This window comes from Sciurus carolinensis, chromosome 16, assembly GCF_902686445.1.
Source record: "Sciurus carolinensis chromosome 16, mSciCar1.2, whole genome shotgun sequence".
NCBI lineage: Eukaryota > Metazoa > Chordata > Mammalia > Rodentia > Sciuridae > Sciurus > Sciurus carolinensis.
In genome coordinates this window covers 5,403,219-5,516,849 of record NC_062228.1, presented here as the reverse complement: position 1 = coordinate 5,516,849, position 113,631 = coordinate 5,403,219, and the positions used below count along the sequence as shown (strand labels likewise).

The 113,631-nt window shown below is 41.9% G+C and overlaps 1 protein-coding gene and 1 long non-coding RNA gene across 2 annotated transcripts; one reads left to right on the top strand and one right to left on the bottom strand.

The window, feature by feature from the left end:
* Positions 1-28,176: 28,176 nt before the first annotated feature.
* On the bottom strand, positions 28,177-38,610 carry Mphosph6 (M-phase phosphoprotein 6). Its single transcript, XM_047528814.1, has 5 exons — positions 38,513-38,610; positions 35,669-35,781; positions 31,553-31,643; positions 29,494-29,591; positions 28,177-28,868 (listed from the first exon to the last, which is right to left on the bottom strand). The coding sequence occupies exons 1-5, from the start codon at positions 38,561-38,563 to the stop codon at positions 28,736-28,738; spliced, it is 486 nt and encodes a 161-aa protein (XP_047384770.1). The 5' UTR covers positions 38,564-38,610; the 3' UTR covers positions 28,177-28,735.
* A 60-nt stretch (positions 38,611-38,670) lies between these two features.
* Positions 38,671-99,002, top strand: LOC124967092 (uncharacterized). Its single transcript, XR_007105459.1, has 5 exons — positions 38,671-38,757; positions 52,224-52,316; positions 97,453-97,501; positions 98,673-98,721; positions 98,812-99,002. It is a non-coding gene; the product is annotated as an uncharacterized LOC124967092 (long non-coding RNA).
* Positions 99,003-113,631: the final 14,629 nt, after the last annotated feature.

Genomic DNA, 113,631 nt, shown 5'->3' with positions numbered 1-113,631 from the left:
CTTCTCTTGCATCTTCTACCAGTAGCCTGGGAGATAATTGGGTAGAGTCTCCCCCCAAGCAGGGTCCCAGAGCCCTCTTTGCAGACCCAAGGAAAGAAGGTGGCAGGTTTAGCCCCTATGGTAACTATTTGAGCATCCCAGTCTGGAAAAGCCAGAATTATTACCCAGAGGAACCTGGCTGATTGAAGGGAGCAATATCAGATACTAACAGAGGTGTGACCAGGTTCAGCTGGATGTGGCAAAGGGCGAGCTCTGAGCCCTGGGTGCCCAGAGATCTCCAGAATACCTTGTTCACTGCACACCTCCCTTCATTCCATTTCATTTCTAGAACATGGAAGCCCTTTTTCTATTTTCCATACAGATCTTCTGGAAGGAGATTAAATGACAGTGCTCTGCAATTTTCCCCCAAAGAAAATCATGAATGACAAAATAGTAGAACAAATATTTTTGGAACTCTAACAGTACATTTTAATGACTGTCCACAATTGATTGTCCAGTGTTCACCATCGTCGCTTCAGGGCAGAACAGGAGAAAAAAAATCAAGATGTGTCAGTTTCCACAACAGGCACTTTCTGGAAATACGAGTTGTCAAAACCAAAGCTGTCAGTTGCATGATTCAGGCACTGTTGAGAGAGCAAACAATATGTGTAATTTGAAGTCCAAAGTTTAGGAGAAAACTGAGGATTGGGTGTTTCACCAAAAGCCAGTGGTTCTCAAAGTGTGGTCCTTGGATCTGAAGCATCTCTTCACCTCAGAACCTGTTAGAAATGCAGGTCGTCTGAAGCCACCCTAGTCTGGTACGAGGTTCCTGGGGTTGCCCTAATACCTGGCATCTTAGCACAACATAAATATGCTACCTTTCATTTCCAAAGGCCAGAATTCTGAAATGGGTCTCCCAGGGATAAAATTAAGTGGTCTGCAGAGCCATGTCCCTTCTGGAGGTTCTGTGGGGAATCCACTTGTTGCTATTTCCAGCTTCCAAAGTTCTGTAGCCCTTTGCCTGTGGCTGCATCACTCTGGCCTCTGTTTCCATTATCACGTATCTTAATGCTGATCCTCCTGCCTCCCTTTTATAAGAACTGTTCTGGTACATTGGACCCATGAGATAATCCTGGATCATCTCATGCAAAGATTCTTAATTTAGGGAACAAAAAGATTAATTTAGCCACTTCTGCAAACCACCTTTGCCACACAAGATAGCATGTTCTTGGGAATGGGGATCAGTGAGCCGTGATCTTGGTGAAGGACCATTGCTCTACTTATCACACCTAATGAACCAGAGGTTCCAGGAGTGGGCCAGAGGCCTGTGTTGCAATGAGCCCTCCAGATAATGCACACCCACATTTAGAGTCATGACTTGAAGCCACAGAATAGTAGGTTGCTGGATGTGTGATCAGGCTACAGAGGAAGGGAGGAAAGTTCTTGGAAGGCAAGAGAGGTCGGGGGGAGAGAGACAGAGAGAGAGCAAGAGCTGAAGATGTCCAGAGGCTGAGCCAAGGGTGGGGCCTACGTCTCTTCTGCAGCTTCCCAGAGGTTGAGAACTTTGTGAAGCACAGGGAGAAGGTGCTGAACAGAGATCCAGGCAGGTCTGAGAGTCCTGGAACAGAGAAGCTCTTATCTGGTCCCCTGCAGGATTGCTCCTAAGTCTCCTCTCAGGAAAGTAGACCACAGAGTGACTTATTTAGCCACAGAAAGACTGATAACCTCTCCCTGCCACCCCAGTGTCTTGGTCTGTTTAGCTGCTGTAATGAGATGGCTTCTAAACCATACAAATTCATTTTCCTGGGTTCTGGAGGCTGTGAAGGCTAAGATCAAGGTACTGGCAGATTTGGTGGGTGAAGAGGGTCCATTCCTCATAGATAGCACCTTCTATGTCTCCTTGCAGAGGAAGGGTGATTGAACTCGGTCAGGCCTCTGTGTTAAAGGTGCCAGTGCCATTCAGGAGGGCTGCTTTCTCATGACCTGACCACGTGCCATCGGCCCACCTCCTAACACTATCACTTCAAGGATTTCAACATACAAGTTTGGGGGGAAGCCAACATTCAGACACCCATCATGACCCTCTTGACTTTGAGTGGGCATGGGGAAGTCTGGAAAAGTTGCTGATTCCTAAAGAGAGTAGGGAAGAGAGCTTGGAGTTAAGAATCAGGATCCCTGGGGGTTGGTAGGGGAAGGCTGTCACAGAGGCCACTGGGTGGGCAGTGTTGAGCTGGGCCGGAAGTCAGAAGAGAAATCTCAACCAGAGGATGAGACAAATCGAGGACAGCAGGCGAGACACCTAGATCCTGGGGAGAGGGGTCGAAGAAAGAGAGTGGGAAGAATGCTGAATCAACCCCATTTAATCTGGAGGACCTTACTTTAAACCAGAAGAGACTAAGTTACCTGAAAATAATAATAAAGGTTCAGTTATATTTTACTTTTAGAATAGCACAAACAGTTTCTCAGAAAACAGAAGAGGTATTCCATAGAAATACCTTGACCAGGGAGGCCCTTGGTTTTACTGTTACTAGAAACTAGTAACAGCTAGAAGCAGAGGGGAGCCCCCAGGACATTGTCACAGTCTTGCAGGAAGGCATGATGAAACAGTGACGTAACAATAGGACTCCAGGCAAAAGGACCCTGCCCCAGCTCTGCTGTCCTGCGCAAGGACTGGCTGCAGGGTGTTTGGTATTTGAACCCATGAGGCTTCCATCCGCTCTCTTTGTCTCTTCCCTTTCTGTATTTTCCCAGTGCTGTTGGTAGGGAAATCAGCCATTCTCCCAACAGACTCAGGAGAGGAAGGAGGAATTAGAAAAAGCACACAGTAAAAATATGATTTATTTCAACATAGGGAGCTGGTAAAAAGTATACAAATAGACTTAGTGTATCATCGGAGTAGAACACTGTTACATTTCATCAGTTTCGTTATACTGGTGATTAAGGTCATGTTCTGGAAAGCCGTTTGGATGCTTTAGTTCTGAGAAAGAGGAATTGAATTCCATGCCAAAAGTGCTGATAGGATGGTGACACCTCTTGCCCAATGTGACAGTGGAACTCTTGTTACTGAAATGCGTGCCTGAGATAATAGGCTTATGAAGAGTAAAGGTTTATTTTGGCTCACAATTTTGGAAGGTCTAATTCATAATCAGGTGGGCCTGTTGTTTTCAGGTGGCACATTATGGTGCACGTCAGAGCAAACTCTCTCACCTCATGGCAGAGAAGTGAAAGAGGAAGGAGAAGAAGCCAGGTTCCAGCATTCCCTTTGAGGTCCCACACCCAATAATCTGAAGACTTCCCATTATACCCCACTTCTTAAATATCCCATCTCCTCTCAATAGCACCAAACTGGGAACCAAGCCTTTACCACGTGGACCTTTGGGGGACATTTGCACAAGTGATTGTTCCTGGACCAGCTCACACATATTCCTGGACTATGCTCTACTCAGAGCTTTAGAACTTCTGGATCCTGGCTCGAGCACGGTCAGCATAAAGTGTTTCTCCACTGGTTTGTCTTGGAGGTCATTATCTCCCTCCAGGATCTCTGGGATCATGGGTGGTCACAGCAGAACTCTGTGGTTGTTTTAGTCAGCTTCTTTTTGCTGCTGTGACTAAAAGAACTGTCAGGAACAACAGAGGAGGAAAAGTTTATTTTTAGCTCACGGTTTCAGAGGTCTCACCCATTGCTGTGGGCCCGAGGTGAGGCAGAACATCATGACGGAAGGGCAGGGTGAAAGAAAGCAGCTCAGGACTTGGCAACAGCAAACAGAGCTCTGCTCGCCAGGGACAAAGTATAAACCCAAAGGCCTGCTCTCGGTGACTTATCTCCTCCAGCCACAACCTACCTGCCAACAGTTGCCACCCAGTTAATCCATTCAAGTGGATCAATGCATCACTTAGGTTGAGACTCTCACAACCCAGTCATTTCCCCTCTCAACTTTCTTGCATTATCTCACACATGAGCTTTGGGGGCATGTCTCATGTCCAAAGCACCACAAGAGTTCTGTGCAGTGCCCAACTTAAAATTCTACAGCAAGACACAGGAAGCAGAGGAGGGTAGAGAGATTGGGGACACCTTTGAAGGTCGTGGAGAGAAGGATCTCAGTATGTTGGTAGTGTGATGTTGCTTATTCTGAAGTGGGACAGAAAAGGCTGGACCATGGAGTTTCAGGAAGCAGGTTCATTGACTGCAGTCGGTTCAGAATGGCTTGTACCTGAAATTCTCTGAACAAAGATTTGGGCAATTCTTTGAACTTTATACCTCGTGGAAGGAGGGGCTTGGAGGCTAAGCCAGAGGTTTCACAAGTTTTTTTTTTTTTCCCTGCAAACCTGGCATTTACAAAAAAGAGGAAACTACCAACCATGTGCGCTCTGCAGAAGACTTTGCTGATATTGTGTATCTGACAAGATGAGGAACTTACATGTTACAAATATGGTGAAGGTTTCTGCTCCATTATGGTGAGGGTCTTCTGGGTGGAGGTTTCTGGCCTGCTTTAATTCTTTTGCCTGCTCTGCATTCCTTCTTTTTGAGATTTTGGTGAGACTGTCTTTCAAAGGACCCTACCTCTGACCATGGGGGAGGGGTATTTGACAAATGATCGCTGATCAGTCTATGTCCTTGCCTCCAGTGATTAATTCAAGAGTGGGTATAAGACCTAAGAAGGACCAATCAAAGAATTTTTGTAGGAGGATTGGACAAGAGGAAGAAAGGATATCCTTTTCAGCTTTTGAGTTGAATCATCCATGATAAAGCAAATCTTCTAGAACACACCACGAGGAGAGTCTGGGATAGAATGGAGCTAGGATAGAGGAGAACACAGAACAAGGATGAAGAAAGGCAAGGTCTGATGATGTAGATGGAGCTCCTTGCTGTAGCCATACCTGAAGATCTACCCTTTAGATGGGTTTCCAAGTTGTGTGAGCCAATAAATTTCCTTTAAACCATTTCAAGGAGAGTTTTTATCTTTTGCAACAGAATTAAGACCTGATAAGCACATACTTTAGGTACAATCCAGTGAAGAATGAGAAATAAGATAATGCTGGACAGAGAAAATGGGAAATACATCAATGTCCTGGGAAAGAAAGAAAGAGATGAAACTACCGACAGAAAAAGAGAAGGAGGTGAGGGTGGTGAAGTCGCTGTTCTTCAGTCCTCTCTTAGGGAACAGCAATTTTTCTGATAACATTTATTTTGGAGTCTTGTCCCCAAGGTCTGACAGCACAGTCCCTCTGAAACAAGATGAAACAAAATTCTTGCTGAGCTCATGGTGGAAACCAAAGATTTTAGTTGGTTACTGGCAATTCCAGATCATCAGAATCATACTTGGCCAGGATAACAGTATAAGGTACATTGTGCCTTGTGAGATAAGATATCCTGTCCTGGATTGTCATAAAATTTATTTACTACATTGCAAAATATAGAGATGACTGAAGAGAGAATCCAAGCTTACCATGGAAATCAGGAAAATCAACAAGCAAATGCATAGTAAGTGTTCTAAGTTATTTGTTCATGGCAGAAGCGCATGCCAGAGGAAAGGTGCTCACCTCATGGTAGAAGTAGAAAGGGCACGTGATTGGACCAGGGATAAAAGATAAACCCTCGAGGCATGACCTACCTCCTCCAGCCTTGCCTCAGCTGTCTACGGTTACCATCCAGTAGTCCGTTCAAATTGTGAACTCATCACATGGATTAGTGATGACAGTTCTCATAACTTCATCATTTCACTTCCTGCACTGACGGGTGGTTCTGGAGGACATTTCATATTTAAACCGTAACAATGTCCTAAACATGCTGTGCTTTGCACTAGGTATGTTTTTTAGGCAAAACTTAATTGGGCAAGAAAATTTCATTGATGAAAACAAAATGTGCATTTTCATCTTGAATATCCATGACGAATAGCAAAATAGGCCTGAAAACTTTAATAAAAGGGCTGGATCAACACATGTCATTTCCTTTAGTGCTGGATCTTGTTTTTGGAAGGGGAGGTGTGGCCCGGCATCTGCCTACCTTTCTGTCTGGGGTGAGATCCTGGTGGAAAGCCATGCCCTTCCTCCAGGACAGATGCCATAGGGGCTAAATCCTGCCCCGCCCACGTTTTCAGCCTCTCAGACTCTGGTGTGTGTAAAAAGACACGTGACCCTCCTAGGCAGGGAATGCTGACTCAGGGATAGCAAGGGTGGTGGTGGTGGTCTCCCAAAATGACAGCTGTGTGCCCCGATTCTTGGCTCTTCAGAAACACGTGGTCCTGCAAATCCAACTTTTCCAGCCTGGTCCTCCAGCCTGGCTTTGACTAGGTGAACCACATACATTCAAATAGCTCCCGATTTGATAGAAGAGAGTTGGAACTCAGTTTCCGTTCCTCTCCCAGCAAGCACGACATTCTAATTGATATCAACATGATCATCACTGTCACTCTCACTAGAGTTTTCAAAGTCCCACTTCTAATATGCAGCCCCACATCTTCATGGGTCCTCAGGTGAATGACTCCAAGAAGGATCCACCCTCCCAGAAGCCCCTGCCTGTGAGAGCAATGGTTGGTGTTTCTCTTGCCATTATCCCAGTAGCACCTGCTCCCTCCCTCCCCACCCCTGTCTCCTTCTTCCTCTGTCTCTTTCTCTCTGGCACTTGGTGGAATGGAGCCCCTGGCAGGTCCTGGATTCCTGTCCCTCCTTTCCAGTTTCCACTGAGAGACATCTTCATAACCCCCAGTCCTCAAGAAGCTCCTCCAGAGAGAAGATTGAGGGTGTGATGTAAGAGAGAGACTAAGGGTTGACCTGAGCAGACTGGAGAAGATGGCGGGGAGCAGGGTGCGAGAGGGGCACTTCCTCAGGGGGGCGTAGGAAGTGGGTGCAGAACTGAAGTAGACCCTGGAGACTCTCCTCACTTTAAGGTCAAAAGACTGCCCCCCGACACCCATTGAGTTGTTTTTGTGAATTTTTTTGAATCCTGGTTGGCACAGCTCCAAACATTGGCAGTTGGTGGCAGATCAGAAAAAGGATGGTGAGGGTGTTTGGGAGTACGCAGTCTGTGGACTGGATGTGTCCTCTCCACATTCCTGTGCTGGAATCCAGCCCGTCATTTGATGGCATTAGGAAGTGGGCTTTCAGAGACAAGCTGGGCAAGTGAAGTCTTTGCAAGAAAAGAATGGAGCACCTGTTTCTCTCTCTCCCACGTGGGGACGCAGAGCAAAGGCAGGTACCTGCGAGCCAGCACATGTGGTCTCACCAGACAGCAGATCTCCTGGCACCCTGATCTTAGACTTCCCGGCTTCCAGATAGTGGGAAACAAATTTTGGTTGTTTAAGCCACCTAGTAAGTGGTAACTTGTTATAGTGTTACCTGGGCCCATGGCCAGAGACTTGACTCCGAGGGTCCCAACAGGCTGAATTCAGTCATTGATCTTCATCTGGAGTAAGAGAAAAATGATATAAAAAGAATATTGAATTTATTTGCAGCTTGGTCAAACTTGGAGGAAAGCTAATCTACCTTTCCTAAAACCATAAAAGTGTTAAATTTATAGGGGGGATCATTCCTATAGAACCAAAGCCAAGAAATATGCCCACGTTTGTCCAGCTGGACTGAGGGCCAGAGGTGTGTTGTAACTCTGGTTCTTCTTGCTCTGCTGGCAACCTCCCGGGACCAGGGGCCAGGGCGTTGGGGAGCAGTTTCCCTTCGGCTTCCGTTTTCAGCAGGAGATGGTTGCCCGTGGGAAGTTAAGCTAGAGAAGTAACTGAAAGAACCATTTAGTAGGACAACGGCTGGCTTCTTTCCAATCTTTCAGTTTTAAAGGGGCAGCAGTCACACTAGGAAGGCAGTTGTCACAACAGCAGCAAGAACAAAGACACAGAGAACTGGGTTCCAATCTTGGGCCCGCTGCTCCACTGAGAGGTGACCTTAAGCAATCTGCTTAATTTCTCTGCATCTTATAGTCTTAAAAAAACATTTCTTTTTACTCTAAAAACAGGGTAGTGGAAATGATCATCTCAGAACTTGTGAGGATTGGCTGATGGTGATGCCCAGGCTTTGGTCAGCACTTGGCATTCGATAGGAGCTTGATGGACGCAGTAGGAACTGTGGTCATGCTCTTCTCTCCTGTCTGGGGGAGGGGCAGGTCACCTTGATGTGTCCTGTCTAGGCTGAGGTCGGAGGCTCTGGATCTACAGCCAAGACTTCAGGAGCACCTGAATCCAAGTGGCGACTTTGCTGCTGATTGGCTCATGCTCCTCCTCCTGCCAGGCCACAGGGGAGCCTTCACGAACCCACACAGGTGCTCACACCACTGCTGCTAACAACCCCTACAGCCGTGATTTCTCTCTTATGAGCAAATGAGGACGCTCACATCTGCTCCCGGTAAAAATCTCTATAGTCTTGTATTAGGGTTCTCTAGAGGAACAGAATCAACAGGAAGTATGATAATAAAAAGGGGATTTATTAGATTGGCCTACATGACAGAAGCTGGATAGTCTGCAGTGGCCATCTGCAGCCGGAGAGCTGGAAGAACCAGCAGCTGCACAGTCCAAGTCATGGAAGCCCCAGTACAAGAAAGATCAACAGTGCTACCCTAGTCCTAGACCAAGGCTTCTGGAAGCTACCTGGAGAATCACTGGCAGAGTCTGCTTTGGAAGAGTGAGGCAGCGAGAGTCTGATATCCTCAGGTGATCGAAGTGGTGATCAAGAACCTGTTCAAGAAGAGCTGAGCTTGCTCTGCATCTGCTTCCTTGTTCTTCCAGCTTCTATTCCATCCTATTGGGCAGTGCTGCCCATGATTAGGGAGGGTCTCCACCTCAGTTCACTATTCCTCATGCCAATCATTTCTAGACACACCCTCGTGAACACACCCAGAGGCCTTAATCATCAGCATCTCTTAATCCAATCAAGTCAACAATTCAAATGAACTGTTACAAGACTTTTTTTTTTTTTTTTTTTTAAGTTAACAATCATTTATGGCTTCCTCTTTGCCAGGAATTCTGCTACCCATTCATTCCTTATACCAACTCCACAAAGTAGGTACTACTACCAGCTCCATTTTTAGGTAAGACAACAGGCATATGAAGCTGATTTTCCCAAAGTTACATAGCTAATGTGTACTAGAATTGAACTTTTTAAGCTGTGTGTTCAACTTCAAAAATTTAGAAGGAGTTCTTTTTGGAACAAGTTTCCTGGGTTCAAGTTATGGTTGCCATTTCTGAGCTGTGAGATCTTGGTGGTATTGTTTGGTTTTTGTAGTATCTCAGAACCTCTGACAATGAAGTGGGGAGGAAGATCCAGGAATGGTGCTTTGTATTAAATAACTTAATCTATATCAAATAACTTAATCTACAGTATTAAATAGTATAAATAACTTAATCTATAGTATTAAATAACTTAGTTATTTAGTAAGTGGTATTAAATAACTTAATCTATATTAAGTATTCGGAACTGAACCTGGAATAAAGTAGGAACATGACAGGCATCTGTTATCATTCTATACAGCTAATTTTCGGGTGCTATGGTAATGATGAGAAGGAAACTCAGACGTGAGAGTGTTAGAAAAGATGTTGAGATGTGGAGCAGGCTTTGGACTTCGTGAAGTTTTATGTTAGCTCTCTTCTTGGAGCTGGGCTTGAGGTGGAAATCACTTCCTTACATAATGTTGGTGGGTGGGGTTTCATCGGGTCACTGAAGTTTCCTGTGATGGCAAAAGGCAACATGGTCTGCTCAGAAAAGCAGGTGGTCCAAGAAGACCATGCTGAAACACAACCCACCTGCAGGGCAGGCTCCTGGCTATGGAGAGCCTGGGATGAGTGCAGGGTGCAAGCCTGGCCACCACACCTTCTCTTTTCCTCTGGGCCCTAGGCATGGAAGAAAAACTCACAACCTCTGTGCTGTCACCTGCCTCCTTCCACTGCATCAGGCAATAATTTTCAGAAAAATGTTAAAATCGTGTACAAGCACACAATAAGCACACACCACAGTTTCATTTACCTCACTAATGAGAGAACCAGTGGGATGGCAAAGCAGATTCAGAGAGGAGAAGAGAAATTGGCATACAAAATACAGTGGCTAAATTACTTGCAAAATTGGTTCAGGAGTAATTGGGGCTGTATTCTCTACTGGCAAGAAATCATTTGCATCCCCATTGGACAAAAATAATCTGTATCCTATCAGTTTTCTCCATATTAAGATCTACCTTTACAGAGCTGAGTCAATAGGCATCTTACAACTTACAACTTGCAATAGGCAATAGGCAAGCAAAGTCAAGCTGTAAGGCAAGCAAAGTCAAGCTGTAAGGCAAGCAAAGTCACTGCCTCAGCCAGGTGGTCCTTACATGGGCTTTTACACAATGCCAGAACATACAAAAATACCAAGAGTATCTTTTTTATCTTAGCTCTAAGTTCTTGATGATTTTTCATAATGATAATCAAGGTAGGATTTGCTAAGAGACCAGGAAACTCTTCCACCAACCTAGATATGACCTCAGACTCTTTCTCAGCATCGCATTCCACATACCTGCTGATGGTCCCTGAGGATTGGCACCAGGGAGGAAATTGATTTGCCATCCATTCCTTGATGGCAGTAGTGGATGGACTTAGATGTTAAGACAGTTTCTCCTGTGATTGGCTGATGCTTTCAGTGGCTTAGTCAAAGATGCTGCTTAGAGACCTGGAGAAACATTGGTTCTCATTGGGGGAAGGCAGGAAGTCTAAGGAAGCCATCTCTTTTCTGTCTCAGATGGATGTTCAATTGCTCTTCCTAAGTCAGGATTTCAAAGACAAGAGACATGGCTTCAGAGTCCTGTATCTCATGCTGATGGGTTGTTCTGATTATAGAGAGTTCTATATAAAATGGGTGATAAACTTGGAAACAGGTGGGGGATTTGATCCTAGTGATATTGGGTGCTGCTGGTGACCTTATAGTGGTGTATGATCCATGAAGCAAATGGATCTGTTGTAATATTAAGATCCAGGAGGAGAGGAAATCATCATTCATTCCTGGGTATCCACTTGACACATACTGCGTGCCAAGCTTTACTGAAGTCCATTGGCAGCTGTCAGGAAGTCTTTTCCAGAGGAAACAGGAGACCTGCTTCATTGATGCATGTAATCGATTTCCTAAGTGGGGGGATTTCCTAATTTAAGAAATTCTAAATTTTCAAGGCCTATGTGCCTGTTCCCATGAAGGCATGACCATCTGCAGGAAGAGAGAAAACTTAAGCAGTATGTAAATGCCCTTCTAGAAACATTCTTCCTTACAGCTATGGAGTGTTTTAATCGTCAAAATCCCCTGTTCAAAAATTACACTTGAGTACAAACAGAAACAACATGTATCCCATTTGTTTACAATAAAAATAAATAAAAAAAAATTACACTTGACATTTATATTTCTTTGAAAAACTGGGGAAAAGATAGTTCATTAGTGTTCCAAATAAGGTGAAAGAATAGCAATTCAGGGTCCTCAGTGAGGTGATAAGAGGGAACGGTGCAGGGTTCTTCTCAGGACAGCTGTGAATGGTATCACCATGGGTTGCAAGAAGGCAGCTTGGAACACTGGAACCCATCTCTGTCTCCTGGTGGCCCGTGACTTCTGCTGCTCCTAGGTGAGAATGCAGTCACCACCTCGTTGAGAGATGGGAGACACCCCATTTAGGTAGCCCGTGAAGAAGCAGCCATTGGGGAGAAGTTGGGGAAGGGGTAGTCTGCAGAACAAAGGAGGGGGCCCCACCCTCCCAGAACTCACCCTGGGTGGAAAGACAGTGGCCTCTGTATCTGAGGTCCCGCATGCAGGGATTCAACCAAGGGCGGGCTGAAAATACCCCAGAAGAAACCTCTTCTGTCCCAGACATGTCCAGACTTTTCCTTGTCGTTATTCCTACACAGCACCCTGTGACTGTTCATAAGTGTTTACACTGCATTAGGCATTACAAGCCATCAAGAGATGATTTAAAGCATTCGAGGGAGTGTGCACAGGAAGTATGTAAATACCACCCTCTTTTATATGAGACTCGAGCATCTCTGGATTTGGTAGGCATGGGGGTTCCTGGAACCAATTCCCACTAATGCTGAGGGACAACTGTAACTTTCCTCAGAACTTGGAGGACTAATGTGAAGACCAGAGAGTGTCAATGAGAGAAACAGTCCAAGAACAAAGGTAAGATGGTTTTTAAAAGAATTCACCATGAAAGCACTAGTCAAAAGAAAGTTGGTGCTTTGGTTTGGGTCTTAAACGTCCCCAGTGTGGCACTGTCAGGAGATGGTGGAATTCTTAAGACATGGGGCCTAGTGGGAAACCTTTAGATCATTGGGGGCGTGCCCTCTGAGGGGACTGTCTTGCTGTCTCACTTCCTGGTCATGAGGTCATTGGTTTTGCTCTGCCATGCATTCCTGCCATGATGTGCTATTTTGTTACAGGTTCAAAGCAACAGGGGCAATCAGTCATGGCCAGAACCTCCAACACCCCGAGCCCAAACAAACCTTTTCTCTGTATAAGATGATTATATCAGATGTTTGTTATAGTGATGGAAAACTGACGATACTAGTCCCAGGCAAAGCAGATTCTAAGGCAAGAAGCACGTCATATTTCATCACGTATGTCATAGATTACACATCCCACACTCCCTAGTTGGAGCTCAAATGCCTCCACTTTGTGACTTCTGGCTGTTCCACCTTCTTCAATCTGATGTGGGGCACAGATGTCAAGCTAGGTTCTAGCTGTCCCCTTTACCCACCTGGCCCTGAAGCAGGAGGGAATCCTGCTTCAACCCCCAAGTTAGGTTTTCTCTCTCATCGTCACCCACTGCATCACCAGAGCTTTCTCCCATGCAGCACGTGTTTCCTGGACTCAGCCTGGTGTGGGGCATGGTGCCAGGCACTGGGGACATGTCTGGGGACATGAAAGATGCATTTCTGCTCTCCTCAGAGTTGAAATTATACTGGGGAAGAGAAAATAGTTGAAAATAAACAAATAGCTGTTTAATGCAATCATTTGAAACTTGTGGTCAGTGCTATTAAGCTGAGGACCCAGGGAGCTCTATGTACCTAATCACCAGGGCTTCCTGATTTTAGTTGTTTCCCACCAGGGTGAGGAGAGGGAGGGCCAGTTCTTAGATGTATATTCCACCCACCAAGCCAACCACCACTGGTGCTTCTGAAAGACGCCAATAGTAGATGAAACCCTTGGCAACTGGCCCAGAAGGTGAGAGAAGGATGCCAGGCCTTCCTGAATAACTGCTGGGTGTTCCAGGCTGCCCAAGTGCCTCACTCAGATGTCTGCTGCTCCTAGACTTTCTGCAGTCCCAGTCTGGCACCTATGGAGGACACAGTTCCATTCAGTCCTGATCATAAATCAGCTTCAAACTGGAGAGTCAGCACCAGGTCCACAGGCTCTGGACCACAGGTAGGAGCCTGGGTTCTGGTTTGAGGTGACAGGCTGCAGTATGAATTTTATCTGGTAATTGGTTTCGAAACACCTGAGCACAGGCAGGTGAAGAGGCCCAACAGGGAACGAGGCAGCTCTAACCAAAGCTGAATGAATGGATGGAATTTGCTGGGCAAGGACTGTGGCTAATTTCACCTTGTTTGGCTCACTGAACAGATAATGGGTCTCATTTGAAAAGTAGTGTGGGCCTGTAGACTGCCTGGTTTCACTCCCACCCAGAGAAACCTATAAAGCAAGGCCAAGGCCAAGCAGCCTTCTAGGCCACTGAATGTTGTGTGGTTTCTAAATTCAGGCAAAGCCAGAGTCTCTTCCTGCCTTCTCTAGGCAGTTTCTGGGTGGATGCTTGCCTGTATGGTGCCGTCTACAAATCAGTGGAAGGAGGTCCACTAGACAGATAGTCCTGAGGAGGGCAGGGTGGACTGCGGGCCTCTCTTAGCCTTGGAAGGGTGTGTTGTGAAGTGTGTAATCTACCAAACCATGCACGTCAGCCTGGCTGAGCCTTGTGCTCTCCAGGAAGTTTCTGTCACTCATCCTACAAACTCCGGGGGATGTAGAAGTAGCAACTAGAGAAGAAAAGGCGGTCCAGCTTTTATTCCACCCGCTGGTGTGGCCTCCTGATCTGGGGGAACCAGAAATGATTCTGAATCCTGAGCAGTAATCTATCGGTAACCCAAAAAGCATAAAGACTCCGACAGATCACACAGAAGGCAGGGCCACCCAGAGTGGCTGTCTTTCCTCTCCTCAACGTTTTGACCGAGGCAGCCTGGCAAAGTATCTCTAGTGGAAGATGAGGAGATCGAGATGGTAAGCCAGGCGGGGATGCATGGGGGAAGGCACTGGAGGTGGTGGGAGGAGAGGGGCCGCATTTAGTAAGTAAGCAAAGAGAAGCTGAGCATGGTGGGTGGAGGCAGGTTGTACAGCAGCGAAGAGGAGGACTTGTGACTGTTGACCATGGACCTTGTTCAAGGTGAAGTCTGTAGAATGCAGAAAGCTGAAGCTGCTGAAGGTCTGGGACAAGTCAGCTATAAAATGCCAGGTAGCAAAGGGGCCCCAGCCCTTCCCATATCTACCTGGGTAGTAGGTGAGGAACTGCTCTACTCCCACAGTCCTCAGGAAATGCAAACTGCAACCAGGTATTACTTCCCGCACACCAGTGTGGCTGGAAGAAAGGAAGCAGGGGGTTCCCAGTGTTGGCGAGGGTGTGTAGTGGCTGCAACGGCCCTGCGTTGCTGCTGGGACAACTTGATACGATTGCCACTTGAGTTTGCCAGGGCTCTCAAGTATCTACAAGCACCGCAGGCTGGAGGAGTGAACAATAGGTATTTATTTTCCTCACCATTTTCAATGCTGGAAGCCCACGATCAAGGTGTCAGCAGGATTGACTTCTACTGATTCCCCTCCTTGGCTTTTAGATGGCTGTCTCCTCCCTGTGTCTTCATGTGGTCCTCCCTGTGTCTGCATCCACATTTCCTCTTCTTAAAAAGACACATTGGGGTGCTGGAGATATAGCTCAGTTGGTAGAGTGTTCGCCTAGCATGAAGGAGGCCCTGGGTTCAATTCCCAGCACCACCACCAAAAAAAAAAAAAAAAAAAAGACAGTGGATGAGAGCCCACACTAATGACCCTACTAACCTTAGTTACTTCTTGAAAGACACTCTGTCCAAATACAATTCCATTCAGAGGTCCTGGGGTTGAGGACTTTATCATGTGGATTTGGGGGAAACACAATTGAGCTCATAACACCACTTTGAAAAACTATTGGGAGGTTCTACTAAAGCTGAAAATACCCATATTTTATAAGCCAGTAGTTCTTTTAGGCATATGCTCAACAAAAGTGCACATTTACAGGTGCCTGAAGACATTCAAAAGTGTTCACAGCAGCCCTGCTTGAGATAATCCCAACCTGGAAACAACACAAATGTCGATCAACAGTAGAATGAATAAACAGTGCTGTATTCATACAACGGAATACTCTGTGACAATGCAAAGTACATGCACATAATGCAGAACACTGCTGAATCGCACAAGTGGAATTTTGAATGCAAGAAGTCAGGTGCCAAAAAATGAAATTATGTATAATTCCATTTATATAAGCTTTGAGAATAGTCAAGCCTAATGCATGCCTTTGGAAGTCGGCACAGTGGCTACTTTGGTGGGGGTTGTGCCTCATGACTGAAAGCAGGCTCTCGGGGACTCCAGAAGGCTGGTCATGCTCTGTCTGCAATATAGATGTTGGTGACCAGGGTGTGTTCACTTTGTGAAAATTCATGGAGCCTCCGAGTAGGATTTGCATAGTTTTCAGTTTTACACTGTAGTTCAATGAAAAGTGGGTCAAGGAATCTTTGACCATAGAAATCTATGGGATTTGAGACTTCCAAAGTCTCTGTGCTTGTATGATAGCAATATCACAAGACCCACATCTTCAATGGAGAGATTGTGTTAGTTCTCTAAGTTAAATGGGAAAGAGCTGTGGCCTAAAATCTTACCTCCCTGGAGTGGTTATGGGGGCTACCTCTGAGGAAAGTACCATTTCAGCTGAGGACAAAGACTGAGAAGGAATCAGATGTAACCACTTCTGAAAAAGATTTTTTAAATTGAGTAATATTTAATCGTAAGCATATGGTTTCATGAGTTTGGGAAAATATCCACATACGTGCAGCCCACACAGGTGGGAATTAGGGGTCAAGGGTCACTTTTTTCCCATAAGGATGTCCCTTTGCTCCTGCACCATTTGCTGGCAAGTCTTGTCCCCGTGGAATTGCTGTGATGTCTTTGTAAAGAAATTACTGACCATGTAGGTGTGGGTGTGTCCGTAGACTCTTCTGCTTATTCTATTCTGGGATTTATTGTCTACCCCAGGCCTATGCCATATGCTTTTTGCTTGTTTATTTTTTTCTCTGGGCGCTGGGGATGGAGGCTGGGGCTGTGTACATGTTAGGCAAGTGCTGGGTTTGACTTGTACCACCACATCTTTCTCTGACTTTTATTGGATGAGTTATCTTTGACTTTCTATTTTTAACTTAATGCATTTTTTAATTTAAACCCCTTTGGTGTTCACTCAAAAATATACCATGTGCACATAATGTATACATTTTAAAAATAATACCTACCTAAGTTTGCATTTTTAGTCTTCTGGTGAATAAATGAAGATCCTGGCACAATGTGGTTTTCCTTAAAATGTTCCCTCCTATTCTCCATGCAGTTTGTTTTCTAGAATTATTTTAAAAACCAGGTCACAATTAGTGAATAATTACATTTTCCAAATAATTACACAATTTGCAATCAGTGTGTATTTAGATTTTTGAACCAATATTTGCCATTTTCTGTCTTTACCGATGTTTCTAGTCTTACACACTCTATTTTCTTAAGTCCACTCTCTAACAGGGGACAGGGAGGGACTGTGGAAAGCAATAGTTGTTGGTCTCTGTTTTTAAAAACAAATTTCAACCCAGAATTCTATATCCAAATGACCCCAAATCAGGAGCAGTTCCATTTCTAAGCACAGATTTCTGCTTGCTACTGGGGCTTGTTCCCTTGTAGACACTGGAACATTTTGTCTATTGCTTTCTGGCTTGGCACTGAGTTTTTAAATGTGGGTGTTATTCCACATGTGTTTGGGCCTCCACAGTGAGCAGCTGAGGTCTGAGTCAGGAACAATATCCAGTCAGAGAAAACAGCCCCGGTGCCCTCCTGATACAGTAGGGGCTTGGAGAGGAGGCTGGTGACTGGCCTTGTGAGGGAGCAGGGAGCAGGTGGATGTGATTTCAAGGACAGGTGTTGTAACACAGGACTAGCAAGGAGTTGTGAGTCCATTCTTAGTATCATGGAAACCCACAGAAACATGTTAAGCAGAAAAATGACCTGATAGGTCTCCTGATTTATGATGTAATTTGGCATTTACTGCTGGCTTTCTCTCTCTATCCTGGTCCAGCTTCTTAGAGCCCTTGATGTTACTTTCACATACTTATGTCTGTTTCCACAGCTTCCAGGAATTTACATTCTGAGAATGCTTTCCTACAATACACAAATAAAAGTTTCCAACTTTAGCCCATGGACAATAAGAAATCATGTTAAGGTGCTGGCTTAAGCCCAGGTTATGAGTTGGATGACTCATAGGAAGCAAAAATATAATTTGCATTAGATTTGGGCCAACTTTTGGTTAAATTAAAATACATCCATAATTATTCAAGAAATGCATTGCAAGAAAGAGATGAAGTAGGAGCCTATAGATTAAAAGAGTCCTAAAAGAAATATTAACCAGTCACACTATAGAGACCTTATTTGGAACTATGATTTAGACTTAAAAAATAAAGCATTACTAAACAAGAAGAAAATGATGATGCCATATTGTGTGACATGAAGAAATTATTAATAACTTTCAGTGTGATAATAGTATTGTGATTGCTATTTTAAAATCCCTTAATTTTTAGACATATATACTAAAATATTTTGAGATTAAATTTTCTGACTTTCGGGATTTGATTTGGAATAATATAGAGAAGGGTAGGTACACGGGGTGACAATGGGGAAAGAAGATGACTATGAGTAGATCATTTTGACCTAGAGAATGGGTATGTGGAAATTTGTGAAACTAATCTATCTCCTTCTTATAGGATTGAAATTTGTAGGGTTAAATTATTCAAGACATACACTAATCTGTCTACTTTTTTTATAGGGTTGAAATTTTCTGCAACAAAAATCTTTGAAAGAAATTCAAAGCAATTTATATTTATATTTATATTTATTTATTTATTTATTTATTTTGGGTACTGGGGATTTAACCTAGGGCACTTAACCACTGAGTCACAGCCATAACTCTTTTTATGTTTTAATTTGAGACAGGGTCTTGCTGAGTTGCTTAGGTCCTCTCTAGGTTGTTGAGGCTGGTCTTAACTTGTGATTTTCTGCCTCAGCCTCCCCAGACCGTGGGATTACTGGCGTGTGGTACCATGTCCAGCAAAGCAACTTTTAAAATATTCAGTAACAAAATATGAATTTAATCAATATGAACTTTCCAGATAAAAATGTCTGCAATGCTTCTTAAGAATGATTCTTTTCTTGATTTCATATATTAATAATCCACCCTCCACCCATCCATTCATTCATTCATCCATCCATCCATCCAATCTTCATCCATTCATTCATAACCCATCTAATCACTCATCCATCCATTCAATAATCATTCATAGGGCTGGGGTTGTGACTGTGGCAGAGTGCTTGCCTTACATGTATGAGGCACTTGGTTTGATTCTCAGCACCGCACAAAAATAAATTTTAAGAAAAGGTCCATTGACAACTAAAAAAAAATCATTCATATATCCATTATCCATCCATCCATCCATCCATCCAATCTTCATCCATCCATCCATTCGTTCTGTATCCACCCACTCACCCACCCATCCACCCTTGCTTTCATCTACCTATTGATGTATATCTGTCTGCCTATCCTTAAATTATCAATAACAATAGCTCAAATCTCTGGATCAGAGTTGCTCTCTTAATTTGCATTTCTTCAAAAGCAGACCCCAGATGAGGGTTCAAATGCCAGCAGTCTCTTTTGGAGGTACAGGACAAACTTGGAGCGAGAAGGGAAAGCAGCCAATAAGCTGCCTTATGATTCAGGTCAGGACTGAAGGCAGTTGCAGCTCAGTCTCTGGAAATTCTACAGAATAGTGCTTAACACACACCTCTGAGTGGTGATGGGCATTTTGATACGAGCTGTGCTCAGCCATTGGCTAAGGGCTGTTCTGAGAATTTAAGTCTCAAGCACATCCTTCAGGCTGTGTCCAGGCCAAGTGCTCTTCCACAACTTCAGCAAAAGCCATTGCTTAGGATCTGTGGATCAGATATTTAAATAGGGCACAGCAGACTGAAAATGGGTCCGTCTTGCACCAGGTATTGTGGTACATACCTGTGTTACCAGATACCAGCTGCTTGGGAGACTGGGGCAGGAGAATCACTTGAGCCCACCAGTTCAAGACCAGTGTGGACAACACAGTGAGATCCCTGCTCAAGAAAGAAGAGAAAAAGATAGTGCACCTGAAGTAAATTGTACTTCAACACTGACTAAAAACAGTCCAATTATTTTATTTGTTTGGCAGATCCACAAAAGAAAAGAGACTTAAGGTGAAGATTTGGTCCTAACATTTTACAGGACTCTCGACATTGCTAAAACCTTTAACTTAAAGCCAATCTCTTCCTTGGCCTCCTTTCAGGAAGAAAGATTCTTCCATTCTTCCTCCTCCTCTTTTCAGGAATGAAAATATTTATTCTTCATCAAAGAAATGAAAAGTGAGTTAGTGTATATTCACATTTTTAGACTGAGTTGGTTTAATCCAAGTAGAATTTTTGGAATAAGCAAGTGCTAATTTCAACACTTTGAGTATTAAAACCAATAAGTTTCAACATGCATAATTCATATTCAAGAGAGAGCTTTTCTTAGCTTCATAATTATTACTTCTTTCCATGACTGAAATTGCTGGCATTTATTTCGTGGCTCTCTTGGTTTATGTAATCTCTTTATCTATGAGAAGGAGGCTCAGGGAAACTTCAGACATGTCTTAGTTTTCTTCTGATGCTCCCAGGTATAAACATTGAAAATATCCAACTCCCGGTTTAAAAATGATGGGTTTAAAAATGCATGCCAACCCATGCATGCTGGAGGGTGTTTTCAAGCCCTTGTGTACCCAGCCCTAACACCTCAAGTGCTAGCCTCAATATGGGGCTGGAAGATTCCAGCCTCACCTTCTTTTACCAGCAAGAATTCAGATCCACTGCCTGATTCCTGTGGCAGGGCAGAAGCTCCTGAGGCCTCCCCCGGAATCAGGCAGTGGATCCTTTTCACTGGAGATGAAAGGAGCAAACTCACACTTCTACATTTGGCCACTTTGGATTATAATTTCTGAAAATACAGATGCTAACTTTCTCAGTATCAAAGGGATGAAGGCCTTCATGTGTTGAATAATTCTTCTCAATTCAGCTACAGTGTTGCCACTATCTAGTCTAAGGATGAACCTTTTGGCACCCTGGATTTGTGGGATTTTTTCCCCCCTGAAAATTCTTTCTAGTAACATCTGCAACATAGTTTAATCTCATATTGCTGTTTTATCCTGGCTAATCCAGAAAAAATTTTTCCTTCCTTCAAACCTGGTCACCCACCTCACAGAAGGGGGGATTCATAGGGTTTCATAAAAAGTTTTTCAAACCCACCAGCAGTCGGAGAAATGCAATGAAAATGGCAGTAAGATGTGATCCTTCCATCATCTCCCAAAGATGGTGTCCCAGTTATTTCTTGCCAAGTAACAAATTACCCCACACTTAGCAACCATGCCTTACGATCCTTGGACTCTAACACAGCAAGGAGGGGCTGGGAGGCACACCCTTACGTTTTTCTGATTTCTCAGGAAACGGTCTCACGGCTCACCCAGGACCAAATTTTACTGCCGATGTTCTAGATTTCATCTTCACATTTCTTACTTTGAGAACCTTTGTTTCCTAGAAAGACTACCCTCAGATTTTCTTTAAATTTTGATATAAAATAAAACAGTTTCTTCTGCAGTATAAAAAATACAGTTTCTTGTATTTTTCCTCAAGCAGCCAAAAGATGCTGTTTGCCACTTTTAACTTTCTGCCTGGGCATTTCCCCAGCCTGACCTCATCTGGTGAGGAGGGCTCTGGAGGTAGTTTCTGGGAATAACCAGTCTCAGAGGCCTTGCATCTCTGCTTCACAGAAGAGTCGGATCTGGGATTCAGTCAGAAGGGAACAGTACATCCCAGAAGAATGTCCTGATTCTGATCATGGGTCTCCTGAGGAAAACACTGACATCTTACTCTATTACTTCTGAGCTTTGAATGACTGAAGATTTTGAGTTTGTGAATAGATACCTGCAGACAGAGCATTACCTTGGAAAACAGTGAAGTATGCAAAGCCTTTGAGGAGTCCAATATTTACTTAATGAATTCATAGAAGAGAATGGCTGAAAACACTTCTGTGAGGTTGGGTAAATAGGAAACGTTTTTCATTTGATTCACTATTATCTGTTTAACATTTACTTTTTACAAAGCATGGTCTAAGGAACTTGGGATTGGAAGCAGAGTGAGGCACAATCCCTTCTTTCAAATACGATAATATTTCACAGAAAACAATCTGCATGAGGACATGGTGATAAGCTGTCATATAACAAGTGAGGCCTTGTTATATAATTGCTTTTCCAAACTTTTTTTGTTTCCAAAGACTCATATGCATAATATTTCTTATGGAATCACTAATATTGAGAATATCCTATTTATAAAAATAATCACTTGTGTCTCAAAGTAGTTAAGGTGAATTTAACCCAAATTATCTGTAAAAAGTCAATTTATAAAAGGCAGTATTTAAAAATATCAACTAGAAACAATATGATGTTGAGTCTGGAAAAATTTAAGGGACTAGGTTGTCTTATACTTATTCCCATAGTGTGACATGAGAAAAAATGTGGACCTTGTCGTCAGCAGATCTGGGTTCAAATCCTGATTCTATGACTTAAAAGCTTTGTGATGTTGGTTGTACTGACTGTCCCTGAGCCTCTGTTCCTTCACGGGTAAAACAGAGATAATACCTTGCATCCTCAGCCCATTCTCTAGTGCCTGGCCCAGTGTTAGACCCAATATGTGTTAAACAAACAAATGAATAATGCCAGAAATGCTCCTGGCATTGAACGACAGATCTCCTTTGCATGGCCGTCACAGCGGCTGCTCTTGAGGAATATCCATCAGAGCAAATGCTTTCTTGCCAGGTTTTCCTCCAGATAACATCTCAACCCCGCCATCATCTGCTCCCCCCCGTGACTAAACACCCGGTAGGAGCTCAGCCAGCCACGGGTGGCTTTGTGAGTCACCTTCCTGGTGTAGCACAGCGTCTTTGTTTCTGCAGACTCCAGAATCGGGTCTATGATTGGAACTGGACGCATTTCTACAAAGTCCTCCACTTTTCCCTTGTGGTCATCCCCAATGTCCCAGTGATGTTCTATGAGACTCTGAGATGGGATCAGAGATGTATCAGGTTCAAGGATAGCATGCATCTGATGTTATCAATGGTGAAATAACTAATAACAGCGAGCAGGGCAGAGGTCAGAGGGAAGAGGTGGATGGGAAAACTGCCACGACTGTGAAGGAGGTAGAGAAGTCACTGAGACACACGGTCTACCAATATTTGGCAGATTTTTAATCTTCATTACCCGAGTGGTCTAGCTTGATTCTGTTGCAGCCTTGCAAACGTGTAGGCCCCCCTGCAGGGTTTCCTGTCATCCAGACAATGTGGATAAAGGAGATATTATCAAGAAGTGCTGTCCAGATCAAGCAGGCCTTCAGGAGAATGGTGTAACTCGGTACGGTTGGGTTCAAGGTCTCTTGCTTTTAAGGGTTTTGGCAGTGCATCTTTTTTTTTTTTTTTTTTTTAACTCAGGGAAAATAAAAACAGAGCCATCCAGAAAACAAACAAAATATGTGGAGGAAAACTTGGGGTACAAAACTGGGCTGTTGGTTAGAAGAATGATGTCTTCTTAATGCAAATGAGCTTTTTCATCCTAATAACTGAACATGGGTTAGTGGCCTTCATAACAATGAATATGAAAAGGAAACCTACTGTGTCGTGAGAAGCTCAGAGTAGCCCTCCAGGAACTTACAAGCCACCAAATCAATAAACTGCATACGTGAGAATTTTTCTATATAGAGAAGGTAGGCCATGAACTTACCAGGCTGCCAGGACACCATGGAGGCAAATGGGAAGACATCTAAATGTTCTCTGAGACCAAGATTGGGAAAATGTGAAAGTGTTTTGGCAGGCAAGGGGAACACAGATGACTTTGTAAAAGACATTTAAAAAGTGGAAGTTCTCCAGGGAATTTTCTTGATACTGCCATTGTGACATCATCTTCTCTCCCTCGCCGAATACTCCACCATGAGAGGGTTCATTCACCAATGTGTCCGGAAAGTATGACTGAAGCGTGATTATCTGTGAAACTGAATGTTATATCCATCAGCCAGTGGTAGCAGTGTTCTCCAGATCTGGGATGGCAAAGGGTTTTAGTCACCTGATTTGATGGCCTTGCCTCTGTGGTGCTGACCACTGAACTACCTGCCTCTAGAACAGGTACCTCCATTAATAGCTGGAGCTGAAAACATCCCTGACCCACAGATAACATCTTCCTATGAAGTTGGTTGCACATTTCCACAGAGATATGATCAAATGATTGTATTTTATAGTATGAATACAAATAAACCTGAGCATTGAGAGACAGGATACAAATGGACAATGGCCAAACCATAGATGCAAATGGAGTTTTGACCCCTAATCTGCAGCAACTTGCCCACATAAGCAAGCCCTCATCTATAATGAACAACCCAGGCAGTCACTCTGCTCATAAGTTGGACTTGCAGGAAGCCAGATTGCTATCCCCAGTGACCATCTTAGAAGCTAAACAACTGCTACAAGCCTTTGGCCAGGATTTAACTGATAGCTTCCTTAATCTTTGCTCTCACTTCCCATTCAGGACCAATTTAGAAATGGCCAAATATGCACTTCTAGTCAGTCAAATTGATGTCCCCATTCCTAACCACCTGCCTCCATCTTCCTCAGGCCAGTGGTCTCCAATCAGGGCACACCTGAGTGTTCCTGTTCCTCAGCTTGCTTTTGAGGTTCTGACCAAATGCAAGTGGAGGTGGCTTGCTCCTTTCCTACAGCAAGTTCAGAATAAATAGCCGTGGCTTTTCTCATTTGGTTGGTTTCCCTTGGTTTGCATAGTATGGTGGTGTATATAGGTTGTGGACTAATTGGTTTCCAAATCATTCCAACTCCTATTCATTCATTTATTCATTCACCAGAGAAACATTATTGAAAGCTTTAAGATATTCCTTGTAGGCACTGGGACAAACAAAGTTTAAGACACAGTCTCTCCCCTAGAGGACAGGAGCTTACCAGTTAAGGAGACAGAATGAATGATTTGACAATGCAATCACCAAGCATTCATTTGCTGGGGCAGTCCTTTCTAAAAGCGTATGCTAACTACTGGTTGCATGAACTAGCTTATAGGAAGATGAAGTTGAATGGACATTTTTACTTTAAGTCATGAACTTGAACGTAAACTACAGAAATAAGCATTTTAAGCCCACCAAACCCATGATTTGATAGACATTATTACTTCAGGATGAATGTGTATCAGTCTAGACCTAATCAGGAGAGAAAAAAAAACAAAAAACAAAAAACACAACACTGTAGGGAAAGACACCCCCCCACCCCCCCGGCCCATCTCCTATAGTTCCCACGTGGGTTCCATGGCTGGAACTTACTGCAAAGGCTGGTTAATAAGAGGGTTTTCATTTTGCATGTACATGTGGATCTTCGCAAGAGAGTGAAGTCTGAAGGAATGGCCAGAGCATGATGCTGACGTGCTATTTGGACAAACAATCAATGCATGCAGGAATGAGGGGCAGTGAAGATCTGGACTAGGACAGTACGTTTCAGGCATGCCGCTAGGAGACGTACAGGAAGAGCAGAGGCTAGTGGAAGATGAGTGCTCCTTCAGGGTTTGACAGTTCAGGTTCACTGCAGCCCTGCCTGCCAGTCCCTGGTGGTCAAGGCTATTTTCCAACCTTGGCATAGGAAGGGCACTGCTCCCCAAAGAATCTTTATGGCTCGCCGTATGTAGGAGAAACCAGGCCGAAGGACCCTTTTTGAAGTGGTAGGTCCTCAAGTGTTCCAGCTTGGAACAATCAACATACCCACTTGGCACTATTTTGCCTTAACTCCTTCAACACCCTTTAAAAAAAAAAAACAAAAAAAAAACAAAAAAAAAAACCATATATATATATATATACACACACACACAGAAGAGTGGGTTTCACTGTGGCATATTTTTACCTGTACATAACATAATTGTATCAACTTCAAACCCTCATCTTTCCTCCTCTCCTCCCTTCCTGGATCCTCTTCCTCTACCCTACTGGCTTTCCTTCTATTTTCATGAGATCTCCTTTTTTCTTTTTTTTCCGTTTATCCCCTTTAGCTTCCACATATGACCCTTGACTTTCCACCAAGTCTGGCTTAATTCTTTTAACAAAATACTGTCCAGTTCCATCCATTTTCGTGCACATGGCATAATTTTGTTCTTTATGACTGACTAAAACTCCCTTGTGCATACATACCACGTTTTCTACATCCATTCCTCTGCTGACGGACACCTGGCTGGCTCCACAGCTTGGTTGTTGGGAGTTGTGCTGGGACAAGCTGCAGCATGCATGGCTGTAGTACACTGACCTTGATTCTTCTGGATCCAGATTGAAGAATCACCCTTATTTTTACAGAGGAAATCAACAAAAAAGAATGGCTAATTGTACACCAAGATGTCCTGCAGGAAGCTGCCAACTGAAGGGAGAGGTTGAACTGTGAGAGGGTAGAAGTTGGAGGGGCCCAGAGAGCTGCTGCTCAGTTAATACCAGTGCCTTGGAGTTGAGCAGGGGCCTGTGGGCCCAGCAACAGACAGATGTGTGAGGAGGGAGCACTGGGGCTCGAGGCTGCTCTGGACTGCTCCAGCAAGCACTGGGAACGTGTAAACTGGTGTTAACTACTCTCACTGGCACACTGGCCTCTGCCAAAGTGTTTTGAGAATGGTGAAGGAGGAGGGAGCACAAAGGCAGCAGACCAAATCCTTCCTCTTCCTCTTGCCTTACTACCTCCCCTCTGGGCTTCCCCCAGGAAAAAGCAGGAGAAATGAGGTTTCCTTAGTCTTAGACCAGTACCAAAAGCTGAGTACAGTCTGCTGTCTTTTGTTTGTGGAGTCTCCATCTGTGGATTCAACCAACTGTGGACCAAAAATATTCAGGAAAAACATTTGCTACTGTGCTGAACATGTAGACAACACATAGAAACAATACAGTTTAACAAGTATTCACTTAAGATTTAGTTGTATTTGGTATTGTAAGTAACCTAGGGATGATTTAAAGCACATGAGAGGATGTGCAAAAGTTCTATGTGAATACTAAGCCATTTTATGCTGAGGACTTGAGCATCCTGATTTTGGTATCCTCCAGAAGGCCTGGAACCAGTCCCCCACGGATACCTAAGATGACAGTGTCAAGGGTGAGTGGGAACATGAGAAGCAATCACTACCTGTGAGAACCCACCTTGGATCATTCAGCATCTGCACACAAAGTGCTTCTTAACATAATCAGTCTTCCTGCAGCAAGAGAAGCATCTCTTTATTTCTACTTATAAATTGCAAATATCCTTTTATAAAAGAGATTTTCGTCTTTTCTCCAAAATGAGACACCAAAGTGTGGTATACTTTTGATCAGTTTTGGGGAGTCACACTAATCTTTTCGGTTACAGTTAAATCTTAGCCACAGACTAAACAGCAAGTGAATCCCCCAGGCTTATACAAAATAAAGGGGAAGTGGGGAAGAAATCAGTGGACACACACACAGTGTAACTGAGGTAGTAACTTGTTTCGGCAACTGTTGGTCACAGGTGCAGTTAGTAAACTTACTCACATCCACACATTGTGTGTTTTACCTATGTTGGCTTGCTTCTCAGGGTTTCTATGGGGTGAGGTGTCCTAAAATGTAATAGTCTAAAAGGTCTGAGTCACACCCCACTGAGGTTATTGTTATTTTCCATTAAAATTCTGTTATTGGACACTGAATTGCTAAAATACCCTAGTGAGTGCCCTGGGCTCCAGATCCTGTCCTCAACCACTGTGTAGGGAAAACATATCCACCCCTTTGTTTCTAAGATCACTCCACTAGCCAAGAGTAAATAAACTCCTTTGCCTGTTGGTTTAGTAAATAACCAGGTAAGTCTCAATTTCTGTCTTAACAGAAACACTGTTGTCACCTGGTGGTAGTCCTCCTTCAGGGGTCCATCAAGAGGGCAGGAACTGAGAGGAAGGGAACCACTGTCCCCGGTAAGTGTGGTATTCCCTCAGGAGTCCCTTGAGGCGTGGGAAGTGTGGATTCATGCCTTCTCCCTTTGCATGATCCCAGACCACACATTTTGACTGAGCAAAAGCTCATGTAGTGGTCCCCAATTCAAAGCAAAATTCCACTTTGTCAGAGAAGGTGCTATACCCTATCCAGGGATACAGTGGTCTTTAGCAGACCATTCCACCATCCCATCACACCCACTGCTCCTGGTGATGGAGGACAGGGTAAAACCAGGACTCCAGAGTCACAGTCCGCCACCTTGCTTGAGTTCCTGTCATGAATGCTGTGAATGCTGCCAGTGTGCATCAGACATTCAGTAGGCTCTGGTGCTCGCAGGGCACGGGAAGGCACTTCAACACGCTCCAAGATGAAGCACAATGCAGGCGAACCGTTTCCACCCTCACAAGAAAAGAAAGCCTAGTCTTCAAATTCACTCGTCATGATGCACCAGAGAACTGAGGTCACAGAACAACCCACATCTACCTGTACCACATTCATTTGCTGAGAACAAAACTAAATGATATCAGTAATTTTCAAAGGTTTCCAGTACCTATCTCCAGATGGACACAGATACACTTAATTCCACACTTCTACTCCTGATACTTAGAACAGGTCCAGGCTGAGATGGTCCGGTGAGTGGTAAGTTCTATTGGCCTGTACCATAGGAGGCTGACAACTGGTTTTGACCCACACAAGGCAACTTCTTATGGTTCAACATAATATATCAGTATATTCTAAATTAATGACTGATATTTTAAAAAAATCACTATTTGGATAAGTTATATTATCTAGACTGAAATTATTTGAAAGTATAAGAAAACAGAAAAAGCATGTAGAAACAGATGTTTATTATAGAACATTTAAAAAAAAATTAAATGCCTTAAAAGAAAACATAATACCATAAAGTGATAGTGACTGGTAGCATGCAAACACTTCGGGCTGGAGAGGTGTGTTTGCTCTTGATGAATGTACACATAATAAATTCCTATGACATTTGACTCTAAAATGAATGTATGAATTGGCGTGACATAATTATATGATTGATAATTTAAAGTAAAATATAAACAAGGGCAATTTAAACACTGGCATTAATCTATAAGAGTCAGTTCAAGGTCAGTGATTGGAGAACTATATAAAAAAAATTGAGGTAAACTCTTTAGGAAGCAACCCTGTGCCTATGTACATCCAGGCTTGACTTCTGCTCTTGCCTAATCCGTTTTGGAAAAGGATGTATAACATCCATCACACATCTGTTTAAAACAGCCTGTTCCTAAAATTATACATCTCTTTACAAACAAACATCAAGTATTACCAGATAAAAGATGCCACTGAAATGGGCTCCAAAGTCTGCTGTTTTCAGTCACCCAAGACATATTTTAAGGCATCATTTTTAATCTTGGGGCTTTAAGAACATCTTCTTTGCTTTAACTGGTTTTATGTCTCCATTTTCATCTTCTTCATAATTGGCACGGTCTCTCTTCTTGGCAAACTTTTTTCCAATTGTCCCCACCAAAGTCTCATATCTGTGAAGATGACACACAGCACAAGTTTAATTTCAAATGAAGAAGAAATCGAGTCTTGTCAAGAATATCAAACCAAAGGCAATGAAAAGAATAGGATAAGTATAAACTGATTGAAAGAAACAATTTGATTTAAAGATTTGTGAACTTTTTAAAAAAACGACTGAATCATTTTCTGGTTTTGCTTTTGCATTACTCTAAACAAACCTCTCTGAGTACATGGAAGAAGCGCTGGAGAGACTTCAACCGTCAGCTTGCCTTAGGGAAGGCATCTGAGGCATTGAGAAGAGGCAGTCTTCTTGCTGGGGCACTCTTTCTTCATTTTTCTTTTGGTTCTGGGGATTGAACCCAGGGGTGCTTATCCACTGAGCCATATCCCCAGCCCTTTTTATATTTTGAGACAGTGTCTTGCTAAGTTACTTAGGGCCTTGCTAATTGGCTAGGGCTGGCTGAGAACTTGCAATCCTCTTGCCTCAGTCTCCTGAGCTGCTGGGATTAGGGTGTATGCCGCAGTGCCCAGCTCTGGGGAGTTCTTTTAAAACTTCAGCAGCCTATAGGGTAAGACAAGTACACACAGGGTGCCAATGACAAGGCCCAGCTTGCAAACTTGTTCCCAGGTAACAGTTACCTTCTAGCCATTTCCTCATCTGACACATCAAGCTCTACTACTTCATCTTCATCTTCTTCTTCTGCTTTGCTCTTAGCATTCATCTGAAGCATCAATTTCTGAAAAGTACACCAGTGTTGACGATAAGGGCTAGCACAAGGCTTGTGAAAGGAACTAGCATCAAACTTATTTGAAGGTGGAGAAATTGAAGTCAAAGAACCTAGAGGGTGAGTCGGAATTTATAAGGGATTCCCTGTAACACTTGATGCCACAGCTGCTACAGCTCAGCTCTGAATCACAGAACAGTAAGAAAAACCCCACCACACTGTATTTAGTGCCAAGGAATTCAAAGTGTCTTTTAGATCATGTATCTTATCTTTTGTCACTCATATTTAAGGTGTGTGTATCATACCACAATACAGTGAGAGGGGAAAGAAAAAAGTAAACTTCAGATTTCCTCCCAACTTCCCATCTTCAAGTCCATAAGAAGTACTAGTGAAGAAGTATAGTCACCAGTAATCTGGGCTGCATGTCTCAGTGGAGGACGGGAGGGCAGCCAGTGTGGGCAGAAGTGGAAGCCTGGCCCCGCATGATGCACAGAGTCTGCAGGCAAGCCCACTGTGAACTTCGGGTGGAAGCGGCGTGGCACATGGTATCTGAGCCACGGCTTCTTCTCCCTCATTAATCTTTTCATAATAGCTATCCTATAGCAGACTAAAAAAATAAAATTAAAGAGGATAAAGTACACTACCATAGTTACAGTTGGTGGTGGGGCTGTGGGGGCCATGGATGAGAAAGGCTGGCAGATGAGGAAACAGGCTCAACTGGTTTCTCTAACACTTAAAGGACCAACAAGCAAATAGGTGACAGACTTTCCCCAGAGAGGGTGTCTAGGATCACAGAACAGCAACCAGCAGTGTTTTCAGGCACCCTCATGTTCCCCACACCAGGCATACCTTGGGGGGCGTGCCACCCAAAACCTGCTCTTTGGACATCCCACACTTGGTCTCCATTTTCTTTTCTTTCTGCCTCACACCCCCCTTTTTCTTTCCATCTTCAGATCAGAGCAGGTCAAAGCCAAGTATATATTAAAACCAAACAAGGTTAGTGTTGGCTTTGTGTAAAGTAAACCTAACACCTCATCATGTACTCCCTCCCCCAACCTGCCATCCTTAATACAGCCCTGCAGCAAGGTTCATCAACTGTGGCTCTCCAGAGGTATCCTAGAGAAGCAGTCCTCACCTGGGGACAATTCTTCCCAGCAGGATAAAATGTACGACAATGTCTGCAGATACTTCTGGTTGTCACAACTTGGTTAAAGGGGACAGTGTGTGTGCTAGTGGCATTCAGTGGGTAGAAAACTGTCCCACCCTGTAATGCTCAGGACACCCGCCACCACAGAGAATGATCTGGTCCCATAAGTCAAGAATGCCAAGGGCAAGAAGACTCGGCTTCAAGTGATATTTACAGAACTAAAGATTTGTATCACCAATGTCCATCTGGATGATCAAGTATGATATGGGACCAACACATATGCCAGCGTTCTATAAAGGTGTTAAATTAAGGGTCTACTTCTCTGCAAACCTGAGGCAGGAAATTCAAACACACAGCTCAGCTACAAGGTGAATATTCATCTTTTGAACAAACTTTCCAAGGGATTCATTTAGAAGTCTATTTACAAACTTGGATTGAAATCTGCCCATTAAAGTCAAATTATACAATTTTAAAGTAACATTTTCCATTAGAAAAGATACATTTACAGATGCTAGAAAATAAGTTTTCATAATAGCATCATTCAAATAAAATCCTGACACTCCTGTAAAAGACTCCAGTTGAAATTGTAGCACAGTGGCACCATCAGGGACCATGTGCTGCTGTATTAAATTATCTACTCAATTCTTCCATAAAACTAGACTGCAATGCCTGCAATTTCTTTAAATAGCTACAGCAGTATTTCAAGACTTGTTATTTTCTATATAATGAGGAGAAATGATACCTGGTAGGGAGAAACCTAAGCTCAACTATTGGCAGAAAAAATTCAATTGGAAAAATTTAAATTTGAAGCAATTATATTTAATACCTCAACTTCAGGATTAAATCCTCTGAATGACATTCTTCCATAGAGAAGATCTTCACATAACAAGAAACTCTGCTCCTCTATTATGACACTCCTAAATGGGAAAATAAGCCTGTATCAATGGCAAGTCTATACACAACAAAGCAGAGCAAGTAAAAATCAAGGCTGAAGAAAAAAATCAATCTGATGGTTCTCAGTAGGATCAAGTAAAAACGCAATAAGATTTCTAACCCAGGGTTGGAAATAAAATCTGATTAATTCAGCCAGCAAAGGCCCTGTGAGATTCAAGCTACAGGCTGGAGGTATGGGCTCTTCTCAATACTGTGCACAAATATCTACATGATGTATAGACCAAAAGTATTAGTAAACTTGACTTTTCCAAAGTTGTAGCAAAATTTGATGTTTGTTCCCACCCTCCCAATTCTTATAAAACATCAAGGAAAATGAAACATTAAATAAATCAAATGAATAAAGATCCAGGAGAGGCCTGGGCAGCTTTCACTGTTTGAAGTGTTTAGCTAAATACCCTGAAGACTAAAGACTGGCCCTGGATGTTCCCATAAGAACCTTGGGAAAGCTGGATGAGAAGTAGAAACTGGCAGAAATAAGGGTGGTGAGGTGTGAACTGAAACGACTCACTCTCCACCGTAGCCCAGGAAGAACAATCCCGTGCTGGGGGCCAGCACTGGCACCAGAGGCAGAAGGCAGTGTGGTTCTCCTGAAGGAGGACTGCACTGTCTCCAAAAGGGTTTCTCCTCGGAACTGCCAGTTCATGAGCCTGATGAGCACTCTCAGGTGGTCATGACCCTGAGCAGGCCAGGAAGGCAAACACCTGGCTGTGGGGGGCTCTGATCCGCAGCAGGACTCACTGAGTAGACACTCAAGAGATCAGACAGTGCAGGCTCTCTTCTAGAGGCTGGGAACAGTCGGGAATGAAAAAGCCTCTGCTCTCATGGAGGCTGAGTCCAGAGTGGTGCCCGATTATGAAGAAAACACTGCCATTAGACAGCAGATGAAAACCAGCAGGTTATTTCACTCCTGACCACGTCACAACCAACTGCAAAATAGGGCAAAATATAGAACAGATATATTCCTGCTACATCAGAGCACTGGCTGACCAAATGGAGTGAGCCCCACTAATGCACGGCTTTCTGCCCAGAGGCAATTTCCAGATTGTGGAGCAGGAAGCTAGAAACAAACAGCCCAACCCTGCTGACCCGAAGACAAGCTGAAGCCTGGGACGACAGAGGTGGCTAGAATACATGGGTCAGGACCACAGAGACAGTGAGACACACACAAGGGAATCCAGAACCTGCTGTGGGGTCCCTTGAACCTCCAGTGGAACACTAAGCTGTGCAGGTGAAGCGACAACATCAGGAGAAGCAGCTCCCAGAGATGCCTTCTGGGAGAACAGTTATGTGGTGTGTGAGCTTTTTGTGACTATTACAACAAATTACCAGAAACTTGGTGGCTTAAATCATGAGAAGTTTAAGCTTTCACCATTCTGGAGGTGAAAACTGTCAAATCAAGGTGCTCACAGGACAATGACTTTATGAGAGAATCTGCCCCTTGCCTCTTCAGCTTCTGGTGATGGCCAGCACTGCTTGGGTTGGGACTATGTGACTCCAGTGTTTTCATTCATGGTTCCAATGCCTGCTGTGTGTGTCAGATCTCCCTTGGCCTCCCTCTTATAAGATGCAATGGTTTGTCTCCCAAGGATTCATGTCCCCAGAGAGGCCATGTGAGAAGTCCTGAAGCCTTTAAGACATGCAGCCTAGAGGGAGGTCCTTAAGTCACTGGGGGGTAATGCCCTTGGAAGGGAATGTGGGTCTCCTGGAGTGAATTCTCATGATAATGAACAGTTAGAAAATCTGAGCCTGAACCTGACTCTCTGGCATCCTGTCTGAAGATGGTAACTCTTCCTCCCATACGCACCATCCAGTATGAGGTCCTCCCCAGAGCCCAGGGGATGCCTGAGTCATGCCCTTGAACCTGCAGAACCATGAGCTAAACAAATCTCTTTATGTTCTGAAGTTACCCAGCCTCAGGCACTTGATTATTGAAATTAAAAATGGATTAATACATAGGAGAACATGACTGTGTTTAGGGTCCACTCAGGTAATCCAGAGCAATCTCTTATTTAACGATCCTTAACTTAATCACAGTAGCAAAGTCGATTTTGCCACATAAGGTAACAGGTTCCAGAGATAAGAACCTCGCTATTTTCTAGTCTACCATACCTGGAAAAGAAAACTTGTCCTGCAACTATATGTTAAACAGATACCAGAGCTTGCAAACAGAAGTGTAATGTTTGAGTTCTGTCTAGCCAGGAAACAGAGGTCAAGCCTGAATACCCTGTGATACTGAGCAGAAAGGCCCCACCCTAGGAGTAGGGAAAATTAAGCCTAAAGAGGGAGCTATCCAACCCACTCTAACAAAAATAAGCTGATTAGTGTAAATTAACTGCCTAATGGAACAAAATTCAACACTCTATTAAGGAAGACAACAAAATCTAGGTAGTTAGCAGTTAACACACACAGCAAAGCACACGTAAAAAATGATGAGACATGCACAGAAGCAGGAAAATGCCACCCTCATAAACAAAAATCAAAAGAAAGATGATGGAATCAGTAGAAAAGGACTTTAGAACAGTAATTATAAATATGCTCAAGAATTTATATGAAAATGTGAATGCTGTGAAGAAACAATTAGTGAACCTGAATTATGAATGGAAATTGCACCAGTATGCTCTCCTTGAATCAATCACCCAACGTGACAGTGTACAACTGGACAGTGCCATCTTTTCCTGCCAACATTTTGTGCTGATGTACACACCTACACATCTAGAGGATTCTGAGTAAGGGCAAAAAGTTATTTGTTACCTTCCAAGGAAAGGAATCTAATGGTCATTTTCTGTGTATATGAGACAAAAAAAAAAAAAAAAAAAAAAAGAATACTGAAAACAAGATCAAAACTGTCCTACCCTTCAGTAACCATCTGGACACCTAGAGCAAATTCATAAGGCAAAGCACAAATCCAGATTATGGCTCCTCGTAAGGACTGATCCTCTCCTGCCCCTACCCCATCAACACATCTCTGGCAGCATTTGCTCTCTTCTCACCAACACCTTGCTCCCTCTGAGAGGCAAATGGAGAAAAAAGTCTCTTCTTCCTGGTGGGGCAAACATTGTCTTTACAGAAGGGCATCTGAGCTTCCAAAAGGTCCAGGGAAAGTCAGAAAAAAAGAAAAAAAAAAAAAAAGGACTATAACAAGGTAAATCAAAAAACATACTATAAAGGAAAGAAAGGAGAGACATAAATGTGCCTGAAAAGTATGCAGTATCTTCAGCCACTGGGCAAACGTTTAAGTAAAATCACACATGCAGAGCTTGCCAAGGCAAAAGAATTATCAGGGAACAATCATAAGGAGCTTCCAGAAGGATCTAGATGAATAAACGAGGTGAATCCATCGCTCTGGGAAACTGTCTTTGTGTGCTATCGCAGCTTCGGCACTGACTACCTGGGTGGCTCTGGGCAAACTACTCTGTTAAGCTGCAAGATGGACAGAATGGAAATGGGCTGCTCTTACATTTGCTATGATATAAGGGGCTTAGCCAAGTACCTGAAACACACTCTAGACTCAGTGAATGTGTGCTAGATGAATGGTCCTTAAAGTAGTAACAGTTAAAGAAAAGAAACAAAAAGTTCCTGACCTGCCTTAAAAGCTCAGTCTAATAAAGAACCCTGTTACCGAAACAACACTGGGGTGGCCCAAAGTACACATCTCATCTTGGAACATAATGTGATACGGAGCATATGACAGCTTCCAGTTAAAAAGCCCCTGTTGTTATCAGAGATGTATGCACTAGATTCCTTTATTCGATGAAAAAAAAAAAAAAAAAAAAAGTCAGTGTTATAAATGATGGCTGGGAAACCAGTAAAAATGTATAAATCCAGGTAGAACTTCTATAGGTTTAATAGTTTTTAGGAAATTATTTGTGAGGCTAACCCAAGAAAATGAAAAGAAATTATTTTATGTCACTGGAATGATAAGTCAAATCTACAGGGATTTTCTTCTGACTGTCCCAAACATCATCAATATAAATTCTAATACACTTACTCTTTCTCTTTAAGCTCTGGCAAATCCAAGTACCAGTGCTCTTCACTGATGATCTTCTTTTCTTCCTCTTCTAGTTGTTTCTTGGTTTCTGAGTCCAGTCCCCTTTGCATGAACTGTCAAAACAAAGTCTGTGTCAGCACTCTTGTTTGTCTTGTATTGGTGGTACTTAGGCTGCACTTGGCATGTGAAAAGAGTTCCTAAAGGTCCTCTAATGTAAAGGAACCCAGACCAGTCTTATTATTTACAGATTCATTCCTGGGTGGTTCTCTCAACACACAGATGCCTCATCTCAACACTCACATTCTTGGTGCTAAACACACCAATCCTGCCAATTACCATTTTTCTCCACTTTTAGTCATGTAGATATTCTTTATGGTACACAAATACTCATATATCTATGTTTTGTACACATTGAAAGATGGAAGCCCTGTAGATGTGAATCGAGCACCTCCACTCTTAGGCAGCAAGTGGTTTCCTAACTACAGCATCTCAGAATACATTCTAAAGCTAGTGATTTAGCCTCCCTTGCAAATGAGGATCCGGACCAGGCTTTGGAAAAGTAGCCCCCAGACTGGACATCTGCTGTTACAAATAAAGTTTTACTGGAACACAGTAATAATGCTCACTTGGTTCTGAGCAGCAAGAGCAGAGTTGAGTAGTTGCCACAAAGACTGCCTGGTTCACATGCCTAAAATATTTATTATCTGAACTTTTAAGAAAAAGTTCACCAAAGCCTATCCCAAGGGTTCAAAAGAGTTAAAAGCCACAAATAAGCACCTTCTCTATAAGCAATCTATCATACTTGCAAACCTTCCATCCACATCCTTCTCCTTCTACTTCCTGCCAGGATCACCCACTGTCCAGCAGCTAAGTCAATGGAATTTAAGAGCATGGAAAACAAGTGAGTCAGAACTAAATGCTCAGTGATCTCACACTTGCCTACACTTAGCTCTGGGTCAACAGTGACACAGGCTACGATGCCCCATAACTTTTCACAGTATACATTCTGCTTTTTCAGCATGCAGTGTCACCTGTGATCCTGCTGGTTAACTTATTTCTTGTCAGTGACTGAAGCTGCTAACCCAAATAGAGAACCTGGGTAATTTCCCCATCTTTCCTTTGCTTCCAACATCCACTTCCAACTTCCTCATCCTCTTGGGTGGGGCAGGTAATTGTTTTAAAACAATTTCTTCCTTGTTAACTCCAGAGTCAGATCTTCAGTCCCGGCCCTAATCACGCAGCACATCTTTATTTGGCGTATTTCAAGAGTCAACGCTAGTGTTAAAATCTTTTCAGTACTTTCTTGGTCAATCTATTCCACTTCTCTGAAATCAATGAGATTCTAAATCATAACCAAAAGAAAATTCTGTTCAGTAAAGACTCAAAGTTTGCTGATATACACAAAAGAAGTACTTTACAAACTATGTAAGTTATGCTACAATTTGCCCCCTCCTTCCCTCATCCTACTAATCTCTAGTTACATCCAAACTCGACTCCATTCAAATCTTGCATATGTAACATTTTCTTTAATCTTCAAAACATTACTTACACCTTACTTTCTTTTCTTGGAAATTCCACCACTCTCTAAACATGATATCTAACAATTTGTGTAAGTGCAGATGTTCCCCATCTTAAAACTGTTCAATTTTATGAATTTTTGACTTTATGATAGAGGGAAAGTGACACACATTCAGTAGAAATAATACTCAAATTCTGATCTTTTCTTGGGCTATCCATATGCAGTGTGATGCTCTCTGGTGATACTAAAGAGCAGCAGTGAGCTATAGCTCCCTTTTAGCCACACCAACTGGAAGGTAAACAACTGGTACTCTACAGAGTACCAGGTGGCTAAGTTATGTGTTTAGTAGGTTAGGTGTGTTACATGCCCTTTCATATGTTGATTTATGATGGATTTATCAGGGCATAATCTCATTGTAAGTCAAGGACCATCTCCAGCAAGTAAAAGGCAGTAAAGAGTAGTAATCAAGAGTAAGCACTCTGGAGACAGATGAACTGAGTTCCAGTTCTTACTAGCTGTGTTAACTTGAGGCATGTCACTTCCTCTCAGTTGCCACAGTTGTCAAGAGGGATAATGAACACAGGCTCCTCAAAGGGTTACTATGTGAATCACAAGGATTATCATATGGAAAGTACTTAGAACAGTACAGGGCAAGGGCAGTCAATATTGGCTATCTTACTACCTAAGTTTTAAGGCTTAACAATTTCTGTCTTCATTCCTGTGTTCATTTTACCATGCTTTTATTGGTTCCACTTTGAAAGACAGGGTTAAACTGATTGAATTTCAAATCTTAAACTCAATTTTGTTGAAAGTTGGGTGACAATTCACTTTCCCTCAACTGCTACCATTCTGTGCCTTGTCGGGCCTTTCTCCCACTAACATACTCTCCACAGGCCAGTCAGAGTAATCCTGAAAAGTAACATAGCCAAAGAGGCTGCTCCCCGTGCCCACCAGCTTCCTACTGCTCATAAGTTAAAGGGCAAAAAAACCAAAAAACCAAAAACCAATCCTCTCCCGCCTGACACTCCCTGCCTTCCAGACCCAGTGAGTTTCCTTAGTTCTCGGAACCTTCGTGTTTTCCTTCTCTCTCTTTCTCCCTTGAACTCGCCTTCCCGGAGTTGGGGACCCTCCGGCTCCACCCTCCCAGCACCTCGCGGAATCCAGCGCCCGCACCAGCCGGTCCGGGGACGCGGGGAACGAATGAGCGCGCCCGCTGGAGGCCTGCGGGGCCTGCCTGCTGCCCCCCGCACGCCCGCCGCTTCGTCCCCGGCCGGGTTGGGAGGTGGGGGCCTGGTCGCCCCGCTCGAACCCCAGCACCCGCGCACCTTCATGCGCAGCAGGTTCTTGGACAACTTGGTCTTGCGTTCGGCCGCCATGCTGGCTCCGGCCGCGAGCACCGCCCACCAGCCCCTCCGCGCATGCGGGCCGCGGCGTGCGTCGGTGACGTCACACGCCGCTCGCGTCGCTCCGCCCCACCCGCCAGCGGCCCCTCCCCTGCGTCTGGCGCCCGGACGCGTGCCGGGCTCTTCGCGCGCTTTCTCTGCGCGCCTTCGGCTCACAGAAAGGCTGGGTAAGCGCGTGGGGAAAGACAGTGACTTGCTGTCGCCGCGCAGTCCCCGAAGAGGAGGCCCGCCTCGGCCGGGCCGTCGGGGACGCCTCCCGCCGCCCCTCCCAACCAGCCCTTGGCTAGGCCCTGGCCCCGTCCCCAGCCCGCCATGGCCAGTCCCCCGAATTCCCGCCGCTCGCGGTGCAGTAGCTCAGTTTGTGTCCCCCGTGTCCTCCGGAGGCGGTTGCCACTGCACCGCCAGCCGCGGGGAGCGGGCGGCGTGAACCTCGGCAGGCCGGCTGCGGAGCGGCCCTTGGGCCCTGGGCTCAGGACAGTGGGCACCCGGGTAGGTGCGTCGTTGTGCCCTGTCTCTCCCCAGAAGAGAGCCGCAGGCAGGGACAGGCGTCAAAACACGAGCACGAGGGGACCTCGTTCCACCCCAGAGTTGAAAGAGCATCAAAAGGAGGGTCGCCTTAGCGCTTCACTGCAGAGTGCCCCGTGCACCCCCAGGACGCCCGCAGCAGCCAGGCCCGCGCTTCGGAAGACACCAGCATTTCAGCCAGTAGCAGGCACGTAGGTCACACTTTACCTTGTCAGAACTCTGAGGAAGGTACTGCTGTCATGGGTTAGAACCAGACAGGGTAAGGGACCTGCTGGATTAGTGTCAAAGCTGAGACTCAAAAAGCATGTGGGATTTCAAAAGCCCTGCAGATTTCCTCAGTGGGGTAAATAAAGACATTAAATATGCTAAGTGGTTACAGAAACTCATTCATGCATAAATACAAGTGAGACACTGGAGTACAGCAGTGTGTAAAAACACACGACTGCCCTTTTCTAAAGCTGATGTTCTGAACGTAAATAAGTGGCGAGTGCCATGGTGGAAAGAAACTAATGATGCAAGAGAGATTTTTAAGGTTACTTTAGATTCTAATTTAGTCCAGGATGGCTTTTGTCAGATGTTAGTGCTGTATCATGAAAGTTGAGAAATTCCTGTTGTATGAAGAGTCGGAGGTGGAGTGTACTCTAGGTATAGCCACCGTAAAGGTTTTGAAATGAGAACTACACAAAGTCCCTCTTTTCATGGAGTTTGCTGGGTGAGTACCATAGAGGTTAACCACATGTACCCTGAAGAGTAGCCTCCAAAAATTCACATGGTGAAGTTCTAGCCCTCAATACCTCAGAATGTGACTATTTGGAGATAGGGCCTTTAAAAAAGTGATTAAGTTTAAATGAGGCATGTAGGGTGGATCCTAACCCAATATGACTGGTATCCTTATCGATTGATTGATAGGATCAAACTCGGGGCCTTTGCATGCTAGACAAATGCCCTACCAATGATCTACACCTGCTGTCCCTGTGTGCTTATAAGAAGAGAATATTTGAACACCCAGATGCCAAAGGGGTGTGTGTGTAAAGGAAAAGCCATCTGCAAGCCAAGGAGAGAGACCCCAGAAGAAGCCAGATCCACCAACACTTCGGTCTTAACTGTGAGAAAATGCATATAAGCCACCCAGACTGTATAATTTTGTTATGGTGACCCTAGTAAATGAATACACCACATAAATTAGGTATGGATTACAGTTGTGAGGAGAAAAGCACGAGCTTCATGAGATGGTACAGCAAGAGTGCCTAAACCATTTTGGCCTGGAAAAGAGAAGGCCCTCCCTTTAAGCTGAGATTGGAAAGAAGAGGAGTTAACCTGCCGGAAAGTTCTTCTAGTTGTTCCCATTGATGCGCGGCCATCACATTCATTCATCCACTGAACTCTGCATCTTGTAAAACTGAAACTCTACCTATTGAAGAGTAACTCCTCTGCCTCTTGCAACCACTGTTCTACTGCCTGTCTTAGATTGGCTCCTGACAGGATTTTAAAAGAAGTTCTGTAGGAGCAGAGGGGAGGAAGGAACTCAGTTGCCATCTGCATCCAGGAAATTAGGAGGTGACTGAGCCAGATTTTGAAGGATGAGCATGTGTTTTGCTAGCTTAAGAAGAGGAAAGCACATTCCTGGCAGATATAAGAGCACATGTACAGCCAGCTAAGGATGTTAGAAGTGCCACACCTTCCCTGTGCACTTTTGCCATTGCCAGTTTACTTGCATACTGGATTTTGATTTGTTTTCCTGAAACACTGATGTTATCACGTTACTCCTTGACTCCAAAATTTACAACAGCTGCTATTGTCAGTTGGATAAAGGTCAAATTCTTCAATCTGCCACTCAAAATTCTATATTTTCATTTCACTGTGAAATATTGAAAGTGAATCCCCAAAGTCTCTTTCCACCTTTTAAAATGTAATAAATGAAAAGTGATTTAAGAGTAAAAGTGTAATTTTAACTTTGAATTAAACTCCCTGACAGGAAGGATAACTCCTTGATCTTCCCGTGCTACTGAATTATAGAACACAGAGGATAGTCGTCACACTCAATATTATGGTAGCCTTTTGTAGTTAAACAGCCAAGGAAACATTGTTTTGGAGGAAGAAATATTTTGAATAGGTCTCCTCCACACAGTTCTGAGTCATTTCATAATGGAATTTGTTGGAAGTGTGAGAGTCTCCAATTCCAGTCAGCTACCGTATCTATCAAGAGAAGGTTCCCTTGTAGCTGCACAGTAGAGTAGCCACATAGCACTTGAAATGAGGCTAGTGCAACTGAGGAACTGAATAATTTTAGCTAATTTAAGTTTAAAAAATAGTTTTCTGTATTCATAGCGCTATTATCACTTTTACCTTTGAAAATTTAGCATCCGACTTGGAGATATATAATGTGAGTGTAAATAACGTACCACATTTCAAAGTCTTAGGCTGAGAAAAGTAAAATACCTCAGTGTATTTTCATAGCGATTACATGTTGAAATAATAGTTTGGATATTTTGGTTTAAATAAAACGTAGTGTTAAAATTAATTTCATCTGTTTCTGTTCACTTTTTTAAATGGCTGTTAGAAAATTTTAAATTGCATGCGTGGTTTGCATTTCTTCTGTTTTTCTTTCCTTTCTTTTTTGACAGCACTAATATAAGACTGCATTGGCCATGTGTTCCTTCCCAGTGCAGAAACTAGAGTAGAAGAGTCTGCTGTGAGCGGAGGAAGGAATTCTTATGCAATGAGACAAAGTTGTTATATTATTAGATTTTGTTCATTTATATGTTTGCAAGTACCAGATTCCAAAATGACTTATTCAACAAAACAAGAATTTATTAGATGTATACTGGTAGTTCATAGAATTGATGAGAAGGCTTAAGAACAAGGTTAAATTAAAAGGACGGAAGCTGGGACAGCCCAGGATGTAGGAAGCAGGAAGGAACCTAAGACCTCTTTAAGAATGGATGAACAGCAATTGATTTCTCTGCTCTTAGGACACTAGGTTACAGTTTCCAAAATCAAGGAGCGAATCTCCTTTGTTTTAGTTTAGGATGGGACCTGATTTGCAATCTCAGCAAGATTGTACATGATAGGGAAGATAATTCTTAAGAGAGATTGGGTGCCAATCCTCAAAGACGAGATAGTTGCTCTGATAGCCTGATCAGCAATACCAAGGGCAGACCTTCACTTAGGGAAAGAAGGAGGAGAGTTCTGTTGAGACAGATCCAGAGGACAAAGAATTGTTTAAGTGTCAGGAAACTCATATTCAAAGTCAAATCTGTCTTTTTTTTTTTTTTTCACAGAATGCTTCCTCTTCCTGATTCCCTATTTCATTCATTAGACAAGTATTTATTATCTGCCTGACACATGCAAATTGTGACTTCAGGCTAACTGGCCTGAAGTATAATATGTTCCTTCTGCTCTTACATTAAGTAATTTATCAGGTTCTGTCAATTGTTTGTTCGTAGGTGTCTTGGTCAAATCAGGACACTGGTGCTAAAAATGGTCTCACAGGACATCTGGGAAGGTTACTCCTAAACATCAGTCAGTTGTTATGTTAGAATGACCAAAGGAAATTAAAACACTTCAAAAAGAAATAACACTCCTGATTCCCTAGATTATTCTAATGATCAGCCAGGACTTGGTAATCACTCAACTAGATGGACCTTCTAATTATATATACCAAATTGTGTTAACTCAGTCGAAATTCAGGTTTGTTAACATTCCATTTCTTTCTTTACTGTGTCCCTAATCATCCTCAAATTTGTGCCTAAATCTTCCTATTCTATGGCTGACTTCCATACACTCCTTTCTGCCTTCTGCCTTTTTCAGTGGAACAAGTATTTTGGGGCATCTCTTTTGTTCCTGGCCCTTCGGTAGGTTCTGGGGAAACCACGCCTTCCCTGAGGATGTGTCACAGAGAAGGATGCGGGTCCTAAGAACTGTCAATAGAAATGAGTGGTAGGGACCTTAATCTGGACTTGAGTTCTGTGAGCCTCATTTGGGAAGTGGCATCTAAGTGAAGACCTCAAGATGGGTTATGGGTTGTCTGACAAAAAAGGGAAAGGGGCAGGTAGGAGTGAAGGAGGAGGTCAGTTATAGGGGAAGGGGTTTGGATGCTGCCTGGGGGGAGGCAACAGGTCTGGAGAGGCAGGCCAGGCCCAGCACCTTCAGGCCAGGTGTTGGGGTTTCTCTGAAGGTCTGATGCTGTTGAACTGCTGTGAGCCGGATAGTGATGCCGTTTTAAAATTTCACAAGAGAACGGCGGTTTATAAAATTACTCTGTCTGATAAGGGAGAAGGGAAATGGAGGGAGGAAAAATGAGACTGGAACAGGAATGTATTAGGAATTCTCAAGCCATTTCAGAGATTAATATTAGATTACACTTCCTAATTTCTTTTAGACTAATTTCTTCTTATAATTACTTGGTCCTATCACCTGTGAGATAAAAATCCAAACCCAGGTCAAGACCTGGTGGTCAGGACTTCACCTGCCTTTTAGCCTTATCTTCCTGCTCTTTAGCCTTACCTTATACATCTCCATTATCCTCCTCTAGCCAAACTGATCTTTCCACCATCCCTCCAAACATTCCAGGTTACCCTCCACATAAATACATCTTTCTGGAATGATGCCTGGGGTAAGTTTTCAATTCTTTCAATTTTTCAAATCCTATCTGCCTCTCAGGGCCCAATTCAAATTTCACCTTCCTTTTACATCAACTGAAAGTGATGACAGGGTTGTTTTACTGTTTCAGTGTTTCATGATGCCTGCCTTTTATTGTAACCTAACATGGTGACAAGTGCACTGGGGCAATGCTGAGGTTATACTTACCCTAATCTTTCATAGGAAGATTCTTAACATACTTAATAGTTAAGTATATTAGTATTAAATGTAGTTCTTAATGTACTTAATACTTATTGAAAAATGGGTGAGACAGCATCTTTTAGACTTATACACATCATTTAATTACTTATAAGCCTCAGAGTACCCAACAAATTCTATCCAGCTGAGTTGACATTTTTTTAAAATTTCATTTTATAAAAGAAAAAGTCTAAGGATGTGGTAATAAAGCCAGCTTACTTTCCTGTACTAATTCTATTCAGAATGTTCTGTTCACTTAAAAGAGAGATGATATCTTTGGACTTTGTGAGGAAGTTTCTGAAGAAGCCAGTTGCTATGGGGATTGGGAAGAGAAAAAAATTAAAAAATATCTCCAATTCATGCAAATGAAGCTATCAGGTCTAAACCTGGAAGATATTTGAGAAAGACAAAGTAGGTCTCAGAAAGAAAAGAATTGTGGACCTGAGGGGCTAGAGGAACATGCTATGATGGGAGATATCAAGCCATACCTGAGATGGATGTTTCTCTTTCCCAAGAGGAAAGGGTATCTGTGTGTTTACTAATAAGAATGGACAAAAGATCGGTCTTAAATCAGAGGGCTAGGGAGAACAGTCTTACCTAGGATGAGTTATTACTACCAGAAAAGTAGGAGGTTAAAGGAGTTGAATCCAGTAGTTGAAAGGGAGGCTGCTGAGACCTGAGCCAGTGCAGGGTGGTGGCCGTCACCTCACATCTCTTGACCACTCTAAGAAAGTGAACCTTACTTTTGCAAAAACAATGTCCTTTTTTTTTTTTTAAATAAAGACACTTAATGTTTGTAACTATCTTATTATTTGTAGTTTTACAGACATAAGACTACTTTTGCCTTTTGTAGAATTTTTTCCCTTTAAAGTAGAAACAAAAAACTGCTCTCCTTGATCACTACGTGTATGCTGAGGGTATGCTTGAATATTCAATGGCAGGAGTTTTCGATGGCATGGGTTGGTGGAGAGAGAATTCTTAATTCTGATGCTCTTTCTGAGTTCCCCTGTGACTACTTTATCGCACTGGTGTTCCCACTGTAGCTGGGAATCACTGGCATATAGGGCATGGACAAACTAAGGTTTTCATGACAAAAGAGAATAATTAAAAGAAAGAAATCAAAGTACTCTTTTTTGACGCCTTGTAAAGTATTAAAGGACAGTTGTATGTTTGTAGCTGTTTTGTTAGCTAGCAATGATGTTTTGTGATAAAGAGGAGAAAAGACTCAAGTAGATATCAGGTTCCTTTGATTTAAAAAGACTAGTTTTCAAATTACAGTTGTGTTACAAAAGTAATGAATTGCATTGTAATCAATAAAAAAATTAAAAATGTACAATAGAAATGTACAAAGTAGAAAAATAAAAATCTCACCTACTTCAATCCTTGAAGGCAGCTTCCATAAATTCCTTGATTTTAAATGTTTGTGTTAAAAGAATAATATTTAAAAACTTTTTAATATTGGATGGTTTGAAGAAATCTGTTTTTATAAGAAAGCACTGCAGAGTGTTATGACTCTCTTCCTCTTGAGATATGTCCATAAATGTTTGATTCTTGTGTTTAGTGAAGAGTGACATGGCTTACTACCACCATTGGGTGGCAACCTAAACTGAGCCCCTTAAGAAGTGAACTCATCCTAAGCAGTGGGTTCTGTGAGATCTGTCTTACAAATGACAACTTTGCACAGATGTTTTTAAATGAATTGTGGAATGAAAATTTCCTCCTCTTCCTAAAAAGATGGAGAGAAGTTGGTGGTGTGGGGAGGAGAAAGGAAATGCCTTGTGACCAGATGTCCTCTCTTCCATTAAGCCATTTCAATCCTGCTTGTCTACTCTCAGCAGCTTGAGAGTCACTGAACCCTCTTTTTCTGTGAGTTTCAAATGAGATAGCATATGTAAAAACACCTTACCAAATGTACAAGGCTGTGCAGATGTGAAGGACGGTGATTGCAGCGTGGAGGCAGGTTGCTTTTATAGCCACTTTAATCGGCATGGTTGATTTTTAATGCAGCAGTCTGTGTGAATTAACTACCATAAATCCAGATCTGTAAAAGCTATTGCACATCTTTGTTTCCCTTAAATTCACTGAAGTACACATTTAAGTTCTCATCATATCTTTGGGCTAGCAGAAATTAAATCTAAACATTTATTAGTACTTTCCTGTCCCAAAGATTGTACAAAGTTTCAAAATCTCAAGAGATACCAAAGCACAGTTGAAGTTCTCTCTGGTCTCACTTATTATTATCTCTCACTGGATGGTACAGACACCCAATGTCCATCTGGACCATGTCAAATTTTGCTCACCCACTGCTTCCAGTTCATCTTTGGTATTCAAGAATTTTGAACCTGGAGAATTAGCTTCCATTGTCTCTGGGTGCACCACCTGGACACTCCTGGTCTTTTCAATCCATGTCCCACTGGACCTTCTGGACTTGGATCTCTTCCCAATACGGAAAAAACTTCCTTTCCCTTTTGTTCCCCTAGAAAGCGCTAGTCTCTCCCATCTGTTTCCAGGCTACAGAGACATAGCTCTTCTGTGAGTATAGACTTTTACAAACATTGGGAAGAACTGTAGAATTCAGACAGTTTCCTCAGTCTTCCCAGTTCCCCTCCTCCACTGCCCCAGAGACAAGAGATACCACGGGCCAGGTCACCTCTTAGAACTGTCAAGGTAGGCATAGAGCAAAACACAGATTACAGATTCAAAAAAGTCTCGGTGCTCACACTCCAGATTATGTGTGTCTGTTTGGATGAACAGAATAGTCAAGATTATCTTTATGATTTCTTGACTGTGTATGGACTAAGGAACTGTTTTCCTTTTTCATCCAACTACAATAATTTCAGCGTATGAGAAAAAGGAAAACACTTCTTCAGTAACTTCAAAAAGCAGTAATTATGGTAGGGTATAATTTATACTTGCCAATAAATAACTCCCCTAATATTAGTGAACATTGCTTCTCTGGGCTGATTATTGTCTTTGAATTTTTATGGCATCATCAAAACTATAGGAAAGCTAAGTTGCTTTTTGTTTGTGCTGCTTAGGGGAGGTTGTTAGGGATGATTAGTCTTGTTGATTAAATTATTATCTAATCAGTCAGGAATTAATTTTGTGATTTAAAAGTATGGCTGTTTGGCATTTAGTAGATAAATTGTGAGATGAAGAAAGAAAAGGTTTAAAATTTTTTTATTATGGAAAATGTAAAAAATATCCAAAAGCACATAGAACAGAATAATCAAATCCCCACGTACGCATCAGCCAGCTTAATTAACAATTCATGGCCAATCTTGTTTTATTTATGTCCCTCCAATTTCCTTCTCTCTATCCCTCTTCAATTTGAAGCTATTAATGGGCACCATATGATTTATCCATAAACATTTCAGCATGTTTCTCTAAAAGGTTAGAACTTAAGACAATCACAATGCTCTGATCATCCTTAGAAATTAAGCGACAATGAGAAAACATTTAACTATTTATTTATTTATTTTGGTACCAAGTATTGAACTCAGGGGCACTCAACTACTGAGCCACATCCCCAGCCCTATTTTGTATTTTATTTAGAGACAGCATCTCACTGAGTTGCTTAGCACCTCTCTTTTGCTGAGGCTGACTTTGAACTTGCGATCCTCCTGGCTCAGCCGCCTGAGCCACTGGGATTACAGGTGTGTGCCACCGTGCCAGGCCAACCATTTATTTATTTATTTATCACTTATTTATCTTATTTAAAATTTAATGTGAAATTTATGTCAACAACATGAATCTACACATATGAACATATCCTGAAAGATATCCAGGATAAGTTAAGTGAAAGAACAACTAATAGAATAACTTTGTGACATTGTTCTATGTCCATTTTAGAAACTCCTTAATAAAACATGTAAAAACATTAGAAGCATATACCTCAAATTGAGAACCATAGTCATTTTTAAAGTAAGAATGATTATTGTTGGCATTGGAGGTGGGAAAGGACTCTCATTTTTAATCTGTTCTTCAGTGTCTTTTATCTTAAGAAATGTATATTGCTTTTTGAACTGTTTTCAAATGAGAATTCATAGAAGGAAGAAGCTAACTACGTTTTACTACTATGTGAAATGAGAGGCCCTCTCAGGTCAGTACGGCCTGTCCCTCCCCCGGGTGGTCTTTCTGGGTGGTGAGTAAGAGCAGTAGCTGGTGTGCAGAGGCCTCTGGTGCCAGGCCTCTGGACAGGTGTGTTCTGTCTAATGATGTATATACTTCTCACTGTCGCCTTTTGGCAGGTGTTGTTATCATCCCATTTGACAGATTAAGAACTATGATCTAGAGCAGTTGAGTAACTTGCCAGAGGTTGGAAGAAGCTGCCCCCAGCTAGGTCCTGAGTTGGGGGACCCCCCTACTCACATGCTCTTCGCCTCATTGGTCATTCTGCTTCCCGGGTTTCTGCAGGCTTCACTGGTACAGAGCAAATTCTGCTAGCTCATGCTTGTATGACTCATTGCTGGATTTCCATGTCAGCCTCCACTGTTTTCCTGTCAACTCAGTGGTTCAGGACAGAGAGAGAGCAGTAAATTCCTCCCATTTTGTCCATGGAATCTAACCGAAGGAATAAAGGGAGAAACAACCTCAAAAGAATTTCATGTTTTTTTCTACTTTAGGAAACATTTAAATGACAGGCAGATGGCTCTTGTCATTAGTGGCTTTCTGTATTATTCTCCAGCTGCCTGACCTTTTTTCCTTGGTGGAAATGTGATAAAGCTCTTCTTAATTTATCTATCTATCAATGTAGGACAAAGAGATTTTAAGTATATGGGAATAGAATAGCCCAGCACTCTTATTTGAATACATTCCAAATAAATGATAGATGTAAACAAGCTGTTCTGTTTTTAAAAATTTTTGTTATAGATGAGCCCTGGCAAACTGTAACAAAGTTTTTTTTTTTTTTTTTTTTTTTTTTTTCACAACTAGACCTTAGCATCCATAATGTTGTGGCCTTTTTGTCATTTTTCATTCAGAAATAACAAATTAACTTTATTATATAATACAAGAAGACTGTGATTGGGAAAGCAAATGAATCTATAAAACAACCAACCCACATACATATACTATGAGATGCAATTATTTTTGAAAATTTATCCTTATCAGAAATTTACTGACAGTATTTGAGTGGTTACTAAAGATGTTTCTTCTATGCCATTTAGTGGGGGTTGTCAGAGCTGTGTGTAGAAAATGTCTGTGAAAAGTCAGAGTTTCCAGAACTCAGACCACTTGAGGTCCCTCTTTACACACAGTGGAAAAGTATAGCAAGTATGAACTACTGCACAGACCGCAGAGAGATACCGCACTGCTACCCAATCCTGCTTGTATTCTTCAAGTAAGATGGCAGGTTCGGTCCTGTAGGTTTAACGTGTCACCCTTTAGATAAGTTGAATGGTAGGCTACACTAGTGGGCATTTAGTGCTTAGAGAAATACATTTAACATTATTTTTTCTGAAGTTGAATATAGCTTCTCTGTGTCTCTGTGTTTGGATACCACAAAGAGGGTATTTTGAGAAATCTTATAAACGGTTATAATTATGTTTGGTGAACTAGTTTAAAATAGTTAACTTCTAACTTTAGGAAGCCCAGGTAGAGAAGAGACTACTCAGAAAGGGGAAGAATTTTCCACTGTCTATAGTCAAGAAACACTGCAGCATGATCTGAAGGACCTCTAGCTATTTCAGGAGCCATGCTAAAGGAAAGCCAGTTCCATGCCCTCTAGATGGGCTCACACCTTGTGGATTTAGTTCTGATGAACTATAGCTTTATCCCTCCAAGGAGATGTGTTTTTCCTGTGACTAACATGCCATGGTTGGCTTTTTAGTTCTTTTGTCTTCTGTATCACCTTGTAGTTGTTACCAGAGAGTCTAGATATTGATTTTAGTTGTGTGATAAATGTCATCTTAATATAAACCAGTTGGCAGAGGAGGATGTCTCTAAGGGTCATAGCTTTCATGATATTTTAAGTGTTGGGATGGAAATATTCTTAAAATCTCTACTCAGATTCTTTATTTAACTCACTAGGAAACTGAGGCCCCAACAGATTGAAGCAACTAGAGCAACTGCATCTTGGTTAACTGCTTTGGCTCTAAAGTCAAAGGTTGGAATCCCGCCCCTTCCACTTATCAACTGTATGACCTGATGCAAGTTACATGCTTTCTCTGTGCATCAGTTTCCATATCTGAAAATGGGATAATCATAGTTCACAGTTTATAGCATTATTGGAAGAATTAAATTAAATGATCACAGGTGACATAGCACAGGGCCTGGTATGTAGTGAGAACTCAGCAGGCACTGCTGGAATTACAATTCTTATCTCCTGTCTCTTGCTGATTTCTTTACAGGGGCACCACATTGTCTCTCCTGACATCCTTTAAACATAGTAAAGTCGCATTATTTCTTATTGGAGTTGATTACATATTTTAGAAAAGAACACACTTAACAAGTATCATTTTAGCCATTTTCCATGTCAGATGGTCATGTAATACATGAAGAATTTAGAAAAATGAAGCAATGTATATCTGAATGTATTAAGATGATATAAAATACATTACTTTTTAAAACAGCCACAATTTCCAATTTGAATAAACAATTGACCACTTTAGTAGCTGATTAGATCAATTGAGCCCAATTAATATAAACTTATCACAAAAGCACATCTGGAAGGTGAAACTGTTACTGGAAACTCATTGGATCTCGGATTTCCAGTAAAGGAACCCTTGATTTTTCAATAAAAGAGGAATTATCTATTCTGGGTTCGTGTAGACTCTATGGATTTAGCAATGATTTGTGCTTGTATTATAATCACTTACTGACTTTTAAAGAGAGATTCACAGCTTCCCAGGTTTCTGTGTAGACACACAGCTCTACAACAACAGCTAGTCTTAGGCACATGGTACTGCCCACCTGACGAGCTGCCGGTGTCAGCTCTATGAATGAGCATGGTGTAGCTAGCTGAACTCTTTCTCTTCTTCCTGGTGCATGTGATAGACACTTCAGGCCGTCTACTTGACTGTCATTCTCACCAACCTAGTTTTTTGCTAGAACTGTTTTCTCGTGTGCTTTAGGGGAAGGTGGTATTTCCCTCGACCTTGAGAGGAGATGAACCTTTTTTTCCCTATCCTTTTAAAATTTCTTCTTTTTAGATATACATGACAGTGGAGTGCATTTTGACATACATACATGGAGTGTGACTCACTCTAACTAGGATCCCATTCTCATGGTTGACATATTGTGGAGTTACACTGTTCTAGTATTCATATGCGAACACAGGAAAGTTATGTCTGGGTCATTCTACTGTGTTTCTTCTTCCCATCATTCCCTTCATTCCCCTTTGTCTAATCCAATGAATGTTTATTCTTCCCTCCCCCACTTAATGTGTGTTAGCATTCACATATCAGAGAGAACATTTGGCCTTTGGGTTTTGGTGATAGGCTTATTTCACTTAGCATGATAGTCTTCAGTTCCCTGTATTTACCAGCAAATGCCATGATTTCATTTTTCTTTATGGCTGAGTAATATTCCACTGTGGATGTATACCACAATTTCTTTATCCATTCATCTATTGAAGGGTACCTAGGTTGGTACCATAGCCTAGTTGTTATGAATTGAGCTGCTATAAACATCAATGTGGCCACATCACTATAGTATGCTGATTTTAAATCCTCTGGGTATGTGCCAAGGAGTGGGATATCTGGGTCAAATGGTGTTCCATTCCAAGTTTCCTGAAGAATCTCCATACTGCTTTCCATAGTGGTTGCACCAGTTTGCAGCCCCACCATCAATGTGTGAGTGAACATTGTTCCCCGGGGAGATAAATCTTGAATGGTCTCAACTAGACATTTTCATTGCTACCTTTCCACAGATTGATTTAGATATGGGTTTGTGGTAGTTTGGACCAACAAGGCTTTGGTTGTTGGGGCTTTCATGTAACTTTTATGCTTGTAAGAAAACACTTCTGCCACTTCTGTCACCTTCATGTGACTCTTGGAATCCAGAGATCATCTTAGCACCTGGGGGAGAGCCAGCCTCAGAGGACAAATGATTCACTTATTCTGGCAGAGAGGAAAGATGGAAAGAACCTGGTGAATTAGCAAGGGAGCTTGTCTTGGGGCCACTTGATCTCTGGATTGTGATATAATAAAAGTCATGTTTTAAACCAATTTTAGCTGGCCTTCTCCTATTTTTGGCAGAAAATATTGTAACTGATATGATATAAATTGTTTAATCACAATTCAGCTTTCTTTGTATTCTTTGATCATAGTTGCCAGGAGGAACTGAAGTCGGAACTGCAGTTGCTCTGTAGGACCAGGCGTGCCTCTTCTCTCACTTCCCAATCACCACTATCTCAATATTTGTAAGTATTTAAACTTATGTAACCAGTGTTGTTTCCTTTTTATTGAGTTAACATTTTAGCTACAATCTTGTAAATATTAAATTACGAAATCACCAATCCCATAGAGTCCCTTTTTGTTACAGTATCTTTTCCCTCTGTTAAGCTCTTTGGGTATCATCATTTTGGGGCAAAGTACACCCAAAGAGGTCAATCTGAATGGGGAATTACATGGGTCACTGTGAGGAATGATGCAGACCTTGGTTGCATTAGCACGGCCATCTCCTTTGAGTTGATGTCTTCCCAACAGACATGCTTAATTTAGATGTCTTAAAATTAACTTTCCACTTCTTTTTAAAGTTGTGAGCCCAAAATCATGCAATAGCAGCTGTAGATTAAGGAGACCGAACATATGTGAATTGAGATTGCTGTTGTGTTAAATGAAACAAAAAATTAACTTGACATATATTTAACATATATTAAATTTTTCTGCTGGATGATTACCAGACATTGATATTAATTGGTTGATACAAATCACCAGGGTTAGTTTATAGGAACTTTTAAAAATAAGTGTAGTTAGATTATTATCAAGTCTATAGGGAAGTCTCACTACCTTTAGAAAAACTTCCTCAAGTAATTCCACTTCTGAATAAGTCTCTTTCTCATAGATGCCGTCCCTTTATATGTCTTTTCCATGTAAAGTTACTGACAGATAGTGTTCATTTTATTCTGTGAGTAACTCATTGAATGCTGTGGTTTCATCAAGAGTTTCATGCTCACTGTCACTAGGATCAAACTGTGAGTGTAGGGGATGAGGTCTCACTAAGGGTGACCATTATGTGTCAGGTATTTCTATCAGTCATCTAAACAAAGCAAACGAGGTGAACCTAACAGACAGGGCTGTTAATAGGGACCCTTAGGATGGTCCCCATGGCAGGGCTCAACCCTTGGCCTTGCCATGTGGCCATGTCTTCTTCCCTTGGTAATAAAAAGACTGATAGATTGTGATCATTGTTATTAATCCAAGAACAAAACTCCTGTGTCCTTTTCTGGCACACATATTTCTGTGTGTCTACATTGAGGAAGAAAATAGGAAATATCTACATAAAGCTAAGATTTAACAGCTTACAGCTATTTATTTTTTTTTTCATTTATTATTATTATTATTATTATTATTATTATTATTATTGTTATTTTTGCAGTGCTGGGGATTGAACCCAGGGCCTTGTGCTTGCATGGCAAGCAATCTACCTACTGAGCTATCTCCCCAGCCCTACAGCTGTTTATTTAGAACACCTGCCTGCCAGTGATTTTTCCTAGGTATGTCTGTGTTTCCTAGGTGTGACTGGATGTCACTATGGGCTTTGTGCTCATAGAAAGATAAAACCTTTCCCAGGAATCTTGGTCTACATGCTGGGAACCTTCCTCCAGCTCAGTCTCTACAGAACTCTCCTGGAGGGCATAGCTCCTGTTCTCTCTGCTTTATGTTGTAATTGAACACTGCCAGCCTTGAGTGATTAAAAATCCCTGCCTTTAGAATACTGGAAGCAGTATAAATAATACTGTCATATTGTTTAGTGTTGCATTAATAAGAAGTATATGAGTCTTTTTATGAATCTTTCTCTGGCATCCTAAAATTTCCTCCCATCATTATAAAAAAGAATTAAAGTACAGTTTATGCTGGGGAGAAGAGGTGTACTTCATTTGGAAAATCCTAGAATAGTCTCAAAGATTCTGTCTTTATTGGCATTCATGAAGCCCACAGCCTCACATAGATGTTGACTCACTCGTGTCTTTGGGGGATAAGAAAGTGAATATTTGTGGGGTCCACAAGGTTCATGTAGCTATCATGTTGGACTCTGTAAACTTAACCACTTTTATGCATCTTACACAAGTGAAATACTAAGGTCTTTTGGAAAAATTTAGTCTTTATTTTTTGTGTTAAGGAGTGCCAAGAAAATTGTGTATGTTGTGTGTGTGTAATCACAGGGCAGAGCTGGGCATAATTGGTCAACCCCCTCTAACTTAGTCCATTGGCTAATTTTGTAAAGACAAGAGGTTCATTCAGCTCATAGTGCTGTTGATTCAAGGGCAGGGCATAAGCATCAGCTCTGCTCTGGTGAGATCCCTGGGTTGATGGCATCAAATGGAAGGACAAATATGGAAGAGATCACATTGCCAAACAGTAAGCCAGCATGATTTGAGGATTGACTTGCTCTTATAATATCTCCCTCTGAGGAGAGTTTAGGGGTCCCATTAGCAGTAAAGGAATAGCTCTCCCCTGTGACCTAAGGGTTTCCCACTAGGCTTTGCCTCTTAAAGGTCCCACCACCTCTCAGCACCACCATACTGGGGACAAAGCTCCCAACACATGGACCCTTGGGGACACATGAAAACCACTTCCAAACCATAGCACCCTTGACCTTCCAAAGAAGCTCCTTCAAGAGCTAAAAGCATTTCATTCTGTTTCATATTAATAAGGGAGGTGAAATTCCTATGAAATGACACATACAGCCCCATCTAATTATATGAGAGAGCACATGGGTTTTCACATATTCTTGTATGTTTTGTAAGGTTTTTTTTGTCCAGTTTCTACCAAACATTGTAACCCCTTTTGAACAAAGAGGCCTATATTTTAATTCTTTTTGCATTGTAATACGACACATACTCAAAACGGCAGGGATTCTATAAATCCTGATAACTCACTAGTTTAAACTAGTAGATAAGACTGTTCTTTCAAGGTTACAAAAACCTGTAGCAATTAGCAGCAGGAGTAGTCTTAAGCTCTTTTCTTAAGGAATTTGTTTAGTGTGGGATATGCAAGCACTTCAGTTGTCTTGGTAGAATTCTTCCTGTGATTTCCACTGCTCAAAGGAGGTAACAAGAGACATAATTTAAGCTACTTAGCTGCTGTTATCATCTAATCTATTAAGCACATAATTGTCCAGTATATAATTTCTTTTGTTCATCCCTTGTGGATCATATACAGCTTCTTGTTTAGATTCTCAGCCTATTTTCATTTTTAGTTCAAATGCCAGTTTTCCTGCCCAGGCAAGTAATGTGTACAGAAGGGAGCTTGGGTGTTTGGGGTGTCAAGAATTCTCTTTCTCCTTGGATCATCTGATCCATTCTTAGGCCTTTGTCTCTAGAGAGCTCCCAGTGAACACTGAATGTCAGCCTGAACAGCAGCCATGAGTCCCTTGGTCTCAGAGATCTGCAAGGACCCAAGGTTGCAGCTAAAGGAAGAAGCTGGCATACCAAAATAGAGAGCTCTTTCTTGGTTAATGAAGATCACAGATGGAAATATTTTTCTCCCTTTGGACATGCTGAGATTTTAGAAGTGATGCTATTAATCAGTCTGTCCTAAAACAGAAATAGTTGCAAATATGTAATACAGAGTATCAGTGGAATAGAAAACAAACCTTTAACTAGGCCTGATTTTTTTTTTGAAGTTGGAAAATGTTTCCAGCCTGTTTTGATGTAATTGAAAATGTTTAGAAGCTTTCCTGAAGAGTTGATTAATATATCAAAATCAAAAAAGGCAATTTTGGGTCTAATTTTGTTTGTTTACTGTGTAATACAGGATTCTTGGCTTTGAAATTCTGCCATGCAGGGTGAAAAATGACTGTCAGTGTGAAACAAAGTAGTCTATTGAAAAGAACATTGTGTCTAATAGGGAACAGCTGATATCAGCCCAATGCATTATATCTGGAATTACAATATCTTAATCAATCTGCCTGGTTCCTTGTGGGCAGCAGAGAGACCAGATTTGGCCATGGATCAGTCTTTGTCCCACCTACCTTTTTGTACAAGAGCTCAAAGGGAGGAGTGGTGGGCAGGCACTCTGGCCCAGGCAGGAGGGAAAAGATGGTGTGGGATCTTGATCAACTGCACAGACAGAGCATCCCTGTGTGCACAGAGGCAGAAGCAGTGTGGTGTGGGAGGGGTTGGTGTAGCTCCAGTAGGAGGACCTGATATTCTTGATTATGCTCCAAGAAGCTTTTCCAGGGACTGCTTGATTTTCTAAATCAAAATGAACTGGAATAGGTAATTATATTTTGGCACTCAGCTTTTGGAGGAAAAGTTCAAGAAAACTTGCTATGCCAGAAAAAAAACTAGTGAACTCTTACCAAGAGTTTCCACCCACTGAGTTGAAACATGAGTATTCAGAGAGATGATGCCCGTCCTAGCATGATTTTACATCTTCCTTTCTCTAGGCAAGTCCCAATTTCCTGTATTTCCCCCATTATTTCAATAATTGACATCTCCTACAAATGATGTTTTTGATGGTTTTATCTGATAGACTGGCCAGAAGCATATATGTCTTATAGGATCACAGGTTTTGGTTTAGAGTTCAGAAAGTAAGATCACCACATACAGAAAACAGTTGAACTGAAAAATACATAAAGTCAACTGATTTGTTTTGGGTAGATAAGCATCTGGGCCAGGTTGTCACGTCGCTTCTGCTGGAATGTCTCCCAGAGAGATTGGGAGCTCATTGCTAAGGAGGCAGCTAGTTATTAGTGAGCTTTACATCTCTGGCTAAGCCTGTTTCCCTTGGCCTCCCTCGTCAGTAGCAGCAGAGAATGTCTTCCTGTTCTGTGGTGACAGCCCTTCAGAGGTGCAGGGGACATCTTACTCCTCTGAGTCTTTTCTCTCCCAGGCCAAGGCTAACAAACCCTTTAATCCTTTCATTCATAACAAGATTTTCACCACTCTACTTCGCCTTTGGTTTTCCTGGTCTAGCTGCAGAATAAAACGGGAACATCCTCCCTTTTAAAAATCTGATGATACAGTTTAATGTTGTTTAATTCACTTGACAGTCCATCTTACCGTTAGTTCATACTGAGTTTGCGGTCAGTTGATACCTCTCGATGTATTTCGAATAAGTGATTGTTTCCCTCTATAACATACCTGTCTGTGCCCTTGATTCTCAAAATTTCCTCATCAAACCTTACCTTTATACTTAATGTTTTTGAATTCTGGCCTTCCATTCAAATCTGTCACACTCTTGAAAAATCAAGATTTTTCTAATATACTGGTTTTCCTGTCAGCTACGAATTTAAGTAAGCTTCTCATATTTTTGTGTTGTTATAGTATTGTAAAATAAGGATGTGCTTTGCTGTGAGACATATCTTTGATACATATCTTTGATTTTAATTCCAGTTTTATCATGTGCCCACTGCCTAATATTAAGCAAGTTATTTTAAACTCCCTAAGTTATTTAAACTTTACTTCTTTGCTTATCTGAAAATGAAGATGATGATAATTTCTATCTTTTAGGTTTGTTGTCAGTATTTGCAATAATATAAGAGCCTACTTCAGTGTCAATCACATAGTAGGTAATGGTGATGGTAATAATAATAAATGCTTTCTTTCTTTTATGAGGTGGACAGCGACTCAATCAAATTTCTTATTTTATTTATTTTTATCTGGATCAGAGTTAGTATTTTGCATAGGGCCAAGGACAGAACTATGTAACCACTAGAGACCATTCTCCATTGACATTCATTTAATTAGGCAAATATTATTGAACAATAAATATTTATTGAGCACAACTATGTTTAAGTACTTTTCTAGTGGCTAGGGACATAGTGTTGAAAAATGTAGCAAAGTCCTTGACTTCATGGAGCTGACATTCAAAAGGGCAGGGCTACCATGTAATGGAGACATGAGTTGCATAGAAATGGTTAACTCTGCAAGAGGAATAGATACATGTATGTGTGTGTGTGTGTGTGCCTGTATATATATATATATATATATATATAATCATATGTGTGTATATAAAATACTGTGTATAATACAATGTCAGGTAGTCATAAGAAGCAGAATATATATCAGATAATGATAAGAACTATGTAGGAAAATAAAAATAAGATACTGGTAGTATGAGAGAGGACAAGAGCTAGTTTATACTGTATGATTAAAGACCTCTCTCAGGAGTGACACTGGGTACATTCCTGATGGAGGGAGGACGGGAGCAATGCAGCTGTCTGAAGGAAAAGTGTGCTAATAAGGACACTGATCCATAAATTCAAACTTTTTTAGTATGTGTGGTCAAGAGGCATTTGTTCTCTTACAACCACTGTCTTACTTATTCATCAAATCCCCAGGAAGGGACTCTTCATTAATATGAGCGCAGATGGATCTGAGTTTGTCTAGGGGACCTGCGGGTGCACATGAGTTATATGCCCTCATCCATACAAAGACCTTTCTCTCTCTGAGCAGCATGCAGCTTCATGGAGCTTAAAGCAAAGAGAGGGACCCCTTACCTAGCCAGGTCACCCGAATCAACACTGGTGACCCATGGCATCATAGGAGCCTTACTGAGGTTGCTCTCACATCCCTCCTTGCACACACGGCACCTTAATTTCGCCAGCCATCAAAGTCACCAAAAGGCATACAGGATCTCTGTTGTTTTTCCCTAGTGACTCCACCCTGGTTCCTAGAGATCACCACTTCCTTTTCTAAGAGACTGCACATCACCTATCTAATCATTTTAGAATATTACCAGGGTTCAAAATCAAGCTTGCATATCTGTAGATCATGAAATACATCTTTATCCTCATGTTAAAAAATTAGAGTGCTATTTTTCCAGCTCCACTGCCCTGGCATCTTTCATGTTCACCACGATTCCTCAAAGATTACCAACAGTGACTCTCAGATTGCATCTGCAAAGTCTCCCCATACTCTAGGATGTAATTTGTTTAGGCCTGGAGACTTGAACTCATTTAAAATAGCATGACAGTCTCTTGCTATCACCTTACCTATCTCATACTTCAATTCCTTCTGAACTACATTTATTCAACCCTCCTGAGTTTAAAGATCTTTCTCCTTGATAAAGAAGATGGAAATACAACAGGAGTCAAGATATATGATTTTCTCTTTGTTGTTTGCTAATGTTATATCATCTGCCCCGAGCAGTGAGTCTGTTTTGTTGGTTGTCTTTTTCTTTTTTTTGCAGCAGTTAAGGGGTGTGTCTACACATGTGTGTTTCTGAGCTTGTGGATGAAGGTTTATGCATATTCCACTTCAACTTTTTGAGGGGTTAATTCTTTTATATGATTGTTAAGTTCAATGCTCCTGTGCACATTTCCCCTTGTTTTAGAATGTGGTTTCGAGTGAGGGCTTTGAGACCACACTGCCCAGGGTCAAATCCTGACTGTCCTGCTTCCTACAGCAGTGAGATCATAGAAAAATTAGTTAATCTCTCTGAACCTGAGTTGCTTTATCTGTAAAATAAATATATAACACTTTGCTTCTAGGATCCAAAAGTAGATGATTTAATATACATAAAGGGTTTGGAATAGTATCAGTCACATCGCAGTTGCTTATTCTCACTACCACCCGCATCATTGTTTGTCATGTCTTCCCGTCGTCTTTCACGTGTGTTTTAAGCAGTCTGACCTCATCAGAGAGCCACATTTTTTTCTTATAGTTAGAACACTCTCAATCCAATTCTTTCTATCTTTTCTCTCTGTGTGTCCAGCCACCAACAATGAGAACTTATGTAAATAATTACAAAGTAAGTCTCTCAATGACCATATTCAAGGAAAGATGAAATTATATAGAGTATACTTATGGTAGCAGCAAAGTGAACAAATGCACTTTACAAAGATTCTCAGCCGAGTCTGGTTTAAAAGGAACATGAAAAAAAATGGACCATCTTCTCAATCTTAGAATCCAAGAGTAAACAGTGTACCTACCTACCTTCAAGTCTCCGAATGCTTATGGAGAAACATCTTGGTCCTGAATGAGGCCAAATGAATTCATAACACTTCATGTGCATCCTAACATATTGTTTCACAATAGCAAGAGAAGGCAAACTTGAATCACCAAGGGAACCCTGAGCCTATCAGATCTGTGGACATATTAGGGCTATTGGTGGAACCTTGGATAGAAATTGACTGGTTGCTGTGTGGAGAGTCTTCATTTTCTGTGTTTATGTTTTCATAATGGAATTTCCTTTGTTATAACATGCATCATATTCTTGGACTTCTCTGGAGAAAGAACTAAACCTACTTATTTCAGACCTTTCTCTTTTCCTTACAATTGTCCTTCTCCAGGATGTTGCCTATTTGAAACTTAGAGAAGCAGCCATTGTCTGGGTGGGGAGAGTCCTGCATTAGTGTAGTGATGCCTGGGACTGATGGGAAAATCTGACTAACTGAGAAAGAGTATTAGCAAGTCGATTCGTGCTCAATACAGCAGCTGAATTCTCTCATCAGCCTTATTAGTTATAATCATAAAGCTGTGCTTTGATCTATATTTGTCTGTCTTCTTTGTCTTGCTTCCTAATAGATCTTAAGAAGGGAAGAGAGAGATTACTTATTGATACCCTCATAGCTCAAATGATGCAAGTAGTAAAAACAAAGGTGGGCAAGAGCAATTAGCTGCTTCTTTACATGTAACCAAGATGTGAAGCAAGGCAGTCTTTTAGGTGACCTGCGAGAGTGATCTGATTGATATTCTGCCGGGAAAACCCACTCTTTTCCTACTTTACATCATGGTTAAACAGACAGAGACAGACAGGCAACCATGCAAGACATAGATCTAGAAAACTGTGATGAAAAGGAAGCAGAGGCAAAGTTAAATTGAGCTGATTGGAAGGTGACTTTCAGGGGTGGGGATGTGAGACTTTTTAAAGTATCAAAGGTAGAGGAGTACCATAGTCCTGGGGAAAAGGGACTCTGAGCAGAGGTCATGTACATGCAGAAGCCAGGCTTGAAAGTCTCTTAAGGTTTTTGTTTCATACAGCAGTTTGTCTGGTGTCCAGAGATGGGCAGGTCCCCTTTGCAAGTTCACTCCAAGCTTCAGTCCTTTCCAAGACAAAGGGAGCTAGAGTCTTCTGGGAAGGAAGTTTAAAAGGAGCTGTACAGAAAGTGAGATTTAGATGCAAACAACCTGAGAAATAGAACTGGATTTAAAAACTGGCTATTGAACATCATTCAGTTTGACCAGAAAAGAAGACTAGTACAGAGGATGTACTAGTAAGATAGGACCTTAAGGGATGGAGGGAAATTAGCAGAGGATAAATTAGAGTTCTTAGAGATAAAAACAAAGAAAACTCTGGTAAGCCACAAAGTTAACACCTGGAAAGCATGAAGGTAGTGACTATTCTTTAGTATTTGCATGGGAGACTGGTTTTCTCAGGGTCCAGATACCAGAGTTGAATCTAAATTCCAAACTCAGAGAACAATTACGGATCAATTGCTATGTGCCTTTCATTGTGCTTGGTATTGAAAATAGAATGGTGAGCCAAGACGGCTTACCTGTTGCCCACCCTTGCCCTGCCCTCGGGACTTCCAGTCCAGTAGAAAGTGGAGAAAATGAAGAAGAAAAAGTTGCGAGTGCTCAGTGACATGGGGTTCCACAGCAACCCAGGCCGTGCCTGACCTAGGAGCTGAGAGTAAGGTCAGGGAAGTCTCTCTGGGGGAAGTTATGTCTAATCTGACATCTGAAGGACAGATCAAGGAACAAGGGAATCAAGGAACAAGGAAGACCCTTACAGGCAAAGTAAACAGGATATGGAAGGCCTGGGGACAGGTAAGAAAGAGCTTCAGGTTTAGGACTTCAGAAACCCACAAATAAGCCAATACCATACTCCAGGCACTTTTTGCAGGTAGTAACTCTGCCTGAGATCTAAGTCTAGAGAAAATGAAAATGGTCTTGGTGTTGGCGAAGTCACCAGGTGGGGGACATTCCTTGCTGTTTGTTCCTTGAAAAGCAAGAAATGAGGTAATGAAAGGGGCACTGAGGGGAGTCCCCAAGGCTTGGGTGGAAAGCCTGGGAGCATCCTGACCAGGAGGTCAACAGGACAGTGCAGTGGGTTTTACGAAATTGTCTGGATGCTTTGGAAATGAGCAGAGGAACAGCATGCAGCTAAGTCCAGAGGAAATAAATAGTGCGTTGAAAAGTGAACCTTATGCATGGCCAGAAAAAAAAAAAAAGACAGTTTAGTTTTATATGTTACATTTTAATAATAGTCATTTGTAACTGCATAATGAAATTTGTGAACAAAAGTTCATTTCCAGAAGAATAATCTCTCACTGATATGCAGTGCCTCAGTAGGATTTGGCCAGGTTTTAATTTCAGTTTGAATAAATAATGTAAGATATGAGGCTGGGTGAGATAAAAGGAAATCTCTGTACTTTCATCTCTCCATGATGGAAATAATAACTACTTTATTTCAAAACAAGTTTCCAATTAGTTTCTGTGAAATATTATTATCCTCCTTTCCCAGATACTGTAGCTCATTTTGAAACTTAATTTTGATAATATATAAACATTTCTGAAACTTACTCTATGGGAATGACAGTTACATTTGGAGGGAGGAATGCTGCTGGGCTGTAACTACATTATTTGGGACTGTTCTAAATAATAGTAAAAGTAATGAAAGAGAATCAATCAGAGTGTCATTGCATTTAATGGCTATTGGTGACCTCGCATGGGCTCATCCTCACCAGAGAGCACAGATCAATGCCATTTTCTCCAAAGCCATTCAACAGAATTGTTGTTTTTTCTTCAAGGCTAGTAATAGGCCATCTTGACCTCATTTAAAGAGGTGATATGGTGATATTATTTAAACAATATATACGTTCAGTAACATAATTTAGTACCAACTGTGTGCTGGATACTGGCCCGGGGCTTGCATGGTCTATTAGGCAGATGTGACTGACTTCTGCTTTTGAGGGTCTTATAGTCTAGGGGAGAAGGCTAACATTAAAAATCTTCTCTCTGTCTCTGTCTCTCTCTCACACCTAGTTCATATACATGGCGATAACAGTTTTATGGAATTTGAGAACATACATAATAAGGAGATTTGGACTGGTCACATTAGACCAAAAAAAGGCTCTGACATGATTCAGTCCAGATAGGGTATAGACTAGTTAGGATACAGCTAAACTTCTTGAACAAATATGCTAAATTGCTGTAAGTTTCTTTCTTTCCCATATGGCAATCCAGAGGTGAACAGGTTGAGTGGGCCATTCTGCTGTCCTTAGCACTGGCTCCCAGGCTGCTCCTGTGAGTGCCATTTTGAGCCAGGAGGAGGGGAGAAAGTGGCTCAAGGGAGGCAGTTGAGAAGCTTTATACATCTTTGCTACTAGGCCAGAACTTAGTCATGGCCACACCTAGGTAGCTGGAAAGCTGCCTCAGGAGCTCTGTTGTAAAAGGAAGGCCACAGCAGATGTGTGTGTGTGTGTGTGTGTGTGGAGGGGCAGTCTCTGAAGACTGAGCAGGGCTAACTAGGCTTAAGTGAGAAGGGTGACATATGCAGAGGTCATGTGACAGAAGAGTGTGTGGAGACCTTGGCAGAAAGAGAGTCGGGAGGAGCCAGATTATGTCCAGCCTTAAGATTCTGGATAAGGAGTCTGGTCTTTATTTTAGGAGCAATGTGAAGCCACTGGGGACTAAAGCAGGAGGAGAGGTCCTCTCCTCCTTGAGCAGAGTGGTTCTGCCTTTGAAGAGATTGTCTGCTACAGTGTGGAGAATGGGCTGGAGGGTACCCAGCAATTCCTCCATATCAGACACTGTGCTGGGTGTTGGGAACAGGCACAGCAGGGTAGAGTCAGTCTCTGTCCTCCTGGAGCCTGCATCCTGTGAGAGGGAAGGTAGGAGCCAAGGAAGATGGAGGAGCCATGAGGAATGACTTTGCTTCTGCAGAGTCAGGAGGGATGTGTCCTCTGCCCTCAGCCTCAAGCTAGCTGAGGCCTTGGTTCACTTAACTGCAGCTTCTAGTTCCTATAGTGGAAGAAGACTCCAGTAATGGGGTTTGTCAAGATGGATGTATTTTCCGCTCCCTGTTTAAAGTCGAGGTAAAATCCACATAGAATTAACCACTAACCATTTTGAGGAGTGTAGTTCAGTGGCATGGAATGCATTTGTAATGCTGAATGACCCCATCTCTGTTCCCCCAAAAGTTCCACCACCATATTCTGAAGGAAATCCCAAATAGTGACTCTCTTTACTTCCTCTTTCTCCAACCCCTGGCAATACCTGTCTCTTTCTAGGTCTATGCATTTACAAATTCTGGATGTTTTACATGGAATCATACCATACATCATTTGTGGTGACTGACTTCTTTCACTAAACTTGATGTTTTTGAGATTCACCCATGTTGTAGCATGTGTCAGAATTTCATTCCTCTTTATGGCTGAACATATTCCACTGTGTGAATAGACCTCCTGGTGTTTGTTCATTCATCTGTTGATGGACATTTAGGTTGCAACTTTTCACTGCTGTGAACAATGCTGCTGTGAACATTCATGTCCACTAGTTTATTTTTGCCCAAACTAATTTTTTTTACTCTACATGGAAACAATAGACAGGAGAAGAAATAAAGAAGTGAGTTCTCCTGTCCTCACTCTGCTATGCACTAGCCCCCCTGTTCACCCTGCCCCAGGTATACCTACAGGCTCTGGGTCACTGCCCCACCCAACTAAAGGTCTCATAATTCTTTGTGGCCTGCCTCTGTTCTCCTCTTTATCCCAGCTTTCTTCTCAATAGGATTTCCCTGGTCTCTGTAAGAAATTCCATTCCTCCATTTTTGCTTTCTGATTTCCCTTTCCTCTTTCCATCACTTGTACCTGAAATCCCTACCTCCCTTGCTGACTTTCCAGACTCCTTTGTGTCTTGTGGTTGCCTTCATGCAAAGTGTCATCATTTGAGAAAGGTGGGAACCAAGTGGGAAGTTAGACAAGGGTCTACTGATGTTGAGGGAAGTCAACTGATTCATTCATTCATGTTCATTCGTTCACTCATTTTTAAAATTAATTCTTCCAACAAGCATCTGTTGAACACCAACTCTGCATAAGAAACTATCTGATCCTAGAGATCCATGTACAGATACATATATGGTCTGGGTCTTTTGAACCTCATAGGCGAGGCAGATGTTTCAAGTCAATAAACCACAAGACAATCTAAATTTCAATAGGGGCACAGACAAAGTTCTGGTGAGGCTTGGAAAGAGCAGGTGGCAAGGGTGGTATTGAGAAATTCTGAGCACACTTTGGGACAGAGGCTCCTCTACCAAGGTTTCCCCCTATACCCCAAATCCTTTAAAAGTAAAGACCATATCTTTAAGTTTGTAATTTAAATCATGACCTGACCATTACCTGTGAATCTTTGTAGATGGATAAACTGAGGCACAGAACACCTGGCTGAAACTGTAGGTAAAAATGTGATGATTTGAGTGGAAGGCTGGTCCCCTGATGCACTCTTCACTCCCGAGGTCCCATAAACTCACATTTCTACAATTACAGCCTACTGTTCTCTCTGTTTTCCCACCTTCAGTGCAGAAAGGTAGAATGGTGATTCTATTTTTCAGATGAAGAAAAGAAGGCAGGGGAGTTTCCCCAAGGCCACTTATCACTTTTATGGAGGAGCCAGAATCACAACTCCTACCCTCTGAGTTTTTAGCCTGTTGCCTAGCTACCAAACCTCCCTGCCTTTTCCACTGTACAGCAGCTGAGCAGGCACTTAATAATCATAATTGATGGTGCTGGCTGAAAAGGAGAGCCCAGAGTGATTCTGGGAGTTTGTGTTCACATACCAATGAATTTTACTCTTCCTGTGGTCAATAACCTATACCCATTTGTTTTAGATAACATCCCTGTCTCAGTTCACAATGAAGTTTTCTTATCTACACTGGTGATTTCTCTTTCTTCTGTTTCTCAACTATTATTTCTGGGGAAATTCAGTTTCTGTTTACAGATTTTACACATAAAAAAGAAAAGAAAAATAGTGTCTGTCCCAGGGCTTCCTATAAGAGAAGCTTCACTATAACAATTTAAGGACCAGAGTACAATTCAGCAAAAGCTAAATAAAATTCTTCCAGAAAGTAACACTTCTGCTTCTTAAAGTATTAGCTTCATTCATTAATTATGCTAAAATATTTGGCCACCTGTATATTCCAAATATTAGTAGAAATAAAAAGATAAATTTGCTTACCCTTCCGACAGTGACTTATTGAATGTCTGGCATGTGCCAAATACTGTGCTACTGCAGGAGAGTCCGTGTTGCTGATTGTCCAGGAGGAGTCGGGTGACCACACGTGATCACACAGTTGAATAGTTACAGTTCCTATGTGCCTCCAGCAGGGAGTACACGCAGCCGTCAGTGCCCATTGTGGGGTGATTTGACAAGGAGAACTTCCCAGAGGAAGTGGTGCTCAGGTTGAGTTCTGATGAATGAGCAGAGGGAACTAGGTGAAAAGCAAGAAAAGAGCATGCCAGGCAGAGGCAACAACGTGCTCAAAACCCTGGAGCCGGTGGGGACATGTGGCATCCAGGCTCTGTAAAACTAGTGTGAGTGAAGTCAGAGAGCCAGAGGAGAGGTAGGCAGAGGCCAGACCCTGCAGGCACATTATCTCACTAATTCCAGCAAGGCTATGGTGAACAGTGCCACATCCACTCCCGCTGTCTCTGTTGACCTCCCCCAGGTGTGCCTGGGGCTTCTCTAGTGCCTAGGTCTGCAGCTCTAGCAGAGGACAGCAGGCAGCCACGATGTGCGAGCAACCCAGAAGTGCCAGGGAATTAGTTTCCATGGGGCAACTCTGCACTGCTGGTGCATGAAAGTCAACGGGTGTCCCTGGTGGGCACTTCTGAGGCACATTCCCCAGGGTTCCTCTGAAGTTCCTCACAGGGTTGATCACAGTTGTTCACAGGGCTGGTCAACTTACTTATTCAATCCCTCCTTCTGTTTCATTCACTTTACCTGTCCCATGACTCCTGCTTCCTAGGGTCATTTGCCAAATTACAGGGTGCAGGCAAGAGTGTGTTGTGCTGTTTCAGGGGAAGTCAGGCAGAGACACCATGTAAAAGAGTTTTGTCTTCATCTTAAAGGCAGTGGAGACTGATTATTTTGAACAGGACCATTCACAGGGATAATTTTGGATGCAGTGTGGAGAATGATTTGGAGGAAGACAATGGCAGGTAAGGGTAGAAGAGTTAAGGGACTTTACTAGTCCAGATAAACAGTAAGACAGTTGGGACAGAGTGGGACCAATAAAGATGAGGAATACTTATATATTTGAGGAATACTTAGGGCTTCTAATTAATAGGACCTGGTGACAGATTGGATATGGCAGACAAGGGAGAAGGAGGTATTGAAAGACTCCTACGTATTTGGATTTTTACCTGGAGGGAATGATGATGTATTTCATTGAGTTGAGAACTTGGGAAGACCAAGTGCAGGACAGGGAGTATCAGCTGAAGTTCTTTATGATCGAAGATAGAAAACCCAGTACAAACTGCATTAGTCAAAGGAAGGATTAGTTGACAAATCTAAATGGAAAAAAAAGGTAAATTGGCTTTAGGTATGACTTATCCAACGGTCAAATGATGTGACAAAGTCATTCTCTCAGCTCTGCTTCCCTCAGGTACTTTCAGTCACTTATGGAAGCAAGATGACCGCATACTCACACCACCATGTTCAGAGGAAAGGGAGGAGTCCCAGCCAGCACATCACTCTGTGACTCAGTGATTCTGACTGAGTGATGTGCCCAGGGTGGGATAGACCTGATGAGACCAGATTTGGCCGGGAGTGGGAGAGACGAAGTCCTTAAAGGAAAGTAGGATGCTGCTACCGGCAGAAACACAGAAATGGGTGCTAGGAAAGTAACCAAAAGTTCTCTCACTGGAGAGAAAGTTCCTGAGTTTTATTTTGAACATGATGTGTTAGGGTGTTTTTAAGACATTCAAGGGGTATTAGATGCTTGGGTCTAATCTGTGATATAAGCTTGGGTCAAATCTCAGAGGAGAGTTCTGGGCAGGGGATGCACTTTGGGAGTAATCTGCATGAAGGTAGACATTGAAATGGGTGGTGTGGATGAAATCAGCTAGGGAAAGGGATGTACACTGAGAAGGAAGAGGACCAAGGAGCGGGTGAGGAGGGATTCCAACACTGAGTCAGAATTCTCTGAGGTAAAGAAAAACTAACCCGAAAGTAGAAGATGGAGTAGGCAGAGAAGTAGAAAGGAGTCCATGAAGACTTGTTTAATAGGCAATAAAATGTGAAACACAACAATTGCTTTCTTGGAACTCACAGTCTAATAACCAGACTTTAGCTAAAAACTGATGCAGTGCAGGCAATTTCAACCCGCAAGTCAACCCCATGTTAGAGGCAGGAGCTCCGAGTACACCCAGTGCAAACACAGAAGAGAACAACTAATTGTTCTTGGGGAAGGGAGGGGAGAGGATCCGTGAGGGGTCTTTAAAGATGCACACGATTTTCTCATTTGGAGAAGGAAAAGCTGCAGGTCCAAGATGAACTTCCATGGGACATTTAGGAAGGATTTGGGCCAAACCTGAGGGAGAGTAACCTCTACTGTGAGAACTCTGGGAAATAAATAAGGCCTGGAAAGGGATAGTCAGCTAAGGGAGAAAAGCTAGAGGCAGCACACAGGTCGCGTTTGTGGACGGTTCTTCATCTTAGGACTTGACTGTGTCACTCCATCACTTCAAAACCAACTTGATGGGTCTCTGTCCTGGTTTGGCTGATGGGTTGATGTATTACCTAGCATTTGGGTGGAACAGAAAAACAAGCTCTAAATTTAAAATGTTTTTTATGCGGTAAGTATTGACGAGTTGTCTTTTGTTACTGTCATAGTGAAGACAGAAAAAATATGATTATATTTCAACAAAGGCAATTTAGGTTAAACATTAGGAAGAGTTTTCTTATCAGCAGCATTTGTTTTATTTGTCTGTATTAGCCTTCCAGTTTTTAGGTTCAGTTAGACAATGATAATAACAAAGATAGAAAGACTGTAGACCAAACAAGCAAACAGAACTAGACACAGAATCATTGAGCTTACTGGGGACGGCTGAGTTGAGGAAATTACTTGTGGGGGAATCACCATATTTCCAACTAGGAGGGACATGGTTCTGTCCCAGTCCAGAGACCTGATTAACTAGAAGGGATTGAGTACAGAACATTTTTTCTGGGCATTCCTGCAATAGGGAGCTGTGATGAGCGGAATCGCAGTCCCCCAGAGTGTCCACATCCTGATCCCATGAGGCTGAGAATGTCAGGTTACATGGCAAGGAAGAGATCAGGTTGAAGAAGGAATTCAGGTTGCCTATCAACTGACTTTATGGGGGATTATCCTGTGGCACACTGGTGGGCCTTATTTAATAAAGAGGGTCCTTTAAAGTGGAAAAGGGTGGCAGAAGAGGAAGTAGATGCTATGCCACTGGCTTTGAGGATGGAGGACCAGAGTGCAGGCAGCCTTGAGAAGCTGGAAAAGGCAGGGCAGACTGTCCTAGAACCTGCACAGAAGCAGCCCTGCCCAGGCCTTGACCTGATTATGGGAAGACCCGTTTTGGACTCCTGACCTTCAGAGCACAAGATAGCATGTTCATGTGCTTCGAGTCACCAAGCGTGTGGCAATGTGTTGCAGCAGCAAAAGGAAACCGAGTGGTGACCGTGAGGACCTAGTGAAGGGCTGGCAGCCTCATGGACGGGCTGGCTTCTGGAGTAGACAGAGGCTGGGCAGAAACCAGGGAGGCCATGGATCCAAGCTGTTATCATCGCCTCTTTTTTCCTTAACTTAAAAAACTCTATATTTGAGATAATGGCAGACTTTTAGAAAAGATGTGAATAAATATTGTACAAAAAATTCCTGTGTACCTCTCACATTTTAACATATATGTTTAATCATTTTCACTCTCTAAACAAATATATAAATAGAATATATGCTATAGCATAAAATATATATGAATGTCATAAGCATCTTAATATAATTTCTCCTAATGTATATATACATATATGCTGTATATGTGTGCATGTGTGTATATATGTGTGTGTATATATATATATATAAAACTTTCTCTCTGAACTATTTGAGTGTAAATAGCAAATGTCCCTTTATACCTAAATACTTTTCTTGTATGATCTTTAAAACAGTATCTTTTTTATACACACTGATAGTACAATGATCAAAATCAGGAAATTAAAAATGTCACAACACTATTATTCAATTTAGAAACCTATTTAAGTGTTGCCAATTGTCCCATTAATGTCCTTTACAGTGAAGATTTTTTTTTTTTTCTGATCCAGGATCACATGTCATATTTAGATCTTCTAACTATTAGTTTCCTTTAATCTGGAACAATAATTAAGTCTGTCTTCATCTTTCACAATCTCCATATTTTTTGAAGAGTACAAGCCATTGTGTAGTGTCCCTTGGGTGGCTTTTTGTAGTGCTTCTGCATGATGAAGATTCGGGAGTGTGTATTTTTGGCAAGAATACACAGAATTTGTACTGTGTCCTCAGTGAATCATATCAGGAAGTTACTTGGTCAGGTATGAAGTTATTGTCATTGTCACTATGAAGTTATTGTCATTTTCTTTATATTTAATAAGTAGCTTGAGGGGAGATATTTTGTGACAAGTACCTTGTTTCTCATGATCCTTTCACTAAGTAATTTAGCATCCATGATTCTTGCTTAAACTAAGTAATGCTATGGTCATTGCAATATAGTAATAAATGTATGACTCTATGAGATAAGGATGTTAAGACATAATCCCATTACCATCATCTCACCTAAAAACAAATGAACAATTCCTTAAGATGACCAAATATCACATGTCCCAATTATCTTACAATTTAAGGCAATTTTTTAAAAAATAATGACTTTATTGAGATATAATTCACAAACTATAGAATTTACTTACTTCAAGTATATAATTCAATGTTTTTAAATATTTTCATAGAATTATGAAACCATCACCACCACCAGTTTTATTAAATTTTCATTAGACCAAAACGAAACTCTGCATCAATTTTTTATTTGAGATAATTTTAGGGTTACTGAGGAATTACAAAAATCAGTGCAGAGTATTACTGCATAACACTGATTTGTTAAATTTGTATATCACATGGGGAAGGATCAATATCCTAACAGTACTCAGGCTTCTAATTCAGGAACCATGAGTTTTGGGTCTTCTTTGGTTTCTTTCTTTATGATTTTCACCATACAGTTTCTGAACACATTCCTTTAGCTGTATACCTAAGCATTTCATTTTGGGGATTTTATTGAAAATAGTAGTTTTTTAAAAATTTGATTTCTCATTTTTAATTTCTAGTCATACTTTGATTTTGTATCCCATAAATTTGCCAAAAATATATACTAGTTCTACAAGCTATTTTTGGTTGCTACAGATCCCCAAATATCAACCATTTTCTTTCTTTTTCTCTAAATCATCAGTCTTCTATTTTTGTTTCTTGTTTTATTGCATTGCCTTGGATGCATTCAGTATGATCCATCCAGTGTAATATTGGATAGAAGTGAGCTCAGTGAGAAAACCTTCAGTTTTCTACCATTATGTATGATCTTTCTTTTTTATTTTTCTGTTCACATTGTGGATTATTTTGACTGACTTTCAGATGTTGAGCCAGCTTTCCTGAGATAACTCACCTGTGGAGTATTATCATTTTTTATATAATACTAAGTTGATTTGTATTATTACGAGAACTAGTCTAGCAGAACTATTCTTACAGGTGTCCATCTTACTAGTTTCATCCACCCAGTGAGGCTGGTGGTCACACCTCTTCTCTCCCCAAAGGCTCTTAGATCTCAGTTCTCCAATGGGTTTGAAAAAAAGTTGTGAATTGAAAGATGCTTAGCCTTTTTGTTTTGTTGTTGGTATAAGGGTGAAAGCAGTGTTCTGTCCAGCTCTCTTTATTCCTGAGTGAAAACTGAAAGCCCCACAATTGTTTTATCCACAATTGTTTGTATGAGTTAGGAACCCAATCATACTTACACCACCTAATGTTAGTATCTCCCTAAGCGTCTTTTGATCGAGTTTTTCCCTTCTTTTTTTAATCCCCTAGTTTCTATTATTATTGTCAAAGACACAGGGTGTCTATCTTATTGTTTCCCACAGTCTGAGTTTTGCTAATTGCATTCCTGTGGTGTGGCTTAATATGGTCCTCTGTCCTGTAAATTGGTAGTTAAATCTTGAGGTTTTATTGGAATCAGGTTCATTTTTCCCTTCATTATTCATAATCTAGATATTTTTCTCTGTGTTTGTGCATGTGCATGTATGTGTGTGTGTGTGCATGTGTGTGTGATGTTATCAGCCACTGATGTTCAAGGACTAACTCTATTAATTCATTAGACATTTTTTTTGCCTTTCTTTTACAGATGAAGAAAATGAGGCTTGTAAAGGTTAAATGATTTTCCTAAGACATTATAGTCAGTTAGCAAAAATATTCACGGGCAGAACCTGTGTCTTATAAATGCAAGTCCAGTATGCATTATGAAGTATATTGACTCTCCACACACTGTGTTATTAGAAATAAGAGTGGCAATGTCCCATCCCTAAGGACATGAGGCATATTTCTTTCTTTTAGAGAGATGAATCTCTTTGAATTTAGTTCTGCTTGGAGGCATAAGACCATACCAAATGATTACTCAAAAATTTTTCCTTCAAGTTGTGGATTACATTCATTTTTATGAATCTAATTAAAAATTATTCATGCTAATTCAGTGTCTAGAATGGTATCTAAACTCAGCTCAGAATCCATAGCACATTTGGGTTTTTGCTTGCCCCTCCAGTTCTATCAAAGGAAAGATACAAAACAAACAAATGTAGAATAATTGCTGCAAAGTCATTTGTTTCACTTTTATATTACATTCAAGACACATTGCTAAATTTTCCTTTAGCTAAGGAGTGTGTGTGCATGTGTGGGAGAGAGAGAGGGGGACAGGGGAGAGGAATGTTGTAACTGGTTTTTATCTACTACCTAAATTTTTCACGAGTTTTATCTAAGATGATATAGAATCTCTCCTGGGGGTGAGGTTGGCAAGCAATTCCATGAATTATTGGTTAGAATTCAGTGGAAGTAATTTAAGAAAAAGACATTTTTAACTCTATAGAAATAAATTTATCATGTTTGAATCAACTGAGGACAGACATCTATCTTGACCTGAGCATTCATTTTTCAACACACATGATGTACTCAGGTTATATCCTGCATCATCTGAGGCAGGACTGATATTCCTAAACTTTTTTCCAAAAGAGAACATAAACATGCCACCTTGCTAATATTTTTAGAAAGCTCTGTAATCTGTAGAATCCATAACATAAAGATTATCACCAAAATAATTTTCAATCTATTTCAAATGCAACTTATGCAATAAGGGAGGATGAACTTGGCATCACCCTTTAACCACAGGGTTCTGGGGATTCCTAAGCAGAGGAAAAGCTCTGCTTACCCACTTTTTCCCATGCAGACTCAGAAGTACCTAAGTGTGAACAGAACCTTTTGCTTGGAGTAGGGGAAAACGGAGGTCCTGGGGTCTTGTTACACACTAGGAGAAAAGGAGCAGAAACTGAAAGAACCTACTACATTTTGGGAACAGTGTCAAGGGTCCAGCAGAAGGCCTAGAGTGAACAGACACAGATTAGGAATTATCTTTAGAGCTCCAGGGCCTTTAGAATATTAAGGTAATATGGAATCTTAGTGATTCTCTGGTTCTACTCATTTTAGTGAAGTGGATTATTACACAAAGTTGCAAAATTGTTAGTGGTCAAATAGATGCTAGAATTTTATGAAATATTTCTTGAATTTCTCTTCCCCTGGCATCTGAATTCAGAGCTGGGTATGGGCATGGGTTCTGGCTCTTATATTAACTGCATCTGTGACATTGGGCATATCACTGATTATTATCAAACCTTGCTTTCCCCACCTGCAAATAATTGGGGTTCAGTGTGATAATTTGGAAACCCTCTCTGAACTATAAAGCGTGTGCAGAAGTGATTGGAGCTATGGAACGGAACTGAGTCTGGGTAGATCCACTGACGTTTCCCAGGTATTTTCACTCTAGGTCAGCTTTTTCTTTCCCCTCAAAACTTTGTGTGTGAATCCAAAATGCATTGACATCTTGTTCTGTAAGGGGTGGTGAGGTAGTCAGTCGGTAGTTCACTAAGATCATCCTCAAGGGCCCATGAACAACTCGGAAGGAACCTGACTCTTGAGAGTCACCTGCAGAATCATGTGGGTGTCCTTTAGCATCTTATTTCTGATGCTGCTACTGCTACAAAAAAATGTAGTTAATAAATTTCACTAATGTCTATAGGAGTGTTCACCAGGGATCTTTGGAAAGAGTAATCTTCACATTTAGAAGTATTTTCTCATTATGGATAATGGGATGATGAGGTGAAAAATGATCTTGGCTACTTATGATTCTGAAAAGCCTCCAGACTGAATAATCTATGGCAAATTAGACATAATGGCTGCAAAGAAATAACTCATTTACTACAAGGTCCACTTAGTTATTTAATCACTTTTACTGTCATACAAATACATATTCCCATGCAAAGTGGTGAAAAGTTAGTAATGGCATAAAAGGCAATTGTGTAATGACAGCCTGGCAAAGGCTATAAAGGGAGAGCTTTGTTCCAGATAGTTCAGTGATTGAGCCAATAAGCCTTATGGTGTGAGCGCTGTAGAGGAGCAGTGGTTGGAATCCCTCACTTTGTCCCTAGATTATTGCACATTATGGAACAAGGATGCATCAAATTGGCAGGTTAGACTTGGACACTGTTTGGGCTTAGATGAGATCATTAGAATGAAAATGCTTTGGGGAGAACACTGGTAGAATACACAGTTATTATTACTTTAATTTAAAATTTAGATAATTTAGACTAAAGAAGAGAATGGGCACTATTAGCCACATATGCTATAAGTATCTATTATTAGAAAAAGCAGTTATGGAGATGGGACAGGTGTCAAATGTCCCATCTGGAATCTGGTGTCACCTGAAATAATTAACAGAAAAAAGCATATTTGCCAGTTCATGTTTCAGAAGCCATGAACTGCAGCACCCCAGAGAGCAGGACTGTGGGTGAGGAGGAGAGTAGTTAGAGAGCACTGTGCAAAGACATTTAAGAGTGGGAGGAAGGTGGCTCTAGGCCTGTTTGTTTTTCAAGAAACTCCTTGAGGTTAGGGACTGGTTGGTCCTAGCATTGTACACTCGCCCTTGGGGCTCCAAGGAGTTTTCAACAGTGAATAGACTTGGAATCGTGCTCAAAGCTGAGCACACTGTAGTCTTGACACAGAGGGCTCCCGCAGTGGGTGGTGGAAGTCTTTTCTCCAGGAGGAGAGCTGTAATAAATGCCAATGTTCTGTGGGCTCAGGTCTTCTTCTTACCATGAGCTATGACAGGGGAGGTATCTGTGGGAGAAACACTGTCCAGTAGAAATGAAACATGAGTCACAAACACAAGCCATGTAGGCAACTTTAACTTTTCTAGTAGCCATATTTAAAAAGTAAAAAAAAAAAAAATTAAATATGAACCTTTTTAACTCAATATATGTAATCAATATAAGGTTATTGATGAGATATTTTGCATTCTTTTTTCATACCTAGTCTTTGAAATTTGATGTAAGTCTTAACCTTTTTAGCACATCTTAATTTGGACTATTTACAGTTCAAGAGTTGTGTAGCCACATGTAGCTGGTGGCTACTGTATTGGACGTCCCTTGAATTTCTTCCCCTGTAACACTACCTAAGTTCAACTCTGTTTTTCTCAAAGTGTCTGTGGCAGGGTAGGGGCATCTGTCCATACCTAATGACCTATCCAAGATCAACTCTGTATATCTAAAGAGTTAAAACATTTACCATAAGAATTTAGATGAATGATGGTTTTCTTAATTTTGAAGAGAATAAAAAAAAGGATAAAGTTGGTAGATTTACCATTATAAAATGTAATGTTTCGGATAATGATAAAATCAAAATTATCATTAAATGTTGCACTCAACAGATTGGGGGAGATATTTGCTATTGCTTTGCAGGTTTTAATGACTACATACCCTATATTAAAAAACTCATTTGAATACAAGGAATACATACTTTATTCGATTTGTAAGATTCTTAACAATTTATAAAAGAGTGAAAGCAAATAACTAAGAAAATGTTCACTTTGTCTATTCTTTAAAGAAATTAAAAAGGAACCATCATTAAAGCAAGGTAGCTTGTTATACTTATTAATGTTAATGAAGTCAAAATGAAAATGATAATACTGATAAGATTGTGGTAAAAAGAGCACATTGGTAAAATCCTTTTGAAATGTAATACGACACAATGGCCCTGGAACCTGAAAACTATTCCTATTTTTTCACCTGTAACTCCATTCCTGGGCATATATATCTTAAGGACATAATCCTTTAGAAGAGAAGGTAAATGCTTGAAAATACTAATTTCCATTTGTATGTAATGGTGAAAAATTGGGGAGTAGTTAAGGAAATGATACTAGATCAACTTAATGTACAATTATGCAGACATCAGAATGGTAATTATGAAGATTACACGGAAAATGTTTAAGATGTATTCAACAGAAGAGAAGAATGTAAAATTTTAAGTACACCTTGATTAGAACAATATGTTATCTATATTTGTGAACAAAGATCAAAGGAGGTTGAACAGAAATAAAAATAATTGTTTAAAAGGTGAAGAGATCATGGGTTTGTCTTACAAATTCCAAAAGACTGGATCAAAATGTTAGGAAAGGAGTATATTCCGTTATCTTCCTTCCCATCCCATATCTCGTGAAATGTAAGAGATGATATGAGAAAAGAAGTTAAATTTGTAACCACACTGGCAACATGAATGAGTGCAATCAGGAAGCTTGAAAAAACATGCAGATGTGCTTCAATGGATGGAGGAAAATACAGCCAAAATATAGATAGGTGAGGCTGCAGCAATGAGGGGATCCACTCTAGAGATCCTGTAACCCAGATGCAACTTATCCAAGGAACCAAAGGAGTATCAAAGGGGTATATATTCGGGGGCCAGTTGATTCCTCTGTCTTTATAGGAAATAGTAGGTAGCAATGGAATTTGCCAATGAATGTGAGTATTGATACCAGGAGACGAGGCAATGGCCCAGAGAAGTTCTCACTCGTAAGGGCTGAAGCACTCTGATAGGTACCCTCCAAAGAGGTGCTCCCTGTAGCCGCACTCCTTTTACTACTCTCAAGTGTGATAGGTTACAGGAAATAAGACTGGCAGGTTTTCAGCTCCTATTGATTTAAACCATCTAGCCCCCTGGCCACAGGGATTAGTTTAGGAATGGGTACACAGTCCAGTGCTGGCCACTGAGAGTCAAACCCAGGACCTTTGTTTAACTTTTTGAGGAGAAAAGTTCTGCTATCAACCTAAAAGTAAAACCAAGAGACCCAGCAGCTATCTTGTGGCCATGAAGGGAGTCTGCAGTTTGAAAGCCAAGCCAAGGAGCAGTGTGGACCTAGTAGCCTAAAGTCCCCTGTTTTGGCATTTGATGGTTAGGGTGATGATGGTGCCCGTCCATCTTAAAGCAAAGCCCGCATATTGGCCAGCCCCAGCCAGCCTTCTGCTCTCTTTCTCATATAAAAGTAGCCAAGGAAAACCATTGATCAGCATTCCTTTGTGTATAGACTGAGCATAGCAGAGAAAACCCAAGAAAAATTCATGGAAATATTGACTCCAATGAGTTAGTTAGTGTTCCATAAAGTGATGGGCAAAGGATTCAAGCTCTAAGGATTCTCAAAATAACAGCATTTGGGGAGAAGGAAATTCTAGTTATGCTGATTTGACCATTACATATTATATACATGTATCAAATTATAATTCCATCAGTATGTACAAATATTACATGTCAATTAAAAAAAGATTCAGACTCAAAATCAATAATACTTGTAATAATCACTTAGGAAACGTAATGGAAAGAAAAAATCTCATTTCCATTAGAAATGAAATTCATCAGCAACTTAGGAATAAACAACAGTTAAGAAATGAGTAATACCTGAATGAAGAATATTAAAAACATAATCTTTATGGAAAGACATAAAAGAATAAATGGGAAGACAGATTCTACTTCTGGGTGGTTAGATAGCAGTTTGCAACGGTACTTACTTTCCTTTAAAAAAATAAATTGGGAACAAGACCAATAAATTAAGCAAAGAGCCGCAAAGTTAGTATAAAAGGGACGATACATAAATCAAGAAAGAAGTCAGAAACTGTGCGAAGCTATAGCAGTGTTCCAAGTGTGGTATTGATTTACCACAGATAAGCTGAAGAATGACATGGGACAGGTTTAGGAATGGACTGAGTCAAAGGCAGCAGTGTGGCTTATGATGAAGGAAATTCTTCAATCAGTAGGAAAATAACAGCATTTTAAAAGTGATGCTGGGATCAAGGGCTTCTCGTGTGGAAAAATATCTGGATGAAATTTTAGATTATATCAGATTTTGTATATTTTATACACAGAAATTAAATTCCAGGTATATTAACAAACTAAATGCAAAAAAGCACCACCATCACTACCATAGATGTAAAGTCATTTGAAGAAAATGCAAACTAGCATTTAATCATCGTTGACAGTGAAGGCATGAAATGTAGATGCCACGGAGGGAGAAGAAAAAAAATGTGTGTGTGTGTTTCACACATATAGGTATTTCACACATATAGAGATAGATGTACAAACTTTCTAACCGATTTTTGATTTACATATAAGTTTCAGAGATAGGAGAGAGTTCCTATACCCTTCTCCCAGGCTCCCTAATGTTAACATGCTACTGAACAACAAAGACAGCAGTTATCAAGTTAAAAATAAAAAAAATTAAGTATATCAAAGGCAAATTAATAAAGCTTACATAATAAATGAAATTAAGGTTCATTCTGAGCAGACAGATTAGGCTATTTTAAGCATACGTAACTGGAAAAGCATTAATATAAAATAATGACTTTCTACAAATCAGAGCTATAAGTGACAAACAACTCAAAAATATACAGGAAAAAAAAAAAGATCAACAATTCACAAAGCTCCCCCCCCCCCCAAAAAAAAATGATGTCCGAAACATTTGTGAAAATAAACACATGCAAAGTTGTAGTTAGGAATAAAAATTAAAATAAGATAACAATGTTCATTTATTAGCATATAAAGAATGAAATTATGTCATTAGAATATAAAGAATGTAAAAGCCTGATAATATCTGTCCGTTGCAACAAGGCAATGAAAGACACATTCTTACATGCTCTTGATGAAGCATGAACTGTTCAAGTCTATTGGGAAGCAGTTGGTTGGTATTAGTTCAATTCCAAAATTCACAAGCTTTTGACCCAGCAATCCATTTATAGGAGACTTCATACAAACTCTCAAGCACATGTTTTATGAAGATCTACGTACCAGGAAGCCGATTTTAGCTTTGCTTACAGGAATAAAAAATTGGAATCAACGTAACTGTGAATAACTAAGTAATAATTAAGAGCCTTGCTGGTAAATTATTGTATACATTTCTATGCAATGACATGCAGTGATTATAAAGAGTGGAGCAAAGCTTCATGTTCAGATGAGGCATGATCTCTGGGATGTTGCTGAAGTGCAGAGCAGGCCACAGAACCAATTATAGAGCTGGATCCCTTTATTTTAAAAATGTGTTTATATCTGTGAATAAATCTAGGGAAAATGACATAAAGTTTACCCACCAAAGAGTAGGAAAAGGGAGTATTCACGCTTTAAATGATGTAATTTTGGGTGTCTGAATCTTACACAACATGATTATATATATCCACATAATTCTTAGGTAATACACCTTGAAATGAGAAAAGTAATAACAGAATTTTGTATTTTTTTTCCTTTTACTGTTAAGAATATAACCAAAGCTTATCTTTTGGAGTGAAAAGCCAGGATTTGGAGGACACTGAATTCATCTGCCACAGAGGGTGTTGCTGGATACTGGCCCTCACCTCCAACGAGCTGGTGGCCTGGGGGAGCAGGCTCTCACCTGCCTGCTTCCAGCTTTTCACCTCTGCACCAAGGAAAAGGGCATTCAGCCTTCAGCACAGGCTGGCAGTTGGCAGCTCCTGCTCAAAGGCAGGTTGATATCCTAATCAGAGTGCTTCGCCTGTAGCACAGGCTTTTCAGAAACACTGACAACCAAGAAGGAAAGCAGATAAATAGCGTATCACTGGCCAGAACGGGCCTTGCTATTTCTTAGATTAAATTGAAACATATGCCCAATTGTGAGTTTTAAACAGTGCTATCAGGCTGCTTGACAGCTCCTCCAGGAGTACAATGTGGATCCATCGAGAATGTGGGAGCCATAATCCAAACTCCAAGTTTCCTCTTATGCATTGGTGGATGAGAGGGTTGTAGGTGTGGCTTCCAGGTATGTGGGTTTCTGGGTGTGTGTGTGAGCTCATAAGTGTGCATGCTCATGGATGTGTGTGTGGCAGCCTCCGTTTAAAATTTTCTATGTTATTTTCCTTGGCAACCTTAAAAATATTCCTTAGAGAAAATTTTGGCATCCCAGTCACATTGCTAAGGGGCTAGGGGTTGGGTGGGTGTTCAGCATGATCATGCAGAAGGCATCTCCTGGTTGGGGTCATGCTGTTCAATGAGTAAAGCTTTCTGTTTTGTGTATCATCCACGTATCTGTCCATCCACTTAACAAGTATGTCTTAATTATTCAAAAAATCATTTCGTAGGTTCTCGCTTCACCTTCTTAATTATTTCCTTTGTAGGCAGATGCTTTTTAATTTGATGTCATCCCAGTTTTCAACTCTTGGAATTATTTTCTGAGTTTTAGGGGTCCTATTGAGAATGTCATTGCCTATGCCTATATGCTGTAGGGTTGACCCTAAGTTTTCTTCTAGGAGTTGCATACTTCCTCGTCTCATTTCCAGGTCTTTGATTCATTTTGCGTTGACTTTTGTTCGGGGTGAGAGATAGGGATCTAGTCTTGTTCTTCTATATATGGATAACCAGTTTTCCCAGCATCATTTGTTCAAAAGACTGTTTTTCTCCAATGTATGTTTTTGGTACCTTTGTGAAGGATCAGATGACTATATCTTTGTGAGTGTGTCTCTGTGTCTTCTATTGCATACAATTGGTCTATATGTCTGTTTTTATGCCTGTACCATGCTAGCTACTCATCTGACAGAGGATTATCATCCAGAATATATAAATAACTTTAAAAACTCAACACCAAAAGCCAAGTAACTCAATTAATAAATGGGGAAATGGACAAAACAGACACTCCTCAAAAGAAGAAATACAAATGGCCAACAAATATATATATATATATATATATATATATATATATATAAAGTTAAACATCTTTAGCAATTAGGGAAATGTAAATCAAAACTATGCTGAGATTTCTTCTCACTGTAGTTAGAATGGCAGCCATCAAGAATACCAATGATAATAAATGCTGGAGAGATGTGGAGAAAAAGGGACACTTTTCACTCTTGGTGACATTGTAAATTAGTATGACTACTATGGAAATAAGTATGGGGGTGTTCAAAAGACCAGACATAGAAACACCATATGACCCAGCTATATGACTCCTCAGAATTTATTATGAAGGATTAAAGACATACTGTAGCAGCACAATTCACAATAGCCAAACTATGGAACTAGCCTAGACGTCCACCATCGGATGAATGGATAAAGAAAATGTGGCATACATACACAGTAGAGTTTTATTCAGCCATAAATAAGAATGAAACTATGTTATTTTCAGGAAAATGGATAAAACTTGAGACCATTATGTTAATCGAAATAAGCCAAATTCAAAAAGTCAAGAGTCATATGTTTTCTCTGGTAAGTAGAAGCTAGAGAGGGAAAGAAAAAGAAAAGTATATGTGTTGGGGAGTGTCTCATGAAAATCAAAAGAAGAGTAGAGGAAAGAGACCCAGGAGAGAGAAGGAGAAGGAGGGGGAAGTACTGGGGAGTGACATGGGACAAATTATGGTGTTATATTGTGTGAATGTATGAATATGTAACAACAAATCCCACCATTATGTACAACTATAATGTACCAATAAAAATATAGAAAAAAAGCCAGAAGGAAGTACAGCAGATTACCAAATACAGAAAGCATCTTACATATTAATCTTTCATGAAACTACTTTCGTAAACGATTCCATTCTGAGACTCTTTAAAATTTTTATTTTTAAAAATTGCAAATTAATGTATCATATGGCCATAATGTTGTGTTCTTGAATATCTGGATCATTAAGATGTTGCCAATTTCTACATCCCGTGTAAGACATGTGGGACTGAGACAATAGTCAAAGAAAGTGTGTGTGTGTGTGTGTGTGTGTGTATGTGTTTGTGTGTTTGTGATATGTCATGTATGGATATGTGGAGTGAGGACGGGAAAGACCAGGATTGGAGTGAATCCAAAGAGAGAGCTCTCTTTTTTCCTTCTTTCTTTTCTCTTCTCCTGACTACTTCTGCCTTCTCTTTCCCCTTCCCCATATCCACTATCCTGTCATTTCACTTTGATCTCTGTTGTGCTCATGTTTTTCTCGGTCTTGCTTTTAGAAAGCATCTTTAGCAGCAGAGAATCTCCTGTAATGTTCCACAGTGCTTCATATCATAATGGTTCTAGGAATCCATCCCAGAAAGCTCTGATAGGGAATGCTGTTGAATAATTAGTGAGGAATGTCCACAGGAAACTGTGAGGAATAAACATTATTAGGTTTTTTAAAAAAGAAAAAAAAATTCTAATTCTAAAAAAAAGTTACTAAAATTATTTTCATTTGCTTGAACATAAAGAAATTAAAACATAATAAAATGGAACATTCAATAGTCTTATATTCTGTCTTCTCTAACTTTTTCCTCAAGAAATTTCTGAATTCAGTTGTAATATTAAATTCTAAAATTTACTTGAATGTCATTTTATCATTTTTGTTGTTTTAAAATAATAAAGAATATTTGATGTGAAATAATTTGAATTGGTAACCAGAATGACCATTACCCAAGATTGAATATTCAGAGGTCAAGACAGATCATAGGACTCTGCAAACTAATCAAATCAAAGATGGTGTTATGTCCTAGTGTTTGCTGCTGTTCTGTCCAAAAGGATCATGTCTAGTGGGTTGTGTTAGCTCAGGATTTGTAGTTCAGGATAAAGCAAAAGCAAAGTGAGCTCAAGTTTATGAAATTTCCTGACCTTTGGTTTCTTCTGTGAGAACAATAGTAGTCGTACTTACCTCACATGTACTCATCATTCTTATTCATATGAATAAAGATACAAAAGAAATGGTGCATGCAAAAAATGCTTCAGGAATATTATTTGGTTCTCAGAAGGGACAGAAGTTGTTGTTCTTAAAGGTTTTGCTCCAAGTTTCATGTTTGTTTCTAATTCACGATGTGATTGCAGTAGCCATCTCTATCTATTGTCTTGGTAAAACCTTCACGTATTTATTGAAAAATTTATGACAGAATGGTGTTTGTAGTGGTCAGCGTTCTCCAGAGAGATGAACCAGTAGTGTATATAGAGATATATATGAGAGGTGATTTAGTATTGGCTTATGAAATTATTGAGGCTGGGAAGTCCCATAATAAGCTGGAGAAGCAGGAGAGCTGGTTTGAATCCAGAGGCCTAAGAGCCAGGGTGGTGGGGCACAGTGTAAATCCTGTAATCCAAAGGTCCAAGACCTCTGATGATCAATGTCAGGAGAAATAGTTGTCTTAGCTCAAGAAGAGAAAGGGATTCACCCCTTCTCCAGCCATTTGTTACACTTAGGCCCTCAGGCAATCGGATGATGTCTTCCCAGTGGGTAAGAGTGAATCTTCTTTACTGTTTACTGATTCAAATGCTAATCTCCTCCAAAACCCCCTCACAGACACTACTGGTAATAATGTTTTACTAGCTCTCTTGGCATCCTAGCTCAGTAAAGTTGACACATAAAATCGCCTATTGTAGTAATTGTCCTTGAAGAGGCCCCAGAACTGTGAATTTCCTAAGGAAGGTCATGTTTGTTAATCGTCTTCGCATTCCCACCGCAGGGTCTGGTTCTCAGTCGATGGTTAGTAGATCCTGCTTCTGGAAGGTGATGGTGGTGCAGTCCATTATTAAGCAACTAGTACTTGGGAATCAAGTAAAGTCCGAAAGATTATTCAAAATGATATTTTATTTTCAAGTTGGACTGAGGTCATAGGTAGAAGATTTGGTGATAACTTCCCTTATGTCTTCAAAAAACTCTCAGACACTCAAGTTTCTTAGATTCTTCAAATCTGGCTTTAGGGACCAAGCACATGCCCACCCCTCAACCATCTTCTTTGTACCCACTCTTTTTCCTCCCATCCCTAGCCTCTCTGTCTCCTTTCCATTTCTCCCCTTCCTAGGGACCTGTTTCTTTTCCTTGATTTCAGTAGTAGCTTGTCAACCATCTAGTGCCATTTGGCTCCACTCTACGAAGGTATGATTCTGCTGCTTGGTGGGTTTTGATCCTAACAGATATATTTTATATTGCTTGTGTCTATTGCTTCATGGTGCAGCCGTGGTTTCTTATAAAGTTAGTAGAGTCCTGTCTCCTCTTGCCCCACAGTGAGTTATATTACTGGTTTACCCTTCTGGTAATCAAACTTCCTATGAGTCATGCCCCAGAAGAAGGGTAAGGCTGGGATGGGGCTAGGGAGAAGAAAAAGACCTTTCCATCATACGTGGATGAACATACATCACAGACAATACTCAATTAAGATCGAAATTTTTTTTCTGCCTACAAAAACCACCAAAGATATTCAGTGGAAAAATAATTTTCAGTGGAAGTTGAAGTCACCAGCACCACTGAGGATGGAAGGAGATCTTTTCTGGCAGCTGAAAATAAAGAATGAGTCATAGTAACCGCGGTGAGTTGTGCGACAGCAGGCCGAGCCCCAGGCTCCGTAAAGAGGAGTGAAGCTGTTAGGGAGCACTACCTGATTGAGGAAACCCTCTGGGGAGCACTTCCAAGGAGGTGCTGGTGGCCAGCACGGTCAGTAGCTGGATTTCCTAGTGGGTTTTCTTCCCTGACCCACATGTCAGCACAAATGGGGTCCTGCCTGCATCACCTCACGCTGGGCTCTCAGGCGAGTCTCCTGGTCCCTCAGAATTGGAGTTTTTTAACCATGGGATGAGGTTATGAAAATTAGTATCTGCTCTGCCTACTGCATGGGATTATTTTCAGTATAAAAAAGGACAAAAGGAAATGACTCAATGAGTCAATAAAGTACTTATACTAGGTGAGTCAACAGGTCCCACACCAAAAAGGAATTATGCGCTGAAAGCCAGAATTAATGCTCATTTGCAGGTCATGCACCAAAATACATTTTTCTATACTGAAAACTGAAGCAAAGTGTTTAAAGATAATATTCATTGTAAGTCCCTGCAAATCAGAATTGAGTCAATATTTTTTATAATTGATATAGATTCAAAGCAAAGCTGGATCTTCAGAGTCATCAAATCAACCTTATTGGATTGATAGGATATTTGACTCAGGTCCCAGCCGTGGCTTGTGATGAAGCCTCCTTTTCAGACACGCATTGTCATCTCTGCCAGAGCTTTTAGTAATCTTTTCACAAGTACAGCCAGGGTGATAGAAGCCCTTCTCTCAGGACCCTGCTGCCTCAGTGCAGGGGCTGGTCATTAGAGCCCAGGAAGGACAGCTGTGACATGGTGGAGCCACAGAGAGTGCCTCTCCCAGCCCCGGCTGTCCTCCCCTGTCAGAGTTTGTCATTCTACAAGCTGGCTCCCTGGCTTTGACATTTAGCCTCCGCAGCATACACTGCACTCTAGATACCTTGAATCTGGCTTAATTAGCAAGGCCACTCCTTCTGGGCCCTGTTCTTCCCCAGCTGCTTCCCCCAGTGACCAACTGTGGAGTGAAGTCAGGGTTAGATTCCTGAGTTGCAAACCTGGCTTGTGGTCGTGGTCTTCTGTGCAGGAGGAGTTCTGCCTCAGCTTTAAAGACATGAAGACAGAGCTAACTCTCAGATAGGAGGAGACCCAGGTGGGGACAGAGAGCCAGGTGACAGGGAGCCTGTCAGGGGAACTAGCTAGGAAGATGGGGTGGCAGTGGCTGTGACAGGGAGGATGTGGGCGACAGGAGAAGCAGATGAGCACGACCGTGTACTTGGATCGATGTGGCTGTTGTTGCTGTGGGACCTGAGATCTGCAAGGGGAGGGGCGACTGAGGCACTGGACGGTGTGCTGATGAAGTTTCATCAGTAACTTCAGGAAATGGGTGACTTGAACGGACTTCATGGAGGAAAGATCCAATTGATCCAGAGGTGAAATATCATTTTATGATCGATTCAGGAACCTGGTTGTTTCTGAGACATTCTTAACGATCAGTGAAACTTTATGATGATGTATTTAATTCTGATGTACGAGAAATGTTACTTTAAAGGTTATGAAAAATTACTATATGAATATATAACATTGTTTCTTTCTCTCTCTTGATTTTATGTGTGAGGATGTCACACACAATTTTAAAGAGTACCACGAGTTCATGTTTTTAAAAAGAAGGGGCTATTTTCTTAGTAATGTATTGGGTGAAATCTCTGCCCTTAAGAAGACCAACTAATAAAGTCAACAACCTAAAATATACTGTCAATAACAGACATAGATAAAATACAGTTAACGCCAAATGTGGTTTACATATTTTGTTATGTTGTAATAAGGCTAATAAATACAACTCTCTCGTGGCTGATTATGTATACGCACAGGACAGAATGCAAAGTCGTTGCCAAATTAGATTAAGCAAAACACAAATGATACAAAATTCGTAATGAGGAGAATTGATTGCAAATTTATTCATTCTTTAACAAAGTACCTGTTATGAATCATGCACTGCAGATACAGGGTGAACAAGCATACAAACTCCTTGCCCTCATTCAACAGATGTGGAATAGAGATGGCATTACATAGAGGGTGGCCAAGGAAAATATCATGAGAGAGTGCCAGGGATTCTCCAAGGGTGGGCCCAGTTTGACATCATTGGCATCACCAGGGAGCTTGCTGGAAATGTATATTAGACTCCACCCTAGACCAACTGAGTCAGAAACTCTGGGACTGGGCGCAGGGACCCGTTGGAAAGAGTTTTTCAGGGGTTCTGTTGTCTGCTGAAGGTGTGGAACCATGTACCATGCATGGAAGTAAAACTGCCTCTTGTAGTTGACAGTGCTCCAAAATTTCATTTGACTGGGGTATGGAGGAAAGGCCTCTCCAAGAGTTGACCTTAAATCAAGATCTGAATGTCAAAAAAACTGTTCAATGGCTCCTGACAGAGGGAACAGAGAGGACAGAGACCCCAAGGTGAAACTTAGCATGGCATATTTGGGGAGACAAAGGAAGGTTGGTCTATGTGGCAGGAACCCAGTGGAAAGTGATCAAGTTATGGTCAGAGATGTAGGCAGGGCTCAGGTAGGGTGGACGGGGCTTCTCAAATGGAACTGGCACATGAATCACTTAGCTTTTGTTAAAATACTGATTCTAATTCAGTAGGTCTGGGGTGGGGCTTGAGAGTCTGCATTTTAATCATCTCCTGGTTTACAGATACCACCTTCAGTAGCTCCAGGGCAGGGCTTTGCAGCCTTAAGGTGCAATTCCAGATCACAACTCTGTGGGTATGTGACAGGTGGGTTCGGTTTGTTCCTAATTTTCTGTCTTGGTTCTTTGAACTTTGACCTCACTGGGACAGTGAGGAGCCATTGATTATATTAGGTGACAACTGGGACAGTTGAGGGGCTTTTGCAGTGACTATAATTTAAAAGGGGAGCCATGTAGTTTAGTGCTGAGAGGCAGAATATGGCCAGGTGTGAATGTCCTGGGCTGTAAGAAGGACGAGGGAGAGGCTTGGTTACTTCAGAATCAGTTCTTCCAAGTCCCTTCTCAGGCCCAGTGCTCTTGGCACTTCTGAGTGACCAGCAAAGCCTTTTCTTCGTTGCCACCTTTTGTCTAGGGTCTCCCTCCTGCTCAACTTCTGCCTTAGTGGCATCTAATTTTTAGGCTGGGTAAAGTTCGAGCTTCCTATTAGGGACCCAGACCACGTGGATGTTTGGGTTTCCTCTCCTTCAGCTATTTCCCTCTCAAGAACTTGAGACCAGTTGAGAGACATTCCCTGCTGGGGCCAGGACTGTGGACCTTTAGATGAGGCCTTGATCTACACACTGCAAGCCACCCCAGTTGTTTTGGATCCACTCTGGGAGCCCCTTTTGTTTCTTAGTGTCCTCCTACATTTCTGTCAGGTTCCATGTCCTACCTCTGCATCCCATGGCATCTGACAACCATGTGTCCTGGTTTTTGGTGTTACTGGGCTTGTCTTCCTTACCCTGCTGCGTGGCCTCTTCAGCCCATAATTCCAGGGACACCCTCTTTCTGGGATTGAGCTTCCTGCAGAAGAGCTTCTGCTCCTAGGCTCTCTGCTGCCCTCTGCTGGCCTCCTGGAGCCTGAGCCCCTGGCTCTGCTCTGTAGTACTGTAAAGCGACAAGCATTCACCAAGAGGCTCCCCCTTCCCAAGGTCTTCTTCCCTTTTTCTCATTGGTCCAATACTTGTTGATGTTTTATGTGCAAGGAATTGTACAGGACCCTGGGGCACAAAGGTTAATAAACCGAGTCCTCAACTCCCAGGACCTTACTGACTAAAGGGAATGGCAGAAAGGCAAGCAACCATTGAACACAGGTTGGAGGGGCCAGATGAGAGAGGGGCAGAAAGTGAATGGTTCTTGGGAGAAAAGAAAGGCTAGCATTGCTGGAAGGAGGGAAGGGAGGCCTCACGGGGGTTTTGACATTTCAGTTGGAGTCTTGGATTTATAGACTAGGAGGAATGGAAAGGATACCAGAAGTTACATTTTGGTTGACTTAATAACGAGCCATCCAGTATGTGAGAGGACAATGTCATAGATCATTTAAATTCATATCATCTTTGCCTTGAGGCTTAAACACTGGGGTCTTTTTATAGTCTTGCTGCCTTGTATTTTAGCATACAAATACTCAAGAAAAATAAGCATTGAGATTTTTCTGTTTAAGATCAGGCAAAAAAAAAAATAGAAGAAGAAAAAAAGAAAAAGGAAAATTAAAAACAAAAAAATGAAAAGAGAAATAGGGTTCTGTGAATCTCTGTATTTTGAAACCTGAGAGATTATAAGCTTTGCCTCTCTGAAAAGCTGAGAAATTTTATATTTTCAACTCTTATATTATTTGGAATTTATGTGCTACATACCAAATAATAACAGTAAATACATTATCCCCGGAAAGATGCTTTGTTCTTGTTGCTGGCAAAAAAGAAATTAGCTCGCTAACACTTCACCCCCCAATTATGCTGTTCGTTCACTGGAGCGCTGCTCATCAAGATAACTGACAGCTTCAATTGTTATTTGTAAAAAGTTGACATCTAGGCTGGGCATCCTGCCTGTAGAATGGCATAGGCTGAGGATGAATGGTAAGTTAACGAGCCCATCTACCCCCCACCCCCAGCATGAGGTGCAGTAAACAGCATCTGGCTTAGTAATACAGAGAAGCTCTTGGAGTCTGGGGAAGATGGAGTTATCACACTCCTACCTGGATGCAAGCTTAAGATGGAGAATTGCCAGTTTATCATCAAAGGAGCATAGATCTCGTCAGAGAGTATGATCTCCTTATGGCCAGAGCCCTGTCTTACCCCTCCTCGTGCCCCTGGCTCCTCTTGTACAACCTAGATTGTAGTAGGTGCTTCCACAAATGTTGGCTTAATTGAGCTGAGTTTTACTGCCCTTTGAATGGAAGTGTGAGCTTTATGTATTCCTAGCTACTGGAACCCTAGAAGATCTTGCTCAGCTGAGTATCCCCTGGCACATGTGTAGTCATGGAAATGTCCGAAAGGCTGTGTCTTCTTTTCACTCACTCATTTTTCACCCTTCCCAGAGTCCAAAGGCTTCCTGGGGTTCTTGAGAGCCATTTGAGTGTGATTAAGAAAACTAGTGACAGCCTTTGCCAGTCCTTCCTTGGGATCTACCTCTTCCTTGGCACATCAAAGATGAGACAGACAGGAAGGGGTGTCAGGACAGACCGTAGTACAAAGGTTTCTTTCTCCTGGGGTATAAACCCTACTAAAGAAAATGTGGTGAAAATCAAATGTAGGATTCCCATGTAAGCTCTATGCCCTGAGTAACAGATAAGAGGTAGGTCTGAGGGAAGGAGCTTGCCACTCAGAGAGCCTCCTAGCCTTCCACAGTCATAGAATGTGGGGCAGAAGGTCTTCAGGAATAGTGGGTTTCAAAATGTCATGATTTTTTTTTGTGTGTGAATGATGTGTTTCTATTTGTTCAACCAAAAGAAACAGATGTACTTACTTATGATGGTTACAAAGAACATTTTATTTTTCTCTTACACAAAGAAGTCTGGTGACGCTTGTGCAGTGGCCCAACAATGCCAGGACCTACTGTTCCTTCCCTGTTGCTTGTTGCTGCTACTCCTTCTCTTAAGACCTAACCGAACTGTTCTCTGTTGCTGATTGCCTCATGGTTGCATGAAGGTTTCCAGAAGTTTGAAATCTCATGACTGTGTTCAAGGGGGGAGGGTAGGAGCAATGATTTAGCCTACCTCTGTCCCCTTTGTGTGGAAGCAGACTTTCCTGGAAGTTACCCAGATGGCTTCCTCTTACGTCTCTCTAGCCAGGCCTGGATTCATAAGGCCACCCCTAGACATGGGGGAGCAGATGAAGTGGGGACTGAATCTGTTGCTTCTATGGACACCATTAGCAAGACATGGGGGCAGACATTGGCAGGCAATAGAGTGTCCACCACAGATGACAAAGCATATCAGTACTTGACACTGGTGGGCAAAATGTTTTCCTAACACCTAAGTGTTCATATGAGAAATGCAGAAATTTCTAGATTACTATGTTAATGATTATGCCTAATGCCATGGCAGAATTTAAAGCGAAGGTGGATTGTCCAGTTTTGACTCTGGTCAGCTGCAGTTGACTCTGATAGGTAGGGATGGCCCTGTGGGACCTTCTGCATTTTTATGTATTATGATCCTAACATCTAGTAGTACTGAGCTTTATGGTAGATTCCTAATATTTGTCTCAAGACCTTCAAGAAACTGCAGTGAGCAATGAACTCATATCAGGATGTGGGTACTGGCTTATCCACCACCCACCAGCTCCCAGTGGAGGTGGACTCAAATTAGGGGGTTAGCAGAATTGCAAATCACCTCATGTCACAGGCTTCCAGGATCTCTCACAAATTGTCAAAATCAAGAATGTAAAATCTGAAATGAAAAATGTCTGCTGTGTGTTCTTTGAAATGCTTTCCTATCATCAGCAAAATTTTGGAGCACAAGGAAAACAGAGGTTTTCAGTATTGAAGAAAATATTGAACTTACTTTATTATTTGTAGTCTCTTAGAAATGAGTCGGAGGCCACTATCCTCCTCTCATATTGCTCCATTTAAGGAGGCCCAGGTTGGAGGTTGGCTTCCTTCACCCTCAGGGCTTGAGTCTCTCCAGGTGCAGTGCCATTTAAAATAAATGTGTCTGGGTGAGCTGGGCTCAGGTCTCAATAGAAGGAATGGTGGATAAGAGGCAGAAGAGAAGCAGAGTCAGGCAATTTGTCTAGTTCTGAAGAATGGGAAGCGGTCAGCTTGGGGGAAGGGCTAGAACTGGGTTTAGGGGTCTCCTCTCCCCCTTTCTCTTCACTCACCCATTGTCCCTTCCATACTTTCCTCATTTGTATTTTTTGAACACCCATCCTCATGGACTGCTTTCCAGTAAAAGGAGGGTGCTAAAGTGCCTAGGTACAAATATCTATATCTGTACCCACACCTGTACCTCTATCCATACCTGTTGTTACAGCTGTTCCTGTCTGTTTTTATCTATATGTTTTAGGACAACAAAATTGTCAATATATTTGTACTTACAAAATAAAGTTCTTTCAAATATGACACTAAAACTGATATTGCTAAATCACAGATTTTATTGTCTAAAATGGGATATGCAGCAACTCAGTAAGAGTGGAAGGTCACACAATAACTGAAGCATTCTCCTGGTTTTGTGCATAAAATTTTTGCAAAAGTTAAACAGAAAACTTCAACAAGATTACATGTGGGTTCTGTTACCAGAGAGATAAAAAAACATTCTAGCATTCTAATTATACCTTGTCTTTTAGGCATCGTCCTCGATGATGTATACTTTTCATACATGTTCTTTCATTTTGTTCTGTCTCTTAATAATAGAGCACAGGGTTGACCAGCTTGAAGTCAATGAGCATCTGATTGAGGCTAATGACTTACCACTTTCCACAGGCCTAATAATGATTTCTATCTTTGTCTCAACTGTATTAAGTTAATGAGATCTATGCTTCTTATCATGGTTATCAGCACATTTTTCTTCCTCCACTCAGTTTTGCAACCCAATAAGAACAAAATGCAATAAAGTATTTATATAATTACACAAACATTGCTTTACCTTCAAAGATGGAGATGCTACACAAACAGAAATATTGGTTGGCTAGCAATGCTACTGTGAAAAAGTCAACCAGCTACAGAAATAAAAAGCTCATACTTATATGATACTTATAAAGTATCAATGTGTGAATTGCTTAGAAATTGTGTGGAAATTAAACAGTCCCTATCAGTTGTACAGTAAGCCTTCAGTCATAAAGCATGTGTCCAAAGACTAGGACCAAGAGCCAGCACTCCCAACTCCAAATTAGTGCTTAATAAGTCATTAAGCAAATATTTTTTGAGAATCTACTCTTTAATGCAAGGTATTGCTCTTGGTATCATCTGATCCTAAACTGGAGCCTAAGGGGACAACCTCTGACTGATTCTGTCTTTCCAACCCCTCCTTTTAGCTCTTTGGTTTTATGTCTGGGGGTTTTGGTAGGGGGTGGTGACATCTGCCCACTTGGATTCCTCCCTTGTCTGAGAGCCGGAACCAGGCCATTTCAATGTCCAAGCCTTTCTGTTAATAGCTGAATTACCCTGCAATGTGCATGAGAAGTCATGGAAGAATCTCTGTGGAGTGATGCTAGCAAATGCACACAGACCCTGAATCTAAGCATTGGGATTTGGCATGCTCACGGGATAACCAAAGGGGGAAGGAAAGTTTTGTCTGTTCTCCCTCTCCCCCATGCAGTAGACAATGGTCTGTTATGAAAAAAAGATCTGCCCTAACATTCACGGAATGGCATGGAGAATGAGTTGGTATTTGGCGCCAAGGCAGATTTTGTGTGCAGGATGTTTATGAGAAATAGCACCTGTTAACAGAGAAGGGAGAAGCAGGTCTGTGCAGGGGAAAAGCTGAACTGTGATGTAGGTTTGGCTGACTTCATGGGGAGCTTTGAGCTGCTATCCATTTGAGTTGACCCCAATAGACTGAAATGGCCGACCTCAGTCAATCACTGAAAGTGAATTGCACAAGGAAAACTGTGAACTGGCAAGGTGGCTCTGAGGCTGAGGCAGGCTTGGATGGAGCTGCTAACTGGGATAGCAAGTTGTCCCTTGAAGGCAGCTGGTAGCTCATCACTGTATGATAAAAATTCTCAGCAAACAAGGAATAGAGGGGAAGTTCCTCATCTTTATAAGGAAACTGTACAAAAATCTATAGCTAATATCAGACTGAATAGTGAGAAAGGGGATTCTTCATCCCTAAGTTTGGGAATGAGGCAAGGATGTTTTTTCTCATCATCTCTATTCAACATTGTGCTGCAAGTCCTTAGTAATGCAATAAGACAAGAAAAAGAAACAAAAAGTATACACTGTAAAGGAAGAAATAAAGTCCTCTCTGTTCTCAGATGATATGATTGAAAAATCACAAGTAATCTTCAAAATACTCCTTAACTGAGAAGTGATTATAGAAATGTTATAGCATATAAGATAATGTGAAAAAAGTCATTTGCTTTCCTATATATCAGAAATTAATAATGGAAATTTGGAATTTTAAAAAAATTACAATAATACTCCACAAATGACATACTTGAGGACATATTTAACAAATATGTGTGAAATCTATACATAGAAAACTACAAAACTCTGAAATAAGAAATCAAAGCTTTAGATATATAGATATTCCATGTTCATGGATTGAAAAATTCAATATTGTTAAAGCATCAAATATTCCCTACCCGATCAATAGATTCAATGCAAATCCTATAAAAATCCCAGCAACCTGTTTTGTAGATAATAATAAACTGATTCTGAAGTTTATATGTAAAGATGAAAGACCCAGATTAGCTAACACAAGATCAAGGAAAAAGAACAAAGTCAAAGGACTAACACTGAGCAACTTCAGGACTTACTGCAATGTTACCGTATCAAGACAGTGGGGTACTGATGAAAGAATAGGCAAGTGGGTCGTGGGACAACTCTGGCACAATACAGTGAATTGACCTTTGACAAAGGAATAAAGCCTGTTTAATGGAAAATGTTACTCTTTCCAACAAACAGTGCCACAACTGTTTGATGTCTATATGCAAAATGAAAGCCAATTAAGAAAGCCAATATATACCCAGACCTTACGCCTTTCACAAAAATAACTCAAAGTGCCTCATAGATCTAAATGTAAATCACAGAACTATAAAGTTTCTCAAAGACAATATAGGAAAAAAAAATCTAGGTGACTTTGACTTAGCAATGAAATTTGGATACAACACCAATAGCATGATCCATGAGAGAAAAAGTTGATAAATTGGACTTCATTAAAATGAATGAAAGCTGAAAAGCCAGACTTTTAAGTGACACCCTTAAGAGAATAAAAAGAAGCCATGGATTGGGACATAATACTTGCAAAACATACGTCTGATTTCAGAGAACTGTTAGAACTCAGAAATAAGAAAATAAGTAATCTTATTTAAAATGGGTGAGAGATCTGAACTGTTACCTCACTAAAGAAGATATACACGTAGATTACAAGTTACTGTATGAAAAGATGCTAAACATCATCTGTCATTAGAGCAGTCCAAGTAAAATAATGAGATTCCACTACACACCTATTAGAGTGGCTAGAATTCAAAGACAACAATAATCAAGAACCCTGGAAGTAACAGTGGCTTGCAGGGATATGGACCTGACAGGAATCTTTCTTCATTTCTGCTTGGTCAGCTGAATGATCCTAGTAGAAACGACATCCCAATAACAAATATAGCTGGGACCAAGGTCATGGTTCTAACACCATTCTCCCAAACAAGAAATCAGGTCTTCTTGGATTCTAAGGCTTGGGGCAAGAAATATATCAGATAATAATGGACCATCTTGTGTGCTATAAATTATACCAACAAAAAAACAAAGCAACCGCAATGAAAACCATCCCAACCCCCCACAAAACAAAACAGTACCTCCAAAAGCCCAAGTGATGGGAATAGGTCAAAGGGACAGAGGAGCCAAATGAAAGCACTCCCAGTGGACAAACCTGGAACAATTCAATCAATAAAATAAGGTGGTTTTAGATTCTAACCCAAGGTATGACTGCTACCCATGTATTCATACTGATGCAAATAAATGATCGAATAAGTAAATAAGTGGGGAAAATACACAAATATTCCATTATGGTTTGGATACAAGGTGTCCCCCAAAACCTCATGTGTGAGACGATGCAGAAACATCCAGAGGTGAAATGATTAGATGATGAGAGCTGTAACCTAATGAGTGGATTTATCCATTTAATAGGTTAATGATCTGAATGGATGCATGAGTGGTAATTGTAAGCAGGTAGGGCATGACAGGAGGAAGGTCACTGGGTGTCCTTAGGGATTATGTTATCCCTGAATCTTTGCATTCAAGTTCTCTCTACTTCTTGTCTGCCATGAGCTGAGCCGTTTTCCTCCACCATACCCCTCTGAAACTGAGAACCCAAACAAACTTTTCCTCCTCTGAGGTCTTATTGAGTATATTGGTCTTAGTGATGCAAAGCTGATTAATGCAGACTCTATGTAGAGGAAATACAAATAACTCATGTGGCTACTCTGGTCCCAGGGAGGTAGAGCATAACTCGCCCTCCCTTTGGTGTGGGCTATGCATCATGACTTCTACAAAAGAGTTAAGTGTGGAAAAGGGGGTAGGGGAAGGTGACTGTGCAGGAAGAAAACTGGTGAACATGACCTCAGTCAAGTGATTAAGGTCAAAATCAACAGTGCTAAGTCATGTTGACAGCAAGTGCCCTTGATGATTGTGGTGAGAAGGGCGCTCACCTCTGTGGCCTCCTCTCCAAACCCAGGTCTAATCAGGAGAAAAATGCCAGCTGAATTTCAACTGTGGGACATCCTACAATCCCTGACCAGTGCTTCAAAACTGCCAAAATCACGAAAAGCAAGGAGATCGTAAGAAACCGTCATAGCCAAGAGGAGCCTAAAGAGACACAATGACCAAATATAACATGGCATCCTGGATAGGATCCTGGAACAATAGGAAGCTGTTAGGTAAAAAATCAAGGCCGTCTGAATGAAGTATGGACTTCAGTTAATAATAATGTGGGAATATTGGTTCATTAATTGTGACAAATGTCCGTGCTAATGGAAGATTTTAATAATAGGGGAAATTGGGTGTGAGGTTTATGGGAACTCTCTATACTAGCTTTGCAATTTTCTGTAAATCTAGAGCTGTTCTAAAAAATAAAGTTTATTTTCAATTTAAAAAATGCATACTAGGCCTTGTGCCAGGCTCTGGGATGGTTAAGAAATGACCCTATCCTCAAGAGTTCAAGTTTGAGAGTGGATAAGGCATGTGAAAATACAGTTTAGTATTCAAGCCAATCATGGGCAGAGGGCTTTGAAAATGTAGGATTTTAGAAGAAACTCTGAAGACATCTGCTCTTGTGAAAAAGTCAATGTCCTCCTGAAAGTCTCTGTGCAAACCCTGCTAGGGTTCGCTCTACTTCCGGGCCAGGTTTCTGTTGCTGCTGAGCTCCTGTGCATCTTGTCCCCACCACTGTTCTCCTTGCTCCTGTCTGTCCAGCCCAGCCCACATGTGGCGATCATCTTGTTTTCTCCTTTTTTGCCAATGCACATGTGCTATCAGACTTTATTAAAGATCGAAGATGGGGAGGATGTTTGCATGTTTTAAATACAAAAACTTACAAGCATAGATTTGACACCTGTGCTCAGAACTCCTGTGGCCATTCCCCCCGGGGGAGGTTGCAGGCTCCAGCTTCCTGCTATGGCATCTCATCTCCTCTCTCACATTCTTTTGTCTACTTCCAACCTTCTGGATCATTTCTTCAGTAGCAAAGTTTAACCTCTGTGTTTATTTATTGCTCTCCTTATAAAGCAGTTTTGAGGTCTCAAATTCTTCATGCAATTCAGTCTAGCTAAGTATGTCTCTTAATATAGGGGGTTTAAAAAATTGTTTTTCTAAAACAAAAAACCCCAAAAACCTCAGGTGCCAACTCTTGAAATAGTTAATTTCTGTTTTCTGTTATGCAGGTCAGAAGACAACCCAGGAATTCAAGTAAACAAGGAGGCTCTCAAGCATGTGTGTGAGAATATTAGCTACTTCAGCTGGATAAAAGGACATGAGGGGTGGTCATAGTTGGGAACTGGGAAGAGGGGACTGGGGGTTACTTCTTGTGTTCTCCCTTATTTTCTATAGGGAAGGGTCGACTTCATTTTGTTTTGGAGGATTTTGGACAACTCAATTGTTTTTATTTGTTCCATTGCAACACCCCCAAATTGGCAGCCATGTATGTCAATTCTGCCTGACGTTTTGATCAGCTCTTCCTTGCTATTTGACTCAATTGATCAAATCTATGTTAACTTCTTTTCAGTTGAGTTTTGACCAGGATTGTGTCAACTTTGCCATGGGCATAGCTGGGAGTGTCCCAGAATGTCATTGTTGTCATTGTTATTGGATTTCCACTTATTGGGTCATTCACACAGCTTAATGCGGCTAGACAAGGCCACACTCTACAGAGACTGTGTACGACTTTTTTGTGCATTCTTCTTTCCTCTGTTCTGACTCCTCCCTGATGCCTAAATGATGATGAGGGGGCTACTTTTCTTCAAGTGTCTAAGCTAGTTGGAAGGAAAGTCAAGAAGTATGTTAATTATGATTCCTTTTCTTATAAAATATAAAAACCCAACTTTATCTTAAGCAAAAGAAGAAAAGCACTGGAAGTAGCTTACAAGATCAAGGGAAGAACTAAAGGATCCAGAGCCTTGGCAAAGAGATTTGGGCATGTCTTCCTGTTTCTCACTCCCGACACACATCCTCTGCCATTTGTTTGACTCCCCTCTGGGGGCAGGTCCCAGTGTTCAGCCTGAGATTCCATCCTCCTAGCTCAGCACCCCCAGGAGGACACAATGCTTGCTTTCATGTAATGGCTGCACCAGTTCAAAGAGCTCGGGCAACCCAAGTGGAGTCACATACTCTCCTTGGACCAGCCACTGTTGCTGGAGCCATGGGGATCATGATTGGCTTAGCCTGGGACTCTTGCCCTCCTCCAGGGGAGTGGATTAGGGGACTGTGATAGCCTCAGAATGACACAGGTGGGTCTAAGGCAGACAAGTCAGTCAACATCCACTCCTGAAAGGATGCTACTGCTTTTTCACGGTGGGATAATGGGTCTGAAGTAAATTCCTAGAAAGACACTGTGAGAAAAGAGTGAGGTTGGTGGACCTCATTGGTGGCAACCTTCTCTCCTTAGGTCCACCTCCCTGGGCCCCTTTCTCAGAAAGAGAAGGCAGCACATTAAGGTAGGATGGAATGTACAATTCGGGGAGCATGAGCTCTTTAAGCTGGCCATGGGAATGCCTTCAAGGATCATCAGAGTCTCTGGGTTACAGGGCCTCAACTGGACCCAAGACTGCAGCAGGGATGAATGCGGAATCTTCAGTGCACTGACCATTATGCACTGAAGTCTCCGTTCCATGGGCTGCTGATCCTGAACTGCCTGGAATCTTGCAGTTGGCTATGATTGGTAGTGCCCCCACCGTGGGCTCCACACGTCTGAAAAGGGAGCATGAAAGGTTTGTGTTTCTCTCCTGCCTGAGAGGTTGGAGGTCCCACCTCCTGGGGGCCATTCCTGGTTCTGAATAAAAAAGTGGCTAAAGTGGTAGCTTATGAGAGTCTTTCTTTTTTTTTATTTTTCTTAATAATGGTTGCAGTGGATTACAAAATGGAACCCAGCAGGCATGGAAGGGCTTGTATCTATTTCAAAAGCACCACTACATTCAGAGGCCAAGGAAAGTCTTTTGAGAGTGTACTGTAACAAGTGTCGTCTGTGGTTTTTGTATCTGCAGCCCTGGTGGGAATTCTGGACCAAACTGATGGCATTTCATTTTTAGTTTCAATCACAGTCTAGCAGTCAGACTGGAGTCCAGTTAGGAGCTCTTTTTCAGGCTCGGGGAAGCCACACAGGGCTCACTCAGAAATCCCTTGTGGGGCCTTTGCACACGCAGCGCATGGGGTCAGGGTTGCTGGGCTGCAGGTCCCTGCTCTCAGAGAGCCCACAATCTACACCACAGAAACTCATAAACCACACATAACCATAGCAGAAGAGCACATAGGAACAGAGCTCTCAGGGAGGTAAAAGCCAGCCACTTGGTTTGGAAGAAAGAGATATTTTCTTTGACCAGGTAGGATGAGGGGCAGGTGGTGGAGTGAGGCGTGGAAAAGGGGAGGACCAAAATTTTGTCACTGCGCATATCTGGCTTTCTTGCAGTTCAAAAACAAACAAACAAACAAACAAACAAACAAAAAACATAAGAAACATCAGGAAAGAGTTTGTTTGGCTAGATCTTAGAATACTTACATGATTTCATGGTATTTTCTGATCAGGAAATGAAACATTTCAAGAATAGCTTGAAGAGGTGTTTTGAGAGAGCTGTCTATTGATAAAAATCACCTTTTCTTTTGTCAGAATATTCCCCATTAATATTCAAGTTTAGACTCCCCCTCCTTCCCCATAAGAGGCCTCCACTAAAGATATGGGAGGAGTGGGGAAAGGTAAACCTGCCCAGAAAACTCTCTGTCACAACCAGGAGAGAGGAAAAGGGGTTTATATCCCACTCGTGAGCATGGAAGTTTCTCCAGAGAGCCAGAGCGGAGTTGCCAGGTAAAAGATAGGCAGGAAGATAAATCTGAATTTCAGAAAATTTATTTTAGTGTAAGCATATTCTGGCAACCCTAGTCCAGGCTTGCTTGGCATCTTGGCGCTAAATGGATGGCTTGGGCTTTCCCGCATATATAGCTTCATTAGGTAAAAATCTCATCCACATCCACGGCACATGCCTGGCCCACAAGTCCCAGTGCCCCTGTTCTAGCTCCCCAGGGTATAGCAGAAGAGGACCTTTGTTACACCCAGGGCAGAGGAGGGGAAGACACTGGTTTAGGAAGTCGATCTTGGGTGTGGTGAAGGTCTGATCGCCTTTTGAAACTATCCCACAGGCGGACCTTGGTGAGGGCTTCTTATTATGCTCCCCAACAGCACCCTCAGGATGAGTCCCCTCACCCCAGATTGTGCAGCTGGAGAGAGAGAAATGACGGACGACTCAGGTTGGAGGCAGAACCTGTGGAAAGTGGAATCCAGGGGGAAGCGGAGAGGATGAGAGGGTGAGAGCTCGGAGGCGGGGCCCACGGGCACCGGTCTCCCCAGCCGACGGGAGGAGTAGGTCCCATGGGATGACCCCAAGACTAGACTCAAGGGCCCTGCGAATTGAAGGAGCTGGGGTCGTGTTGAGAAATGCAGTGCTTCTTAACTCTAATGTCGGACAGATGACCTGGGGGACTTATTAAAGCAGAAATTCTGATTCAGCTGGTCTGGGGTGGGGTCTCAGATCCTGCTTTGTAACAGGCTCCCAAGAGCCGCTGCTGCAGCGAAGTACAGTTCTCATTTTGAGTGTTGTTAAACAGAAATCGCACAGGACATTGTTGAAGTGACAACTTTATTCAAGACCTTGCAGCTGGGCACGGTTGGCATACCTGTAACCCTAGTGACTCAGAAGGTTGAGGTCTCTTTTAATCCTGTGTCAGTGTATTGCCATTATTTAAAAAAAAACACCTTCCTCACTCATAGAAATAATACATGCATATCACATGTATTTGCTGCTAAAAACGCAGTACCACAGACTGGCTGAGTTAGGAAGAGGTCGATCTTGGCTCACAGCGCAGGAGGTTCAAGGTCCAGGGCTGTGTCTGGTGATGGCCCTCATTCTGGCAAAGACCTGAGGCAGCACAGGGCACCCCGTGCTAAGAGTCAGGGAGTGTGTGTGTGTATGTGTGGCAGGGTGTATCTAGATCTCTCTTCTGGTCTTTCTCCCTCTTATATTAGGGGCTCCACCCTCACAACCTTTTCTAGCCTTAATTACCTCCAAAAGATCCTACCTTTAAACCCATAGCCAGGTTAAATTTGAGCCCTCTGAATACCTCAAAATGGGGATAAAATTCCAATACCAAAACCCTGAGGGATGCACTGAAACCACATCCAAATCATAGCATTACAGGAAACTGTAAAGTTTAGAAAAGACTAAAACTTGCAAAGAACTTGAAAAAGTCCATGTGAACACTTTGGGAAGGCCACTGATACACATCGCATTATGATATAGGCACATGTGTGGGTCAAGGTACAGTGAGCATGCCACCCACGTGTGTACATCTGTCTCACTTCATGCTCGTTTGCAATTTGAGTTTTAATAGGTTGTTAAATGCGGACACTTGCCTGAGGAGCATGCGTTGCTGACATCCCAGGCCACCTTCTTGAACCTAAGACCTCTGTGACCTCCCCCATCCCGGTATTTGCCAAGCACTTATTTCTTGCCTTTATTTAAAACTTCATCGTTGCTTTCTAAATTGGAAGCCTAAAGTTTTACTTCCTTGCAAGGCACAGGGAGATGTGGAGAGAAAATATGCCAGGTTTTGAAGCCTGGAGACTAGAATCCTTATTCTACAACTTCTTTCTTTCAAGATGTGGACGTGAGCCATGGTTAAAGCAAGAGAGGTTCCTCCAGATGAGCTCTCTAATGACCTTGGCAATTCACCAACTCCCTTTGACTCAAGCTTCCTGACTTGAGAAATGGGAGTAGAAATTATTCCTTCCTGTGCACATCAAAGAGATGGATGGTGGCATTGTATGGAGTGTAAACTGCTGATCACATGTTGGTTATTATTTATATTGTTTTAACTTTCGCTGCCATGAGCAGTGTTATAGGTAGAAAAACATTTTAGCAAGTTTTTTTTTAAGTAAGAAATACAAAATAGTAAAATAAGGTCTAAAGTTTATGCAGTGAAAACTTTCCTGCTATCAGTCCCTTCTTAGAATAGTAGCTACTTTCAATCAGTTTCTTTGTTCACTTCCCAAAATATTTTCTGCATCTTTAAGCTTATGCATATATATGTGCATATATATGTATATACTCATTTAGAAAATAGTAACCCACTTTTTCATCTTTCTTTTTGTTGTGGTCAGATAGTGATTAATCCATTTTAGCATATTTTATTGCATACTATAATTGAATATTAACTATAATCTCTTTAACCTTCTTTTAATGATAGACATTGAGTTCATTTCCAATGATTGGCTATTTCTAATTCTACTGCAATGGCCATCTTTGGGCAGATAGATCCAAATCAGGAAGTCTTAGAAGTGGGATAGCTGGGTGCAAGAGGATGAGCACTTTACATTTTAGTAAAAATGGTCTTCTGGAAAAATGTTAACAGGACAATTGCACCAATCAGGTGTTTCTGCACATCCATATCAGTGCTGCATATTGATCTCTACTAATTTGAATTTAGAATGCTATTTTATCATTAGTTTCATTTTGTGTTGCTGCAATTTTGAGTGAACTTGAACATGTATCTCCTCATACACGTTAAAGCCTGAATCTGTGGCTCACTTGTTCTTCTTCCATTTGAAAGACTGCATTAAGAGGGCAGGCCTGGATCGGCTCTGCTCCCCAGGGCTTGTCAGGCCTTCCTCCCAGCTCTCCTGGGTCCCTTGTCTCTCTGATCTCTGTGACTTGGTGTTGCTCTGGAAGACCCAGGAGCCCCAGGCCGTGTATCTGCACCGGTGCACCCATCCATTTGCCCTAATAAGTGAAAGCTGAGTGCAGAATCCTGTATTATTTATGCCCTCTCTTCCAGGTTCAAGGAATGTTTTATTCCTGATGTGAGGCAGGTGCTCTCTCAAGTTTATAGTGTGGCAAATGGAGATGAGGACATGTAATTGGCTATCTGAACACCTAGCGAACAACGTGGGAGTGTATGTGTACGTGTTTGGCTGCACGAGCCACAAGACAGCCCAGCTGGGTGTGCAGGTAGTGTGACGTGAGGGAGTGCTGCACCCAGAGCTTGAAGATGGGCGTTCTCTCCCTAGCTCTCACGCGGGTTTGCTGAGGAAGATTGGGTGGGGTGAACTCTTTCTCTGGGGCTCAGTCTCACTGGGGCCTTTAGACCACAGTGAAGATCTGGTACCTGTGGTAGGTGATGGGGAAGAAAGGAGGTTTGGGTAGGCATAGCCTCCGCCTGCTGAGTCAACCTGGGTAATCCTCAACTGTGCTGATGGAAATTTCCAGAGCAGAGTGTCCTGCATTGGACAAAAGAGGTCAGGCCCCAGTACCTGTGCAGCCATTGTCTGGGAGCTACACAGGTAGAGTCTGGCCTTAGCTGGACCACAGGCTGCATCTCTGAGGTTCTGCCACGTGAAGCAGCAGCTGCCTGGGCTTCTCTCGGCGAACTTCCTTGAGACCCGGACAGTACACCTTCATGGCCACCACAACTGGTTTGTGTGGTTCGTTAGAGTTGGGGGATTATTCTGCATGGCCCCCAAAGCATTGCAGATCTAAAGGTTTAATTATTTAAGGATAAAGCATTGTAATATACCTCTCCCTCACTATTTCCTCACCTATTAAATTCTAATGTCCTTTCTGGAGGTAATCTGCTCTTCCCTATTTTGAAATATTTAAGAGTATATTTCCATTGTATGTAGAATCTGTATAAATTAATACTCATCTGGACATAGGGGTGGGGCTAGTCATAAAGACTCATATGCAAGGTGTTTATGGTAATAGGGGCACAATAAACACAGGCTTCACAAGAGGATATAGGTACATGGAATTTTTGGTGGCAGCAATGTTAGTCCTGGTCCTCCAAGAAGCAGAAGCTAAGATTGGATTAAATGTGCAAGGATTTTCTGAGGTGAAAGTCTGTGAACAAAAATGTGAAGGTAACTGAGAGAGGTTGAGAGATACCAGACCGCCATGCAGGCTGGTCCCAAGGGAAGGAGAAGGAGCGCAGAGCTGGGTGGAGCCTAAGGTTTTTGTAGCCACAGCAGGCTCTGCAGGGCAGCAGGGAAGTTCTTGAATCAGAGTCAGCTGTCACAGAGTCCTGCGGTCTCCTAGGAATGGGCTTGCCTGAGGGTTCCTTCCACATCCAGTAATCAGCAGGCAGCAGCCATGGAAGTGTGGCTTCGCACAAAGGTGTCCAGGGGTTTCAGCATGCAGCCCCTGAGCTTGTGGTCAGTTATGCTTCCTGTGGCCAGAGGACGGAGGGGAGCATTCCCATGGCTGCCACCTACCGGACCGACCCTCTCATCTGGCAGTGCAGTCCATGACTTTGTCCTGGAGCATCACTTTCTTAGGGTGACTGAGTTGAGAGGCAGTTGTGTGATCCTGTCCTTGTGGAAGAAGTTTCTTGGGATCTGTGAGTTCTTGGGATTTTGACACTGAATTTCATATGTCATAAAACATTATTCTCCCTTTGATTTTTTCCAATCATTAAAAATGTCAAAATTAATCACCTGTATATCTTCTTCTGTAAAGTGTTTGTCCAGTTCCTTGGCCCATTTGTTGATTGGGTTCTTTGTATTTTTGGTGTAAAGTTTTGTAAGTTCTTTATAAATTTTGGAGATAAGTGCTCTATCTGAAGTGCATGTGGAAAAGATTTTCTCCCACTCTGTAGGCTCTCTTTTAATAAACATATGAAAAAGTGTTCAGCATCTCTAGTAATTAGAGAAATGCAAATTAAAACAACTCTAAGATTTCATCTTACTCCAATTAGAATGGCTATTATTAAGAACACAAACAATAATAGATGTTGGTGTGGATGTGGGGGAAAAGACACACTTTTACATTGCTGGTGGAGTTGCAAATTGGTGCAACCACTCTGGAAAGCAGTGTGGAGAATCCTCAGAAAACTCAGAATGGACCCACCTTTTGACCCATTTATCCAACTCCTCGGTTTAAACCCAAAGGACTTAAAATTAGCATACTACAGTAACGCAGCCATATCAGTGTTTACAGCAGCTCAATTCACAATAGCTAGATTGTGGAACCAAACTAGATCCCCTTCAACAGATGAAAGGATAAAGAAACTGAAATATTATTCAGCCATAAAGAAGAGTAATATTATGGCATTTGCAGATAAGTGGATGGAATTGGAGAATATCATGCTAAGTGAAATAAGCCAATCACAAAAAACCAAAGACTGAATGTTTTTCCTGATAAGCGGATGATGATATATAATGGGGTTGGGGGGGTGGGGGGTGAGAGAAGAATGGAGGAGCTTTAGATTACATGGAGGGAAATGAGAGGGAGGAGGGGGCGGGGGTATGAAAGATGATGGAATGAGACAGACATCATTACCCTATATACATGTATGATTACACGAATGGTGTGAATCTACATTGTGTACAACCATAGAAACGAAATGATGTACATCATTTGTGTAAAATGAATCAAAATGCAGTCTGTAATAAATAAAAAAATAAATTAAAAAAATGTCAAAATTATTCTTAGATGCCCCCAGCCTCTAGGAACCATGATTCTACATTGTCTTCTAGAATCTGACTATCCTAGGTACCTTATGCAAGTGGAATGACACAGTATTTGTGGTTTTAAGACTGGTTTATTTCATCGGGCTTAATGTCCTTAAGGCTTCTCAATGTTGTGGCATGCAGCAGACCTCCCTTCCTAATGGCAGAGTAACATCCCATCCTATGTGTTCACCACATTCTGTTTATCTGTACATCGGTCCAGGGATGTTTCATTTGCTTTCATTTTTTGGCTATTGCACCTAATGCCGCTTGCACATGGCTGTATAAGTCTTTCTTATGAGGCCTTTTCCTCCAGGTAATCTCCTCTCATGCTTATTATCTCCTTGTCAGATGGTGAGTGGCAGTAGGGCAGTGTCCAATTCATCTTTATATGCCATTGACAAGGAGAGGATCTATCAAAGTTTGGGCACTTAAATCACTTGATTCCTCACCCATTATTTCCCCCAAAGCTGAAGGAATACTGAATTTCCATCACAGTTTTCCTGAAGTAGTCCCCTCTATATTATGTAGTAAAGAGTTATAATATCCTCTCCCTAGCCCCCTTGAGTTTGGAGGTGTTCAGTGAACATTTGCTGAGTAAATAGGTCTGTCCCTGTCCATGCTCCTTGGCCACATGGTGTTTCCAGCTTGCTACCCAGCTCTCGCCTTCTCTGATAACTGTACTGTTCTGAGCACCTGGTGACCTGGCAAGTCCTCTGGACTGTCTCTTGCTGCACACTCAAACTGTTCTGCTTAAAGTCAGGGCCTGACCTTGGGAATCCTGACGTGGACTTGCAATTGGGCTCTCTCACTGAGACATCCTCACCTACTGACAAGGAGCAGGGTTGTGGAGGGATTGAATGAAGTGGTGTGCACAAAGCTCCTGGGCTCATGCAAGTGCATGCAAGTGCATGGTAAGTGGTATTTTTGTTAAGCATATTATTCTTTATTATATACAGTTTTATACAGGTTTATATTATATATGTGTGTGTATAATCTTTTTACTCTATAATACTGTTTCTTCAAAAATCATTTAAGTTACATGACTCTAAAATTTTATGTGTGTTAAAGAATTAGAAATAAGAATAAAAGATCCCTTCACAGTTGTCATAATACATAGAAGACCAAAAGCAGTGCCCAGGTGAAGGAGTTACGAGGCTGACAAAATGGTATATGTATGAGAAGATCACTTCTCATAGAAGAAGTGGAAGAAGGCCTCTTCTATCCAGTGTTGCTTAGGCTCGAAGCCCTGTCTGGAACCATCAGACCAAGCAGTTGTGTCATTGAGACTCTCAGAGCACCTTCCTCACTCCACCTGATGATATCACCAGAAGCTCTCCTGGGTCCCTTCCTCAATGTGTGTCAACCCAGCCATCGGGAGAATCACACCATCGCTGCGGGCAGCTCCAGGATCACTGCATGATCTGTGGACCCTGCTCTCAGCACAAGGAGTGCCTGGGACCTCACCACGGAACACCACCCCTTTCACTCCACTCAGCTCTGCAAACATTCTCTCGGGGTCTCCTGGTGATGTGTCTGGCTCTGCAGGTCCTGCACAGTCTCCCTTGCAGTCACTCAAGTCTGCCCCATAGCACAGAAGCAGCCACAGATGCAAAAGCAAAAGGGCATGGCTCTGTGCCACTAAAGCTTTATTCATGGACACTGAAATTTGAATTTCATATAATTTTCACACGTCATAAAACATTATTCTCCCTTTGATTTTTTCCTCAACCATTAAAAAATGTAAAACTCATTCTTAACTTACGGGTTGTACAAAAACAGGCGGATGGCCAGATTTGACCCACAAGCCACAGTTTGCCTACTGACTCTGGCTTAGATGAAATATGCATTGCTCCAGTGCAATCAGGTTTAAACGTGATCTGTCATTCACATCTCTGTGGAGGAGACGTGCATATTTTCATAGACAGCAGGAATAAGGAGATACCTTAAGTGTGGGGAATCTCTGAGGCTCTTGGAGCCCTGAGGTGCAGGAGTCCCAGGAGAGAGGACTGAAGTTGAGATTGAGGAGAAAGAACTTTCACCTGGAGTAAATGATCTTGATTTAAGTCCCCACTCAGTTACTTGCAGCTGCACGATCTGGGTCCAGTTATTTGATCCTCTGAGCATCTTTCCTCACCTGTGAGAGGTGGACACAAGAACTGGAAGAGAACACGTGCCTCGTCAGAGCTTAGCATATCGTTGGGTCCCCTATAACTCAGGGTGATGATTATGACTTGTGTATATGTTTTTGCTTAAGATCCTATAGAAATGTCCTCTGGGGATGGGAAAAGAAGCAGGGAAAACTGGCCCTGGGGGGCTACCAAGGAGTGAGGGAGGTCATCTCTGATTAGAGGGCATAGCTCTGAGTACAGGGGAAGAAGGGAGGGGATGGAGACTGAGGCAAGGTCTGTGCCAGGGAGGCCAGGGGACTGGAGGGACAGGACTGGGAACTGCAAAAGAGCAAAGCAAGAACCAGGCCAACCACAGGAGTGGCAGAGGCAGGTTGAGGGCAGGATGGGGCAGGAGGCTCAATGGCTGTGAGGAGCTTAGAGTGGGAAGCAGGGTCACCAGCACCTTCAGCTGAAAGCTCAGTTAGCAGGGAGACCAGTGTGCAAAGGCCACCACTCTGAGAGCCACCTAAGGCTCCAAACAGCTCCTTGCTTAGCCTCATCACTGACAGGATTTCCCTAGTGCATTCCTAGCACCCAAAATGTACTTGCACATCAATACAAATTTGATGTTAAGTGAAGGAAGGCTGAATCACGTAATGGGTGTTCTAATGGGATTCCTCTGGTTACAAGAAACAGACTCTGAGGTTGCACTTACATCGCTCAAGGTCGGTGGGCTTTACTGGAAAGACACAGAGCAGAGCTGTCTGATGGAACGTTCTGCTATGATGGAAATGTTTTTACCTGCACTGTCCAATATGGTAGCCATCAGTCACACGTGACTCTCAAGCACTTGAAATGTGGCTAGAGTGGCTCTGAGGTTTTAATTTTAATTAATTTAAATTTAAAGAGCTAATGGTTACTATATCGAACAGTGCAGCAGCAGATGTAGAACGGTGCACTATCCACCCAGCACTGGCAACTCCCTTCTTGTGTCAATTCCTGAAATAGGAGGAAGGAACCTGACCGGTCCAGCTCATTTTTCTACAACCTATGGTGTAACCACCATAGCTTCTCCAGACTAGTGGTGACTAAGGCCAGGGGAAGAGTCTTGCTATCTGGGCACAGCCCTGTGGGCAGCAGGACTGTGGGCGAGCAGAGCTCCTTAGAAGGGACATAGGTCTATTTAGGGTTGTGATTCCTTCTCCCATTCCTTCCTTCCTTCCTTTTTTCCCCCTCTCCTTTTTTTTTCTTTCTTTCTGGTAGCACTTCTATTGAGATGTAAGTCACTGGCCATACAATTCATTTCTCTAAATAATGTACAGCTCAGTGGTTTTTGGTACATTCACAAGGTTATGCATCCATCACCACAATCAATTTTAGAATATTTTTGCCACCTGGATAAAGAAGCCCCTCGCCCATCAGCAATCACTCCCTGTGGTGTGGACTTCCTGCTTGTGACCTCCTCAACTTTGTGTGTTGAAATTGTAGCACCAAATGGGATGATATTAGGAAGTGGGGTCTTTGGGTGACAGTTAGGTTTCCATGTGATCATAATGGCATTAATATCCTTACAAAAGAGAAGAGCTTCAGCTTCTCTTATGCATGCATTGTACCAAGTAAGGCCATGTGAATGACCAGGGAGAGGCCCTCACCAAAATGGCATCCTGATCTCAGACTTTAGCTTCGACAGCTATGAGAAATAAATGTCTGTTTTTACATCACTGTGATATTTTTGTTACAGCAACCTGAACCAACTGAGGAACCTCATTTTCCCCCAGCCCCTCTACGTTTATTCTCCCCAACCCTTGGCAATCACTAATGTGCTTCCTATCTTTATGAATTTCCCTATGCTGGATATTTCATATAAATGGAATCACACAATATGTAAACTTCATAACTGGCTTCTTTTACTTTGTAAAATGTTTTCAATTGTCATACATGTTGTAACATGTATCAATACTCCACACCTCTTTATGGCCAAATAATATTCTATTGTATGGATAGATCTCATTTTATTTATCCATTCATCAGTAAATGGGCATTTGTATTGCTGATGGACCTTTTGGCAATTATGAATAATACTACTATGAATATTCATGTACAAGTATTTGTTTGAACACCTGTTTCTAATTCCTTTGGCTATATACCCAGGAGTAGAATTACTAGGTCATATGGCAACTCTATGCTTAACATTTTGAGGAACTGCCAGACCGTGTTCCACAGTGTCTGCACCATTTTACATTCCCACCAGCAATGCCCTGTTGTTTCTTTGATTTTTCATTACTTCTATCAGCCAGCTTACTTGTACACAGGTAAATAGACCTTATGGTCTACAATTGATATATATTTATTAAAAAAGGAAAGTAAAACCTATGAAAATTTTCCTTTGAAAAATTAGGTGCACATATTGAGATAATTATGCTTTATTTAAAACAAAAATAATTTGGTGGGGAGGTAGCAAATGTCAGCAAACTGTTATTGAGACTCGCCCAGACTATAAACCTCTGGTAGTCAAGGGATTTAAGTCAAGCCTTACCTGTTCTCCCTTCACTGCGCTTAGCAAAAAGCTGGGGATGACAATTCGCTTATCCTACCACTTGTTCACTGGACACTTCATGTGGGATTATGGCAAATGCCCATTTAAGAGTGTGCAACTTAAAAACGGAGAAAACTAATTTGAATGGCACTGTGGGCACATCGCTGGACTCAACCGAGGTAAACCTGCAGCAAAGGAAGTGCTGAAGCCAGAAGCAGCGATTGCAAGCCTGAGACCTTGTGGATGTTATTGATGAACAGTTGTAAGACCTTGTCACTCTTTGACGAAGGAAGGAGAGGCGTGATTCAGGTGGTCAGCTGAGTGGATGGTGATGGCATCCTTGAGAAAGAAAGGGAGGATTAATGGAGGACAAAGTGAAGTTTTGAGTGAGGGGCAGTGAGAAGAACCAATGGGCTTGTCCTCAGAAGACATGTGTGGGTGAGTTTGGGATTTTCAAGAGCAAGTTTGACTCTCATTTTTTCCCTTAACTACTGACAACTCTGTGTACCGCTCAGGGAGGTGCTGGAATGCAGCGTAGGTCTAGTGGGGAAGGTGACAGAGTCAATAGCAATTATAAAGCCACGTGGTAAAGGGCACGGACAGGAGTGCTCACGGGGTGGGGTAGCACAGAGCAGGGAGCTCCCGAAGGCAAGGTCAAGCCCTGCGTTCATCTCCCAGGGCTGCTGAACCAAATCACCACAAACCTGGTGGCTTGAAACAGGGAAAACCTCCCTTCTTCCAGTTCTGGAGGCCAGAATTCTGGCGGGAAGGTACCAGCAAGGTGCTCTCCTTTCAGGGTCTGGGGAGGCCCCTCCCTCAGCTTGCCGTGGCTGGGTCACTCCAACCTCCTGGCCTCTTTTCTCTTCCTCTCTGTGTCTCCCCTCCTTGTCTCTTGTAAGGGCACTTGTCTTTTGACTTAGAGCCACACAGATAATCCAGGATGGTCTCATCTGGAGATCTTTAACTTAATCACACCCACGAGACATTTTTTCCAAATAAGGTGACATTCACAGGCTCTAGGGGTTTAGGATGTAGACACATCTTTTGGGGGCCTATCACATAGCCCACTGCGTTAGGAAAGGCTCTCAAGTTGCAGTGGAATAGCTGAGTTAAATTCTGAGGGAGTTAGCCAGGTGAAATGACAGGAAACAGTTCCAGAAAGAGAGGTTGGCATGTGCCAATGTACCATTGGAAGTGACTCTGCAGTCTTCCGTGTGTTCAGTTAGACTCCTGAAGGAGTGTGTGTGTGTGTGTGTGTGTGTGTGTGGTGCTGTGTGGAGAGAAGAGAGGAGAGGGAGCCGTTTTTGGCTAGAAAATTAGGCAAGACCCAGACTTCACAGGGTCTGGAACGAGACAATAAGGACAGAATGGAGAAACTACTAGAGAATTTTAAACAGCAAGGCCATGTGAGCCAATTGGCGTCTTAAGGATTTTATTTGGGGCATTCTGTCAGAGGCAGTAAAGCTGCTGGTGGAGATACTAGTAAGCAAAACTCTCGCTCAGTAACTGTGCATTGACTTGAGTCTGCCCTCTCCTTACTTCACAAATTTCGTTTTCCCGCATTAGCTTGTGATTTTGTGCTGGGCTGTTGGATGCAATTTAACGTGCTAAGCCCATCTATTTACTTGTAATGCTCATCACTAATAGAAAACAAGATGCTGGCCTCACAAGGGAAGCTGGCCCTGCTCAGTTGACAAAGTCCCTTGCATTGATGATGAAAGATGGTAAATGGATTGAGCAGGTTGATGGTGTCAGTTCCAATTTGTTGAGCCACCGAATCATGTTGTCAACAATTAGCATCTACAAAGTATGAACACGCATACATCAGTCTTTCAGGGAAAGACCGAGGAACACTGGCTACTGCTCTGGGTAGGACACAAACTTCTTCCTTATCACTGTTTTGTATTTGCTGCTGAAATTAAGGCTCCCATGACTTCAACATTTATTGATCACCTTCTGGGTGTCAAGGATGCCTGGGATTTAGCAGAGAACCAGCAGACAGCCTGTGTCTTCAGGGAGCTCACAGTCTAGAAAGGCACAGATAATAGACGATGCTAAGGCCAAGGGGATGCTGATCTGTGCTAGAAGAGAGTGGGGCTAATACGCATAGCAGGGGCAAAAGGGAGAGCTGTAAATGACTGTGACTCTGCTTGTCTGGTTCCAAGGCAGAACACACTGGCTTTTAGTGATGTCCTTGAGTCCTGAGTGGATTCCTCTGGGTAACAGTGTCCTCACTGCCTACCTCCTGCAAGGGCATTAACTACCCCCCACCACACACATACACACATACACCTGCCTCGGGATCTCTTAGAGTGCAAGTGTATTTCTCAAGGTCTATTTATTCATCTTTTGCAGCCTGCAAACATATCCTAACTTCTGACTGCTTATAATGTCCTGTGCCAGCTGGTGGAATTAATAAAAATACAAATGAGATCTGAGTCTTGCCTTGAAGATGCTTATGTTCAGTTAACCACTCAAAGGAAGCCTATGGGAGGGGTGATGACAGCCGGGTCAGATTTCACTGGACAGGCCTGGCTGTCACTGGAAAGGGATGGGCAGGGGACATGACAGCATTGGGAAGATCGTGCAGAGGGAGAGAACATGGAAGCTGAACGTGGAAGGGTCTGACTAGGTGGAGTTGGGTCACCTTCATCCTGACCCACCCACCCAGGCAAGCCCCTGGTCTGGAATCAGGTGTCCAGGTTCAGACCCCAAGCCCAACCCATGCTAGTCATGAGACTTTGCCCAAAGGCCCTCACCAGCTAGGCCTCAGTTTCCATGTCTGTGAGGTGGAATACACTTAGTTCTGCCTTCCCGGAGATGCCTTGGAGACTCCACCACCTACACATGGTGCCTGGGCATCATGCCCACACAGAGTAAGCTGTCGGTCAGTACCAGCTGCCATTCCATTAGCCAGTCCTTGTGAGAGACGGTCTTTCCTGACACTGTTAGCTTTGAAAAGGATCCTAGGACCAGTCTTGACTGGAAGGGAGAACTTGGTTGACCGTTTCTCCATCTATGAACTTGCCTGTTGGGAAGGTGGGAAGGTGAGCCAGTCCTGCATCTTTTTATTCTTTCCTGACTCTAGGGCTGAGTTTTCTACCTGTTGTTATGAAAACACAGCCTAGAATATCTCTAGCCAGGCAGTCTAGAGCCCATGGGAACTGTCAAAACTGGGGCTGGAACATAAATATTAAATGACAGGCAGCTT

Coding starts and splice junctions, on each gene's coding strand:
- Mphosph6 (XM_047528814.1), bottom strand. CDS start 38,563: ATGGCGGCCGAACGCAAGACCAAGTTGTCCAAGAACCTGCTGCGCATG. Junction 35,782..38,512: donor AGAACCTGCTGCGCATGAAG/GTGCGCGGGTGC, acceptor TTGTTTTGACAG/TTCATGCAAAGGGGACTGGA. Junction 28,869..29,493: donor GATGAGGAAATGGCTAGAAG/GTAACTGTTACC, acceptor TCATCTTCACAG/ATATGAGACTTTGGTGGGGA.